The sequence below is a fragment of the Vulpes vulpes genome, chromosome 9 (genome assembly GCF_048418805.1).
Source record: "Vulpes vulpes isolate BD-2025 chromosome 9, VulVul3, whole genome shotgun sequence".
Lineage (NCBI taxonomy): Eukaryota > Metazoa > Chordata > Mammalia > Carnivora > Canidae > Vulpes > Vulpes vulpes.
This window is the reverse complement of record NC_132788.1, coordinates 16,330,833-16,454,260: the sequence shown is the minus strand read 5'-3', so window position 1 is coordinate 16,454,260 and position 123,428 is coordinate 16,330,833. Positions and strand designations below refer to the sequence as shown.

Sequence of the window (123,428 nt, the reverse complement as noted above, 5' to 3'; positions counted from 1 at the left end):
TGATTAGGTTTTTTTTTTTTTCGATTAGGTTTTTCTTAGATGTCTTTTAATAGGTAAAGGAGGTTTCCTCCTAGTCCTAATTTGCTGAGAATTTTTATGCTTATTAAATGTTGTCCTATGGTTTTTGTTTTAATCTACTGACTTGATCAGCCTTTTCTCTCTCATTTTATTTATATGGCTAATTACATTTATTCGTTTTTCTGAATGTCTTAAACCAACCTTGCATTCCTAGGATCATTCCCACTTGGCCATGATGTATTATCCTTCTCATATATTCCTGGATTTAATTCGCTTATGTTTTAAGATTTTTATTTTTTCGTTTATGAGGGATATTAGTCTTAAGTTTTTTTTTTTTTTTTTTTTAAGATTTTATTCATTCATGAGAGACACAGGCAGGGGCAGCAGCAGGCTCGGCGCAGGGAGCCCGACGCGGGACTCGATCCCGGGGCTCCAGGACCGCACCCCGGGCTGCAGGCGGCGCTCAGCCGCCGAGCCCCCGGGCGTCCCTGTTGTTTCCTACGTGACTTGGCCTGGTACGTCCTAGAGAATGACTGGGGCGTGTGCCCCCGTTTTCCGGGGTCTTGTCCAAGCGCCCGAAGTCGGCGGACCCGAGTCGGCGCGGGCTCTCCGGGGCTCCCCGCCCTCTCCGCGGCCGCCCCCCACCGGAACCCCGATCCTCTGCGGCTCACACGCTGACGGCCACCAGGCCGGCTGACCCCGGCCTCCACCCCTAACGCCCCGATCCCTGATCGACTCCTGCGCAACAGACCCGCCAGCTGGCAGGTGCAACAGGCGGGTCTCGGGCCTGCTCCGCAGCGCAGCCTCGCAGCCTCGCAGCCTCGGGACCCCGAGGCCCCGAGCACCGGCGCGCGGCCTCCCGCGCCCCACCCCGCAACCGGACTCGCTAGTTCTGCGACTCGTCGAGAGGTCTGGGAGCCTCACGCCCCGGGGTCTCCGCGCGGCCCGGGCCCCCTCCGCACTCCCGGAGCAAACCGCGCCGCCAGCCCCCGTCCCCGCAGAGGTCTGCCTCCCCCGGAGTCCTTCCCAGCCGGGGACCGAGGCCGCGGGTCCGCGGGAACGCGAGCCGGCACCGGGCAGGCTGGGTGGGGGTCCTGGGGCCGCAGGGGCCAGCTCCGCCCTCCCCGAGAAGGACGCGCGGGACCGCAGCTCGCCAGCGCCGCCGGCGCTCACGACTGCGCTTGCGCAGGACCGCGGGGCGGGGCGGGGCGATCGCCGGCGCCGAGAGGGCCTCTGTGCGCAGACGCGCCGGGGGCGGAAGGAGCGCGCGGGACCTCTTCCGGGGCAGACGCGCGGGGCGGGGGTGAACTCTTAACCTTTTGCCTTTGCGAGGCCGACGGGTTGGTGTCCGCGGCTTCTGCTCGTTTCCTTTCGGTGGAGGCTTATGGCGACGACTGCGTCCGCTCCCCCACAGCAGGCACCGGGGCGGGGCGGGGCGGGGGGGCTGCGTTGGGCCTTCGCCGCAGTCCGTCCACGAGGTCCCGGCCCGCAAGGGGCACGTTTCGGTTGCGGGGACGCGGAGGGCGAGGAGGAGCGCCCGGGACGAGCCTGCGGAGGCCGCGGGGGGAGGCGGGCACCGGGCTTGGGAGCGGGGCGCCGCTGCGGCGCTGGAGCCCGGGCGGCGGGAGCGGTGCTGCACGCTCATTGCCCTTCGACTCGAACCGATTCCGCCTCCGGAGATCGCCTTCGCTTCGACGCGGGAGGAGAGCGCGGGTTTTCGGACTCCGCGGCCCCGCCAAGGCCGCCCCCTTCCGCAGCCGGCGGCACAGCGGCCCGTCGGCCTCACCAAGGCCCGGCGTGGTTGGAGCCGGCCCGGCCCGTCCAAGCATCTTACGCTGAAGACTGGGAATCAGTAGCCTTGCCAATGGTTTTTTGCTTTTGAGTTTCCTTTTGTTTCTGACCATCCAGAAGGTATTTGTCCTGAAGTGGATGCTAAGTGTTGGATGAGTGAACAGAGCAGCAGCAGTCAGGCTGCCCGGACACCCAGAGGTTTTCTGGTCCCATCCAGTCTGCTCATGGGGTGGAGGTCCCACTGTCTAGCAGCCGATTTGTTTAGTTGACCCGGCTCCTGAAATACACCAAAGCGGCTGACCAGTGAATTCCAGGGCATCTAAGAAACACAAGGTGGATGTAATGGGCCCAGGAGACAAGCCACAGAGGCAAGAGTTCTAGGACACTACCTGGCACTTAATTAGCGGATGTATTAATTATGGTTGGTGTGTCCACTTTTATACTTTCAGTTTTATTTTTTGAAATATCTGAAGTAGGACTTTGAGAGTTATAGCCATTGACACTTTTCAAGGCCTTATTATTAGATTTATGGCTTTTGCAGGTTCCCTGTAATTATCTTTGCTTTCCTGTTTTGCTTTGGCATTTGGCACCGTGGCGGCATTAGAAGACAACGGAGCCAAACACCCCGGGTGGGGCACGGGCTGGCAAACAGGATACCGAGAGGTGCTTTGGCTCTGTACACTCAATTCATTTTTTATTTTTAAAAAAGATTTTATTTATTCATGAGAGACACACAGAGAGAGAGGCACAGGCACAGGCAGAGGGAGAAGCAGGCTCCATGCAGGGAGCCCGGCGCGGGACTCGATCCGGGGTCTCCAGGATCACACCTGGGCCAAAGGCAGGCGCTAAACCGCTGAGCCACCCAGGGGTCCCCTCTACACTCAATTCCTGTTACCTCATGACCACGAACATTTTGGAAGGTGGTCTGTGTCTGCACCTGGTTGAAATTTCACAAAGTGTTAAAATATTTTTCCACTTGGGAGAAGAAAACCCCCACAAGTTCTTAAAAGAGTAAGTTCATGTTTGCAGAATATAAAACTCTTATTTCTTAGTAGGCTGTCACTTGTTATTAGAAAATAAACAATTGGGTGAAAGTCATTACTTCTTAAAATCTAACTGTAAAGGTTTGACCCTGGGCCAAATTCTTCCTATTTGATTTATACTTTAGTGAGAATAAATAACCCTTATTTGGGCAGAACCAACAAAAAAACCACATACATAATGCACATAATACAATTTATGTATATAAAGACTTGAGGTGTTTTGTCAACAGAAGGTACAGTTTGTGTCAGAAAAGTCTAAAGACACTTGACCATACTGCCCAGGACAGCCCAGAAACTACTCTCCTGTTTTTACTGAAAAAAACCCCCACACGACTTCTTGGGGGAAAACCAAGGTTTAAAGATAACTGGCTTTCTAAAGGATGGATCATGTTAAATTGCTGATAATTTGACCAGAAAAAAATTTTCCTATTTGGCTGTTTTTTGGGTGCCCCCTCTTTTCACTGTCAAGAAAGGCACAGCTTCACTGTTTAAAAAGTTTGCTGTGGCTGTGGAAGATTCTACCACAGCAGTTTGTCATGACTAGACTGCACTTTGGAGGCCACCACGTATGGTGGGTTTCTCACCTCTGAAGCTCTTCGTGGAAGGGAAAAGGGGTCTGGGGCTTTGCTGATCAAGCAGCATCTCGGGATAGTTGAGGGAGAGGAGGTTCTTCAAGTACCCGTGGGAAAGTTTTTTTTTTTTTAAGATTTTATTTATTTATTCATAGAGACAGAGAAAGAGAGAGGCAGAGACACAGGCAGAGGGAGAAGCAGCCTCCGTGCTGGGAGCCCGATGTGGGACTTGATCCCGGGACTCCAGGATCCTACCCTGGGCCAAAGGCAGATGCCAAACCGCTGAGCCACCCAGGGAGCCCCTCGAAAGCTGTTTTTTTATCTTATTCACCACAGAATTAGAATGCCAGGTCACTGGGGCATGTGACTGGAATGCTTTGCATATTAATGAAGCCTGACCATTTTATATTTCTCTTAGGCTTAGAGATAGACTAAGATGAATCAATTCTATTTGCCTTCTAGCTATGAGAATAGAAATTTTTGCCTTCAAAATAACTTAGGACCAAGACAGTCCTGAGAAAACAGAAACAGCAAACGAAAGTAGCAGGACATCTAGCTAAGGTGGACAAGAGTGGCAGCTGGTCTGTCAGTGGAGCATCGGTGGAGCTGGGGTCATGATCTCGTGGGTCTCGGGATCTAGCTGAGCCCTGTGTGGGCTGTGCTCAGCAGGGAGTCTACAGGAGGGTGGTTCTTGTCCTCTGCCTCTCCCCGCACTTACACTCTATAAAGTGAATAAGAAAATCTTTTTTTTTTTTTAAGTACCGCTCTAGAGCCTGGGATTCATTGGCTATAAATCTATATTAAGGGACAGATACAGATACAATGTTCCTGGTAATGAAGTTCTCATACCTAGGAACTACAAAGTATGGGGACGAGAAATAGTCATTAACTATGGTGTTCTTCATTGGTAATTCTGGCCCATTAGGGTAGTATAAGGAAAGTAGCATAGGGGGAAAAAAAAAACCAGATCCTTGAACTTGTCAGGGTTTCAGGAATGAAGCCCAGCCCACATAAGAGGAGCAGATGTCAGAACATTAACAAAGGGGCACCTGGGTGACTCAGTCAGGTTCAGGTTATGATCTCAGGGTCCCAGGATTGAGCCCTGAGCTGCACTCCGAGCTCAGTGGGGAGTCTGCTTGTCTCCCTCTCCCTCTGCCCTTCCCCCTGCTCCCCTGTACAACGCTCTCTTAAATAAAAAAATTTTAAAAAAGAACATTAACAAAACTGGGCTTTCTATGATTATTACTTCTCTGTTGGTTGCCATGTTATTACCTAGTAGAGGTAGAGTGGCTTCACTTTTATAGCTGTGGACAGGAGCATGGATATCTATCTATAGTATAATCTGCCTCAAATAAAACAATCATATTTTTAAAAGAAATTGAGTCAAATTTAATTGAATGAGAAGCTAATTTTACAAGGGTGAGAGGCATCGGTCATCCACTGGCTTTTTTAAGAATGCATGTTTCAGACATTTTTTGTGTGTTTAGAGTGAGACATGGCCCTATAGACACACTAGACTTGATCGCTGAAGCCGGGTCAGTAGAAACCATTGAAGTTTATTGGCGGTCACAATGCTTACACTGTATGCAGCAAACACCCTTACAAGTCTATCCGCAACCTGATCACGCAAGAAAGGATTCACCACACAGTCGCCAGAGGAGAAGGAAAAAAAAAAATTAACAGGCTTGTTTTGGGGGGTAAAGGAGAGAAATAAAGATAAAACCTAATTGATGAGTGTCCCATGGGCAAGAGCTGAACTAGAGATGCGTACAACTAGCAGCAGCAATTGTGGAAAAAGTACAAGGCAAATAGCTTTCTCCATTAATTTTCTTCTGTAGGTTAATTTTTTTTTAATATTCAAAACATTTATTATGGTTTTCATTTTATAAAAATGTATATTTTTAAAGGGTTGGGAGATTGTTAAATACTTCATGCTAGGCAGACCTTGTTATTAAGAACCCCTCCACTGTAGTAACTTCCTCCAGTTCATACATTCACAAGTGCAGGGTACATATATAAATATCCACGCGCACACATCCACACACACTGCCTCAAGGGCTGGGGAAGACTCAAAGTTATTGGCCACACAACTGGGCCTCTGGTGGACTCATCCAAATGGCTCACCAGGAGAGCAACTGGCTCAATTCCTTCTCTCCGGTCTCTCCCTTTAACAGAGACCGAGAACCCGAAGTCATAGAGTTACATCCGACTTATAAAAGCAAGAGGCATCTGTCTGAGGATGAGGATAAGCAAAGTGGGAAAAAGGATGAAGCTAAGAACACCAAACACTTTTAGCTGGAGTTGTCTGTCACTGCAAGAGGTCAAGGGACCTAGGGCAGAATCTATGGTTGAAGGGGAAGGATGGTGCTCCGCATGGCTTAGAGTTCCTAATAACAAGGGTAATACAGTAACAGGAAGTGATAATTTGGGGGGCAAGGGAAGGGCAATAAGAAAAAATATACATTTGGAATTTTTACCTTTTTTTTTTTTTTTTTTTTGCCTCTCTACACTGTGTCACTAAATATATCTCTGCACGTTCACACATCCTCGTCCAGTAAAGCTTCAGGCCACCAGAATACACATTTTTTCCTCACTCGCATACATAACCCCTCACATCAGCATTGGTGCACTAGACTCTGTAAAAATTTTTCAGTCACACTTTTTGTTTTTAAACTTGAGTCAATATAAACCTTGTTCAAAATGTTATGAAAAAATGTACATGTTTATACAAGGCAGGTTGTGGCAGGACACCGGGGGTTCCCCGCCCCCCCGCCCCCTGGGGTGGCCCCAGGAGGAGGGGCTGGAGTCTCACACATTTGTGTCTCTATCTCCTCCCACCACCCTTCCCACCCAACCCCCCAGGAACCAGCAGCGCCCTGCCCCCTAGTGAGTGCACTCACACCCCTATTCCCTGGGGAAGTAGCCAGTTGACTTTGCCAGTTTCCCCACACCCCTGGAGGAGGGAGCCAGGGTCAGCCAGGCCCTCTCCCTTGTAATTGTTTGCCCCTCTGGGCCAGACCAAAGGGACGCTGCTCTGTACAGGTAGAGTCCAAGGAGGTGTCAGCTCATCATGTCATTGCTATTCACGCCATAAGTGGAATTCTTCATCGAGTCGTTGACTTCTCGACGGAATGCCGACAGGTTCTGGGTGAACCTGCAGAGGGGATGCATGTAGGTTGGGGGAGGAGGGTGGGAGGGAAAGGTCTCCGCCTAAAATATTTCTGGCAGAGAAGTGGCTACTGAGAGGCAGAATATATGAATCTGCTTCTAAGGTCAGTTAACCTTAGTCTTCAGACCCTAGTGGAAAGCTGGGCTAGTTGTGCATACCTTTCTACCTGACAACCTTGTGGCAGACCCAGAGATCTGGTCAAATCTGGGCTTTGAGGGCCATCTCCGGCTCAGGCGTCTCACAGAGGTGGGAAGTAATCCTCCCAAAGTGAGGACATGAAGAGAAGGAAGTGGTCTCAGGGCTTAGTGCCAGGATGTGCGGTAGCTGCGCATGGCTACTGAACACTAGAAATGTGCTCGGTGCAGTTGAAGAACTCAGCCAAATAAAATGAGGTTAAAATTCAGTTCCCCAATTGTACCTTAATTTTAAATTAAAGTGCCAAATTTCAAATTAATTAAATACAATTTAAAAATTAATTCACAAAAGCCTGATACCCAATTCAGTTGACAGCCAGACAACTTCTAAGTGTATACAGGAATCTATTTTGTCAACTGTATTATTTTATGAAGTCTTAGTATTTCAAATGAATATTTAGCATCCTAGCTGGGATGCCCTGTTAAGTGTACAATACACAGGATCTTGAAGACTTAGTACAATAAAAAAGAAATGTTAAAATTCTCAATTTTTAAATATGGATCACACATTGACATGATAATCTGCATATATTAAATGCAATGTATTAAAATGAATTTTGTCTGTTTCTTTTTACCTTTTTTAAAATGTGGCTACTAAAACATTTAAAGTTACTTATGTGGCCTGTTCTATTGGACAGCACTGCTGTAAGATGGCCTCTAAAAGACTCTTAAGGAGTCTCCTGTTTCGATGACTTGAGAAATGGCCTAGGACTTCTCAGTAGGGCCCTCTACACTCACCTGTCTCTGTTTTTCGTAAGAAGATTTCGCTCGATGCCTTCCATCAGGTTTTCGAAACACAGATGCATAGCCTGCTGCTTCTCTGGTGGCTGGCTGTTCACGATACTGTTCCTTAGGTCAGAAAAATACTGCAGGGCAGAGTGAGACATAGTAAGGAGAGGAGATGGGGATTAGCTCTCCCTCATCTGCAGGGCTGAAAGGATGTTCTTCTCTAAGACACAGAATTATCTACCAAATGGGGTACCTTTTTTGAATCTAGTAAGTATTTGCAAGATAATGTACCTTATCTTACTTGAAAATCAAGAGTTTTAAGTGTAAATACTCTAAGGGTCACCTGATCTAGGTTCTTCTTCTTTTTTTTTTTTTAAGGATTTTATTTTTCAAGTAATTTCTACACCCTAAGTGGGGCTTGAACCTACAACTGACTGTGAGATCAACAGTCACATGCTCTACCAGCCAAGCCTGCTAGGTGCCCTGATCCAGGTTATTTTTATAGAAACCTCTAGACTTCCTTATGTATGTCTGTGGTAGAGCTGGAACTAGAATTTAGGTCATAGGTGGTCTGCCCTCTAGGTATATATATATATTTTTAAAGATTTTATTTATTTATTCATGAGAGACACAGAAAGGAGAGAGAGACAGGCACAGGGAGAGGGAGAAGCAGGCTCCATGGAGGGAGCCTGATGTGGGACTCGATCCTGGGTCTCCAAGATCACACCCTGGGCTAAAGGCGGCGCTAAACCGCTGAGCCACCGGGGCTGCCCCTGTATATTCTCTCCTAATAACACTTCCTCATCCTTTGTCTGAATTGCCACACATGCTGACTTCTAACAGTTCACTGATTATGTGCTGTTCAAAAATGAACAGTGCATACTCAGAAAGTGGGCTGTTTTCTCTCTGCTTCACCATTGTGGGGTGTTCCTATAATGTTTCTTACAGTGCCTTGGAAAATGACAGCCAAACGCGTGTCTATCCATGCTTCTGGCTCTGGGCACCAGGGGTTAGCTCTCTTACCTTTTCATTAAGTAGTATCAAGCCAAGTAGGGGCCGAGACATAGACCACTGGTTCCTACAGTCTTCAAAGATGATGATGTTCAGCACCGTTGACAGCATCTGGAAATGGAGAATCTGAGGCAGTGATCTAGTGTGTAGCTACCCAAGACAGAATTATAGATTCTAAATGAAGAGTCTGTTGGGTTGAAGGCCTCTTCTGTCTAGGATAAGCCAGGCAAATAGTTTATGAAGCTTTATTTTAATCCTCTATTACAAGGTAAATTTTCTATGATATTTCCTGTCCTATTCTTTAAATTGGTTTGATAATTCCTTTAAAAATGGACCTTCCAAGTTCACCCTGATTTTTGTGGGGAATGGGATGGGTCAAACAATGATTACAGTAGGCAAAATCAATTTACACTACAGTTCCCAGGTACTTGTTTCAGAGGAGACAGTTTTATAACATTCTGAGGATATGATGCAAATATGAATTATTTCACGGTTTCTTTAGAGAACAAAACAGACAAAGATGAGATTGGTTAAAATTAATAGCTAAAAGCTAAATAATTCCATTGATCCCATTTCCTTATCGAGTTTTATCTAGTATATTTTTGCAAATCTTACTTCTGGAAAGATGCTTCACACAAATGGCAAACATATGGTTTGATCTCTGTGTGGTCAGTTATTTCCTTTTATCCTGCATGCTTTTAAAAAAAATTATTTATTTGTTCATGAGAGACAGAGAAAGAGGCAGAGACACAGGCAGAGGGAGAACCAAGCTCCATCGGGCAGGGAGCCCTATGTGGGACTCGATCCTGGGACTCCAGGATCATGCTCTGAGCCAAAGGCAGATCTTAGCCACTGAGCTACCCAGGCATTCCCCACCCCCGTTTTAAAAAAATACTTATTTACTTATTTATGAGACATACACAGTGAGGCAGAGACATAGGCAGAGGGAGAAGCAGGCTCCCCATGGGGAGCCCAATGTAAGACTTGATCCCAGGACCCGGGATCACACTCTGAGCCCAAAAGCAGATGCTCAACCACTGAGCCACCCAGGCGCCCCTTATCCTGCATTCTTGTTCCCATTTTGCAAATGGGAGTACAAACTTTACAGCAATGGGTGAACACAGTCATTGTTGTAGGAGGATGGTCCAAGGCGTAGAGGCTTGTATGATACTTGGAAAAACAATTAAGAACTTTTTTTTCCTTCTTCAGTTTTTTTTCTTTTTTTCTTTTTAAAAAATATTTTATTTATTTATTCATGAGAAACACAGAGACAGAGAGAGACACAGGCAGAGGGAGAAGCAGGCTCCATGCAGGGAGCCCAACGTGGGACTTGATCCTGGAGCTCCAGGATCACACCCTGGGCTGAATGCGGTGCTAAACCACTGAGCCACCTGGGCTGTCCATCCTTCTTCAGGTTTTAAATATCTGATAATTACTCACCAAACTCAAAATCCATGGCAATTTTAAGGCATAAATTTCACTTCAGCAGCACTGGGCTGGTGAGGTGTTAGACTCCTCATTTTGCTTGGCTTCTCCTCTCTGAGAGGTTCTTCAATGCAAGACACCCTACATCACCTCCCAATGCTCATGTTCCTTACCTGCTGGATCATCTCTGGATGCTGCTGCATGATATGCAGAAAACGGTCACTCTCCTGGTTTAGGGGTGTCGTCCTCTTCTTGGTGCTCCGTGACAGTTGCTTAAAGAGGTATGTCACGATGTGGTCCAGGCAGGAGCAGCAGCCTGTGCATACCATGGTGTCTAAAAGAATGAGGGGCAGGGGTGGATTAGAGCAGGGATGGAACGGCTGATGGCGACATGGGCAACTAAGGGACTGCCCTCAGCTGAGATCCTTTAGAGGAAGAGGTACCCCAGCAGCCTGGGGACTGTCCCAGTTCAGTCAAGGCCTGTGCTTGGGTGCTTCCTGTTGACCTCTCACCTTCATCATATAGCAAGGTCCAATTCTAAGCTTGAAAGTGACCATGTGGTAATAGACAATATAAATTAGTAGTATCGACATTACTGACTCAATGTGATATGGATATAGGTCTTCTGCTTCATAAAAAATGACAAATAATTTACAACCAGCAAGTATTTCTACTGTGCCAAATATTGTGTTAAGGATTTTTCAGGTATTATCTCCAATTTATCCTCCTGAGAACTCCAGGAGGTAGGTGTTCCATTTTACAAATGAATAAACCAAAGTTTGGAGAGGTTATGTGATTTGCCTCCAGATCACACTGCTAATAACTGGACAAGCTGTGATGGGAATCCAAGAAGTCTGAGTTACTGGAGGAAGATCATTAAACCTAGCTTCCTACTGCCTAACAACATTTACAATTTGTTAGAGATACTGTATTCCTTATCATCGAAGCACTTTGCGGGGAGTGTGGAGGGCACATAGGGAGCTGCAGACTCATCTCTGCATTTTACAGAAGGGGACACTGCAGCCTGACTTGTGGACAGAACTCTGACAAGGTAAGGCACAGGCCAGAGGACTAAGGGATAAACCATTAAAGAGTCAACCATTCCGTTTCTGTTTGTGCAGATGTCCCTCCATTTTCAAGAAGCTATCAAACAGCTTTCCAAAGCAGTGTCGGATACCTTGGCTGGACTGTCCTAGGAATGGCTCTACACCCTGCTGGAAGTAAATGCCTGTCAAAGAAGGGGCGTGGAGGTGTAACCCACCACAGTAGGCAATTCTGTGTGTACTTGCAATACATTGTGATTATTTTACAGTTGACTTAATCTTCCTATTTAGGTTTGGTGTAGCCTAACACAAAAAAATGGTTTTTATTCTCTGAACACATGCATACCTACTAAGACTCCTTGAAGGTAGCTCAGAAACAAAGGAGTTGACAGGAACCAGATGGAGGAGGATGAAAACTTGTGGAGCTGTGTGAGCACATTCCATAGCCTCCTTCCACTATCCTCAGGTAAGAATCCAATACTCTAAAAGGGCTTGAGGGCCCCTGTGTGATCTCCAGATTTGCCCCATCCACCTCTCTCCCCTGCTCCTCCGCACCAGTGTGCCAGCCACCTGGATTTCCCGACTCCTGCCCGCAGGTGCTAGTACTTGCTCTGCTGCTAGGAAGCCTCTTCACTAACCTGCTAACACCCGTTCAGCTTTTTGGCCTATACTTTGATATCAATGCCTTTGGCCAGCCTTGTTTGACTCCACCTCCTCAATACCAGGAGTTTAGGTATTCTTCCCAACAGCTAGCTCTCACAGGACACCCTCTGCATTCCTACTGTAGTGCATAAGTAGGTAAGTGCAGTAAATAGGCACTTATCTACATGTCTATTTCATCTAGCAGATAAAAAGCTCTGAAAGGATAGGGTGGTTATTAATTACTATATCCTTAGTGCCTAGCAGAGTGCTTGGTCCTTAGGATAGGGTCGCTAAATTTTTATGGATGAGAATGTATCCATGGGTCATACATATACCCCAAAGCAGTAACCCTTTTGGACATGGGGGCAAAACTCTCCCTTTCTGTGAAGTGGTAAAAAGCAACCAATCTAGGTGCTCACCAAGTGCAGTAAGTCCTTCAGAAATGGAAGAGAGAATATACATGATGACATGAGGTTCCAGACTTGCAATAAAGTTCATGTGGTCCTGGGTCAGGACTTCCAGTAGTGAATAGTAAGACTGGCTGAGCTTGGGGTAGTCCTGTGGGAGAAGAGGAGGATAAAAGCTGAGGCACTGTTCACCTAAATATTCAGAGAGCAAGATCTTTTTTTTTTTTTTTTAGGATTGACTGATTTCAGACAGAGAGCAAGTGAACATGAACTGGAGGGGCAGAGGGAAAGGAGAGAGAATCTCAAGCAGACTCTCCACTAAGCATAAAACCTGATGTGGCTTGACTTACGACCCTGAGATCAGGGCCCAAGCCAAAACCAAGAGTCAGATGCTCAAGCAATTATGCCACCCAGGTGCTCCAACATGGAGAGCAAGATCCTAAATAAAATAGCTGACTGCCTTTCAGATGGGAAGACAAAAGAACTAGCTGGAGCTAGCTTACAGTTTCCCAGAGAAACATTCAATCATAGCGTCAGGCAAAATAACAAAAAAACAAAACCCCAAAACAAAAACATCTGATTGTGATGAGGGGCTTGGATCCTGTCAGTGAAGCTAAAGACTTACCAGGAGGTCACTGTGGGGAATAGAGAGGAGCAGCTTGATGAAGGTCTGTAGAGCATTGTCCAGCGCATCATCTCCATAGAGACGGAAGACTCCAAAATTGACGTAACTCCCACTGAGGGCAGCCTTCAGCATGGAGAAGCAGATGGAGATGCCCTTGAGCTTCAGTGCATAGACCTGATCCTTTGGGACCTCTCCTAGTGTCAGGATGCGATTGCCTGAGTAGACAGATATATGATATATACATTTATTCAACCACATTGTAACTGATAGTTTATGTCACCAACTCAACCCTCTATTCAAAGGCGCTCAGTGCCAGCTGCCTAACCTGGCTGTTGCCAGAGCTTGCCTACACTGCACACAGTGTGGTGACTGCACTGAAATTCACTCCCAAGGTTATGCTCCTCTAAGGCACTTACCATACATTGTTATCATCTTGCTGGTTTCTCTGAAGAGTAAGATGCCATTGGGGGAAGAGACATCAAATTGGAGTCGCTGAGACCTGAACAGAGAACACAGAAGCAGAGGAAGTCAGAGGCATGCTGCTGGAAGACCAGGGTACTTCAGGCTCTCATCTGAGTACTCTGGGTGATTCTTTTTGCACTAAGATGTACATAATTCCTAATGTAGATTAACCAAGTTAAAGATATTTAACCAGTGACAAAATTTCTGTCTTGAAGACTGACATGCCAGACTCAGGTTCTGCTTCTCAAATTAAAAACATTTAAAAGAAACAAAAGTGAGGTAGTAGACGAAATTACTCTCTTAAAATTCTCCATTTGATTAAGTTATGGCTTGTATGACAGTCATTTCTTGGTAGTAGTAAATCACGGCCCCTCAGATATCAGCCTACATTTACCTTCACAGGTTCAGTGGCACCTGAGGGTACCAGGAGAAGGGACTGAGAATGCTACAAGAGAGAGTACATAAGGCAAGCATTTTAAACAATTTGAGTTTTGAGTTCCTGATTGTTCCTTCGACCAGAGAACCTCTTTGGTTTTCACCACCTTTTAATGATTTTCTAGATAGTCTTCTGAAGGACTCTAGTGGTTAAAGCCTCAAACCCAGGAGTCTTTCTTGATTCTTCTTTCCTTTCCTCCCCATCCTGGATCCATTAAGGTCTAGCTCTACAACATGCCCCGAATCTATCCACTTCCTATATGGTTCTTCTGCATCCACTCTTGCCCCTCTATGGTCTCATTCTTTAGATAGTACGGGTATACTTTTAAGTAATGTAAACGAGGTCATTTTAATCCTGTGCTTAAAATACTTCAGCAGCTTCCCGCTATAATGAGAATGCACGCACTTTCCTCGTTACTGCTGTACTAAGTGTCTCCAGGGCTGGGCCTCTGCCCACCTGTTTGACTCCTCCTACTCTGGCCTCCCTCATTCACCATGCTCCAACAAGTGGCATTTTTCTGTCTCAAGTCCCAGTGAGCTCATCCCATCTCAGGACTTTTTTGCAGTTGTTTTCACTGTTTAGGATGCTCTTTCACCTTATTTTTGTAGGGCTACTAGAATCTTTCTTTCTTGTCATTCAGATCCTGGCTTAAACATCACCTTTTCTGAGAGGTCAGTTCTCTGACCCTCCTTCAATTCCTGTTATTAACTTTTGCATAGCACTTACCACTATCTGAAATGATTTTTCCATACTCGTTTTACTGTTTGTCTTTCCAAAATGTAACATCTAAGAGGGGAGAGGTTTTGTCTGGCACAACAGCTAGATAAGTGGCTGGCAGAGTAGATGCTCTCAAATATCTATTTTGTAAATGAGTAACTCTTGACTATGAGCCTCCTAGGAGAGAGACTACAGGCTCTATGAATATTACCTACCTCCTCAGTAAGGTAGTCTTAAAGGGAGTGCCATGGCAAGCACCTAAAATTCTAGTGAAGTCAAGGTAATGGATTTTTCTTTTCCTCCATCCCTAAATTCTTGGGCAAATTTAAAATTCAGTATTTTGGGAAGCCTGTCTTACTTTCTAAGTAAATCTTTACCCATCCAGCTGCAATTTGCCAAATAGACACCTTTCTTAAAATGGGGTATTTTAATGAATCTGGCATCACTCTTGTCTCTCTGAAATGTAGTGTATATGACACCAGTACTAAATGTTAACTTTTATATATGGGTGGGGAAATCAGAATATTGGTTGCCAGATTCACCTCTTGTAAGGATGAGTTATCTTGTGACTTTCCAGAGTCACTTATTTCCTACGAGCAGCTATGGCTTTGTGTGGCTGGGACACCCTTCTTTCAAACAAACAAAAATATATACACATTAACTTTTAGAGATGTTTTTCAAATTCTGATGGCAGTGAGTCTTATTATCTTCTACAATCTGCCCAAACATGAGATAAAATCTATTCTCCCAGAATTCTCTGATAAAAGGGCAGTTGTGTCCTTTGAAAATCTTCTTCCTGCTTACCTGTTATGAACTAATTCAGCCATCAGCTTGAGCACAGGTGTAGTGCAGGCTGGATCATGGTACCATAGCTCAATTGCCCGCTGAAGAATTGGCATGTAGGATGGATATCTGTAAGTGAAAAGCTAAGGAAGCATTCTAAATCCAGAAAGGTAGAGAATTGAAAATATTTTTCTGCACTGGGCAAGCACAAACTGTCAAATGGAAGTTCTCCAACTGCCTGTCTCTTGCTTGCTAATCTTGCAGTCTTTCTAACTGTAAGGTGCTAAGGTGACTGTGTGCTCCTGAAATTGTAATAGGCATCTAAAAATGCACTGTCATTTACATAATGACTTTCATCTGAAGAGCATCATGTATCTCATATTGTTATTTATTCTCTTTTCCCTTTTATGACATGAAAGGGAATCAGCTATTTCTGTTATATAACTACTGGATAAACAAAGGCACTCAGCTTTGAAAAGATTTGTTTAAGGTTATGAATTCAAGAAGGTTAGACTTTCCCATTCCTAGGAAAGCCGTCTTTTTTTTTTACTATATTGAGAGATCTCTTTTTCTGACTGTAGCAAACTTCACGTGCAGCAGTTCTGCAGGCATCTGTATCTGGGACCCAGAAGAGAAAGTGGGAAATGACCTCATTCATTGCCCATCCCTCTGACCCAAGCAGGCAGCGTTATGCCATCACACCACTGTGGAATGGCACCTTACAAGACACAGGACAGGCCTTTGGTGGCAACTCTTTGCCTTCGTTGCTGCCTCACTAATCCTCCCGCGCTCCCTTCCCTGATGACTCCACCACTTGCAGTGGCAAGCTCCTGGTCTGTATTAGGATACATCCACTCAAACAGCATCATGAAGCTGGTCTTGGCATTGAAGGCGAAAGCTATCCCTCTCAGGTCTCTTACGAGGCCAACCAGAGTTCGCTGTAGTAGAAGGCAAAAATATATTAAAATAGAAGAAAAACCAAATCTATAACAATTTGATGGGGATTTCACAAATGTGTAACCAAATTCTTCCATCACTCAACAAATACTCCTTCCCAGATATTCTGAACTGATCTCTTCCATACTAGGATAGAATCTTTTCACTTGGAAAATCAGTTTTGAAAACTTGCTATATACTAAAGAAAAAGCAATGGTTCCTGCTCCATCACAGCAAAAACAGAGGCTAATGAAGTTTTAAAATGTGATAACTCATATGTAGAAAGTAGAAAAGTAAAAAAGCTTGACTTAAGAAGAGTTAGAAAAAAAAAGAAAAAATGGCCAAAAAGTTCACACAAGAGGCAGAAGGACTATGTATCTTAAAGGTCTGGTACCACACCTTATTACAAAGGCATTAATATCATAGGAACTCAATTGCAGACCCTGCTGGAAGACATAGAAGCCTACATGTTACTTCCCCCTTTGCCTGGGGTGTCTGGAAATAAGACTGTGTCAATTCCTGGAGCTGTAAAGTACACTTTCATAGAAAAGACCATACCCTAAGAGCTCAGATACTATGGCTATAGTTACACTGCTAGGTGGCAAGAGGGCCACGGTTAAGATTGGTGCCATCAAGACTCCAAATCCACGGCAGCCTGGGTGGCTCAGCGGTTTAGTGCTGCCTTCAGCCCAGGGCCTGATCCTGGAGACCCGGGATTGAGTCCCACATCAGGCTCCCTGCATGGAGCCTACTTCTCCATCTGCCTCTTTCTCTCTCTCTCTCATATGAATAAATAAATAAAATCTTAAAAAAAAAAAAGACTCCAAATCCAATGAATGCTCTTTCTCAACAGAACTTTTACTTATCCTATGGGCCCTGAACGGCAGTAAGACTATTTTGAAAGGCTAATAATCATCAATAGGCTCAAGGCACGTTTCAGTGTCCTGACTCATTTGTCAAAAATTATTGCACTTCTGCTAACATAACAGCCCGCTTTAGGCGAAGTTCTGTTCCTAAACTGATAAATAAGTTGTTTTCAAGCCTAAGACGCAGTCACTTAAAAGACTTATTACATGATGTAACAAAGACATGGATAATGTTTGTAGTTCATGGCCCAAATGGTTCTTTTCATTAATTTTACTTGCTTTGGACTAAAGCAATGGGGAAAAGTGCTGCTAAACTAAAGTGATGAGGAAAAGGGTTACTACTCACTAATACCCCTCAATTATCCTTGGTATTGGTTGGTACTCTAGCTCAAGTAACTGATATGCTCCACACTAACCTCAGCTTTGAATAGTACCTATCTCAAGAGGAGAGAGAGCTGGATAAAGTGGTGTTGCTAACTTCCCTTGTGATTTGGAGACAGAAAACAAAGAGGCTTTCTAAAGATAAAACGGAATTTTAGAATATTAGGTAAAGCCTAGCATTTTGGGGGCAATACTTCTGGTTATCTGGTGACTGTAATTCAGCTTCAGTGTCATTATGAACACTGCAAAAATGTCCTACAAATATTAATAGTCTGGTGCTTCTGGTTTTTGTACAGAGACCTACAGATAAGGAGAGCAGGTGTGTGTGAAGATGAGGAGAGCAGAAATTAAGAAATGATAATTCTGAGAGCCAGAAATCAATAACTAAAGGTAACTTTAAAATTCCATATGTATGGAAATTCACAAACCCTTCTAAATGACTCCTGTCAAAGAAGAAATCTTAATGGAAATTAGATAATACAAAGAACTGAATTATAATGAAAACATTACATATAAAAAGTATAGACTCTGGAGGCTTAGATTACAAAAATGTTAATATACTTAATGTTATTCAACTATACGCCTAAAAATGGTTAAGCTGGTAAATTTTATGTTACGTGTTTTTTTATTAAAATAAAAAACCAAACAAAACCAAACAAAACCAAAACTGACCTGTGGAATAATATACCTAACAGGGACAGTAGTAGTTTTAAATGATTATATTAGGAAAGAAGGAGGGCTGAGAAGAAGTTAGGATAAAGGAAAAACCCCAAGGAAAATACATGAAAATAAACATAAGGAGTAGAAATAAATGAAATAGAAAATGCAGTTACAGAAAATTCAAACAAAGCAAAACAAAAATTATTATTTTTGTGAAGACTAATAAGATTAGCACAACTCTGGCAGAACTGATATAGAAAAACAGAGAAAGCACTAATAAGCAGTATTAAAAATGAAAAGGGAACATAACTAAAGATATAACAGAAATTAAAAAGGCAATAGGAAAACATATATAATAACTTTATGCTACTACATTTGAAAATTTAGACAAAAAATCCTAAGTGCTGAAGAACACACTTTAACATAAAAATTAAAGACTTTTATAAATAATCTCTACTGGTTCTTCTATTTCAAAATCCCAGGAGTCCAAAGAGATTAAATAAAAAGCAAAATCAGTGGAAAATGTATGGATGAGCACTATTTTCTGCAGTGCTAGCTAATCTAGTCTCTGTCAGGGGCTGCCTAAAAGCAGAAGCTGGTCTATCAGTGGGTGAAAGACTCACCTTTGCCTCTTGCTCGTTGAAACTATTAGTGCTAAACATCTGGGCCACAGCCTCAAACGCTGCTGTGAGTGGCAGCATGAACTGCTCATACTGATCTTCATCCTCTCCTGTAAGGGAAACAACCCTTATAAACTCCAATATAACAAAGTCAAAGCTGCATATGCAAGGGAAGTAAGATGGTATGAAAGGTGAACAGACCCAAGGACAATTCAAGGGGGCCCTTTTATCATCTCCACAGGAAATAGTAGTAATTTCAAGAGTGACATGTATATACAAAGATAATTTTTAAACTGAAAAAGGGCAGAAATCTTCAGTCCAGGGATGTCCATATTTTTTTCAGACACTGAACCACAAAACCATAGGTTCCTATGCGTACAAGATAGTGTATTTTTATTTACTTCTCCTTAAGTGAGAGCTAACACTCAGCTGAGAAAGGACTGAGTCTAGTGTATGAAACCTGACGAGACTCATACTTGAATCAGGTGCTTGTGGAGGCTCTCTTCATATTTCTCTTTTCACTGATCTTCCATAAACCTAAAAGGTTTTGTAATATTCTAGAGTAGGATTAAACTTAAATAGCTCAAAATGAGGATGAGAGCATTGAGTTTCAGTCATTAGTTGGATCCAAACTGCTAATACCACAACAGAGCTAGACAGGTTCTTTAGCCCTGTTGAGTTCACATGTACTAGTGAACTGGGGCATGGAAAGTTCTGCTGACTCTCTTAGGTGGCCTTCATTTGGGGTGGAGGGGTTATCTGGCCAAGGAGATGCGTTTAGGACTCTCCATTCTTGATGCTCTGAACTTTCAGAGGAGAAATATGAAGAGGTTTTTAAAACCACTGCACATAAAAAAATAAAACCACTGCACATCAGATGAAAACTGACACATACTGTTTTTCTCTTCCAGTTACAGGGATCATGAGGGCATGATGTGTTCTTGGTGAAATCAGTCTGTTATTTCAGATAGTTCTGTTACTGTTGAAACAACAGGGAAGACCTCCCCCACTCTAGTCTCCTACGCTCAAGTAAGAATTTAGGACAGTGCCAGACTACAGCACAAGCCTCTAGGATTTATTGCAGTACCTAGATCCACCATGAGGAGACGCCCAAGTGCTGTGTAGAAAGTAGTCCGACACCGCATGTCTGTCAGATTGGACTGATTGTTAATACCCAGAAATGAAAAGTGCTCGCTCTATTGAAAAAAAGAAGACAAGTTAAAAAGATAAAGACATGGGTCACAGGCAGAAGGCAAGCCAGGAACTTCAGAATTACTGAGCCTTTTCAAGCTAATGGCTGTATCGTCATTCTTGATTATGAGGGGGATTAAAAAATTTTTTTTGATTATTGTTGTTATCTCCAACTAATTTATCTTTGTATGAGTAGAAGTAGGCAGCATCATCAAAACTCAGATTATCTGGCTCCTGAAGAGCAGCTCAGATGCCAGTTAAGTACATTCTGGCAGGGTGAAGGGAGTCAGGGAGGGGTCTCTGGCTGAGAAGGGGAGGAGGAAGAGCATTATGAACCTCAGCTGAAAACATCTCCTTCATATGGCTGAGGAAGCGTGTGTGGCTGGCTAAAGGAGAACCAGGAAGAGGTGCTAACTCACCGTGTGATTGTTCAGCATGAACTGTACCGCACTAAGCTTCACTAGTTTCCTTACACTACTGTATGTGAAGACAAAGAAAGAAGGTCAAGGAAAGTGTGTACAAATGAAGAATCTTTAATGTAGAATGCAACTTTCTAGGATAAAGTAGTTTCTTTCTTATGAGTTCTATACCCAGATGATCTTATTTTCCTTAAACACTTGAATATAATACCTGCCAAATGAAAAAAAAGATGTGTTCTCTTCTAAGCAGTATTTAACCAATCAATGACAAAATTGACATAACAAACTCCTATCTGTAAGAAAAGAGATAAAACCCAGCAGTTTCCCCCAAGAATATTCTAGGGTAGCTTTTCTTGCTTCTAAGTGAATTAAGCCCTAAATCCCAGTCTAAGGCATGCATTGTGTGTGGTGAATCAAGTTCTTTCCTATGCATTTAGAATGGTACTAGCTATGTACAAACTTTGGGATGATTGAGGAAAAAGTCACTCATTTTTACAGGGTTTAGTCTCTGGCAGACCCCTGGTTGTAGAAGGCTGTCTCCGAGCAATTCAAACTTTACAGCAGACTTGGTCCAAGTCAAGAGGGAGTATAACCACTGCTTTTATTGCAGAGCCTATAATCAGGCTCCTTTTACCAAAAGGCTGACAATCAAAATCAAGATGGACTCTGCATCACTGAGGATGCAAAAATCTTGGCTACAGAGGGTATACTGATCGGACAGATCTGTTGGGTATTTCTGGATCTTAGAAATAACGAGGGATAAATCTGTAGAAACTGTGGGGTGGCTCATATTTGGAGTCTGGAATTATCCCTGGATTCTGTGTGGGTATTGCCTCTGGCTCCTAGGAGAATGGAGTACACATAAAACTAAATTAAAGTGGAAACAGCAGGAGGCCATGATTTGTAAGACAGTGGCAAGCCACAGTTCCTGCTGTGCACAGAAGCTGGCTTAGAAAAGGATATCCAATGGAGAGGTCATTGAGAAGCTGTAGTGTCTTGGAGGTGATTGGTTCACAGCGGCCCCAGTACTTCAGGTTGGTGATGCTGGAGGACAAAAAGAAGAAAAAAAGCAGGAGACACTTTTGATATGCCTGGTTTCCTTCAGGGTTGGGAGAAGAAGAATATCATCCATCAAGAGTCACCACACATCTGCATCACCAATTCACAGACATCACAACCACAAAAAATGGGTATAAAATCTCCGTACTTACATTTGGTTGACTAGAAAAATTATCCTTCAGATAATCTTCACTACTTGGTTCCAAAGCTACACTGGCCCATACCCAGGCCCTTGGAATTCTGGGGCACTCCAGGGCTGATTTCTGCAGCAAGGGTAAGAGATTTCTGCGGCAGTGATAACATGCAGACGTATGCAATTCTGCACCTGCACCATCCACTGTCAGCTGCAGAATTCTAGTAGCCCTTGCTTCCGGGTTCTTGGCTGGCAGAGTCCTTTAGACCCCCTTTGTTTTTTGCATCTTAAATTATTAACCAGCTCATGGATATGAGTGTTTAGGATTGGGATGGCTGGAAGGGGGCAAAATGTCACTTTGCACACAGCCCTGGGTAGAATATTTGGCTCCTAGCGTGTGCTTTGAGATAGTGAGCTCCAGAAAGGGGAAAAATGTGAACAAAGGGGTATAACTTAAAAAACCAACCAACAAACAAAAACAAAACAAACGAAAAAGGGCCAATTAGGAGCTCTAACTTTGAAGACAGTTCAAATAGTACTGTATTTTGCAGATTTAAGGCTCTCAAAGGGTGTGATGCTTCTTGAGAGGAAAAGCCTGTTTTAAAGTGGGGCTCTCCTCCTTGGGCAGGGAAGGGGGGCAAACCTAGTGGAAATCAGCACCAGAAAATGAATGCCCCCTCTGGGCATCCCTGGCAGCAGGGTGATTGGGTGAGAGGCTGAGCACCAATCACTGGGGAGGGAGGTCCATTTTGCTAATGCCATGACAGGGTTTCACCGGTGATTCCAGAAGCTAGAGATGAGATTCCACATGAACAAAATTAAATCCTTGCCTGTACAAGCCTGGAATGCTCTGGGGCCGGGCCATATCTCTAAGCACAGCTTGTCACACACTCAAATGCACAATTTTCTGACGCAAACGATCAATGCTGGAATACCAAGGCACTGGCAGCATAATGCCAATATCACATTTTACAGTTGCAACAGGATTGCAAGGGACTCTTGCTGATGGCAAGCCAAACACTTACATTTTTCCTATGAAGACGCTTAGGACCATAGTTTCATCATTCAAGCCCAGAACTTCTGAAAGTCGGCGGTACAGCTGGTGTTGTGTTATTAAGGAAAGAGAAAGTAATCAGAAAATATGGATTAGAAAAAAATCACATCCCAACATTGTTTTTATTCTTATTCAGGGGTTAGATGTGGGAAGAAAATGGACAAAAGTGTAGAAAAAGTCTCTGTTGAAGGGATAAGCTAGTTTCTAAGTATTACTTGATACTGGAGAGATGCTGAACTATCTTACCAGTCCCCTTCAACCCTTACATTACAAACTGTCAAAACCTTCTGCTGTTTTGGACATCAATTCACGTACAGAGACCAAGAACTGCCAATGTTGAGATCAACAGATGTTTTGACTGGCCATCTGGTAAGCACGTGGAACACTAGAGAAATGGACCCAATTCTCTGGGTCCCAATCAATCTCTCAAAATTCTACAGATGAAGAAGAGACATTTGGACGCCTGATACTAAAATCTGTGTCTGAACTATTATCAGATGTTTCTCAGTCAGCAATTCCACAAGCATAAGTGAGAACCAAGTGGAGCCAAATGAGAGTCTGTTACCTTAGAGGATTTTTGCACCTGGTCCCCAATGTAGATCTTACGAAACTGTTCAAAAAAGCTCAGCATGGCCAATTCTAGCTTCTCATTACCCGCTTGAGCCAAGCGAGAATCTGTTAGGTTCATCAGCTGGAGCACCCTAGAGGAAGAAGAGCAATGATTCTCTCAACAGCAGGATATCCTGGTCATTCTAGAAGATCCGACCTACCCTCAAGTAGTCCTATGTGTCTCCTCTCCTTACCCATCCTATCTAAAGGGCATTCTCTGCAGGCTCTATGCTCTGCTGAGAGACCAAAACTCTCCACTTCTGACCCATAGGAACCACAGCTGAAGAATGAATATGAATGACTGGTTGGATGTCTAAAAGTTCCAGTTCACGGAGACTGTAGACTGAGGCAGAACTAATAACTGGCTTAAAAATAGTGGGGGAGGGCAGCCCGGTGGCGCAGCGGTTTAGCACCGCCTGCAGCTCTGGGTGTGATCCCGGGGACCTGGGATCGAGTCCCATGTCGGGCTCCCTGCATGGAGCCTGCTTCTCCCTCTGCCTATGTCTCTGCCTTTCTCTCTCATGAATAAATAAATAAAATCTTTAAAAAAAAAAATAGTGGGGGAAAAATAAAACAATACTGGCACCATGGTAATGGTTTTCCTTGAAACTTTTGGGAGACTAAGTGAAGCAATTTATTTTATGAGTCCCAGTACCGCATCTAAAAGATGAGGGAGACTAGACTAAGCTCATTCTCTTTTCCCACAGAGCCATGAAGGGAATGGATACATGAAGGACAATGTCCACAGGCAGGTAACAGTTCCAAAGACCAAGAACAGATATGTCACCCGTGACTTCATCCCTTTTCCCCATGCCTTTCCTTCCTCCCCAAAAAAGCATATTGGAATTGTGTAATACAAGTGTATAAATACTGAATGAATGTTATTACAAGTGAGTCATTTGTCATTCTGATGATGTGAGAACAGGTAGACTGTTTTTGACATATCACAAGTAAATTAGACTCAGGCATGATGTTGTAACACACAGTGTGGGAACCAGTATCCAAGACACTCTCTAAACTCAATATATATTAAGGCCGCTGCATCAGTAAGCTTATATTAGCTTTCATCCTTATCAAATCTTGGCTCACCTCTTCAAAAAATGCCAATGTGACACGGCATGGAGACTTTGGTCAGGATTAAGGTAGGTACCTAAGGGCAGATGGGCATCTGATAATAGAAAAATGAGGATTTTCAGAAAAAGAATTATGGATTGAAATGCCTGGGAATCAATCTATTTGAAGGCATCATGTTAAAATATATTTATCTCCAAGGAGAGCATCTGAAAGTTCAGAACCTTCAGGGTGGCAGGTCCCCAAGGTTGAAATCTGTTCTCACACAATCCTGTAACATGATCTGCCCTTCTACTTGCATTCCGATAGGAGGCTGCAGTGGGTTGTCCAGGGGCTACTGGATGTGTGACACCATGACAGACTGGATGCAGATGCAGATAGGAGAATCTAGCTGACTTCTGGGCTAGACGTTAAAACAAAGCCACTTTCCTCATTAAAATTTTTTAAAAAAGATTTTACTAACTTATTTATTTGAGAGACAAACAGAGAGAGAGAGAGAGAGAGAATGAGCACAAACAGGGTGAAGGGCAGAGGAAGGAGCAGACTCCTCCCCTGATGGGGGAGCCTGACTTGGGAGCTCAATCCCAGGACTCTGGGATCATGACCTGAGCCAAAAGCAGATGGTTAACTGAATAAGTCAATCAGGTGCCTCTAATTTTTTTTGAATAATACTTAAGCTTTATTTATGCTGACATGTAATGGGCTTATTATTATTATTATTTTTTTGCAGCCTGGGTGGCTCAACAGTTTATTTTTTTTAATTTTTATTTTTAAATTTTTATTTATTTATGATAGTCACAGAGAGAGAGAGAGAGAGAGGCAGAGACGCAGGCAGAGGGAGAAGCAGGCTCCATGCACCGGGAGCCCGATGTGGGACTTGATCCTGGGTCTCCAGGATCGCGCCCTGGGCCAAAGGCAGGTGCGAAACCGCTGCGCCACCCAGGGATCCCCGGGCTTATTATTTTTAAGTGAAAATTTTAAACTTAAAAAAAAAAAAAAAAAAAAAAAGAAAATTTTAAACTTTCTCAGTTTTACTTTTTATTTTTTAGTCATCTCACTGTCCAACATGGGGCTCGAATTCACAACCCTGAGATCAAGAGTCCCATCCTTTACCAACTGAGCCAACTAGGCACCCCAGTTTTAGTTTTTAATATAGTATCAATAGCTATATTTTATAAATGGAAGCTCTTTAAGATCTTCAATACTTTTTAAGGGGTGAATAGTCTTGAGGAAAAAGTTTGAGAACCTCTGCAGTAGAGTATTAAAAAATCCTGCCTTCTTATTTAAATTTTAAAAAGATTAGAGAGAGAGAGAGAGAGAATGTACACAAGTGTGGGGGGGGGGGGGGAGAAGAGGAGAGAGACAAGCAGACTCCCCACAGAGGGGAGCCCGATGGAGGGCTCTATCCTAGGACCCCAGGATCACAACCTGAGCCAAAGACAGATAACTAATTGACTGAGCCACCCAGGCACTCCCAAAATCCTGCCTTTTTATTTCTATGTTAGGTTAATTTTTAGAAATTGTTAAATGTTCACTGTAGGTTTTTAGAAAAGATGGATGAGAATCACACAGATACAAAATAACTTGAAATCCTCCAGGTGGAAAAGTGTACGTCAAGAGATTTGAAAGGCTGTAGAAACTCTGTAATTCCATATTTGGTGATATTTGAAGAACCATATTTTCCTATCAGTCTTACTCTGCTATGGCAAAAGCAATCCACATTTCATTAACTCTGAGATGTCCTTAAAGATAAAAGCTACTCTCTACTCTGGTTTTCCTAATTTTGTATCCATTATTTCCTTGCTGAATTACTGCAAATGTTTTCTCAGTATAGACTATAGGTAGAATTTTTGCTGTACTTCTAAAAGTTAGACCTGTAACAGTCCTTCATTTTCATGGGCAATCAGCTTCATGAGATTATACTCTATAAGCAGGGAGGAAAGCATTAATAGAAGCATGCAAAAGTTCTCGTGGTGTTAGGACCCAAAAAGAGGGGTGGCAGTCACACCAGTGAAATGGAAAGTCTATGAGAGCACTTACCGACAGACAAGCTCGCCATCCATAGCATCTTGCTCATCAGTGCTGGCAAAAGATACTCGGCCACCGATCACTGCGCCAATGATATAAACCAGCCACGTCAGTCTTCCTGCAACAGGAAGGAGATATATTAGTGTCCCCTATAGTGGTCATTTCATTGAAGAAACTTCCTTATGGTGAGGTGCGTTTCTTACTATGAGCTTCTGTAATCTTTAGAACACTATGGCAAAGCCATAATGTCTAACTTTTCTTACCGAGTATTGCTATTACCCTAACTTTGGTAAGGGTGATGTCAAGGGGAAAATTCATTAGATAACCAATGGTCCCCTATCAGACAAAGTCATTATTTTTAAGAGTTCAGTACTTTCTTGAAGTTAAATACATGCATATAGACACAATTTCAGCTACTCTTCCCTAGCCCTGTGGCATTTACTCACAATATTCTTTTGTGTAGAGGGAGGTAATGGATGATGGAAGAGCTCTTTTGGAGGGCAGGTAGGGAAGAGAGGTGGTAATGAGTGAAATGGTACTGACAGCACCGCGTTCCAGGCTACAGCTCCTATCCACTCACCTTCCTGCACTGCAATATCCATTGGGCTCGCGCTAGCACTCTGCAGCAGCTCCTGATAGGACTGGGCAGACTGGTCAAACAACTGCACAAGAAGTGCACATGTCTTCTCGTACTCACAACGCCCAATGGTAGACAGCTGGTCCAGCTGCTGTTGCACCAGGCCTGTATCCTCCAGAGGGTCTTCTAGGCCATCCCTATTCCCAAGGGAAGAAGAAGGAAGGTGGCTTTCTTCAAATATGCCATTGATTACCCCACCACAACAGCGCTCACTCTTCTGCATTTAGCCACCATTGCCAATGACAGAGGCCCATATCCCAACACTAACATTTACCAAGAAAAAAATACAAAAAGTGGGAAGACAGGTGTCTTCACCCTAACGTCTGTCTTCTTTAAGTATATTGTGTTGGTGTCCAGCCTTCTGATCTGAACTCCTGCTCCTGTAACATTCGTCTGCCTCCACCCTCTCAGTCCTATGCTTCCCCCCATGCTCTTGGTTTTTAGTTTCTTGCTTGTTGTTGACTCTAATAACCTTTGGGACTACATATATCCTGTCCCTGTGGTGAGGCCACTGTGGCCAGACAGGTTTTGGAATTCAGAGATCTCCAGATTTTAAAGAGTCAATATGATGCTTCTACCATGTGATACGAACCCTCAATGGACTCTGGTGTATCAAATAAAATATTCCTGTGCCAAATGTAGAACCATCATGGATAGTTATACAAAGCAGTTTTTAAAAAAACTATAAATGGTCTCTTATCAGCGCATGACAAATTTTGCCACCGAATGAGTGTTGATTCCAAACTTACGAGAAAATTTAGTTTTCACATCTTGGATGTTAGACTCGCAGATGAGGCACTATGGATCTATACCAGGTCCTAGCTTCTCTCTAGGCTCCTAGACTTAAAAAAATTGTGTCATACTCTTGAGCTCTTGGTCTATTGCTACATCACAGTATGACAATCCAACAGCTGTAGCACCACTACCATACAACAAGAGTCACAGTTGTGTGTGTACCATGGTCCATACACTGGGCCAGGATACAGTAATTTAATCCTTCTAATAACCTTGCCCAAGAGCACATGGTTATTAATTGGTTCTCTGGGCCCAGAGCCCACACCTGTAACCACTCCTCAACAATGCCTCACTGAAACCAGCTGAATCCTCAGAAACAAACTATGTAGCTGATAGAACAATGCTTTCCAGTGGTCTTCACAAATACTTGGATTCTGAAATGATTCAAGTCATTAGTAGTTGAGCCTATAACTCTTATGACAATTAAATGCACTTGACTCTGAGCCAATTAAGATCTGATTTTTAAAAAAACCCAGACCTTCAGAGTCCAAGTAAATTCCCCTGAAAAATAACCAGCAGAAAAAATATACAAGAAAGGTCCCTAAACAAAGAGTAACTTCATTTATATAGGTCATTTCTGAAAGGGTCTAACATTTCTTTGGGTAGAGATTTCTGGTCCAGTTAACAGTCAAGGTAGATAGAAACCATGCAATTGATAATCAGCTGCCTAGGATTCTTCCCTCTTCTAGTAAGCTCTGGATTGTGTCATCTTATTTATCCACCAATTTCTTCAAGAAATTAGAGCACCTATAACTTATAGATAATTCTTATCATCTATAGCTTATAAATGTTCCTGCCACGTTTAAAAGACATCATCTCCAAGGACAAAGAGAACATTGTTATATAGCTTGTATTCAAAGAGATCGCTAAGGAGGGCAAAAAAGGGGGGCTATGAATCAGGATGTTGCAGAGAAAGCCTGTTCTCAGATTTTATGCTCTACCTGCTATTCGGCTGACATGAGGAAATGGCCGTTTAATATGGCGTCAGCTCCAAGGAGGCCCAAGTCAAGTGCGCTCTTGACAACTGGGTGTCTGACCTCTGTCAAGTCTGACACCATGTGGCTGTCTCAGTTTCCTTACCTCAGGATGATGTGCACAGATTCCAAACGGGATGTGATATAGGCTTTGGTGACCTCAGGAGTATAAGTTTCCAGCATGTGGGGCTCTGTGGCTTTCACGTATGGCACAGAGGCTGCCAGCCGCTGCCATAGGCTCAGGAGATAGTGCACACTATTTGGGGCAAATTCCCAGTGCTAAGGAAAATCAAAAGAGTAGGAGGCATATTCTCATTTTTTTTGTACACATTAGTCCCATTCCACTTGACTTAAGAAAAAAAAAAAGGGATAAATGTTTATGGGCTTCGTTCTGTGCATGACAACTCATGTAATGTGCTTATTAGTATTTCAGAGATTAACAATCTAATAAAAAGAGCTGTTCTACGCTGGTTGTGTAAGCCTTCCCACAAGGAAAGTCTTGTGTAAGTGGTTCTCAAACATTAGTATCCATGAGAATCACCCGGAGAACCTGTTAGACACAGAGACACCAAGGATCCACCTGGACCTACTGAAGCAAGAAATTATGGGGGTAAAACACAGCACCTGTATTTTTCATCAAACTCCTCAGATGATTTTGATGCAAGTCATAAAATTTGAGAACCACTGTCCTATATTACATGACTATGAAAGAGGCCACTAGCTTTCTCTTTATTCTTCTGTCTGGCTCTCTGTTCTAGTCTTCCCTTTTTAGAGTGATAATGTAAATATTATCCTTGCAGCTCCCACATGCTGCTCTAACCAAACTCCTTGCACTTTTGTTAGGCAAATAAGCAGGCTGCAGTAACTACTCTGCAGGGTTGCCCTAAATTTATATTCATTTTTGCCTGGGGGAAGAAAAGGGAATACAGGCACATCTTGGAGATATCACTATGGGTTTGATTCCATACCACTGCTATAAAGCAAGTCAAATGAACTTTTTGGTTTTCCAGCACATATAAGAAAGTTATGTTTTACACTACAATCTAGTAAGTGTGCAACAGCATTATGTCTAAAAACGATGTACATAACCTTAACTAAAAAATATCTTATTGCTAAAAATGCTAACCATCATCTGAGCTTTCAGGCAGTTGTAATCACTGGTCACAGATCACTATAACAAATAGGATAAAGTCTGAAATATGAGAACTACCAAAATGTGACACAGAGACATGAAGTGCTATTGGAAAAATGGCACCGACATACTTGCTCAATGCAGGGTTGCCATAAACGTTCAACTTGTAAAAAACATAGTATCATCTGTGAAGTGCAATAAAATGAGGTATGCCTGTATTCTTATAAGTTTAAAACCAATGAGCAAGAGAAGAGGTTCCAATGTGTAGTAAAGAGAGACAAGCAATCAAAGACAAACCTGTAGGCTGGTCACTGTGAAGTTAGCTATCAATCGGATGACCTCAGGATAGTTTTCCACCTTTACTAATTCTCCCAGTTGATAGTTACTCTTCAATCGGGCCAGTAGTCTGCAAAACTCATGGTAATTGTTTGGGTCTGATAAACTCTGGTGACAGCACAGGAGGAAAATAAAATGTAAAATGTGATGCACTATACTTCCAGAATGACATTTGGGATGGCACGAGGGGACAATCATTTAATCTGAGCTACATGCCCTCACTTAGAAAGATACATCTATAGAATGGTTTAAAAACAATTTTTAAAGATGTAACTTTTAAAAGAGATGGTCACATCCATTATCTCATCTGTTCTTATCAATCATCCTGTGAGATGAAATTAGGAGCCTCAATTTAAAGTCTGAAATGGAAGCCCAGAGGGATCACATTACTTGCCTAAAGTTGTAAAGCTGATTAATAATAGAAAAGAGGCACAACTGAGGATGTGACTGTCTGTTTGCTTCCCACTGATCAAAGATCATGAGATTTTCATTTCTACATCTGTCAAATTTATCAGTAAATAAGACTATACTTCAGTGGCAAAGTTACACAAATACTTAATTTATTTACATTATATTATCATTGTTATAATAAGTTTTAAAGATCCTATACTAGTATGTTTATATATTTACTTTATAATCAAACACTTTGGATTTGTTTGCATATGATACCAACGTATTTAACTGTTTTCTTATGTTGGTCTTCCTTGATTAGCATACTTTGTTTTGTTCACTACCATATCCCTAACACATAGTAGGTGCTCTACATATTTGCTGAATGAATAAATGTCTTTTTAACAGTCTTCAATAAATGGTGTTGGGAAAACTGGACAGCAACATGCAAAAAGCCGAAACTGGACCACTTCCTTACATCATACAGAAAAATAAACTCAAAATGGACTAAAGACCTAAACATGAGACTTGAAACCATAAAATTCCTAGAAGAAAAAGTAGGCAGTCATCTCCTTGACATCAGCCACAGCAACATTTCTTTGGATATGTGTCCTCAGGCAAGACAAACAAAAAGCAAAAATAAACTATTGGGACTATACCAAAATAAAAAGCTTTTGCATAGTGAAGGAAACCATCAACAAAATGAAAAGATAACCTACTGAATGGGAAAAGATATTTGCAAATGGATATATCTGATAAGGGGATAGTATCCAAAATACATAAAGAACTCATGCAACTTGACAATCTGGTTAAAACATGATGGGAGGATCTGAAGAGACATTTTCCCATAGAGGACATACAGATGGCCAACAGACCCATGAAAATATGCTTAATATCACTAATCATCAAAACCACAATGAGATATCACCTTACAACTTGTCAGAACAGCTAGTTACTAAAAAGGCTCCATGCAGGAAGTCTGATGTGGGACTTGATCCTGGAATCCCGGGATCATGCCCTGAGCCAAAGGCAGACACTCCACCACTGAGGCATGCAGGCGTCTCTTTTTTCTTTAAAGATTTTATTTATTTATTCATGAGATACACAGAGAGAGAGGCAGAAACAAAGGCAGAGAGAGAAGCAGGCTCCATGCAGGGAGCCCGATGTGGGACTCAATCCTGGAACTCCAGGATCATGCCCTGGGCTGAAGGCAGGCGCTTAGCTGCTGAGCCACCCAGGCATCCCTCTTTTTAAAAAGATTTTATTTATTTATTTGAGAGAGAGAAAGAGAGAGAGCATGTATGTGCTCACACACAAGCACAAGGAGGGGCAGAGGGAGGGAAGCAGACTCCTTGCTGAACAGGGAGCTCACACAGGGGCATAAAAAACAAAGCAAAACAACAACAAAAACAAAAACCCAAAACAAAAAAAACCTAAAAACTTGACCCAAAAGACAAGAAAGAACAAGTGCTGGTGAGGATGTGGAGAAAAAGGAACCCTCATGCACTGCTGGTGGGAATGCAAACTGGTGTAGTCATCGTGGCAGACAGTATGGAGGTTCCTCATAAAATTAAAAATAGAAATACTGTATGATCCAGTAATTCCACTACTGGTTATCTACCCAAAGAAAATAAAAACACTAATTTGAAAAGATATATGCAACCCTCTGTGTCCTGTGGCATTATTTACAATAATCAAGCTATGGAAGGAACCTAAGTGTACACTATAGACAAATGAATAAAGAATAAGTGGTGTGTGTGTATATACATCACATACACGTATACCTACATACATGCATATACATACAATGTAATATTATTCAACCATAAAAAAGACCAAGATCTTGCCACTTGTGATTAAGTGGATGGACCTATGGGGTATTATACTAAGTGAACTAAGTCAGTTAAAGAAATACAAATACCATAGGACTTCACTTATTTGTGGAATCTAAAAAATGAAACAAAAGAACAAACAAAAAAAGCTGAGACAGATCCATAAATAAAGAGAACAAACTGAGGGTAGCTAGAGGGGAGGCACTGGGGACATGGTCAAAAATGGACGAAGGGGAGTGGGAAACACAGGCTTCCCACTTATGCAGTGAAGAAGTCACGGGGATGAGGCACAGCACAGGGAATATAGTCAATGATACTGTAAAAGGATTCTGTGGTGACAGATGGGAGCTACACTTGTAAGCATGGCATAACAGAGAATCGTTTCACTACGTTGTACATCTGAAACTAATGTACATTCTGAGTCAACTAACTTCAATTTAAAAAAAGAATTATTACCAAGAGGGACAGAACTGAGTATATTTAAAAATGAAATGCTTATATGGTATTTCCTAGTGTAGAGAAGTAGTACTTTAAAAGAACTAGGCGTTGGCGGAATCTTTGGGACTGAAAAACACAAAAAGGGCAATCAAGTTATGGAATGAATACTGGAATGGGAATATCTCCCTTCTTACCTAAAAGCAGCCCTATACACTTTGGTAAATAATGTACATTAAAAAAAGGAAACAAAAACAAAACCCAAACTCTAGATTCTTAATTTCTTGGGAGAAAAATGACTAGGTCTCTCCTTATTTTCTCGTGTCAAAGTATCCTTTCCCCCAACTCCTGCATTTCTGATGCTAGAGGATACAAGCTCCCCATTTGGGTAAACACTCTCAAGAATCTGTCTACAGATACAGATTCACTTAAATCTGAAGAATGACTCTCTAGGATTTCTGTTAAGTGTGGCCTTTAGATGGATCTCCTTCTGACCCAACAGAAAGGCATATACTAATCACATACACACACACGCACAACATACATTATTTATATATGTATTCAAATAAAAATAAATTCTCAAAACTCTTACCTGTGGGTTTTCCAGTATTCGTTTAACACCATCAACAAGATGTGAGAGAAACTTGGCCCTCTCTGCATTGTTAAACAGGGATCTTCTGACTGAGGCAATCTGTACTAAGCAGGATAATACCTAAAAAGCAGGCACAACCCAAACACAACTGATTAAAAGATGATATGGCTACTCCATACTATCCCCCTCCCCTCCTATAATATTCTTCTTTACATATGCCACTAACTCTATCCTTTCAACCTCTGCTACCATTATAATGATATAGAAAGATTAGGGAAGGTGCAGCCAGCAATACTCGAAAAAGAGAATTAGATACAAGTTACCATATTAACTAGTTAAATTCATAGTCTGGAAATTAAGTATTATTCTTTGACCACACAATGGCTTCTTTGGTTCTTAACATAGATATATTTAAGGCTTGAAAATACCATACAGTTCATAGTTTAAGTTTTAGTTTTCCCTGCTTCATTAAGACTTTTGGCTAATCAGGTTTTGCCATAATGAAATAACCGAATTAGATCTGCGTCCTGAAAAAGAATAGGCTTTACACTGAAAATATTTTACCCTTTCCCCACTGTGTTAGATATTAATATTGTTTGCCCCTCCAGATCTATCTTCTATCATTCTCCAGATTGCTCTGTTCCCTGGGAGGTTGACTTCTGCCCACCAGTAACGTGGCCAGAGCTCCGCTGCCCTCTTGCCTCTAGTAGGCTTCAATCACTGCAAAGTACTGGGGAGAGATTAAAGGCAGGAAGAAAAGAGGCATCCCTTCTGGACCTCTGGCTGGGCCATCACTGGCAGTGTCCCCTCCCTCTGCCGTCCAGCTGTCACCAAATCACAGCTTCAGCTCTTTCCAGTGTTTCCTCTTCTTGCCCACTAGGGCTCCCCACTACTGCAACTCCCTAGAGGGTGTACCTCACCTCACCACTCCTTGTTGGATTCCCTTAGTGTTGCCCACATCTTTACCAATTGGCCTTTCACAAACTACCTCTCTTGAGTGAGCTACCTTTTCCTGAAGTAAACCTAATGATACAAACAATACTGAATTCATGTTTCTACTAGAGCTAAGGTCTACATTTGGAAAAGTACCATAATAACCAGGGAAACAAATACTAAGCAAAACACCCATTACTGTACTGTTCTGTTTGTGTTTCGTACAGTAGCATTTTATACCAATCTGAAATACTAGGCCAGTGTCTTTCAGGACCTGGATGAACTCTGAGATTTGAGGATGGTAATTACTGTTTTAAAGGAGAAATGCATCATTCCAAGAGCTCTCGAATGTTATACAGGATAGTATACAAATGTGCCTTCCCCTTACAGTTTCCAGTTAGCACTCATGTAATACATGCCTGAAGGATATTCAAAAATTTTGGGCAGGATAATTTTTAATTAGATAATACAAGCTGAACCTCCTCTACTGTAGCCTGTGGCTGTTCTCAAACAGTACAGTATAAAGTCAGATTCAAGATGAGACCAAAAGACCCTTGACATCTGCAGCAATTTGTCTTTAGTGGGAAAAATTTAAAGAGAATTAAGACTTTACTGCAAGAATTTTTAGGCCATGAGCTTTACCACAAAAGGCTAGATAACTAACCCTAGTATTCCTAGTATCACATGCTTTACTTGTGTGATTTGGTACAACAAAATGAATGAGCGTAAGGCTCATTCACCATTGCTACTTTCTAGTAGTAGGTTAGCTTTGTAAACTGTGGGCCTGACTCACCAGAGGTGAAAATGAAGGAGGGATGGAATGATACAGGTCAAAAAACAGCTGCAGAGTTGAAGAATCTAAGAATGCTGAAAAGAGACAAAGGAGTCATTACTGAGTGCGTCTGCTCATTGCTAGCGACATACTTACAGCACTATGTATTAGGGGGCACATCCTCTGCTTTTCTCAGTGTTTATTTCCTTTCAAACTGATAAGCTAAAAGGGGCTCTTTGTTTTTCCTGTTTTCTCATTTTTTAAAGTACTAGGTTTTAGCTCCTCTAAGGAGCAGATTCATTCTTATGATTCTCAGAGAACTTAAGACAATCAGGAATGTGTTTAAAGGAAGAAGTTTGATCCTGAAGAACACAAAAACAAGTTCTTTTCTCCGATTTTATGTTTAAATCTAGAAGTGACCTGAAATGAGTAAGATCACAGAAGTCTATAGGTGATGAATGTGAGAAGGTCAAACTCACATCTGTGAGTAACCCAGTAATTCAAAGTTCTCCCAAGCTGAGGGATCTGTAAGATTCATCCAACACTCTCTTTCTCCCTTTTTCAAGACAGATGCTGACCTTCTAGGTTTTCTCTAAAAGCCAGTAAGGGACCGTCAGGGGTTCTTCAGATCGTCCTGCAGACGTTATGCAGGGCTGGGCAGCAGTTTATTCTAGGTGGCACAGTGCTATTACCTGATCTCCAGCTGGTGGGAATCTGTACTGTGCACAGGTCATCTGAGGACTCATCAGTAGAAGTGCCGATGAAATCAAAGTTTAGGCAGTTATGAGTGAGTTTGAGCAGTTGCATGAGCAAGCCATGCTGACTTTCATCATTCAAGTTTAGATTCTTTCCTGAAGCCTGTAAAAATTACCACATAATGAGGCCCAAACAATCACTCCTCTCTTCCAAGCTGGCTGCCAGACTCCTGAGAAGGCTGTTAAGCCAGAAAAGGAGGGCAGTATTTCAACTCAACAAAATGATGTTTCCCCTGCAAAAGATGCTGCACTTGTGTCACCTTAATGTCACTATGAAAATCCTAGCTTCTTATTTACTGTAAAAATATAAAATTGGTATTTAAAGAAATCTTCCTTTTGACATGTATTCTTTACATGTTGTACACATAGTGACCACATGGGATTCTGAAGCAATATGGGATGGGTGGGTACTCCATTCGCTATGAGATCCTAGTTAATTCTAGATGGGGCCTTTGACTTCAGTGACTAGTTGGCTAATTATTTTTGGTGGTATTGGCCAGGAGGAGTTAATCTTCAGTTTTATCAAAAGCTTCCCCACCTTAGAGGGTTCAATAGTTTTTTGCCAGGCAGCTTGCCCAACTCGAGGACTGTGGGAATTCTGAGGTAGAACTAGGCAATTGAGGAAAAAAAATGAACATCATTAACTGGGACAACACAAAGAATCCAAACTTGCTTCTAAAACTCGAAGCATAATGGAAAATGAGACTAAGAATAAACCCCACAACAAACCAAACCAAATAGACAACCCAAAATGAAGAGACAGCCAGAAGCTAACCTCATTTAGCTTTCTATGGGGACAAGGGACCCTTAGAACAGATTGCTATCAATGTGCACAACACATAGGTGAGCATTTCCTTTCTAGTTAAACTCATCCATAAATGGACCTCAGCACCCATTTTCTGTTTTAAAACAGGTAATTTCCTTATGTGGTAACTGTCTGCCCCTTCGGGTTATGAAATCTAGATGGATGTTAAAAATTCAAAACCTACTTTTCCTTACAGATGTTGCTTGTTTATGTGCTGCCTGTAACTCAGCAGGAGGCAGGGGAGCCAGCCGTTTCAGTATGCTAACAATGCAGTCTGAACCTACTTTTAGAGCTCTGAGAATCCAAACACCATAAAGCTAACATGACTTTCCTCCATGCAGGAAGATTTTATGTGGGTATAAAAAAGCAAACAACAAAATCCCAAACTTTGTGGTAAACTAGATTCCTTGGGATACGTGTTCACTTGCTGCACTTTGCTTAGGGGAACAGTTCTGAAATAAGGCGATTCCAATCCCCTCTCTAATGTCTGTGGTCAGTGTGGCACTTCCTTCCACATCCTGGAGACAAGTGTTTCGTGAAAGATGGTGAGAGCTGTACCAACTCTTGAGAGGTCAGCTTAGAGCTGATCTTTTACAGGTCCTCACGCATTCTCATCCTTTCAAAGGGGACTGGGAAGCAGGGCCCAACCTATAATCTCACCTGTTTTAGTAAATTGCAGGAAAGTGTAAAGATATCAAATAACGATGAATCTCGGAAAGAAGAGGCTATTTTTCTGTGCTTGGTTAAAGGATGGGTGGTGTCGGCCTGTGCAGAAAGATAAGCCAATCTAAGTTTTAGAATTAATTGCAAAGAAAAATATTTCATGTAGACTTCAAATAAAGTAGGATTTCTAATAAAATCAACTTACATACAAAACACATTTTTAATGTTTAAACCACTGTTAACTGACGTATAATGAGAGGATGCAAAGGATAATAAGCTGCTAACAGCTAGCCAGGATATGTCTCTAGCTTACAGACAGAAGATGGAAAAAGGGGTAAGCATCTCTACTGCCAAGTTTTCACTTCCTCGGCACTTAGGGAGGTAAAATTTAACCAATTGCTGGCAGATAGTGCTAATTATTACTAGCATGTTATACTGTGGGTTGTCTCAGAAATAGACAGTGGCATTGGGTTTGGTAAACAATCTGCCCAGGGCTAAAGTTACCACAGCATTTCCAAAGCAGCCATTAACCGACAGTCATGAACTTATGCTGACAATAGTCCATAACACCCTCTGCCTTCTCTAACCTATTTCAACACATAGTCTCTACCCCAGAAGTGAGCACTTAATTGAAGGGCTGCATTGGTCTCTCACTTTTTCCTCTGTTCCCCTCTTCTCAGCCAAACTTTAAGGTTTTTTGTGGTTAAAGGCTCTTTTACTTCTTTAGTATGCCCTCTGTTCCTGACATACAGGCACTTCGGTAAGTGGAATATAAAGGGGTTTCAAGGTTACCAGGGAATTTTTATTTTATTTTTTTAAAGATATTCATTCATTCATTCATTCATTCATTCATTCATTTATTTATGATAGACACAGACAGAGAGAGAGAGAGGCAGAGACACAGGAGGAAGAAGCAGGCTCCATACCGGGAGCCTGATGCAAGACTCGATCCCGGGACTCCAGAATCGCGCCCTGGGCCAAAGGCAGGCACCAAACCACAACCAGGGTTTTTTTTAGACCAACCACCTACTAAAAGCTTAAATCTCTTCTATATACCAATCAATTTATCTGAGAAGGGGTTCATTTGCCGTTGGCACATTAAAGAATACAGCAAGATTTCTGACAATCAGGTTATAGACTCTCCTTTTCTTTTTAAAGGCTTTATTTAAGTAATCTCTACACCCAACGTGGGGTTCAAACTCATGACCCTGAGATCAAGAGTCAGGTGATCTTCTGACTGAGCCAGCCAGGCACCCCTCCCCTTGATTTTATTTCGAAGTTCAAACAGGGATAACAGAAATAAGCTTTCTGATTCAAATCTGACAACCAAAAAAAAAAAAAAAGAAAACTAAGTTTGGCAGAGGTTCAAAATACCTCCCGATTCTAGCTTCAGTGTCACTGTGTTACCATAAATGTCTTGGATAGTACGGCATTGCCAGATTATATACCATATTCCATATATAATCATTTACACTGATCATAATACAGAGAATAACTACACACATTAAATATATTACACATATTTCTATTGTTTTATTAAGAAAGACAAATAAAATTTTGGAGTTCAAAATATCAAGACTGGTGTATTTTGCCGGGGGGAGGGGGGGCAAGCTTCAAAGAGGAGAACATTAACAGCACAATCTATGTCCTCAGTTAATGCACGCTCTCCTATTACAAAGGTAACAGTGGTTCAATAGTAAATTAGTTAAGAGTACAGGCTCCGTAGTAAGACTATATGGGTTTAAATTCTGATATGCTTGCTTGCTACCTGTGATACCTTAGGCAAATTATTGACCTTTATGTGCCTCAGGTTCCTTCTCTAGAAAATGGGATGGTGACGGAACCTACCTCCCAAGATTATCGTGAGAATAAAATTAGCTGCTATCAGTAAATTGCTTAGAACAGCACCTGCCACACATCAGCAACTCAGAAGTACAAGCTATTATTATTTTGATATTACTGACCATAGTGGGGATCGCATGTGACAGAGAGTTTAAATGGCCAGAGGTTGATGCATTTAAAATAGTACTGCTTCATAGTTAAAATTTCTCAGGGTTAATATACAGATCTGCATAAATATGCGCAATAGCAACAGTGATGCCAATGTAATTCACAGCTTGCGACTGAAGGGTGAGATGTCACAACTAATATTAATAGTGGCCTGTTCAATAATTACAAAATTTTAGCTGTATACAAAAGTAAATGACTAAAAAAAAATAATAATAATAATAGCCAGAGCAAAAGAAAGCCACTGGTGTTTCCTCTGTAGTAACTGTGACATCAAGGACTACTCAAAAAATTATTTGGTATTTAGTAGAATGTTTTATGCATTCTAAAAAGATCACCAGAAAAGTCTTTAATAATAGCATATAGGAATTGAGTTTTAAAGGATTATAAACACATACTAATGTATTTAGCAGAAGTGGCACACAAATGGTTCTGGTTCCAGTTTTGTGATCCCTTTTTTGGATGCATTCTCTTTGATTAGCAAAGCAGTAATTCATTAAGGTTTTGACTTAGGACAGTTGCTCTCAGCTCTCACAATGAACATTAATACCAGCAAGGAGAGCTGGTGGAGGATAAAATGTTCTGGAGAGAGAAGAGGACCAGGACATTAAGAATGAGGTAGGCTGCACTTACAGAGGAAAACCCAATGGAACTATTGTTTCAAAGGGCATTAATCACTTACCGCAAAAGCACACAACTGCCAAAAAAGATCATCCCACACATAGCAGAAAACACCAATACTAAGAAAAAATATGGCACTTACTTCAATGAGGAAGGCTGTAGCACTTACTTGATTAATTTCATTGGTTAGCTGAGATAAAATTGTGACGCCAATGATGCAGTATTCAACACTATCCTGGTAAAAACAACGTAAGGCACAGGTTGGTGCGTGTAGCTAGGTTTCAGCAACGGAATTGCAGCCACGCTTTGGAAATGGTGGAATCCTGTGTAGCTACTAAAACCGCCCAGATAAGGTAGTTTAAGGCTGTTGCTTTCCAGGACATAAAACGTTAACTGCTACACGGGAAGGCTGCTAACTTTGACTTCATCAAGACTGAAACCTTTTGTATTTAAAACATACTCATGGCATCATATCACACCCATTATACAAAGAGAAACTGGCAAAATACATCTAAGTTAAGCAATAAGTAGATGTGTAATACAATTCACAGAGACCAAAAACTAGATTTACAGAAGATGTAAATAGGAAGTTCACAGAAAAAAAAAAAAGTGTAAATTAACATGAACATTTGTTCTGTCTCATTCATAACTCAAATGTTGAAATGCTAATTCTTTTTACCTATTAAATATTGGAAAAATAAACAGCTGAGTTCCTAGGGTGGAGGTACAGAGGACTAGGCAAGCATTCTTTTAATTGTTGTAGGACACAACATTTTTGAAGATAATTTGGAAATATCTTTGAAAGCCAAAAATACACATGTCCCTTTGACTGTATAATTCTAAGGCTAGGAAATCACCGTAGAAACACATACTTATTCCACGTATGACAGGTGTAATTATTTTAGGATATTCACTGATGTGTCTACTTAACAAAGTATAGAACCAAACTAAAGGTCCACCTATAAGACATTAGTTAATTAAGTTATGGTATTTTAAGACTGGCATAGTATATAGGCATTAGAAAAAATGGAGTTTGTCTGTGCTGACATGTAAACATATAAAGCTAAGGAACATTAAAGGTAAAAAAGACATAGAAGAGAATGTATAAAATAATTCCATTTTGTGTAATTAAAAAAAAAAAAGTAGATCACTATATAAGCACATACATGTTGCTTCTCACATTCCTACTCCATCACATATACACATCGTACCTGTAAGAACCTTGTGACGTCTGTGATTGCATTTCTGAAGACGTAGTCATCCTTCTGACAGTCAAACCAGCCCAGTTTTGTGATTCTGGCATATAACTGAATAAGTGCTTGTGTCACAAAAGTAGCCAACTTTGGCCGAGTGGCAAGGTAGTTGAGCACATAGTTCCCTACAAAACAAAAAAATCCACATAATTGGAAATCTCTGCCAGGGAAGGGCACACATCTTTAAATATATTAAACATTCAGGAAATGGTAAATTTAGCTTATTTCCCATGACTGCCTTAGTTTTCTTCTATTATTTTTTTTCTCCCTGCTTTCTAACATGGTGATATATCTAACAGTAAGAATGTGCAAGTCATAATGTAGTTTTAAGCAGAGTTGTAACTGGAGATAAAAAAGAGAAAAAGAAAACATAACCATTTCTCCTAAGTCTCTGTAATTCTTGTTTCTGTAATATTCTCTTAATTCTTAATGCAACTGAGAAATGGGACTTTGAATTTATGATTAGTAGGCTTTTCAATTCAGGATTTTATACCTGTCACAATGAAGACCCTGGAATATGGCAACTGTGAATCTACTCCTAGATAGCTAAATAACATGCTTGTGCAGAATTCAAAATTCTTAACAATATTTTTCTTAGTTAATAGTAGTAGTAGGGACCAAAGGAAAGAAACCTCCTAACAAATGGGATGACTTAGGACTTTATCTAAAAATAATTATATAAGATCCTCTATACTTTTAAAAGCCCCAAATTCTAGGAAAAAAACTAGATTCTATATATTCTGTATGCTTACCAATTTCAGAACATTATCAAACAACATACAATTATTACTAGCATATCATCAAACATACAATTTCTTGAAGAGAAAACAGATTCTCTACTTACGAATATCTATGCGTTGCTCCAATGGTAGAGGGTTGTTTGTGCGTGATACAAGCTTTGTAAGGCATGTAGCTGCCAGTAACTGGGAGTAAGAGGACTGTGGAAAGATGAGGAAAAGGACTCAGAATTCAATTTTATTGAGTTACTCAGTCACGAGGTTTTTTATTTGGAGATCTATGCTCAGATTCCAGAAATATTAATCAGTTTTGCCCTATCTGATCCTCTGCATTTTAGAGGGTCTAAGGAAAAATGAGTCCCACATAGAGTATATGTTCACTGAGCTGATTTCAGTAATGAACAAGGTACAGTATAAAGTGAATGGCCTGATCGAACTGAATCCAGTGCAGATTCTGCATCACTCAGAGGGGGCCCACTCTAGAGAAGATCATTTCAGAGAGTTATTAAGAAGACAAATCTTTAGAAGATGGATCTCTTCTTTCATTTAAACCAAGTAATCTTATGTTAAAAGCCTTGTTACAGTGATGTTCAAAAAGTTCAACTCAAAGTATTCCTATAGTATACCATTAGAAAGTTAAAACAAAAACAAAAACGATGCAGTGTCAGAGGGAACCACTACATTGTGCAACTACATCTTTACATCAGCATGGCTATCAATCAGATCCAGTTTTGCGAGATGTATATGCTAGTTTTAAAGTGAATTTATAACATTTATGAGAAAGAAAAATCATGCTCTATATGCAAGGGTACAGTATTAGCACATTCTCCCATGTGGATTTTATGAGTTTTAAACTTATGGAGAATCAGAGCATTCCAACTGACCATAATGTATAAAAAAGAGCTATGCGCGAATTCTTCCACATGTTTCTATTATTATAACGTCCTATAACAGGGACAGACTCAGACCCACCAAAAATAATTTAATCAAAGGTCAAGGACAATTTCCTATAACATTAAAAATCCTTAAAACAGTAGGCTATCCACAGGCACTGCATAATACCACCAGTTACAAACAAAAATTTATGCTTAAGAAACAAAATCTATGATGTGACTTCGACATGTTTTTTTTCAATACCCCTGAATATGGTTTAAACTGATTAGAGCAGGTGTGTCAAACACTAATAATGCAAGAGGCTACTCTATAGAATACGACATACAACTGTAACTATACACTATACAACGTCTAGGTGGTTTTTATACATAATTTCAATAAATCTGCTAAATCAATAGAGATTTGAAGGAAGAATCCACTATAACTGTTTTTAGTACCACACCAATCCTGTTTTATTGCAGCTTGTTTTATTTACTGACTGTCAACATGAAGATCTGGAATTAACAGTGTCAGAGATGATACTGTATGGTTCCAGTGGAAGTCACCTGGAAGAGCTGGTTGTCCTTGACCTTTAGCACAAAATATACAAATATAAGTGGGTCAATCCTAAGATTAAGGGACTGGAAAGAAATACATAACATACTACATGCAAAAATGGAACAGAGCACTATATAGTCTCTGACCAGGACTCTGTAACCTTCCTATGCTTGGAAAAAGAGTTAGCTCTCTTAGCTACTGAAGGGTAATTTTTAGCCAACTGAACAAATACTGTAACACTGTCAATGAAAATTCAAACATGAAGTCATCTAGAATTTTACCTTCAAAACAAATTAACTGCTTTTGTTCTTTCCACATATCCTTCCCGTCTTAAGCAGAATGCTAGCTGCTAGTCTAGTTGGGATTCTGACTCTTTCAGGGCCCTTTCAGGATGCCCTGGTTGGACTCTTACTTAGCCTTTCTAAGACCTCCATCTTGCCCCAAATGCTAATTGAATCAAACTATGTCTCATTGACAGCATTACATTGATCACTATACTGCCATTTTTAGCTCCAAGAGGTTCTGATTCCATTTTTAAAACAATGACTTGTGGTTTTCATTGTGGATTCCTCCCCACTCCTCACACCTGCAAGGCAATAAGCAGCAGCTGTGGTATACAGGAGGCCTCAGAGACCACTGGGGTGCTTGCACAGTGACATAGGCTATGTGGGTAGGAAGGATCATTCATATACAGCTCTGTCTTGTCAGTAAAGGATATGAAGTGGTACTTAATTGTGAGAAACAGAAAAAAAGTCCCAGAAATTTGATTCAAGATGAAAAATGACAGAATAAAATGTATATTCAATGAGATTTTCCTGATGAGGCTGTGTGTCCTTTCACTGTCAACCTGGGGGCTAGCTATGGTGCTTTTTAAAGGTGAAATTAAGAAGTCAGAGGCACCTAGAAGGGTTATGGAACACAAGCTATCCCAATTCACCCTTAAACTTTGAATACACTTTCCTAAACTTTTCTTCTCCTTCAGGATTCTTCAAATCTTACGTACACTTCCTCTTTCGAGGAGTAGCTGGCACTTGCTCAGGCAATCAGGGCTGTTGGTGAATTCAACCAAGGCTTTCTCTGCCTGGAGTCGAGTGGTTGTGTCTGTTGTCTCATAAAGCTGTTTGCACAGATTCTCTAGTTGGGCCAGGCTCTGGAAAAGATCAGTCAAGGAAGAAATCAGTCCAGCCCACTCAAAGTACCATGCACAAAACCACTAGACAAAGGTAAGTAATAAGCAATGGAGAGATATTTGTTTCTCAACTCTGAGGAGAATATGGGTGATCTTATTTAATAATAACCATTTATAGCTTCTTAAATTTTATGCTTTAGAAGACAAAATGATGAAATGCCTAAAACATCTATACTTTTGTAGTCATTCCACTGGAGATCAGTCACAGATGATATATTCATTTTTCCTTATAAATACTCATCCTCCTAAAAGATTTTCAAATAAAAACTCAGAATTGACTTTTTCTGCTATCAATTTCAAAACTCAATACTGGAGGCATTGCTGTAAAATTAAGCACATAAGCACACAATATAAGCATCACGTATATCTTAATGTAGTTTTAAATATTTCCCTTTGCCTAGTAGTTATCAGCTTAAAATTATGAATATGAATAAAGATGGCCAACCACTATGAGAAGGCTTCTGAATGCATGTACGCACCTTCCTCCCTGGATCCCTCATGTTTAAAGTTCAGCAGACTCTTCTCCTGTCGTACTTTAAACTCTTGCTTCGGTTCCAAATTTAAAGTGGAAGGGTCAAAATAAATTCAACCCTAGCATATGCTCAGACAGAGATAAGACCAAGGAAACGCCCCCAAACAAACCCTTCTCTCCAAATCTTGAACCAGTTCCAGGGAGGCAGGAAGGAGATGGGTGTGTGCTTCAGTCAAAAACCCAAAGGGATGCAAATCTACTTCCACTAAACGTGGTGTTGAAAAGCAAAGAGGAAAGAAACCAGTAAGAGTTCACTTAACTGTCACCTTTCACTGACTGAAGAGGAGGGCAAACATCTGTTAGTCTTTAAAGAAACGGTTTGGACTTTAAGAAGAAATATGAGCCTATTTTCTACAGTAGCAAGTAAGATTTGGTTTAAACATTTTGAGGGATCCTACTATTAGAAATGACAATTCTGATGGGAACAGCAAGAATAATAATTATTAAACAAACTGACCTGGGTAAATAGTCTACAATTGCTTACAAAGCCTCTCTGCCCAAGGCTTTTTGTGATCACTTTATTTCATTATGGTGTTACTTTATAAATCACTGCTTTTCCACTAAGCAGGAAAGCCCTTAGGGCAGGTACCTATTTTACTCAACCTGATTAATAAATTTCAAACATTAACCTAAAAGAAACATGAAAGACAAATACTGACACTGACAAATACTTGATCAGCAAGTCTCACTTCAGAGCTCCCCAACAACAGACACAACAACCTCTACCTCAAAAACAAAACCAACCCACCAGCCTTCAAAATATCTTGGGATTCAGATTAGCCTTAGGTTTAATTTGTTCCTCTCTGACTTTCAGGAGTCTCATTTAATACCTTCTTGAATTTAAAAGCACAGAGGAAATTGTACTTGCAAAGTCAAATCTCGGTGAAGTTGCATAAGTAGTACCTGATTTTTTCACAAGCTTATAAACACAAGGAATAGAGAGGATAAGGCAAATTTATTACATATATTCATTCCGTAAACAGCAGTGAAAGCAATATGCTTGCAATATTGGTCCATGACCCCACTGACAAATGAATAGGTTTAATTTTAAATCCCCACGTTCTTAAGCAAGGGATTAAATTTCCTTTGCAAAGTTCTGTTTCAACCTAGCAGGCTGGTCCCCCACCCCCACCCCAACCCCCCATTAAATGATTCACTTTAAAAAAAAAAAAGGAAAAAAATGATTTACACAGGGCACCTGGCTGACTCAGTCAGTAGCACATGTGACTCTTGGGGGAGGGATTGTGAGTTCGAGCTCCAAGCTGGGTGTAGAGATTACTTAAAAATAAAATCTTAAAAAAAAAAAAAAGCAGGGCATCTGGGTGGTTCAGTTGGTTAAGTGTCTACCCTTTGGGTCAGGTCATGATCTCAGGTTCCTGGGATCAAGCCCCGCCTCAGACTCCCTGCTCCACAGGGAGTCTGCTTCTCTCTCTCCCTAGGCCTGCTGCTCCCCCCTGCTTGTGCTCTGTCAAATGAATAAATAAAATCTTAAAAAAAAAAAAAAAAAAAAAAAAAGGCTAATGCTGAAGCCATCATCAGAAAGTCACCCTAACTAAAACTGAAAATAGTTATAAAACCTGGTATTAGGTATTAGGGAGCAGTAGCCACCTCATAACTCCACAGCCACCACACACTTGGAGCTTTCCAAAGCTCAAACAGACATTCTGTACATAGTCATGCTGCTTAAGGTATAATGACTCTCCTTAAAGTCTGATCAATCAGTTCTAGTAGCACTCTCATGTGTGCATGTCTTGTTTATGTTTATTACAACAAAGTTGTTCATAAGACAATGGCTAGGCATCTGTCACCAGTAGCTCCTTACTGCTAAAAACCTACACATAGGTTATGATGGGCTTTCTCGGTGGTTGTTTTTTGATCTGTTTTAATTCAGCAAACAAAAACATACTGCAGAGTAAGTCTGTTAGTGAGTTCTCAGCTCAAGAAACAAGTCTGTGTAAAAAAAAAAAAAAAAAAAAAAGGTAATTTGACCATTTACACAGTTTGAAGATCTATAGCCTTGTATGTGTTTCCAGAATGAATTGGGAACAATTTTGTTTCCTAAACAATTAGTGAAAACATCTAAAACCACAGGATTATTTTATTTGGGTTACCCATGCTACCCATGCAATGAGGGAGAATGACACATTTATCTTTATGCCCTTCTGGATCCTAATGTTTACAAAGCAAATCTAACATTATACTGAATCACCTTTTTTTGGGGACCCTGAATAAAACAATTTATCCTACAATTATTTGATTAGCTTTTAAAAGTAGTACTTCACATTTAGGATAGCAACAACATATAACAGCATTTTCGCCTTTGCACAGTAACACCTGTATTAAACCTTCTCCCATCTACCAGTTCATACTGAGGACAACTATAACATGATGCCAGAAAAGCCTCCAGAGAAGAATGACTGCCTATTTTCTATTCCTGAGATTGTCAAATGTATAATCCACAAAGAAACTTCCATCTGGTCCCACTGGAACAGAAAAGCGCATTTGGGTGAAATACTTCACGAAACTGAAAGGCGATCTTCCACTAGTAAAGTACTGCTTTAGTACAAGAAATATAAGATGATCCCCCCAAACGTAGACCATACTGATTTCAGCAGAGATAGTTAAGATGAAGGTACTGAAAGAAAAGTATCTTCACTAATATTGAGAAACAATATTGTTTTATCCAGTCTTTTAAACTTGAATAGGAAAAATGAAACTCCTTTAGTCTCATTTCAATATAAAGTGCAACCAACTGGGACTATAGACCTCTTAAAATATAATGATTACCTGAAGAGTTTCCTTTAGATTAGAGGAAAATGAAGACTGTTTGTGGATTAGATGCTATAGTACCCCACAAAGCAGAATACTTTGGAATTTATTTTAATTTGCAAAATACTGCTTTTTTTAAAAGCCTACCAGTATATTCTTTTAAATTAACCTTATTGCTTAAAGAAATTTTTACTTGGAGATTTCCAATCACAGACTAGTATAGTCAATTTTAGGAAGGATATGATGACCTTTCCAATAATGTTGAGTACTGAACAGAAAACAAAGATCTGACTAGTCAGATCTGTAGGTTTTCTGTAGAGCACATCTTTAACCTGACAGCCACCAGTACCACCTGAAATGATAAGAAGCCACCATCCTATTACAAAGTGTAAAGCGCAGACTCAGTCCGGAGAACTTTTCATGAAAAATATAGAACTGATTTACCAAATCAGTATCTGAATTTTCATGATTATGATGCCTTAAATATACAAAAAAGAAAAAAAAAGAAAAAGAAAAAAAAATCAAGCCACTTCCAACTTGCTCATAAACTACATTAATTTACATCTTTAGTTAGAACTTTCCTGGGTACTAGGAAAATACTGTCTTAAGTAAATTAAAAATGCATACTGAAAGTGCCAGGTGAACCATTTTAAAGATCTATAAGATTAATAAAATATACTAATTACATATTATTACTTATCTATTCAATTAGGCATTCTTGTCAATAATGTATACCCATTATCATAGATAATATTTTAAAACTCCTAAAGATCCGGTAACAACAGTTGTTACATTAAAAAAGCAAGTGGCAAAGCTCTATGTTAGAGTGTATCATTTGTGTATGTTAGCAAATTCACAGAAGAAAATCTGAAGGGCTATGAACAAACCAACCATCTCTGGGAGGTGAGATTATGAAAAACTGTCAACTTCTATGTTACATATTTCTGTAACTTCTGAATTTTTTTTAAAAAGACTTTATTTATTTATTCATGAGAGACAGAGAGAGGCAGAGACATAGGCAGAGGGAGAAGCAGGCTCCATGCAGGGAGCCCGATGTGGGACTCGATACTTGGACTGGGGATGATGCCCTGAGCTGAAGGCAGATGCTCAACCGCTGAGCCACCCAGGCATCCCTAACTTCTGAATGTTTAACTACGACCATATATTACTTGTAAGCAGGAAAACACCCCAACAACTATATAGATAATATTTTTTAAAGGACAAATTTGTGCTACCTTCTCTTTCTAAACAAACTCTTCTAATTAGTAATATTGCTAATTAACAGCTAATTCTGTTCCCAATCAGAATTCATAAAACCAATTCAAAAAACAAAAAGGTGGGATCCCTGGGTGGCTCAGTGGTTTAGCGCCTGCCTTTGGCCCAGGGCATGATCCTGGAGTCCTGGGATAGAGTCCCACATTGGGCTCCCTGCATGGAGCCTGCTTCTCCCTCTGCCTGTGTCTCTGCCTCTCCCTCTTATGAATAAATAAATAAAATCTTAAAAAAAAAAAAAAAAGGCAAAAGGGTATTCTAAAAGTGAAAATTTTAAAAACTATGTCTCTATTTTGTTTTTTCTTACAATAATAAATGCTAATAGTTTAAATGGCCTAAAAAGAACATTCCACACAAAGATTCCTCTTTATGTTATCCAGAAGGCAGTCCTGTGGGTCAAAGCCATTATGGTTTTATACATGTATCAGCAGATCTCTAAAATGTTATTTGTTGCAGTGGAGTCAATGGGGGGAAAGTAGGTAGCCCTTCGCATGAGACTGTTTATATATGCAAATGACTGATTTTTAAAAGTTAAAAGTTTATAAAGCCAGTGTACAAGACATCCAAATGGCCAATAAGCAAATGACAAGGTGCTCAATCACAATAAATGTCAGGAAATGTAAATTCAAAACACATGAGATATCCATCAGACCAACTAAAATGAAAAAGCCAACATCTAGTGTTGCTTAGGATGTGAAAACAAGAACTCATATTCTGCTAGTGGAGCCTGAATTGGTTCAAATACACTAGAAAACTGGCCCTATTAAAGCTCAAAATATGGATACCCTATGAAGTGCCTGGATGCTCAGTTGGTTGACTGTCTGACTTCAGGGTGTCCTGGGATCCAGCCCCCCATCAGGCTCTCTGCTCACCAGAAGTCTGCTTTTCTCTTTCCCTCTGCTGCCCTACCCCTCGCCTGCTTGTGCTCTTCCAAAAACAAAACAAAACAAAACAAAACAACAACAACAAAAAACAGATACCCTATGACCTAGCTATCACACTCCTGTGAATACATTTAAAAAGGATATGTGCTAAATCTACCAAAACAACAACAAACTAATCAAACAAAAACTCACATACAAGAATGTTCAAGGCAGCACTAAATGTAATCATTTCTAAATGGACATCCAAATGTCCATCAACCGTAGTATGGATAAATATTTCATTTCTTGATCTGGTGCTCATTACACAGGCATGTTCATTTTGAGAAAATCCATTGAACTGTACAATTTGTATATTTTTCTGTATGTTATACTTCAACGAGAAGCTTTAAAAAAAGACTGTTGAATGCCACAGTTGTAATTCTCCAGGTATTTATCTCATATATTTCTTTCTGATATTAATGGAAAAGAAGTTCATCATAACTGGCAGGTACTCTTTAGTTTTGGAATGCTGTACTTTTATATCAATTCATGCTTTTAGAACCATAAGTTCCATCATTTTCTCAACAAATAAATAAGGTAAGGCTTTTGGATGCTTCTGGAGACATTCTATGTCTGAGAGTACTAAGAGGTTGAGTAAAACTTTTTGGTTGCAGATGCTGTGTAATGTCTACTGCCGTAAAACAAGATAAAATACGTATTTTCAGCAAGTGATAATACTATGCCAGAGCTTTGCATGCATTAGATAAGGACAGTAAGTCTACTAACATATGAGACTGCAGAATTCTACACTTAGCCTCAAAATACGAATCAATTCGAACTTGTAATAAACATGTAAGATCTTTGCATTGTGGGTAATAGGCAGCAAAAACACATGTAAACAAGTTATTTCAAGAAGTAAACAGACTGTGCCTGGTCACTTAATGGCTTATTGACTTATAAACTCCACTCAAGTGTTTTCATTCAGCATGCCACTAAACTCTGGTTTTGGTTCTTTCTCATAGTCACTCGCAGCGCAGAGGAACGAAAGTTGCAGTGTAAGCAGAATCCTCTAAAGTACAGGTTTCAAACTAGTGGTAGCCTCAAACCAGCTGATGGACATTTTTGTTGTCTTACAGCGTGGTTTTAAAGTTAGACATAGTTGCTAGTATTTCATAATATCTGTTTTTTAAGCTTCCTCTGAAAAATTCAAAGATCTGATAACACTGGGCTGCATTTTCAAGTGTCACTAATCAGATGACACTTGCCTCAGGCAGGTTCTCTAGTTCACTTCAGTTCCTGCATGCCTCTGAATGCCTTTTCCCTGAGCTCTAATGTAGTTTTGTCTTCTATCAGTGGCCCCCTCAAGGATCTCAAGGGTAAAAAGTAGTGAGCATACCATAGTAGATTTGGGCTTAACTTTGGGTAACAACTCTTTTCTGAATCTGTTTCAAACAATCTTTTGAGTACAGGGGCTACATAAAGCAGGCACAGAGAAAAGACAGATTGAGAGTTCAAGCAATTTGGATTCTGGTCTAATTAACTGTGTGACTTTGGGCAAGTTAATTTCCTGAAGCTTCAGTCTGTTCATGTGTAAAACAAGTGGATTTTATTATATTATTTTAAAGATACTCTCGGGACGCCTGGGTGGCTCAGCGGCTGAGCATCTACCTTCAGCTCAGGGCGTGATCCCAGTTCAGGGATCGAGTCCCGCATCAGGCTCCCTGGGAGGAATCTGCTTCTTCCTCTACGTCTCTGTCTCTCTGTGGGTCTCTCATGAATAAATAAATAAAATCTTAAAAAAAAAAAGACACTCTCAGCTCCAAAATCCTGTGATTATAATATACTATTCTTCCTCTTTCGATTAAATAAAGAAATCGGATTTAAAAGTAAGCAAATATTAAAATTAAGATAATTGTGAAAACAAGACAAATTTTCTTAAGGAGAGAATTACACTTAAAAAAAAAAAATTGGCAACACTCCCATATATCCCTCTTAAAACAGCATGGGAGCTTTACTCACAAACAACTTGAGTGACCTAGCAGAACAAGGATCCTGTTTGGAGGGTCACAGTGCCATGTAATGACTAAGACCTTACACGTCAGACAAATCCTCACTCCTCTACGTACTAGTGAGTTGAATAAGTTACTCATATCTTTCAAACTAGTTTTTATTTCTTTTAAATAGAAATACTACATGAAGCTGGAAAAGTCAGTAAGGTATTATATGTAAACTGTTAATGACTGAGTCTATTACTGGCCATTATCAATTACACTGGCTATTAAAAACTCTGGGGGTGCCTGGTTGGTTCAGTGAGTAAAGCATGGGAGTTTTGATCTCAGGATTGTAAGTTCAAGCCCATGTTGGGTGTAGCAATTACTTACAGATAAAATTTTTAAAAAATAAAAAACATTTTCAAAGCACAGGGATAAATGCATATAAAAGCTGCACTGTTTCTTCTAGAAGGGTTATAAATGCCTTTCCCTATAGGGATAGGTAGGGGGATCGGGGATATGATATACAAGTAATTGCCATTATTTGTGGATTCCAAATTTGTGTTACTGACTTGCTAAAATTTATTTGTAACCTCAAAATCAATACTTGTGGCAATTTTGTGGTCATTCACAGGCATACTCAGAATGGCGAAAAATCTGAGTCATTTGATACATATTCCAGCTGAGGTGCAACATTCAGCTCTCATACAGTGAACAAGTATAAGCATCTTTTTGGTTTATTTAATGTGATGCTTTTCATAGTTTTGTGCTTTTTATTATTTTTGCCATTTATTTTTCTTTTGAGAAAAGTATTTCATTAAAATTTTTAAAGTATAGCTGACACTTTTGATTTTGTCGTTTAAAATGGCTCAAGTATTCAACCAGCTGAAGTGCTGGTTAGTGTTCCAAAGCCAAGAAGGCTGTGTGAAAATACATGTGTCAGATAAGCTTCACTCAGACATATTAAATATAATGTCTTTGAACAAAAACCAAAAAAAGCCAAGGTTACAGGTTGATCGGCTAATGAAAATACTGTGACCAGAGGTCTGCAGGAACCTAACCTTGCATATCCTCTAGGAGCAACATTCTAGTATTTCCTAATTCAGTTCTTGGTGACTCACACAACAGAACCACCATGAATAATGAGGACCAGTGACTCTATTTCTGGCACATTAGGTGGTATTCAGTACACGTTTTCCCATTGAAAGAGAACTACACTGCCACTGTTAAGGGCATTTATCTCAAACAGAGGGATTTACGAACTTCTAGAACTTCCATATTAACATCTAGAATACTAGGATTTTTGCACAATTGACTCAAACATTTGCTGAAACTGCATTTATATTTTTTATGCATTATAGTTTTAATTAATGAGTAGTAATGAACACACTAGAGGAAAAGATAAAAGTGTGCATAGTGTCTGAAACATAATAGGAGCTTCATAAAAATGTCTTGTAAAAATGGTTACGTCTAACTTTTATAGGCTTCTAAAGGGACCTTGGGTTAAAATGGCAGATTGACCAAACATCTAATTTTGTTCCCTACTCCCAAAGCCCAACTAAAACAACATTACTGGGATTTTTAAAAGTCATAATCCCACTTGGATGGGGAAGATAGGAGAGGAGACAAATAGCAACAAAATTTTGGGATACAGTAAAATCAGTGGTCACTGACTTTAACTGACTCAAGAAAGCCAAATCCCTTGCCAGTGAGATCTGAAAACCAACATGATTTATACACTCCATGCTCAGATGTTAAGATGAGGTGGGGTGGCCAAAGCAAGGAAGAACAGGGTGAAAATATTTTTGAAAGGTTAGATTCTAGGGATGCCTGGGTGGCTCAGTGGCTGGGTGTCTGCCTTTGGCTCAGGACGTGATGCCTGCCTGGTCTGGTGACTGAGTCTGGCATTGGGCTCCCTGCGAGGAGCATGCTTCTCCCTGTCTGTGTCTCTGCATCTCTCTATGTCTCTCATGAATAAATAAATAAAATCTTAAAAGGAAAAAAAAAGTAAAGTTAGATTCTAGATATTTTCCCTCACTCCATGCTTCTAAATGACTGTTCCTCTTTCTCTGGAATGGAAGATACCAAACCATTCAAAAGCATATGGGTACCACATAGCTAACAGGTCAATTACACAGCCAAAAAGACATCAAATGGTGCACAGTCTTTCCCTACTAGGTTCCTTCTACGCAGAAATGCCAAGGTTCGGACAGTACTCTGTAGGCAGGAATTTGGAAGATACTCCCCTGAGAAATGCAATACTTAAAGATCACTGATATGGGGATTATCCAACAAATGATATAGTCAGATGACCCTACTGTGATGCTAAGCAAACAAGTCTCACTCCCACACTTAAGAGCTCTCCAATCAGTTTTGTTGTCTCCTAATCTTGATTATGAGCAAATAACAAAGGATTACTAGAAATCTAAAGAAGGTCTTTAACATGGAAGACAGTGTTTAGAACAAGATAACAGGCCCAGAATGGAGTTATTTATGCTAAGCCCTATGTCACCAAACTGAGACATTACTAAAGGTTGACTCGCCCAGGAATGGAATCCTAAACCATGTCAATCAGGAATCACCTGATCAGCACCAGTAAAGTAATCTGCCTGACAGACCCCTGCCATACCCTAAAGGAAAGTAACTTTGCAATAACCAACCCATTTTTTTCCTCGTATGATTTCCTTGTTCCCACTTCCTTCTTGCTTGTGTTTCATTTTGTGCAGCAACTTGGAGCTCCTTTCTGTCTGCTAGATTGGACGCTGCTCGATTCTAATTAATTTTTACCCAAATAATCCTTTGCAAGTTTTAATATGCCTCATCTTATCTCTTAGCAATAGCAATCTAAATAAGCACACAAAAAGCAACCTGGAACAAATGAGTTGTGCAGGGAGAAGGAAACATGAAGAAAAAGAAAAAAAAGAGATAAGGTGGGGAGAATATTAAGCTCACCAAAGAGACAGGAAAATATACTGCAACTGTGGAATAAGAACAGGATGCTCTAAAAAAAAAGTCCAAAGAACATAAAAAGAGATCTTAGAAAATAAAAATATGATAGTAGAGATAAAATATTCTATCAGAGGGTTGGAAAATAAAGTCTTTCAGAAAGTAAAGAAAAAGGACAGAGATGAAAAATAAGAGAGCACATATAAAATCAGAGACCACGTTCTGGAGGACCAACATCTAAGTAACAGGAGTTCCAGAAAGAAAACAGAAGAGTAAAGGAGGGGAAATTATCAACAAAATAATTTAAGTTAACTTCTAGAACTGAAAAACATCAGTTGCGAGAAGGAATGGGTCTACTGAATGTCTAGCACTGATTTTGGTGAAAATCAAGCCAAGGCACATCTCTGTAAAACTTCAGAAACCTGAGGACTAAAAGATTCTACAAGCTGCCCAGGTGGGTGGGAGGGTGGGAGTTGGGATAAAAAAATAAAAACAAAACCCAAGCCAGGTCACATACAAATGATCAAGAATAATCAGGAAGGCTCTGGACATCACAAAACCAATACTGGAAACAAGCCAACAGAAAAACATCTGCAAGATTCTGAAAAAAATGATCCACATAGAACACTATATCTACCCCAGACAAACAAGTAATCCAGTGTGAGGGTAGAACAAAGCTATTTCTAGCCTGCAAAGCCACAACAATCTATTAGCCATGCTCCAATGGAAAGGAAGTGCTTTACATCAAAATAAGAGTAATCCCATATAAAAAGGTAAGCATGGAATGCAGAAAATGGGAACTGCCAAGGTGGAGAGACACCAAAAAAATTCCTAGGGGGCAGTGGTGAAGGAAGATCCTATGATGATAACTGTGTCCACGCAACCAGTCTTATTCAAGCAAATTGGCTCAAGGGCCAAGCCTTGTTCAAGAAGTCATCACCAGGATTCCTCCTGCCATGGAGAATACCTGGGTGAGGATTCTTAAATTAAGATTTCACTTTAATTCATGTTGAAGTAGAAAAATCCTCAACTGACAAAGTAACCATTTTCTATTAAACTTTGAAAAGTTTTTCTACAGAACTGTGTAATCATTTTATTTATTTATTAAATATTTTATTTATTTATTTGAGAGAGAGAGAGAGAGAGATAGAGAGACAGAGAGGCGCAGAGACACAGGCAGAGGGAGAAGCAGACCCCATGCAGGGAGCCTTACGTGGGATTCCATCCTGGATCTCCAGGATCAGGTCCTGGGCCGAAGGCGGTGCTAAACTGCTGAGCCACCCGGGCTGCCCTGTACTCATTTTAAACTAACATTCCAAGAAAAAGGCAGTAGTGCAACATTAAAGGACAGCTTTGAAATTAATACTGCATTGTATGGTTACTCACAGCATTTTAAAAATCTGTAATGGGCTTTAGGCATAAACATTTTGCACCCTATGATTTATAAACAGGAGTTCCAATAACAAACAAAAAAAGGAACAATATACTTGGTTTTTGCCACCTTCACTTCCTTTATAAATAAGGTTGTTTGTCTCTCAAATGCCTTTTATGGAACTTGATTCTGTCATGCTGACAGCAGTAGAAGACCAAAATGATGTACTCTGCTATGAAAATGGCTGAGTAAGAGAGTGGACTATGTAGGCCAAGCAGATCACCTTACAAAAGGAAGCCAACACCCAGCCATTTGGGAACCTAAATTTGCAATGCGAAACAACACACCTTTAAATAAGCTTTTCTGCTATATTAACCAGCTCCCTAAAACTTCAATTTCTTTTTCTTTTTAGTAATTTCTACACCCAACATGATGCCTGAATTCACAACCCCTAGCCTAGATCAAGAGTCACAAGCCAGTCTAAAACCTCATTTTTTAAAAAAAGATTATTTATTTGTTCATAAGAGACATGGGCAGGGGGAGGGCAGAGACACAGGCAGAGGGAGAAGCAGGCTCCATGCTGGGAGCCCGATGTGGGATTTGATCCTGGGTCTCTAGGATCACACCCTGGGCTGAAGGCAGCGCTAAACCGCTGAGCTATCTGGGCTGCCCTAAAACCTCATTTTTAAAAGCAGATCTATATAGGGAGAAAAATCATATTTATAATAGGTCAATACTGTTTAGAATGTCAAAACACAACTCTTAACAATTTAAGTTGGAATGATATTCTCTCTTGATGTTATCAAATTTTTTCCTTACAAATTTAATGATTTCTACCATATAGCAAGCATGGTCAAACATGCCTCCAAAGGTCAGAAAGTAATAGCCTATTGGTTAAAGAAGCCGAACTATTAGAGGTATACAGACTTTACCTGCATTTAGTCTGGTTTTGAAGAGTGATTTGTTTTTGAGTTATTATTAATTCAAGTTACACTGTAGAGGCATACCATTGGGCGGGTGTGCACTTATTATTTTAGTTTTGCGTTCTTAATGTCAATTTGGTACAAGATTCAAACTTCAGAGTTTTGGGTGTATTTTATACAGAATCATTTAAAAATATTTTAAAAGTGGGCTACCTAGCTAGGTCAGTCGGTAGAACATGTGATTCTTAATCTCAGGGATGTGAGTTCAAGCCTCATGTTGGGCATAGAGACTACTAAAAAAATAAAACACAAAGATTAAAAGTGCCATTTAAACCCTTAATTATATATAATAGAGGAAAGAAAGGGATCCAATGCAGAATTACCAATTACCTCTGGCCACCAATCACCAATGATTATTATGTTTTACAGTGACTAAATAAAAAAGGATTTCAGATTAAAGCATTTATACTTAGTTTTACTAACAGGCTATCTAAATGAATGTGACTGGCCTGGTGAATATTCAGGCAACTTCAGGAGTCTTAGGAGAAATATCTTTGCAAAACATATATCTGAGAAAAGACTGGCATCCAAAATATACAAAGAACTCTTAAAACTCGACAATAACAACCCAATTAAAAATTTGGCAAAAGACCTCAACAGACACCTCACCAAACAAGATATACAGATGGCAAATGAGCATATGAAATGATGCTCCACATTGTATCTTATCAGGGAAATGCAAATTAAAACAATGATAAACTACAACACATCTATTAGAATGGCTAAAATCCAAAACACTGAAAACCCCAAATGTTGGCAACAATGTGAAATATTAGGAGTTCACATTCACTGCTGATGAGAATGCAAAACAGTACGGCCACTTTGGAAGGGAGTTTGGCAGTTTCTTACAAAACTTAACATACTCTTACCATATGATCCAGCAATTGCACTCCTTGGTATTTATTTACTCAAATGAGCTGAAAACTTATGTCTACACAAAAACCTGTATATGAGTGTTTACAGCAGGTTAATTTAGAATTGCCAACACATGGAAGCAACTGAGATGTCCTTCAATAGGTGAATGGGTAAACAAACTATGGTACATCTAGACAACAGAACATTATTCAGGAATAAAAAGAAATGAGCTTTCAAGCCACAAAAAGACATGGAAGAAACTTAAATGCGTAATACTATGTGAAAGAAGCCAATCTGAAAAAGCTATATGTGTCATTCCAACTATATGACATTCAGAAAAAGGCAAAACTGTAAAAAGAGCAGTTGCTGCCAAGAGTCTGGGGTGTATACAGCGATGAAGAATAGGTGGAGCACAGGAGATGTTAGAGCACAAAACTATCCTGTATGATACACTGTATGATACTACCCTGTATGATAATGATGAATGCATATCAGTATACATTTGTCAAAACCTACAGAATGTATAATACAGTACATTCTGTTCACCTGAACCTCCCCACAGCCTGGTTTGAGTCAGGCCTCCTTGTGGAGGACCCACTGTGGGTCCTACGGTGGGGAGAGTGGCTACCTCACCGTGACTCCATCAGTGAAAGAGGTGTGCAATAACCTTCCAAGAACCTACGTGTGTGTGTAACTTATTGAGTGGCCAAATCTGGTAAAGCTGTCAGGATGAACATGTGATTCTTTCTTTTAAATGTTAAAATAAAGATTTTAATAAAGAAAAAAAATAGTTAATAACTGTGTATCAATATTGGCTCATGGACTGTAATGCAAGCTATTTATAAGAGGAGAAACTGTAGGTATGTGGGAACACTCTACTTTCTGCTCAATTTTTTTGTAAACCTAAAAACGTTCCAGAAAAGTATATTAAAATATAAAGTCTATCAAAACCAAATCTAATTTGATAGTTTAAAAGAGCTACTTACTCCCTTAAATTTTAATAATGTCTGGTTTACTAACCAATGTTCTATAATAAAACATGACATTTTACATCCTAGCTTTCATGCTGCTAGTTCATCTGACAGTCCAATAAAATGGTTAAAATTCCCTAGTTTAATACAAGGCATTATAACACCACTATTCACAATGAAAGATGATGTAACTGACAGTGATTTTCTGCAGATCTAAATTGATTTTTTTTAGTTAAAAAAATTTTTTTTAAGTAAGCTCTACATCCAATGTGGGGCTCAAACTCACCACCCCAAGATCAAGAGTCATATGCTCTATCAACTGAACCAGCAAGGTGCTCCTTGGCAGATCTAAGTTAGAATCCATACTGTATCTATCTGATAAAAAAAAATTCTCCTAGAGGATCTGTGTAGGAAAAGTCTTTAAAAACTAGATTCAGGGATGCCTGGGTGGTTCAGCAGTTGAGTGTCTGTCTTCCGCTCTGGATGTGATCCCGGGTGATCCCAGGTCTCGGGATGGAGTCCCAAATCGGGCTCCCTTTGAGGAGCCTACTTCTTCCCTGTCTATATCTCAGCCTCTCTCTCTGTTTCTCATGAACAAATCAATAAAATCTTAAAAAAAAAAAAAAAAAAAAGCTAGATTTATAAGGTCATTTCAAAGGAATGCTGTTTTAAATAGCTTACTGTTACTTTTTAAAAAAGAGTTATTTGGGCAGCCCGGGTGGCTCAGCGGTTTAGTGCCACCTTCAGCCCAGGGTGTGATCCTGCAGATCCGGGATCCAGTCCCACATTGGGCTCCCTGCAGCTAGCCTACTTCTCCCTCTGCTTGTGTCTCTGCCTCGGTCTCTCTACAACCCCTCCCCTGCCCCCGTGTCTCTCATGAATAAATAAATAAAATCTTAAAAAAAAAAAATAAAAAGATTTATTTATTTATTTTAGGAGGGGAAGCATGTGCATGTAAGCAGGGGGAGGGGCAAAGGAGAGAGAAAGAATCTCAAGCAGACTCCCCTGCAGAGCTAGAGCCCAACTTGGGGCTCTAACTCATGACTATGAGACCATGACATACATGAACTGAAATCAAGAAATGGATGCTTAATTGAGCCACCTGGGCACCCCAGTTACTTTTATTATCCCCTGCCACCCAAATATTATATCTATATCTATATCTATATATATATATAAAAGATCAGCAAAATATGTCTTAGTTTGCCTTATGGGTCTTTTATTTTGTATAGCATGCTCTGTCCTCTCAAAATTCTGAATACACTCTGGCACATTTTGACAACTGAAAATATTTTCTCTGTAAACTGCTATAGCTAACCATGCATTTGTCTCAGTTAAAAAAAAGAAAACAATACTCACTTCACCTGAAGAACCAAAGTTACTGTAAATTTTAGAAGATCTGTTGCTACATATGAAATAACAAAATGTGCAGCTAAAGAAAATATATCCAAAAATAATGCCAATATTATTTTTGGATAGGCCTAATGTTTTCATTCACAAACTTAATGCAGGAAATGACTACTCATATTTTACCACCTCTGACATCCTAAATTGGTTATGTTTTTTGAGCTAAATTCTCAAAAGAAATAGGCCAAAAGAATGTTATTCTAGAAAGAACACAAGTGATATCTGCTAAACAGGTCATTAATACCAACGAGGAACTCTACAACAATGGGGGGGAGATGATACTGAACAATTTTATTTAAATTTGTGGAGACTGGGTTGGGTTATTTCCAATCACTCCTATCTTGATTCTGTTGTGTCTTGATTAACTGTTGTGTCTCTGTCACCTTCTTCAAGGATTCTCACTGTTCAAACACCATCGGTATCTTCTCTTTCACAGGCAACATACAAGTCACAGTCAACTGTACACTTTATATACTTATAATCAACATAAGATCTTAATGTAAGTTCCAGTACCATACGTACCATAAATACTCTTCAAAAGCAGTTTTCCAAAAATACTGGGAAGGGAACATGAGGGTCTGAAAATACATTAGCAGTAGCTGGAGACCAAAACAAAATAGTTGATAACACATGTATGTGGCTCCCAGCTTCTCCAAGCGTGATCAAATGCTTGAGGGCTGCAACAATATTTTAACTACCTGTGCAGAATGGCAGACTAAAGAAAAGAACACTACTTTTGAAAGTCAGGAAAGGAGAGTTTTAACTAGAGGTTTCATGGGCAGCTCTGCTTTAGACTATTTATATGACACCAGAAGTTTCCCAACTTGAACTTCTATCACAGAAAATCAGATTCATTCACTCAATAACAAATATGTGAGTGCCTACTATGTGCCGAGCATCATTCTAAATGCTTGAGATACATCAGTGAACAAAACAGACCCCTGCCCTCTTGGAGGGAACACTAAAGTGAGGAAAAACAAATCATAATAAACATAATACATTACCTTTAGGGTATGTTGGAAGGCAATAAATCTATGGAAACAAAAGGAGCAAGGAAAGGAGGATGAATAAAGTCTATATGGGATGGAGGGAGAACTGCAGGTTACAGTAGTCAACAGGGTAGTTAAGGTAGGCTTCACAGAGAGGTTAAAAAAAGAGCCAAATGTTTAGAAAGTGAGGGAATTAACCAAAGAGGGCACATCTACTTATGACTCCTAAGACTCCTAACAAGGATTCCCTATAGATCAAGACAACACACATGAGGTCCTCAAAAGGGAAAGACTATCACTTGGTTGGGTACCTACCAACTGTGTGTTAGGTCCTGTGTATGTACTTATGTCTATCTCACTTCCTATACAAATTTAAGACAGGATATTAAAATCCCATTGGTAGTTCTCTTTTTTAAAAAAAAGTAAAACACAAATATAAACTCTACATGAGTTAATTTAAAGGTTACCAAAAAGAAAGATAAATTATATATATAAAAGAAATTATATATATATACACACATATATAATTCACCCAACTAATGCTGTTTTTTAAAATTAACAATGGTCTACTGTAAGATACTTCCAAAAAAAGTCCATATGACATCTGCAGGCTGTAAAAGATGACCTGAAATCGACAACCTAGCAGTTGAAATAAAAACAACAGTAATAATCCCAGAAATAGTCATGATGTGACCTAAACCTCTCCATATAACCTAACAAATCTCACTTATTTGATGGGGAGTTCAATTTACTCTTCCTTTTGGGGGAACAAAAATCAACTCCTGTAGATTAGGAACATGAAATATTCCTTTATTGAATGGTACAAATGCAAATTAAATTTTCAGACAAATGTTTCTCTGAAAATGTCCATAAGAGCTTATGAGACAAATGAGATTAAAGAAATTAGTTCCAAGGAAATAAAATGACTGTAGAACTATTCAGCTCAATTGGAAACAATTATTTTAGGATATGGCTGTGAGTTAAGCAAAAACAAACCCCATATAATAGGTTTGGGTTTTATTTAAAAAAAAAAAACAAAAAAAAAAAACCAAACCCAGCTCCCAGTAAGAATGACTGTAAAATTACCTTCTGGAACTTAAACCTGTTCCTACTTTGGTGATTAGGTTTAAGGTGAAGTGCTCCTAACTATACATTTTCAGAAAGTTAAAAGATTTCCCAAACTATAATAAAGGGAAGTTCTGTATGCATTTCCCCACCAAAACTAATCAACAGTGCTCAATAAAGTTTAGGACTGAACAATAAATGACAATGACACTCAAAGACTGAGATGGATAGCTTTTCAAGAACCTTGCCCTTGGCATGAAGAAGCTTTACCTGCCACCTGGGAGAGTTAGGAGCAGCCCCTGAAACAAGTTATTGGGGGGTGGGGTGGGGGGAGTAAGGAAGTCCTGAAGCATTTAGCCTTTACAGCCACAGTTGGCACTACTTTTTACACACCGTTGCTTCCCCCCCTCCCCCATCACATTGCTTTTAACAAATTAATTCTCAAATGTTAAACCTGTCTGTAACTACCCTGGCACACAAATGCACAAATATATTTTCATTTGAGTGGTGATGATGGTAGAAGTATTGCATACAGCAAGAATCTCAGAGTTGCTTGTCAGTTTCATGTCCTACAGTATGTAGGCTTTGGAGAAAGGCAGCTATGCTAGCAGTTGCCTTTGCACGGGCAATGCACTAAGGATGACATTGTGTCAGGCTTTTATAGTTACCTGAGCAACAACTGAATCTCAGAGAACAAAAGTTCATTAAGTTAGGAAGATTTGTGTTACACAGGAAGAAAAGTCACTTAATTATACATGTGAAAATTAAACTTTACAGTGTGAGAAAAATAAATTCATTTCCCTAGGATGTTAATATCTGGAACTAGTGTGTCAATGTAGGAGACTTTCTAAAAAGCATAATTCAACAGTTAAGTAGAAACCAGAAGTGGACAGAGATTAGCAAAACTTTAGAAAATTACTTTGAATTGTGGGAGCTTTCAGGACCCTGTTCCTATCTAGGGACCTTTCATTTGCTACTGCTACCAGAAGTCCCCAGGTCCAGGGGCAGTGTTTCTTCGTGGTGACTCAACAACTATGTTTGAGACCACATATTCAGTACCAGTACTCTCTGGGGTACTGGCTTTTTTTTTTTTTTTTAAAGATCTTATTTATTTATTCATAAGAGACAGAGAGAGGGGGGCAGAGACACAGAGGGAGAAGCAGGCTCCCTGTGGTGAGCCCAATGCAGGACCCCAGGATCACCACCTGAACCAAAGGCAGATGCTCAACCACTGAGCCACCCAGGTACCCCAGGTACTGGCTTTTTAAAGGATCCTGTGAGGAATTAGATGGTTTCTTTGAAATAATCCCACCATATCCTCCCATTCTGAGAGTGTGTCATTACTAAAGCCTGAGACATCTTCCAAAGTATAAAATATTAAATTCAGGAAGACTCTGGCACAGACATTTTTGATAGGATGGTGAATTCTGGCTAATACTCATTTTTTTCTGGAAGAGATGGAAACACCCCCCCCCACACACAAACAAAAACAAACCCAGAAAAGCTCATTCCCTCACCTTGTATTAGCTTGAGCTATATGAAAATGCCAAATATCCAATCATTCTTGATCTACAAAAATGGCAATTTTATGTGGTTCAACCTAATATATAAAAATAATACTTTAAAACACCTTCAAAAAAAGAAAAAAAGAAAGCCTTCAAAGTACTATGAAATTTGTGTTCTGCTTCTAATTTTTTTTTTTAAATTTTTTATTTATTCATGATAGTCAGAGAGAGAGAGAGAGGCAGAGACACAGGCAGAAGGAGAAGCAGGCTCCATGCACCGGGAGCCCGACGTGGGATTCGATCCCGGGTCTCCAGGATCGCGCCCTGGGCCAAAGGCAGACGCTAAACCGCTGCGCCACCCAGGGATCCCTGTGTTCTGCTTCTAATGAAGGGCTGGATTTCAACTTAAAGAGCACCTTTAAAGAGCAATTTTAAAGAGCACTTAAGGTTGTAGGCCCAACGTGAGGCTTGAGCTCACAACCTGGATATCAAAAGTTACATGCTCAACCGACTGAGCCATCCAGGTGCCCCTTGATTTCAATTTCAGATCAATATATTAGATATTAGGGTGAGTGCTATTACAAATTTGGTAAACAATCTGACTTGAAATCTACCTATTCTAAATCTACTTTCCACTTATAATACAAACCCTCTGTCTCTTTGGTTTTTAAATACATCGTGCTCATTCTGGGCTTACAGGGCCTGCTTACCAGTCCAGTTTTGATTCATATTCATTTCTTTCTTTTTAAAAAATATTTTATTTTTAAGTAATCTCTACACCCAATGTGGCGCTCGAACTCATGACCCGAAGATCGAGTCCCATGCTCTACAGACTGAGCCAGCCAGGTGTCCTGATTCTTGTACATTTCTGCAGATATTCCAAGCGTGTTTAATAATGTGTTTGAGGGGGCAGCTGGGATAGCTCAGTGGATGAGCAACTTTGGCTCAGGTTGTGATCCTGTGGTCCTGGGATCAAGTCTCACGTCAGGCTCCCCATAGGGAGCCTTCTTCTCCCCTCTGCCCATATATGTCTCTGCCTCTCTCTCTGTCTCTCATGAATAAATTAAAATATTAAAAAAAATGTGTTTGAGTATGCCCATCAAATCCAACCTGTTAAACTTGTGCTCAAATCTTCTGCAACTTTATTCTTTTTGGCTCCTTGCCTTATAACGATTCAGTGACTTTTTTTTACTATGATTATGGATTTCTAGTTTTGCTCTATACTTCTAGTGCTCATTTTTTTAATTCTGAAGCTATTTCATGAGGTGCATACAAGTATAGGAACTGAATCTCTTGTTAGTGACTTTTTGATCTCTAAAGGCTTTTTTCCATGTTAAAGATTATTTACTTACTTTTTAAAAATTTATTCATGAGAGACACAGTGAGGCAGAGACCTAGGCAGAGGGAGAAGCAGGCTCCCTGAGGGGAGCCCAATGCCGGATACAATCCCAGAACCCTGGGATCACGACCTGAGCCAAAGGCAGATGCTCAACCACTGAGCCACCCAGGTGCCCTTACACGGCTCTTCTTATCATCATTTATTCTTGGTTCATGTGCTACCTCCTCAGGGATTCCTTCCCTGATCACAAAGAGCTACCATATATCATAGAGCTTCCATGTAAATGTTATTCTCTAAAGGCTTTTTCATTTAACCAATTACTGTTATCAATCTTTCTTGCTACTTTGTAGATTTTTTTTTAACCACTGATGTCGTTGATGAAGAGAAGTTCTTAATTTTAATAGTCCAACTTATCATTACTTTCCTTTATTAGTATTTGCTTGCCCTGTTTAACAAATCTTTTCCTAAGACAACAAACCTATTCTTTTTTTTTTTTTTTTTTTTAAACTTTCGTTTCTTTTTTACTTTCACCTTTAGGTCTAAAAGCAGTTGGGGGACGCCTGGATGGCTTGGCGGTTGAGCATCTGCCTTTGGCGCAGGGCGTGATCCCAGAATCTGGGATTGAGTCCCACACTGGGCTCTCTGCGAGGAGCCCGCTTCTCTCTCTGCCTGTCTCTCTCTCTCTGTGTGTCTCTCATGAATAAATAAAATCTTTAAAAAATAAAATAAAATAAAAGCAGTTGGAAGTGAAGTGACCATGTTGTGGAGGCAATGATCAAGCTTTACTTCTTTTATATGATTATTTTTATTCCACTCAAACTGGATTTTAACTCTGAGATTACTTAGTACTTGTGATTTCTAATGTACCCTGGACTCATTCTTCCTTCTTCCTTTCTGCTATATTTGTCTTACTTTTCTGCTTTTTCTTTCCTTTTTTCATATTTTAAAAAAAATTTTGTTTGTTAGTTTTTAAATTCTATTTTTCTCAAAACTAGTTACCACACACTCTTAAGCATAAGTCCAAAGTTAGGCAGTAGTTTATCCCTCCTTCTGAATAACACAATGGCCTTAGAACACATCTATGATCACTTCTGTGTTACGTTTGTTATTTTGGTTATGTCTTTTTAGTTTATTTTGGTTTTGTCTTTTTAGTCCTAAAAATTAGACATTACTATTATTTCAAACAATATTTAGATTTGTTTATGTTTACCAATTTCTTTGCTCACATAACCAAACCCTTCTAGGATATTTTCCTTCTTAAGAATCCTTTATAATAGTTTTTAAAGATTTACTGAGTGAAAAAGTTTCTGTTTATCTAAAAATGACTGATAATGCCTTCATTCTTGAGATTATTTTTTTGGGTATACAATCCTAAGTTAGCATTTATTTTTCTCTGTACTATCTTTTGGCTTCCATGCTGCTGTTGAGATGTCTCTCTCCCATGCTCTCCTTCAAGGTATGTTAGATATTCCAGATTCCATGTCCTTTAACCATTCATCTTTTTCCTGTGCCCATCTCCCTGGGCTATATTCTGAATAATATCTTTAGATCTTCCAGATCTCTCTCTTCCTTGCTATGTCTAATATACTAACCTATCCACTGGGTTAAAAATTTCAATGGTTATATTTTTAAACTTACATTCTACTTGATTTGTCAATTGTGCCTTGTCATTTTTTATAACTCCTTGCTTGATTTTTCTTTTAAAAATTCATTACTCTTGGGGATTTGTGGGTGGCTCAGCAGTTTAGCACGTGCCATCGGCCCAGGGCGTGATCCTGGAGTCCCGGGATGGAGTCCCATGTCGGGCTCCCTGCATGGAGCCTGCTTCTCCCTCTGCCTGTGTCTCTGCCTCTCTCTCTCTCTCCTCACTCTCTCTCTCTCTCTCTCCCCCTCTGCCTGTGTCTCTGCCTCTCTCTCTCTCTCTCTGTGTCTCTCATGAATAAATAAAATCTTAAAAAAAAATTCATTACTTTGTTAAGCATTTCAGACATAGTTTGTTTTAATTCTCTAATGATCTGCAGTATCTGTGAGGTATCGGGGGTGGGGTGGGGGAGATGGGGGTAATCTAAAACTGTTGTTTCTAGTTTCTGCTCAAGCCTTTTCTGTGTGTGGGATAATATGAACTGCTAATTGGTCAATATAAATCTTGGAAATCTTGAGTACCTAGGTTTTCTTGTTTCTGCTAATGGCCAGGGAGTGCTAAGAACTCTAGTTGTTTTCTAGGGTCACGGATTAACAAAGAAATTTCAGCATTAGCTTCTTCCCTTTGCAGTAGGGACAAGTGTTTAGTTTTGGCATTTGACCCTAGAGTGATGTTCATTCTAACACTCCCCATACTTCAGTTTGAGTGGATTCATTGAAATTAATTAATAGGGCTGGGGGACTTGGAGATTTCCCTTGTTTCTTGTAAGCTTGTCAATGCTTGTTCAAATTCTAACAGATTTACTTACATAATAGTAACAGGGTACTTCAGAAAAGTTAGTTTGCCACACAAAAGGAAATGGAACTCTAATTTTTGCTCCCAAGGGACTTTCCTTACTTTTTTGATATAAGGTTGACTGTGTATTTAAAAGGCATTATTTTAATTTTAATATTTTACTCAACATTTTTGAGTGTTATATAGAAGAATTTTAAGTAATGTACACTGCCATTCTGTTAGAAATTTCAGTAGTCCTGTTTTCTCCCCCCAAAATGTTACACTAGATGTCTTCCATTTTATACCCATGTGGTTTTCTATACCTACTCGCAGAATGTTGCATTTATTTGTATAACATTTTTACCCTGTCAGATTTGGAGAATTTTTTTACTTAATATATTGAGATCTTTCTAGTTCCCATTATCAAACAATCCACTGCTTTACCCTGTATATAAACAGTGTATTAACTTATATTCCAAAAGTTATTTGTTTATATGATCATTTCCTTTATTACTCTTTGAGATTAAAAAATAGGAAATACCTTAATTACTTTTGATTTCTGAGCTCATGATGGAGTATATAACTCACAGGGGGTATTCAATAAGTGCATATTGAATGAATGTCCCTAAGTCACTGATAAAAATATTAAACAGGATAAGCTCATGGTCAGAGCCCTGAGCCATAGGAGGGACTTGGTTTCTAGCTATCAATGATCCATTAAATAGCACTCTTTGTTATAGTCATTCAACCTATTACTCAATTCAGTGATTCAACAAATATCTAAGACTAAGATAATTTCTTAGATAAATATCTAAGAAATTTTACATTTCAGCCAATTATCTAATGTCTATGACAATATTCTGAGAGATTTTATCAAATGCTTTGCGGAAATCCAGATATAGTCTATCTACAGCATTTCCCTTTTCTACTAGCCTTATTGACTCATCTTAAATCCTTCATGAAGCCTTTTTGAATATTCAGATCAAACTGATCTCTTTAGCACAACCTTGAACTCAGCAACACATTTTTACACTTTATGTGCTATTTTTTTGCCTTACCAACTGAGTTTATAAATTACTTTTCCATAAGTTATTTTTTGCCATTTAAAAACTAATTTAGGGCAGCCCAGGTGGCTCAGTGGTTTAGCGCTGCCTTCAGCCCAGGGCATGATCCTGAAGACCCAGGATTGAGTCCCAGGTCGGGCTCCCTGCATGGAGCCTGCTTCTCCTCTGCCTGTGTCTCTGCCTCTCTCTCTCTCTCTGTCTCTCATGAACAAATGGATAAATAAAATCTTAAAAAAAAAAAATAAAATAAATGATTTATTTTAATTGAAAAATTCTACAGTAAAAAAGGATTTTATTTTTTTATTTTTAAAAAAAGATTTACTTATTTATTTATTCATGATAGACAGAGAGAGAGAGAGGCAGAGACACAGGCAGAGGGAGAAGCAGACTCCATGCCAGGAGCCCGACGCGGGACTCAATCCCGGGACTCCAGGATCGCACCCTGGGCCAAAGGCAGGCGCTAAACCACAGAGCCACCCAGGGATCCCTAAAAAAAGATTTTAAAAAAGAATATCTTCCCTCCACCTAATCCTTTGTTTCCTTTTCTAGAGTCAACCACTGTAAAACTTGTTTTTATCCTCACAGAAATTTTAACAACTGCAGAACTGTGTGTGTGCCCACAGACACAAATACCTATGTTTCTACACAAAGAGAAACAATTCTCTTACACAAACAGGAACATTTTGTATTTAGTTCTAGACCTTGCATTCTTAAATTAACAATACAAATGGGTGATTTATTTCCATATCCACACATATAAATATACCTTATATCTGAATGGCTACACGAAATTCCTTTAACCTAGTATGGTGATAAAGCATACCAACAGAGTGATGCTGAGTACTCCCTGCATTCCTTAAAAACTGTTTAGGGTTTGGGACTTGTGAGATTTAATATAGTGTTAAAACAAATAGCAAACAATCAATAAATTACTGCTTTCCTAGAGCACAGTCTTTTAAAAGTGAGAAATCTCATCTCTAGTCCCACCCTTACTAGGGAAAATGGAAGGGAAGAAACAGGAAATAGAAATCCTATTTCTTCAAAGTAAAGTAATGAATATTTGTAAAAGAGACGTATTCAATTATAGAAATCCAAAGAATAAAGAAGCCTATATGTTTCTCAGATGATGTGAAACAGAATATTTTGAAGATCCACCTTAGCATACTATCACTACAGCCCTAAATATTTTATATGACGACACCCAAAGGAACTTCTATAAACTATCAAGTTCTTAATTTGTGACAAGCCTGGGAAAGCCACATTGTATGCCAATTCCTTAAAAACACAAGAAGTTATTTCATATCTTTCTCAAAAAAATAACCAAGCTGAATAGAACAGCTAGTGATAGTGAAGCTAGTGAGAAACCATAAAGTTCTCTAGTTAAATGGTTCTTGAAGTATAGTCCATGGACGACCCCAGAGAGTTACTGAGACACTTTCAGGTTTATAAGATCCAAGCTACTTTCTTTCTTTTTTTTTTTTTTTTAAAGATTTTATTTATTCATTCATGAGAGACACACAGAGAGAGAGAGGCTCAGACAGAGCCTCTGAGAGGCACAGACACAGGCAGAGGGAGAGGCAGGCTCCATGCCCGGATCTCCAGGATCACACCCTGGGCTGAAGGCAGCGCTAAACCACTGAGCCACCCAGGCTGCCCAAGATCCAAGCTACTTTCAAATTAATACTAAGATGTTACTTATCTTTCTCACTGTATTGACATTTGCACAATGGTATACCAATGGTACAAAGGCCAGCGCTGGGTAAAATTACTGGTATCTTGGTACAAACCAAGGCAGATGCATCAAAGTGTGTTAGCAATCATTGTCTTCCTCATCGTCTCATACTTATTAAAAAAAAGAAAAAGAGGCCAGTTTTCACTTAAGAATGTCCTTGATGAAGCAGAAAAATTATTTCTCCTAAATCTCAACCTTGAGAATGTATCTTTAATATTCTTTTATTTTCTTTAATATTCTTTATGACAAAGCATACATAAAAGCATACATAAAAATTTCCACTGCATACTAATGGCTTTTCATGTAATAAGGACAGTTCAGATATGGTTTCCATTCTATACTGCAGCTCACCTTTACAAAACTACTCCTTGTCAAAGAAGTATCAAAGAAGAATATCCATAATTATCTGTAAGGCTAATAAAATATTCTTCCGTTTTCCAACTACATATTTGTGTGAGGCTGGATTTTGTTCATATACTTCAGACAAAACAATGTATGGTAATGGACTGAACACAGAAGTAAATATGAGAATTCAGATCCACTCTATTAAGCCAGATATTAAAGAGTTATAAAAAACAAAACATAAAGGGGTCCTGAACCAAAAAATCTGACAACTACTGGAGTTAATGAAAAACATCCTTTGGCAAGCCCTGTTCCACTTTACACACAGTAGGACTTAACTACCTGATTTTTCTTACTTAGCAAGAAATATTTTAGAATATTTCTTGGGGCACCTGGCTGGCTCAGTCGGTAAAGCATGCAACTCAGTCTCAGGGCTGTGAGATCAAGGCCCAAGACGGCAGTAGAATTTACTTAATAAAAAAATAAATAAACAAAAATAATGAATACCTGTATATTTTCTCCAATATTGCAATGAAGGACCTAATGAATTATAAGGTGAACCCTAGTCAAGTCCAGAAACAGAACTTTACCACCTACCCAGAAGCCCTTTCTCTGTTGTCCCATTCTCAATCATAATAATATCTTCCCACTCTTGTTGTATGTAACCATTAATAACCATTATCCTGATTTATATTAATCACTTCTTTGACATTTTCTTTTTATGGTGTGCTTCTCTTGACACTGCAGTTTTGTTTTGCCCATGTAAAGAAATTTTGGTGTCTTCTAGGTCTCTTTTAAGCTATAGGGAGAGCCAGCATCCCTTTCACTTCCCTATAATTTATTCACCTGGGATCCCTCGGTGGCGCAGCGGTGTGGCGCCTGCCTTTGGCCCAGGGCGCGATCCTGGAGACCCCGGATCGAATCCCATGTCGGGCTCCCGGTGCATGGAGCCCGCTTCTCCCTCTGCCTGTGTCTCTGGCTCTGTCTCTGCCTGTGTCTCTGGCTCTGTCTCTCCTTCTATCTCTCAAGAATAAATAAATAAAATCTTAAAAAAAAAAAAAAAAATTTATTCACCTGAAGGACCCAGGCTATTTTACCAATAGAGTTCCTCAGGTTTGGATTCTGTTAACTGCATAGTACTGGTGTACTTCAGCATGTTCCTGTGCTTGGTATAACCTAAAAATTGACAGATGAATCCAGAAATTGGATTACATTCAGGTTTGTCCCTCTTTGGGAAGACTATAGGAGACATGTAATGCCCAATAATTTGGTCTTTTTTGCGATCTTGGGAGCCACTGATGCTCACTGCCTGTATCTATTCAGTCAGTGGAGACTGTAAAATGGGGAATTTTACAATTTATTTTTAATTTATTAATTGGAATACATTTATAAAGTGATTCTTTCCCTCAGTTACTATTTGGTTATCATATAGAAAAGTCAGGGGAAATACTTGATTCTTTTCCTTTACAAGTTTTCAAGATAATAAATTGGTTTCCTATCACCCTCTGACAGTGACCAATCATTTTCATTATTACTTTTAAATATCATTAAGAATTAATGGATTTAAACATACTTGATTGATCTTCCTGCCAAATTTTCAAACAGCACTTTTAGGCCACCAAGGGCTAGATTTAAGTACATTAGATTTAGCTCTGTAAAGATCAGCTTCACACCTAAAAAGGTAACTCTCCATAAGCAAAGACATTTTAGTTATGGAAAAGGCTGATAACTAATTAGTTCTTACACGAAAAAATTCAAGGTAGATTAAAAAATATGATTTTCTTAACATTTACGTGGAGATAAGAAGTTCAGATAAAATTTAAAAGGCTGGGAAGTGTTTGCTAATTCTATTTTTAAAAATTCTTTAATGACTTCCCCTTGATTTTCAGAATATAATGAAAGTTCATTAGCTTAGCTCATAAAGCACATCACCACTTGGTCTCTTTGGCCTCATCTCTGGCCACTGTGTCTCACTAACCCTCTCATCTTTTTGGGTAATATAAATTAAAAAAAAAAAAGTCTGTTTTGGTGGTGCTGTTTTCATGATATAATGTTAAAAAAATTATCCATATACATCTAAATGCAGTTCATATGATAATTATTTTATAAGAATCTAATTCCAATTAACTCCGGTACTAAAAACAACAACACTGCCACCCAACTGTTGGAAGTAATTATTCTAGTAATCTCTACACCCTACATGGGGCTCAAACTAAAAACCCTGAGATCAAGAGTTGCATGCTCTATTGACTGAGCCAGCCAGGTGCTCCTGAAAGTAATTACTCTAATGTAATTTTAAAAATCCAAAAATAAGTTACTGCTTAAAAATCCTGAGCACATTCTATAGGCAAAGTCTACATCCACCTATCTTTAAGTTACAAAGGTACAATATAAGAATAAGTGTATGAAGTTTCCAAAAGGGAGAAGTATCATGTTTCCAATGGGGTAAAAAAATACATAAACAAAAATCTTGTTTTTACTAAAAGGACAAGATTTTTCCAAAAAGTTATTTTCCACAACACAAGGCAATTATTGTCAAAATTTTAAAGAGATTTAAAATGCGCCTCATTCTCATTAAGTACACATGAGACCTGAACAATTGTATATAACAATGTTTCTCAATCTGGGATCCTCAGAAACAGTCTTATTGTTCTCCACAAGAATTTTATAATGATGTATTTCCATTTTTCGGATTGTTGGAAAAAAAACAACAACCCATATTTTGGATCATTTGGCTGATCACCTTTAATACTAAATGCTATCTCATGATTTTGAGCTCACATACTTGCTTGAGGTTTACCAGTGCCAAGTAGTTGTACTTTAATAATTGAGGGCTAATAAAAATGGTGCAGAGGTAGATTTAATATGTAAATGAGGTGTCCTACAAAGTAAAGGTCAAGTTATAATATAAATGAGAGTTTCCTAGTCCTTGGAATACAAAAAAAAAAAATGGTGGAGGAATTGGGTCATCACATGACACCCGTAGTATTGACATGGTGAACTCAAAATAGAACTTATGGAAACTTCATAATGGGTGTGGGGTTTCTTTTTGGGGTGAGGACAATGTTCTGGAACTAGACAGTACTGATAATTGCACAACACTGTGAATACACTGGAAAAGCTGAGTTATAGATTTTAAAATGGTTAATTTTATGCTTGTGAATTTTATCTCAATAAAAAAGAAAGAACTTAGAGCACATCAGTCAGTATTACAGATATCATCACCTGATATATTAAATGTATGTTGCAAATTGGAATATAATTGATCTTATGGTTTGTTTTAAATTTGTAACTTGTTTATAATTGCAGAAGAGTGACAGCCCTATAGAATTTATGTCTAGTTTTATCTTTGTTAATATCTCTTACATTAAAGCCAAAGTAATTTAATCAGTGCTGGGGAATCGGTGACACGCCATCTGCCCTCATAAGAGGGACTATACAGTAAGAAAGTTTGAGAAAAACTGTTATGCAAGATTCATAAACATCATCCACATCCTATTTCTCTGAAACTTTAGAAAGTTTAGTAATAAAACAGTTTAACACAAATGGGACTTAACACAAAATTTCTCTTCTTTATATACCACACCAAGACCTCTGAAGATTCTCGTTCACCCCTGCAACATTTCTACCGGCAAAAAGTGAATACCAATTTGAACACAGCAGCTGCTCAATGCTTTAAAAAAGAGGAACAAAGATACCAAGAATCGGGCACTGAGAAACAGAAATGGAGATTCCATGTTGGTCCAGGGTACTTCAGTTTTCTGTTGATCCTCTACAATTAAACAAAGTCACTAATCAATAACTTCTAGTGATTTTAGCTAGCCTTTCAGTAATTAATAAACTCAAAAAAGGAATACCTTCCTTGCTTTGACAACTGGTAGGCTGTTATAGACAGGAACACTGCAGTGATCAGAACAGTGATGCGAACAGGAAGCAAGCAGCCAAGAGCTACTTAAGAATCCTAAACAACTAGACAAGCACAGTTTGAAAAGTATACTAAGCTCAGCTCCTATGGGGTCAAGCCAGCAAAACATGAGATATCAGTCTCTCCTATTATGTGAGTACTAAGATTTAATATTGGTAGTAGAGAGATCAAAAGTGCTTCTGCCTGAAACATAACAGATCAAGATGTTTTAAAAAGCAAATAAAAAGTTTAATGACTAAACTCAAGTGTGTTTTGGAAATACATTAATAAACTGATTCAATCAATATGAATTTGTGTGTGCTCTATGGTGGTTAATTTACAATCTACCAATAATTATGTAAATTACACACGTTATGAACATTTTCTATCCATGTTGACAATTCCAGAAGATATGCAAGTTTGAAATTTTTTGAGCTCTTATTGTGCTAGGCATTTCAAATAGAGTACCATTTTGGAACTCATAGAGACTACAGGTTCACAGGTTGACGACAAAGTAAGTTGTTTTATTTTGCTGACCCTGGTAGGTAGTAGCAATGCACTTACACAGGTGGTGAGTAGCCTAGCTACTCAACATTTACCTCTTAACTCTCATAGACCTTTTTTCCTCTTTCAAATGGAAAAAACAAAAATTCTGCCTACAGAGCAGTGCATGTTCCACACTGGCTACTAACAGAATTGCATGGATAAAAGAGCTTCCAGTGACAAGTTAAACAACGCGAAGAGTAGTTTTCATCTGAAGAACTTCTAAGGTGAAGTTCAGTATGCTAATGTACACCATGAATTTCTGAGTAAGAGACACTATCTGTAGTTTCCCAACTTCTAAGACCAAATAACCCTTTTGTGTATGGAATAGGTGACAGACCAGTGAGCCAAGAAATATAGTACTTAGCAAATGCTGCTACCGTGGTTTCACAAAATTTGAAGATTCATGGAAGTCTGGGGATTAATCTTTTGAGACTATCACAGAATAGGTATGATTTAGTCATTATAGTACCACACATTATCATCCTTTATACAGCAGAAATCCAGTGACCTGGATGTGATGAAGTACTGCAGATTCAAACTGCTTCTGCGAAACAAGAGGGCAATAATTGTTCTGCTGATTTTATCTTCTGGGTGTAAAGAGAAGTCATGACAGTGGAAGAAATAATTACTAGTAACCCCTAAATGACTGTTAATCAAAATCAGTTGGGGGTGTTCTTAAAAAAAAATGGCACTGGTGACGTTTAGTGTATACTGCACGACTGTAGGGAATAGTTCATTTGTGGGTTTGAATTTGTACTCCACAACTTACTAGGTAAGTGAAATCGGGCAAGTTAGGTAACCTCTCTGTACCTCAGTTTTCTCATCTATAAAATGAAAATAATAACATGAACCTTTGTTGTCATGAGGCTTAAATGAGATACTGCACACTTAGCAAAGCACCTGCTATGTGAAGAGGGCTCAGTGTACACTGCTTTTGCTACTCCTGACCAGTCCTCTACTGGTGATCAGGAGTAAAGGTATTAGGAAAGAAGAGGCCTATGATGTTGTTTCAGGGGTATACACTGCATAAAAATGGGAAAGAAGGCCCCAAGGGAGAGAACAGAGAAGCAACTAACAAAACTAAGGAAAGCACATTAAAGCCCTGGGATCTGCGGAAATTGAACAAAGAAATATCCTGCTCATACAGACTCCTCACAGGGACTCTGAATGGATATGAGTGGGGCCACAGATTTAATTTAATCAGAAGGCAGTCCCAATACCTCAGACAACATTTCACATAACAAGAAAACTACAGCTCCGACAGTGAATTTGCCCAAGGTTAGACTGCTATTAAAATTTAGATGTGGCCTCAAAGCCAATGCTCCCTCCACTAAATCAGACTGTATAACATAATAAATTCCTCTTAAAATCCTATCTATGAGAAAGAAGCAAAAAGCCACGGAATTTAGTGAGAAAGAATATACATACCAACAAATATATTTGTGTACGTCTGTTTGTATTCAGCAGAAAAGGAGTGTTGGCAAGAGACCTATACTTCGGATTTATTTTTATTTTATTTAAAAGATTTTACTCATTTATTCATGAGAGACACAGAGAGAGTGGCAGAGACATAGTCAGGAGCCTGATGAGGAACTCAATCCCAAGACCTTGGGATCATGACCTGAGCCGAAGGCAGATGCTCAACTACTGACCCAGCAGGTGCCCCCACACTTGGGAGTTTAATACTCAAAAGTTTTAATCCCAGCTCTCACTGACTGAGGCTGTGGACAACAAGCTTAATTTCCAACTAGTCTGCTCACCTGGGAAAAGACTGCACTTTGATTAAAAAAAATCAAAAGAAATCACGCATTTGAAGATACACTGCAAATTAAATTTAGACTTCTGGTTCCAGCAAAATGGCAAACTAGTTAGCTTCCAACCTTTGGACACAAACATCTAGAGCTGCTATTTAAGTAAGACAAAAATTATTTTAAATGCAAGGCTATAGAACTATATAACTAAAGAGAAGAAACCAACTAGGGCACAAAACTAAGAAAACTAAAAACCAGAGAAGCAAGCATGTCCTGTGACTGTCCCAGTGCAGATGGGGCATGCTGCCTGTTGGTCTTGGTAATCTAGGGGCTTATGTTTTGATACCAGCCCAAGGACTAGAGATGCTCTGAGCCTGCACTGGTGGGGGAGCTGGAAACAAGTCCTCAGGGATTCTGGATTCCTACCAGAGAATAAAGTAGCTCAAAAAGAGAGTGGACTAAAAATAATATTGATACTAAAATATAAGTAAAATTTGCTCACCAAACTGGGAGATAACACGAAGGCTTGTCTACCTCAATCTGAACTTTAGTAAAAGAAAAAAATATCCAAGAATCTCTAACCAAGGACTGGTGTCATACTCCAGTTTTGGAAATCCCAGGTCATGAAACAAACAAGTAATTGCCATTGGGCCAATGATGCTTTTTGGGCTGGGTGGAAATAAATGCAAAACCTCTCTGGAAGAGGACATCTTCAATCCAGACCACAGAGGATCCCCACACACAAATCTCTATTCCAGCTTAGCTCATAATCTAAGACTGAAAACACGTGAAGGCAAGAATCAGGAGACTAACAGCAGAATTAAACCTCTTAAGAAATTCACATAAAAGAATGACAGAGATGAGTACAGATGTTAAAGTAATCAAAACTTTAAGAGAAAAAGATACTCTGAAAAAAAACTGGTAGATTTCAATAAAGATGAAATGAAACTGTGAAAAAAGAAAATGTAAGTCAATTAAATCAAAAGCTTCAGTAGACGGGTTAAACAACTGAGTAATCACAGCTGAAGAATGAGTTAGTGAACTAAAAGAGAAATCCATCGAAGCTCTACATTAATAGAAAAGAAATAAAGACATGAAATATGAGGGGCACCTGGGTGGCTTAGTTTGTTAAGTGTCTGCCTTCGGCTCAGGTCATGATCCCAGAGTCTGGAGATGAGGCCCGGATCCCTGCTCAGCAAGGAGCCTGCTTCTATTTCTCCCTTTAGACCCTCTGCTCGTGCTCAGTCTCCCTCTCTCTCAAATAAATCAATAAAATCTTAAAAAAAAAAAAAAAGACATGAAATATGAGTGTGGTTAGGACATATGGGAGACAGAACAAGAAGAACCTAATACGTTTCTAAAAAGGCCTCCAGAAGGGAAGATAAGAGAATGCAAAAGGTAATATTCAAAAAGTTCCAGAACTGAAAAAAAAACTACAAATCTCCAATTTTAGAAAATGCAACATATATCAAACAGATTAAAAAAAAAAACATCCATTTTGTAGTAAAACATGTAAAACAAAAAGAAAATCTTAGAGTGACCACATAATTTATTCTTCAAACTAGGACACTTTAGTCCGAGGTCCCCACATGGGACCTCAAGATAAAAGGAGTAAAAAATTGGGACTGTTCCTGTTTATATGTCCCAGCCAAGACACGGAGTAGTTTTATTTAAAAAAAATGAGACTGGCAGCAGAATTCCTGACAGCAAAAGACAGAAGACAATGAAATAACCTTTTCAATGGGTGAGAATAACAGTATTGCTTTTATTTCTATATCCAGCTACAAGATCTTTCACAAGTGAGGGCTAAATAAAAACATTTTCAGACAAAAGTGGACTAAGTTTCTTGTTCAAATTGTTGAAACAATTACTACAGGATGCATATATTAGAGGAGATTCATTCCAGAAGGATAGCACAAAGATGAAAAAAATAATTTTACCAACGTTGTCCATTAATTAGAAAATTTTGATAAAATGAAAATTTAGAAAATTACAACTCACCACAAATGACTCAAGAAAGAAAAGAAAACCTGAATAGATCTACTCTCTACCTCTGAAAACCATGCTATATGGTTTTATGGTGAATAGTACTAATCATGTAAGTACTAATACCTATCTTATTTAAATTGTTCCAGAAAAGCAAGGAAAGAAGAGAGGGAGGGAAAGATGGAAAAGAAAAGTAGGAAAGATCCTCACCTGAGTCTGAGGCTAGTATAACCTTGACACCAAAACCAGACAAAAGGAGAGCATAGTATGACAAAGGAAAATTATAGGCCAATTTTCACTTATGAACAGTTACAAAAATCCTAAATAAAATATCAGCAAATCCAATCTGATAAATTTGACAGCTGATCCTAATTCATGTGGAAGAAAAAAAGGGCCAAGAACAACGGAGGCCATTTTTAAGAAGTAGTTTGGGAGTCCCTGCCTTGCCAGAGACCAAAACTTATAAAGCTCCCTCAATTAGGACAGTATGAGGGGTGACTATCTGGCTCAGTCAGAAGAGTAACTCTTGATCTCAGGATTATGAGTTCAAGCCCCACAATGGGTACAGAGATTACTTAAATAAATAAAACTTAAAAAAAAAAATAGGACAGTATGATATGGGCACAGGGATAGAGAAACAGGCCAATAGAACAGACATAGCACCTGAAGGAAAACTTGTAACTCACATGTGGCAATACAGATGGAGAAAGACTGAGTGAACAGTACAATAAGGCTGAAAACTCGTTGTGGGGGAAAAAGTCAAATTTTATCTTTATCCAAACATGAATTTCAGGAAATAAAACTGAATATCATAACAAAATAATAAGTTTTTATTTTTTCACATAAATAGCAATATATCCAAAATAGAATGATTTAACAAAGGGACACTGAGTTTTCTTCGAGAAAACATTATGATTTTCTATGAATGGGAGAATAAATGTTCCCAGCTACTTGAAACTAAATAAGGTATATGCGCACACATACATATACTATACCAAAACACAACTTTAAATGTATATGCATATAATCAGTATACTCCTTAGGCATAACAAATTATCTTGGGAAGATTTTTTTTTTTTTTATTTGAGAGGAGAGAGAGAGTGTGAGCATGTGCACATGAGCTGGGGGAGGGGCAGAGGGAGGAGAGGGAGAAGTAGACAGTAGACTTCCAGCCCCCTGCAGGGCACATTCCCAGGAACCCCAAGATCACGACCTGAGCCACCCAGGCGCCCTGGGGAAAGGATATTCTATTCAAAAGAGAGTCTCCATCAAAAGACAATCATATCATCTCTTGTGACTAATTCCGACAGCTAAACTGAAAATAACATAGGAAGAAAAAAAAATAACAGATAATCATGATCTAATTTGTGATATACTTCCATCTTTTGTTATTACAACCTCTGCCCCTGCAACTAACAATTAGAATCAAGATACTACACCAAGTTTCACTCCTTGCTTTTTCCATTTGATTTGTGAAATGAGTATTTTAATAAATCACTTAAATCTCTGAAAAAAATCTAGTTTGAATGCCTGCATACCAACCCATCACATTCTAACGCTTCCTAATCCCTGTAGCTTTGTCTCCCTCCTTGGTGCAATAAGCTTCATATCCAGGATGGTCTCTTCTAGTTCTGAGAGGGGAGGTTTCCTCCCTCAGGGCCTTAAATATACCATATCTTTTTGTCTGGAACACTGTCTCCTTCCTTCCCTTCATATCCCCACCCAATAAGAAAAATAAGAAATCAGTACACTCAAAAGATTTCAGTATACCTTTTTCTTCCTATCACTTATCACAATTGGTAAATTTGTATTTATTGGTACAATTTCTAGAGTATCTATAAGGAAAGACCATGCCTATTTTTGTTCTTTGCTTTATCTCTGGTATTTACCACAGTATCTGACCCATAGAAGTAAAATAGATAAATAAACCATTTTCTAAACCTATTTTTGTCTAAACCTTCTTTAGGCATGATTACTTGAACTTTTTCTTTAATTGTCCTAATTGTGTAACAAAATTAAGATTGTTAAGATTGTCATGATTGGAAAAGTTTAAATTCTTATATTATCTCTAAAAAACAATAATATAAAGCTAGTTATCCTACAAAAAGAGGATATATGAATTTTTTAAATTGTGTCATCACACTCTAAGATTCCTTCTAGCCTAAAAATTATGTGATTCTAATCCCATTTCATTAACTCACTAATGGTATCATTCTGATTACCATGGACATGTAATATAATTACTGCAGTCATAAATGAAACATTCTCAATATTCAGTTGTGTGTAAACCAAAACAGTACACCAGGTGGAGAAATGTTAACTGGCTTTAAAATGGTTTCTTAATACACCCACATAAATAAAATATAATATTAAACAGAAAGCAAACTACCCTTATACATCATTAAAATAGTTGTCTGTTTAAAAACAGGGGTCAGGACAATATTCCATTCTAAATAAACCTGTGCATGTGATTGCGGAACTAATGACTTAAAGGCTTGAATTAGAGGAATTTTCAAACTGTAGCCACATCATGGGTTAAACAACAGTAACAATAACAAACATCTTAAAACCCAGGAAAAGCAGTAAGACATTTCAACTGTTTTCTCAAACCTCAGAATGTGCTATATACACCTATAATCTCTATAAATATTGTATTTATTTATTCATGAGAGACACAAAGAGAGGCAGAGACACAGGCAGAGAGAGAAGCAGGCTCCCTGATGTGGGATCATGCCCTGAGCCGAAGGCAGACGTTCAACCAAGCCACACAGGCATTCCCATACTTATAATCTTGGCAGTAAAATACTACAGTATACCACAGGCGAAATAATACCTTCTTATCCTATAGAAATACGTTTTTGATTCTCTAAAAGAAAATCAATGTGTATATTAAGTACACATCACAGCCAACTTTCCTTGAATGCTCTCATTTCCTATGTTATTTCTTTATACCTGTATATGCTTGTATATCACAGGTATCAAGAATGAACAACGTGAAGTTTCTGAGCCTAGCTGAGATTTACTATTCTGAGATAGGAGAGCATCTCTTCTAATCTACTGAGACTTTTGGTCTAACTCTTGATGATAAACTTTTAAAAGTTTGCCAGGAAGAATGAAAGACTTCAGAAATAAAGGTGTAAAGAGGACAGGATTTTTATTGGCCTAAAAATTCAGAAGCTTCTCAGCTCTTTTTCCCAAGAGAAAATCCCAAACACTGTATATACTCCTTTAGAAGATTCAACAAAAACAGAGCTTAAGAAACTCAAAACAACTTATTAAAGGAAAAAAGATAAAAGTAATCACAAATACGTAATCTTGGAACCCTGAACTTTGATTCAGAGAAGCAAAGAATTCAGAGTTCCATATTTACCCTCTGACAAACAAAACAAAACAAAACAAAACAAAAAAACATAAAAAAGAAGTATTAAACTGGTTTTCTGGTTCTCTGGAATTCTAAATAATTTTTCCCTTAAGAGTTTTGTAAAATATAAATTTGCCTTTCAAGTCTACACTACTATATGATCTATGAAAAATGCTTTCCAGGAACTTATCAAGTCAGCATTATTTGGAGGACCAGGAAAGTTGCAAAACAGAAGATTTAGACGAATCTTCTAATAGAAGAAACAGGTTTTTTTTTTTTCTTAAAGAAGTTTTTCCTGGGTACCCCTCAAACACTAGTTATGATGGGGAGATAAAAACTCGTCTGTTGTCCAAAACTTAAAAACGGGATGGGGAGACACACTGGACCAAGGGCAGATCAAGTGGATTTAGTTTTAAATGCCTTAATAATAAAGAAACCTTTAATAGGTTTTGGTGGCTAAACTGCTCAGCTATCTCAGAGCATGAGACTCTTAAGAGGTATTGGTGGTCAGAGTAGTTAACATCATCAGGTTTACTGAAACTCCCGCACTAAACGCATGCCAGTTTCACTGCTGTTTGTCAAATTATTTTTACCCCTGCTGCTGGTAACAGAATTTGAGGCTGTTTGAGAATACAAACTAGAATAAAACATCCGTTCACTCAAGTTTTGCAGTTTGTTGTAAACTAAGAAATTGATAGATGTGTACTGTGAACAGCTAACATTTTAAATGTATTTACAACATCTGAAGGTAACTGAAATGGGCTTTTACTATGATTATGTGAGTTCTAACCCAAGTTGATAACAGGTAAACACTACTAGATATCTCCATTCAAATGTATCAAATGTACAACAGCACCGCAAAATCTGTATATTTGAAACTGACCTTACTACTTCTTCAACATCTTGTTCATTCACTGTCCCCTTACCTACTCAGAAATGTGGAAGCCTGACTGTCAAATCCCACCACGTGTAACCTCCATGATATCAATCTATTCCCCATCCTCAAAGCTATAACCTTAATTCAAGTCCCAGGTACTTTTTGCATAGTTTATTTCCTACTTTGTCCACATCCAATCAGTTTTCTATACCATCATATAGTGATGCGATTATTCCATCACTTCTATTTAAAAACCTTTAACAACACATCTAAAGAACAAATTCCTTATTATATTATAACAGGTTCTTCATGTTCTGGTTCCTTCCAATCATTAAAGTCTCATGTCCCACTTTGTTCCTCTTTCTTTTTAATTTCTTTCTTTTTTTTTTTTTTTAAGATTTTATTTATTTATTCATGAGAGACAGACAGACAGAGAGAGAGAGAGACACAGGCAGAGGGAGAAGCAGGCTCCATGCAGGGAGCCCGATGCGGGACTCCATCCTGGGACCCCAGGATCACGCCCTGGGCTGAAGGTGGTGCCAAACCGCTGAGCCACCCAGGCTGCCCTCCTCTTTATTTTCTATATAACAGGGATACTTAATTGCTTTCAATTTCCTGGAATGTTCCATGAACATATATGGCTTTCCTTTTTTTTTTAAATTTATTCAGGGGCAGAGAGAGAGAGAGAGGCAGAGAGGCAGAGAGGCAGAGACACAGGCAGAGGGAGAAGCAGGCTCCATGCAGGGAGCCCGATGTGGGACTTGATCCTGGGTCTCCAGGATTACACCCCAGGCTGCAGGCGGCGCTAAACCGCTGCGCCACCGGGGCTGCCCATATACAGCTTTCCTTATGGTATTATCTCTCTGCTTGGTATGCTTTTATTGACCTAGAGAACACTACATCTTTTTGTTTTTATTTTGCATGTCTTTTCAGATCTGGCTCAAGCACTCACCACTTTAAGAAAACTTTCCTGGCTCTGGGTGCTTGGGTGGCAGAGTTGGTTAAGCATCAGACTCTTGGTTTCAGATCAGGTGGTGAGATTGAGCCGTGTCAGGCTCTGTGCTCTGTGCAGAGTCTGCTGGAGATTCTCTCTCCCTCTCCCCTCCCACTTGTGCGCTCTCTCTAAAGTAAATAAATCTTAAAAAAAAAAAAAAAAAAAGAAAGAAAACTTTCCTGGCTCTCTAAGGGAAGACTAACATGAGTATCTCATTATGTTCTATGCATACATGTGTCATATCATCTATATCATTTTACTTCCCTTACTGGCATACATTTCTAGCTATCATGGTCCTTGAGGGCAGATGTTGCACCTTATTCACCTTTATATATCCACACAACACACAATAAAAAAAAAAATCAGCCAAATTGAAGTACTGTTTACAAATATGCCTATTTTAGTTGTAATTTCACCTATCTTACCAATTCACCAAGAGGATGATACTCTTCTAATAACAACATTCTGTCAAATAGCAAATAGGGGACACATTTAGAGTACATATGAGACACATCAGGTCATTCAAGAATGTGACAAGAACTATGTTTGAAACCAAAAAAAGAAGAGTTGTTTAAAAATGTATCTTTCTGGAAGCCTCTAAAATACCCTTTGTTACATATTTCCTTATATCTAAATATAAGAACAACAATAGAACATATGCCACTTTCTCAGTGTGAGCTGGTACATTTAGATTTTTACTTCAGCAAAACATACATTACTAAGATAGATCATATTGACATGACCAATCAATCACAAAACTCATAAACATCTCTGTTAACAGCAAGATAATTCATCAAGTATAATAATTACATAATTTTCTTCTTTTTGCCAAAGAAGAGGATGATCATTTAGTAATATATTTATTGACTTCCATTTTACTATTCATAATCAGTTTGCCTGCCCCCAAGAGCAGAATCACACAAAAATTTTCAGTGATGTGAAGGAAAGCCTTTAAATTCCATCTTAAAATAGGCTACCTTGCCCATTTTAACTCAAAATATTTATTTTTACAGATTTATTTATTTATTTGAAAGTTAGAGAGGGAATGCCTATGTGGGAGGGAGGGGCAGAGGAGAGTTTTAAGCAGATTCTGATACCTGAGCCGAAACCAAGAGTCAGAAAGAAACCTAACCCACTGCACCATTCAGGAGACCCTCTGAATTATTTTCAAAGCTAATGCTATCATTTTGAAAACTTTTAAGGTCAATTATATTTTTAAATGAGTAGCTGAAAGAAACCAGAATTGCTAGTATTTCAAGGCTTAGCACCTTGAATAAAATGACTTCATGGTTTAATACCTTCCTCAATATTCTTCACTGTTATTTGTAAAACAGTTTCAAAATACATGGGATTTTAGGTTTGTTTTTGCCAAGTGCTCTGGATGTTTTTGTGTTAAAGTCCTTAAAACACTACTTCCTATCAATAAAGTTCTGAATTTCTTTTATGAGCTGACTTCTCACTTAGAATAGAACATATCCTAGGCTCATGATATAAACAGTAAGTAGTCTTAAATACCTTAAAATAGGCATTTGCATTCGCATACCTAGGAGAATGAGTAGCTTACTTTTATATGCATCAAGGAAAGTAATTCTATAATCTATGTTCTACTTCTGCTTCCATTCCCTTTGGTTTAGTTGGCAAGTTTTTCTTACTCTAGAGTAACACTGTCCAACAGAAGTTTCTGTGATAAAAGAAATATTTTACCTGCACTGTGCTATATGGTAGTCACTAGCCACATGAGGCTAGTAAGTAATGGAAATGTGGTCAGTGTGAATGGAGGACTAAATTTTTAAATTAAATTTAAATAGCAACATGTGGCTAGCAGTTACCATTTTGGCCAGTAGAGATCTCAGAATGCTATGGTCAATAAAAAAGTATAGCCTGATCTCCTCCTATCATACTGTGCTTGGGTTAAAACCACACTAAGCTACCCCCTACCCAAAAGTCTACAAACCTTTTTGGTAAAGTGCCAGATTGTAGTTTAGGCTTTGTGGGCCAGTAAGCCAAAAGGTCTCTGTCACAACTATTCAATTCTGCCACTACAGCATAAAAGTAGCCACAGACAATTTGTTAAGGAACTTGTATGGCTATATCCCAATGAAACTTTTATTTAAGAATACTGAAATTTGAATTTCAAATAATTATCATGTGCCATGAAATATTACTCTTAGACTTTTTTCTTAGTTATCAGGTCATACAAAAACAGGCTGTGACCAAACCACCAGCCCGGTCTGCAAACCTCTAAAATACATGAAAAGTCAGTGAGGACATGAAGAGATAACTCCACTTCCTTAGTCGTAGAGGAAATGCTAGCTAAAATCATAATAAGAGCCCACTAGAATGGCAATATCAAAGGTTGGTGAAGATATCTAACACTTGGAATTCTTATACACTGCAGGTGAGAAAGTAAAATGGTACAGTCACTTAAGGAAATTGACAGTTTCTTTGAAAAGTTATATATTCTGGGTGGCTCAGTTGGTTAAGGGTCTTTGATACTGAGCCTTGTGTTGGGCTTCATGCTGAGTGTAGAGCCTGCTTGATTCTCTTCTCTCCCCGTCTCTCCCTCCCCTCAAAAAGTAAAAATACAAATAAATAAATGGTTAAATGTACCAGAAGACCCAGCCATTCTTTTCCTAGGTACTCAAGAAAAATGGAAATTTTAGTCTACACAAAGACTAGCATGTAAATATTTATAGCCCTTATTTATTTATTTATTTATTTATTTATTTATTTATTTATTTATTCATGATAGACATAGAGAGAAAGAGAGAGGAGAGAGAGGCAGAGATACAGGTAGAGACACAGGCAGAGGGAGAAGCAGGCTCCATGCTAGGAGCCTGACGTGGGACTCAATCCTGGGACTCCAGGATCGCGCCCTGGGCCAAAGGCAGGCACCAAACCGCTGAGCCACCCAGGGATCCCCTATTTATAGCCCTTTTATTCAGAGTGATTTAATACTGGAAACAACCCAAATATCCCTCCAAGGTGTGAATAGATATATACAATGTGATACATTCACATTCATACAAAGGAATACTGCTCAGCAATAAAAGGTGGCCAGCTACTGATTCTACCCAATCAACGGAATGAATCTCAAAATCACATGCGAGTAAAAGAAGTAAAAAAGCCAAAAAAATACAAAGTAAGTCTATTGCATGAAATTCCCAGAAATGCAAACTAATTTATGGTAACAGCAGATCAGAGTTGTCTGGCAGAGTTAGGAGGAAATGTTTTGTACTTTGATCATGGTGAAGGAGTCACAGGTATGTGTTTGTTAAATTGTACACCTTAAAAGGATGCAATTTACTGTGCACATAATTTAAAGGAAAATCTGATTCCACTGGCATCAGATTTACACATAACAATCTTTACGAATTGATATATTTACTTAAAAAAAAATAAGTGCTACTTAATTTTGAGGAGATGAGTAAGCAGGGGATAGATGCAAAGTTAGTTTGAAGTCTTATACTATCAGTTCTTAAGAGAAATATGTTCCTGGTACCTTGAGGGCACCCAAATTAAAGAGCTTTGAGGAAAGGTTTTTTTTTTTTTTTTTTTTTTTGAGGAAAGGTTTTAGAAATCTGTGAACCTAACGTTTTTCCTGTTTACAACATTCTGATCTCCCAGATTGAAACAGGAATTTTAAGTCAGACTAGAATGCAGAATTCCATCTTTTACATTACAATAGGTTTTCACTTGTAACACCTTTGGGATAATAAGTATACCCTGTTACTCAAGTTTAGTTGGTTTAGAAACATTTCATTATAGGTCTTTTGAAAGCTTGATGAAACATGCTTACCATGGGACATGGAACAAGTTTATCAGTTCAAAATATTAATAAAGAAAACAAGGTCTCATTTTCCATAAAGTTTTATCTATTCTTTTGAATTCTTGGGTATTCCTCAGACTTTTTTGACAAGACCCTACAGGGATTCCTCAGATGGGTCAATGATAAATTGATGATTAAAACAAACAAACAAAAACCCATCTACTAACACAAAACAAGACGCTAAATAATTTGTGGCTATACCATGGGCAAAATTTGGATTGGGCAAAATTTTTCAGTCAAACACAGATATGTGAAACATGTATCTGGCTTCCCAGATTCTTTTCAGAGATAACTGTATGTTATGGCTTCCTATAGTTAAATCAATTTCACACTTGACTTTAGATAATGTCCTTTTGGAAAAGTGAAATAAATCATCAAAATTCAGGAGTCAGTGGAGGTGAATGAGGTTAACCCAAACCCTGAAATGACTTTTGCCTTTTGAAATGATACATACTTACAAAACTCTGCAAAGAATTCTAAAGAGAATTGAAAAATATACTTTTAAAAACCCTGCTTTTCCTTTTCTGGCTTTAAACACAATCCTTTTAACTGTACAAGTGACTCAAGCTTTCGGGCAAATGACTAGCATACCTCAATTTGGAGACTACACACTTCAAGTGTCATAACCTACCACAGAGTACCAAGGAGATCAGTATTTGTGCCCAACATAAGTTCATACACTTAAACATTAAAAGGCCACTACGGCTATATGATCACAACTTCCTGAAGTAGCACAAGAATTTTTCATTAATCTGTTTTCAGAGGTATGTATAATAAAGCATTCTAATTGTTTTTCATCTGACTAATCTTTCTCTAAGAGAGGTTTAAATTCAGGGACTTTTTTTTTTTTTTTTAAAGTAGGGTCCACATTGGATCCCAGTGCGGGGCTTAAACTCACAGACCCGAGATCAAGAGTCGGATGCTTAAACAACTGAGTCGCCCAGGCACCTATATCCAGGGACTCTTAAGTGAGAATAAATGTTTAGTCTACTAGCATCAATATCTAATAATGTCAATTTCTTGTCCCAAAATAAATGTCTTTCACTGCTTACTGTCCTGAGGAAAGCATATTTAGGAAAGATGAAGGGACGCCTGGGTGGCTCAGTGGTTGAGCATCTGCCTTCGGCTCAGGTCATGATCCTGGAGTCTTGGGATTGAGATCCACGTCAGGCTCCTTGCATGGAGCCTGCTTCTCCCTCTGCCTGTGTCTCTGCCTCTGTGTCTCTCATGAATAAATAAAATCTTAAAAAAAATAAATAAAAAATAAGAGAGATGAAACGGAGATACTAGTATGAGCATAAATATTTTAGGGAAATTCACCATACCATAAGTATGAATTGAACAGGGTGGTTTATTTGGGAGAAAATGGTAAGGATAACAACTGGAAATTTCAGCCAGAATGTTGGAAGTATAAGAGACTTAACAGATTACCTAATCCAGGCTCAAAGACACTAGAGGAGTTACCCAATTAAATGGCATAAAAGGACTTAGCAGGATGGCTGGCTAACAGATGCTCAATAAATGTTGGCATCTCCCTTTTCCCTACCCCAACCAAGATCCCATACCAGTTAAGTTTGACAATAAGTACCATCACAATCATCACTTAAAGCTTCCAATAGTTCTCCAGTCTTCCAGAGACACTAGGTCCTTTCATCTGCCTATATCAAGGAAAATTCCATTACTATAATCTCTATAATACCTACCTTATAGAGTTGCTGTGAGCATTAAATGAGACCATGTAAAGTGGCAAGCAGCTGAAAGTCCAATAAATGCTAGCATAAAGTTTCCATTTCTGCCTTCTCTCAAAGACATCTTTTCCATTTATGGTAGTAAGAACATGAGTGTCTATGCCTTTGGGTGAGTGCGTATGAAGGTTTACGAAGGGGTGAAGGGCCAGGGATGCAAATATGACATACTTTAGGACCCAGTTTTTGACAATTCTCCTCCTTTCCCCATGATTTTGACCCTGCCTCCCCCAAAGCTCATTCCTTTGAGAATTCGCTGCTGTAGTGAGTCACTATAAATGTGAGGCATGAGCTCAGATGCACTGGAATAGAGGGAAAAAGGAATGGAAGTAATAGCCCCCTCATTCAGAGACATGTTGAGAAAACCATGGTCTCATTACAAATTCACAACTCAATAACCTGGGCTTGTTACCTCCCCAATTAAAATTCAAGGCCCCTGAAAATAAGACATCACATCTTGTACTTCCTTCCATGTGTCTATATAGCATTAAGAACAGTACATCAGCAGATGCTTAATAGTCTCTATTAATCAGTCTTGAGAATTCAATCTGCGTATAACTCTCCAGGAACACATACTGTAACCCTGAACTACCCTATCACATGGGTCAAAAGAGAAATACTTACAAATTAGTTTCTCAAAAAAATGCAGTGAGCATTTCCATCTAAAAGAAATGTTATCTTTACATATTAGTTCTAAGGTTCATGAATGGCCTGAAACTGGAGGCAGATTTTTGTGGAGGTATGCTTTTCTTCCCTGGAGAGCACACAGATTCCATCACATTCTAAAAATGCACACACACAAAAAAATGCAAAAAACTCCCAACTCCCCCCAAAAGCTGAAGAATTACTGTTCTATACTGTTCTCCCTGGCTTTGAAGGTCAAGTTCTTATAGATAGGCCTTACTCAGCTTGACTTCTAAAAGTATATTTAAAAATCAAATGACAGAAAAAAAAAAATCAAATGACAAGATAGCAGTTACCCTTAAGAGGAAGGATGTATGGGTAGTTACTGAGGGGGGCATCAGAGGGATTTTTGAGGCACTGATTATATTATGGATTTGGATGCTGGCTACAGAAGTGTTAGCTATGTGAAAACTCATCAAGCTGAACACACGATTTTTTTTTTTTTTAAACCTCTCTGAAGGTGTATTTCACTAAGAGGTTAAAAACAAAACAAAACAGTAACAAAGACTGGTCATTTATACAAAGCACACATCATGACATAATGTAAAAAACAAGTACTTAAAAAAAATTCTTTACTAGTAAAGGCCCCTGTGAAACCACCAATGAGGCCCAGTTGCCCCTAAGTCCAGTAGCCTGCAAGGAACTAAGTGGGGCACGCTCACCATCCTCACTCGAGCCCTGATACTGACTGTAGCCCTGGTTGACAGCCTGACTGCAAATGAAAGACCCTGTACTAGAATGGTCTAGGTAAGCCACTTCTTGATTCCTGACTCTGAGAAAATCTGTGGGATAATACATGTTTGGTGTTAAAAAAAAAAAAAAAAAAAAGATGATGCAATGTCTAAACACTACCTTCCTTATATATGTTGAAGTGAGCAAAGCAACCTCAGTAGTTGTACCTACTGAGACATTAAATTGGCAATATTTCCTTCTTGAAAGGCTGTGGTATAACACTGCTTTCCAAATCTAACCAAGAAGCATGCCTGAGTGGCTCAGTCAGTTAAGTGTCTGCCTTCAGCTCCAGCTCTAATCTCAGGGTCCTGGGATCTAGCCCCAAGTCTGGCTTCCTGTTCATTGGGGAGTCTGCTTCTCCCTTTCCTTCTGCCCCTCCCCATCACTCTTTCTCTCTCTCTCTCTCTCTCTCAAATAAATAAAATCTTTAAAAAAACAAAAACAAAAACCCAACCAAGAAAAAAGAAAATATAACCGGTGGTTATGAATACCAATTTCTGCATCAAATGGAATTTAGTTTCTCTATAAGATGCAGAACAGGGATCTTCTCAATGCTTCTTTTTCCTACCTTCATCTAAATTAGAAATTCTACTACAATACAATGTTTTATGTTTTACTGCTTAAGTGTTTGAATGGTATCACATCCATACCTCAATTTTTCTGAAGGCTTTTCTCACAAGATGAAATATACTAAAGCCAGTTATCAAGTAAATATCTGTTCTTCTAAAATGTGGACATATCACTTATATAAATCCAGAGGAAGGAGATGGGGTGAATTAAGGGAATATAGCTTTTTCAGTATCATCCAACACAAATGTAGTATGTTATGAAATCAATGTATTAGTTCCTGTATGTGTACTTTTGAAGCCTGCCCAAAGAGAGCAGCAGAATTTGACATTTCAGCAGTCTGGCTCCTGTGTCTTTCTCAGCTCTGAATTCTCTACAGAGCACAGAACAGCAAAGGGCCTCATATACATTAAGCATTATGATATCACTGAAAAAAAGCTGCAAAAGTTACGGAGTTTTTTTCCATTTAAAATTTTCAAAAGCTGTACAGAACTCCCTTCTCAAAATGGACTACCCACAGCTCCAATCATTTCCTTACATATTTTTAAAAGCTGAAACAACTATCAATTTTGCCATAATCAGGCTAAACTTTTGCACTCTTCAATTTTAACCTGCCAGTTGTAAAGATTCTTCTAGTGACTCCCTAAAGTTACATCAGTGGTCAGTATTTAATCACCACACCTTAAATTTAAAATAAAATAAGACTATATGAAAACAGTATCTTCTGTTATTAGTCATAATGCAGAGCCCAATAAATTATACTTAAAGGATTCTGTGTAGCACCCAGCATAACAACATAATAAATCTAACAAAGCCCCAGGACCGGGATGGGACGCCTGGGTGGCTCAGCAGTTGGGCGTCTGCCTTTGGCTCAGGGCGTGATCCTGGGGCTCCCGGATAGAGTCCCACATCAGCCTCCCTGCATGGAGCCTGCTTCTCCCTCTGCCTGTGCCTGTGCTTCTCTCTCTGTGTGTCTCTCATGAATAAATAAATAAAATCTTAAGAAAAAACAAAACAAAACACCCAGGACCATCTTTCATTTACATTATAATTACTATACATTTAATATACTTAAAAATTAAGTAATGTCTATATTATACATATATGCTCTCTCCTTTTCCTTCAAGGTCCTGAACACCAGCTAGCACTATTTAAGCTAATGCCTGATTCTTCTTAATATTTTTCATTACCACTGTACACTGAGAATTATCTTCTCTTTGCAGTAACTAGCCAGTAACTGAAGATACTGAATCCTAACTTCATCTAACTTTAGATATAAAAAATAAATAAATAAATAAATAAATAAATAAATAAATAAATAAATAAATAATAAATAGAAGGAGAGCAACTGAAGATAAATACAAATGAATCTGATTTTTTTTTTTTTTTAGTCCATGCTGCTCTGTAATCACTGCCTGCCTGGTGGGTGTTAGATAAGGTCATCTAAGAACAAGAGACCCATCACTGTTGAGATGCTTACAGTCACTCTTCTAAAGAGGCTTGACTATGACAACAATAGAGCTGAAAGACAGATCAATTATAATTTTCCCATTACTAATGTTTCGTAACACTTAAGTCATCCATAAAACACGTTATCAGAAAAGATGCTCAGGACTTCAGCCTGAGAATCATATGACACTCGCTTAGTGTCAGTTAAAAAAAAAAAAAACAACAACAACAAAAATCAATAACAAAACTGCTCACCCTGGTGGTTCAGAAAAGTACTAGACACAAAATGACTCAACTATTTAGTAGTACATATGAAACTTTCAAATAATCACTGTTTTGAATCTGTAACAGACTCCTTTTTAAACTTCATGTTCCAGTAATGTTATGAGAAAAGTACCACCCCTCAAAGTACTTCAGATGGGTCTTTTGTCCTTTTATTTACTCATCCCATACTGGGGAGAGAGCATCATCTTGGGAAGGTTTTTCTGCTACAATGAAATACCAGGGTAAAATCTGTGAGTTTCCAATACTAACCACTAATTTACTGACCTAACAAAGAAAAGCAACATGCCCCATTCTAGCTAAAGAGAAAAAAATTCCCTCACAAGCTAATTCTCTTGCAATAAAGACCAATTCAAACAACACACTACACAGTTCTTAAAAGTGAAATAAAACACTGGCTGGCATATTCCTTTGTCTTAAAAAGTTAATAAATTTTTAACTTTGGTAGATTTTTATTCTTGGGTAGGTGGGAGGAAAATATCACCTTATTAAACATACAGTAGACCATGCTTTGAGCAAAAAATGCTATGAAGATTGCTTTGATGCAGCTTCACTTTCCTCTTGTGAGAGTTCCTTTTGGGTTCAAGATGTGAAGAGAAAGCATTTAGAGTTACTCCTTACAGGAGACACAACAGGTTTTTATACATAAAAGTAAACTGACTTTCTTTGCTTTCCAAAGCATCATTCGGGAAGGCTAACCATTCAAATCACATTTCAGAATGCTCATGGACACTATGTTTTTTCCCCCAACAGATAACACCAGATCCAGAGTCAAAATGCCTTTGGTCCACTCAGCTTTATCTCACATAAATCATTTTGTGCTTTGGTTTGCCTCTAAAAAGAGAAACAGGTCTTACCTACCTACTCTTCTAGGATGGGAGAATTTTTTTCTTTTTTTTTTTTAATCACATAAGATCCTTCGTGTTTCTTAGAAATGGCTGGTATAAAACTCAAGGTGCTACACTATACTATTATCACCTTGTATCGTTTTACTGCTATTTCTGAATCAGGTCATGTTATTGGCTTTAAAACACAAATCTCGGGGCACTTGGGTGGCTCAGTCGGTTGAGCATCTGTCTGCCTTTGGCTCCAGTGGTGTTCCTGGGGGTCCTGCTTCTCCCTCTGCCTATGTCTCTGCATGTCTCATGAATAAATAAACGAAATCTTAAAGAAAAACAAAAACTTAAAACACAAATTTTGTGGTCTTCCATCTTCGGTTACATTTTTTTTTTTTTTTTTTAAATAATTCTGTCCTGATAACTTACCCCTCATACTCCAAAGATCTACTCCACTGATCCCTGGGCCTGAAAACTAGTGCCTCCTCTCCCAATTAAACAACTGACAGAAGCCACACCACTCTAGCTTCTTGTTCTTGAGAGAAATGGTACTGTACAGCGTGCAAAATAAGGTGACGCTCCTCATCCTCTCTGCGCTTCCCACAACACAAAATCTGTGCAGTTACCTAGAAAAAAAATCTGAAGAATTCTGACAACGTTTGTATCAATAACTGTCATTAAAAAAAAACAAACATATATATATATATATATATCTCAATCACGTCTAGAGCACAGAGAAGAAAACAACTTGACGGAGTTTGCAAGAAATAACCTGGCAGTCCTTGAGCTACGACCAGGTTTGGTGCGGGCTGTCCCCTCCTAGGGCCTGTGCCATGTCTTTGAAGAAAAGTGGCTTGGGCCCAAGGCACGGCTAGGGCAGGTCCTGCGCCCCGTGGAGACCCTCGTGGAGACCCTCCACCGCAACGTGTGCACCCAACACCGAATCGCTCATTCCAGACACACCCCCCTCCACCCCGCGTTTCAGAGGAGGTGTGGGCACTCAACTCCCTCACTGTGGATAGGGGGACAGGAGGGAGGGCGGGCCCAGGCCCGAGCACCCATTTTGGAGGACTGGGGAGCTCGGCCCCAGGGCCGTGCGATCGGGAGTGTGGGAGTGAAGGGCGCATCCGCGGAGGGGGGTGGGGGGAGGAGGCCAGGTGGGGGCGGGGGTCGTCTCTTGTATTCGGGGCCGTGAAGAGGCAGGCGGCGGGAACTACTCGGGAGAGCGAGGTTCCCCAGTGTGAGCTTTCCCTCCTGGTGCTCGCCGGAGCTGGCGAGGGTAACGGGGCAGACCCCTCGGGGCAGAGCCGGCGAGGGGGCCCCCTCCCTCCCCCGTCTCGGGGGCAGGAGGACTCGCGGAAGGCCTCCTTCCAGCGGGCGGACAGTGACCGATAAGCCGTGTAAGCAGTGCGCGCCGGGGCACGGATTCCCGCAGCTCCGGCCCCGCGCGAGAGGCGTGGGACCCGGTGGGAGGGGATGGAGGAGGCCCCCGGCCCGGGAGGCGGGAAAGGCCCCGGGGCTCCGGGACGGGCGGCGGCTCCGGAGCCCCGAGTGGTGGCGGCGCGGGCCTGGCGAGCCCCGAGCCGGCTCGAGCCCTCTGGGCCGCGGGCGCCCCCCACTCCCCCACTCTCCGCGGCCGCCGCCTCCCCCCCGCGGCTCCTCTCACCTGCACATGATCCGCCATTTTGCTCCATTCATGCTCCTCTCCGGCCCCCCCTCCCCCCCAGCGCGCACCTCGGCCGGGGCCGCTGCCGCCGCCGCCGCCGTCGCCGCTGCGCCTGCGCGCTGGGGGCTCGTCGCGCTACGCTCGCGGCGTAGCGCTGCTCGGCTGCGCAGGCCCCGGCGGCCGCGGCCGCGGTTGGAGAATGCGCAGCGCCGCTGGGACGGCGTAAAGGCGCGGGCAACGTCAGCGGCCCGGAGACGCGGGGGGTGGGAAGAGGGAGCGGGCCGGGGGAGCGCGAGGGAGGGGCGCCGGGGGAACAAAGCTTTGTTTACATGGTTTTTAAAGGGGCCGCGCCGGCTGCGGCGGGCGGGCGCGCGGGCGGGCGCTGGAGCGGGACTTGGGGCTGCCTGCGGCCGGCCGGCTTGGCGGCGGCTCCGGGAGAGGGGCCGGGACCTGTCCCCGCCCGGATCCCAGCACCTGGTGGACGCCTGTCTCCCCGAGTGTCCTTTCGACCTGCCCCTGGATGCCCGCCTCCGCACCCCGACCGTGCAAATGCTGTCCCATCCCACCCCGACGGGTCTTCGCTGCGCCCTCCGCCCGTGTGCCCCCCCACCCCCACCCCACACTTAGGATGTCTGCATTATTATTTACTTTCCAATGAATTTCCAATTCGACGTCGACCGAATTTATGTTTGTCTTTCTAGTTTTCTGCTGCAGGGGATCAGGGCCGTTGCCCTCGGACCCGGATAGTGATCTCCCCTCTTTTCACCTCTGTCCTTTTGCTCCTCCAGAAACGTTCATGCTAATTGCCGCCAAATAGTGGTGACAATGGAAACACGCAGAAGGCACAGTTGCAATGTTCGCAAGTAGATCATTATCTTAAGCAGTTCTCTAGGCTGCCTCCTGAGAGGGGTCAGATGCTGGGAAGAGGTGGTGGCGGTGGCCGTAGGGTGAGATAAAGGGTGTTTAGGACCCCTGGGCTCAGTCTGACTGGGAGGGCCAACCTTCTGGGTCAGATCAGGTCAGTCTCTTTCCCGCTGAGGCCGATTCCAATCTTTGCCACTGGGAATTATCAGTGTTAGATAATGCTGGTTTCTGTGTTCCACTGGATCTCACTCTCGCTTCCAGTCAAGGCCCCCAGATTAAATCTTCTCTGGATCCTGAGACTATTGGTCGTTTGAAGTTTACACCGACTGTGGGCTACCACCTGCAATGGAAATGAAGGTGGTAGTGAATCACTTCCTGTTGTGGACAGAGAGGCCTGGTGCTCAGCATTCATTTCAACCTGGGTCCTCCTAGTGCAATCGTTCTGATTTGCAGAGGTAGGACGCCTAAAAACTACATTACCCAGACTTCCTTGCAGCTAGGGTTCCCTATGCAAGATCGCCTCTGCCAATTAGATTCACTGAGGGAAGATTTTTGGAGGCAGAAGTGAGGCAGAAGCTTTTGACTGTTGCTTCTGGCAAGCCTAACCCCTGGGATGTCGTGTTGTGTTGTGCTGTGCTGTGTTTTGTTTTCCTAGTGTCCAATCATAAGCTCCCTAATTGTATTGAGTGGGGATGGTGAGTCAGGGGCTTCCCGACCTTGGCATTGCAGCTGCAGTGGTATATTCTTGGAGTCACAATTGCAGTGGCAATCTTCCAATTCCTTACTTGCCTGATTGGGTGGGAGTGACAGCTGTCTGTGGTCTAGGCCCCCATTTACTCCCCAACCAATCCAGCTCCCCACGCTTGGTACTCTATCCTCTTTTCATCAGTAAATGGTACCACTCTTTACCCAGTTGCTCAGCTAAAAACCCAGGCATTACCTTGATTCCTAGCATCTCAACAGTCCTTCACATCCAATCCACTTGCAAGTCCCATTTAATTTATATTTAATACGTTCCCAAATCTGGCCGCTTCTCTTCATTTCTACTGCTAACACCCTGGTCCAAGCTACATCACATTTTTCTTGAGGTCTGGTAATAGATTCCTAAGTAGTTTCCCTGCTTCCTGCCTTGCCCTGTGATAATCTGTTTTCCATACAGCTGCAGAACATTATTTTAAAATCATAAATTAGATCATTACACCCTTGCATAAAAATCCTTAAGTGGCCTTCTGTTGCATTTAAAATACATTCCCAATCTTTGGTGTGGCCCGAGAAGCCATGTAATCTTACCTTATCTCTTGCTAACAATGTTCTGTTCGTTCTGGCTTTCTTGCAGCTCCTCACATTTACGGTGATTCTTTCTCAGGGTCTTTGCATTTGGTGTCGCTTCTGCCCGGTATGGTTTTCCAGATCGTTAAGTAGCTAGTTCCCTGCTGTCATTGACTTCTTAGTGCTGTTGTTATCTCCTCAGTGGCTTTTCTCACCATTCTATGAGAGTTGTCCTCTGACCCCATCCCTGTCATACTTATAGCATTGTTCACTGTCCAGAGCTATTTACTTGCATACTCGTTTCATTGTCAGGGTCTCCAATTAGAAAGGAACCACCTTCTGTCTTGTTTATGCCTTGTACCTCGTACGCCTGTACAGAGTAGGTGCTCAATAAATATTTTTTAAAAAAGATTTTACTTATTTGTTCATGAGAGACAGAGAGAGAGGCAGAGTGAGAAGCCGGCTCCTCGAAGGGAGCCGATGTGGGACTCGATCCCGGGCTCAACTGCTGAGCCACCCAGGCATCCCTCGATAAATAATTTCTGAGTTAATTAACTTATTTATGTCTCTGTCTCATTCTATGGTGTGTGTGGGTTTATATGAGAACATAAAACATTTGAAGTGTTGTGTCAACGTGAAGTAACATAATTATTATATTCTATTATAGGCCCTTCTTTTCAGAGAGTTTCCAGCATGGGGTCTCCCCTTCCTAGTACTGGGAGAAGTGAAAATACTTATTGGAGAAAGGGTGAGATTAAGAAGAAAACTTGGGAGACTGGTGTTGTGCTCCCTCCTCCACAGTCAGGAACCACTGGGTTGAGGGGAAGCAGAGGAGGATCTTTTATGACCCCAGGTCATGTATCTCTTTCCTCAGTTCTCCATCCTCCCCAGGCCCACGCAAGCTCCATGCCCATTGAATATCTTCTTTCCTGTTGTGTGCCCAGCCCTAGCACTGGGGTAACTGTCCCACCTGTCTGTCACTTAGGGCAGTCACCTAATCTCTAAGCCTGCCCAAGGAATCAGACACAGTCTCTGCTCCGTTCTTTTTTATCCCCAAAGACAAGCTCATAAATCCTTTTGTGTTAAGGATTTAGTTGCTAATCAGTGGTGAGAATAATAACAAAAAGTTGCAGAGCTCTTGGAGCTGTGTTCTCTGACCTGCATGGTTCCTAACTCCTGTTGAGAGAAACCAGTGTAAATGAAAGGATCCCCTGGCTTATATTGAAGCACAGATGGGGTGTGGTGTGTCCTTTCCTTTCCAATAAAAGCAAAGAGAAACCAAAGAGCACTCCAGAACCCACTTGTGCCTTGGTATAAATCACTGGGACTCTTTCCTTTAGAATGCTTTCTCTTCCCATCATTGGTGCCTGGGTAACCTAAAGCGCCTCTAATTTTCTGCCCTTCTACTCTGTCTTGGAGCTATGTCTCCTGGGTCTCTCTACTCACAGGGTTTGCTTGTGGCCAGACAGAAGGTACTGGAGTTAGAACTTCCACTGCAGGGATCCCACAAGTCCTGCCAAGGAAAGTGGGAGGCTTTTAATGTGTGTCACTTATAATACATTCCTGCTGTTCCATCTGCAGACAACAGCCAAAGAGTTTTTCTAGCTACCAGAGGCAAGGGGTGGCTTGTGGTTGGTTGTGGGGCCCAGGCATTCAGGTGTAAATAGCTATCAAGTAATCTAGTAAGCTTGGGTGCCCCCCTGTGGTTCTGAGTGGAATGTGTCCGATTTGCCTTAGGGAAAGGCGATCAGAGTCGTAGGGGGACCGGTGGCTTCTGTTTTCCTCCTTTCAGCATCTCTGGTCTCACTCCAGATCTGCCGTAACAGAATCTGCACTTTTTTACAGGATCTACACATTAGTGTTGGAAAGACACCACTCTGGCAGCCTTCAGGATGACTCTAAAAGCTCTCTTCTTCTCACTCCATAAGAAGATGCTGATGGCTAAAAGACCAAATGGCTCCCAGGTAACATTGCCTCTCCTTAGGGACTAGAGAGACAGAGTAGACCTTGCCCCATGTCCGTACTCCTGACCACTTCCTAAAGAGCTTTTCTCACACCAGCATCCTTGATCTCTGGATCAACCTGTTCAAATGCAGGCAGCAGGGCTGAGTGCTGTGAGCTCTACATGACTCAGCCCTCTCCTCCCAGAGCTCATAACATTCATCTTTTAAAGCTGTTTTGGTAAAGCACACGGCATATACAGCAGATGGCCTGAACAGTGCACTGCTCTGCTCTCCTTCCCAAGGCAAACAAAACCCCGTGGTAGAGGAAATGGCCCGATTATATAAGCACCCATTATGGGGTTACCCCAAGAGTGCTTGTCTAATTCTCTGGTTCCCCAACATTTCTACACCATGCCTCCATCAGATTGTTCTCTAAACCATCTGTCTCTAAGTTAACTATTCTCTGGGGACCTTCATTTTTCCCCAAAGCAATGTATCTTCTTGCATCTAGGAGTCTGGATTGCATTTAGGGGCCAGCATTAAAAAGACCACTGGATTAAAAATCAGGAACCCTGGTTCTTCCTCCTGTCCCTACCAGCCCTGTGACCTCAGAACAGTCACAAATAGGTGGGTTCATACTTGCATTCCCTTCTTCCAGGGATAGATAGTATGGCTGGTAAGGTTGTGTGCCTGGAAGCTCTGGTAACTTTTGTTACTAGAATACTTTTGGCAACTATGAAGGAATACTTTTGTTTTGGCAACTATGAAGTCTTTAAATTTTTTTTTTTTAGTATAAAAGATTGCTATTGCAACTTAAAAAGATAATGTCCAGGTGAAACTCTAGTGCCTTTACAATGCTCACAAAGACTGGAAGAACCTTCCAGTTCACCTTCTGGTGAACTTCAACTCTCTGGATGTGCTCCAAGAAATAGCATGTTTCAGTGTGGGGATGTTTCTAGAATCCCAAAGAATTGATTGTTGTGTGTGTGTGCAGTTGTCTGGAGCAGGGAGTGCTCCCTTCAGAGTGAAACATAGTTGCAGCTGTGTGTGAAAGTGATGAGCTTCTGTCTGATGTGTCATTTATGCTGTGTGTGTGTGTGTGTGTGTGTGTGTGTGTGTGTGTGTGTGTGTGGCTTAGCTCTTACTGAGCTGAGAGACCTAGGTTCTGGTTTGAGTGGCCTTCAACATGTCCCTCTGGTCTTCTGGAGCCTCACTCTACCATTTTTATTTATTTATTTATTTATTTTTAAAGATTTGTTTATTTATTTTAGAGAGAGAGGATGCCAGCAGGAAGACAGGCAATGGAAGAGGGAGAGAGTCCCAAGCAGGCTCCCGCTGAGTGTGTGGCCAGATGACTGTGATCACAGGGCTCCATCTCAAGACCTTGAGATCATGACTTGAGCTGAAATCAAGAGTGGGACCCTTCACTGATGGAGCCACCCAGGTGCCCCCAGTCCGTTCATTTCTACATTTGGGACTTAGGCCGGTTGATTTTTAAGTTCCCTTCCAGCTGTGTCATGCTGAGCATGCAGCTGGAGTGTGAGGGTATTTTGCTATTGGTTTTACTGTTAAATTTCGTCCTGGGTCTCCTTGTTGCTATAGGTCAGCCCTTCCTCGTTCGTTCCTCGGTCAGCCCTTCCTTGGCCAGCTTCTGCACCTGTGCTGTTGTTAGGTGAAAAACTGAAAATTGGCTTTTCGGAAATTATCTTACTCAATGAAAATGCAGGAAGCTTGTGCATGAAATTCATTCGTCAAACACACACACACACACACACACACACACAAACCACACAGAGCAAGAAACCACAGGGCCTATCGGTTTGTCGTCATCGAGCAGACGAGCAGACGAGAACAGAACAGTGCGAAAAGTCTAGGCTGAGAGGAAATGCACTTGAGAGAAGGGGGAACACGGCAGGGAGGAGAGAAAGAGGGCGGGAGTAGGAGAGAGCTGTAGGGCTGGGGTGCCGGCATGGTGGGAGGATGGAAGAAGTGGCAGTGAAACAGGGCTTCCTGTACCTTCTACAGCAGCAGACTTTTGGAAAGGTAAGGGTGAGACTGTGCTGGAACTGGGCGGAGGGCCTGGGGGGCTGCTAAAAATTCCTGGGGAGGAGAAGGAGCCCCTGAATGTTTCAAAACCCTCATGGGAAGGTGAGCACTGTGCCACCCACCACGTTCCACCCAGGGCCCAATCTTCGGAGGGGTCTTTCCTTAGCAGCCGCTCGCTTCCCCAACCAGGCCCCAAAGTGTGTGCTTTGCAGACGGCTGTTGGGCCAGTGGGGAGGGTGTAAAGGAGGTTCTGTGACTCCATTTCTTGCCTCTTTGGCTCTCCAGTAACTTCTCAAGGGGGTGCTTGGGAAGGGAAGGGGAGGAGCAGCGGGGGAGATAATTTGGGATTGCAGTAGAGGTTCCCGTGTCCCTTTCTTGCTCCAGTGGGGTGAGTTTGGCCGGTGGTAAGCTGGAGCGAGGGTCTCTGTGGCCAGCTTCCTTTTCCTTCCTTGGTTGAGGAAGTCCTCTTTCCCTCAGCTGAGCCACGCCAGGGCTTCTCTGTCTCTCTCATGACCCAACCTGCCAAGGGATGAAGTAGGAAGGCTCAAGAGGGTGGGCTGAAGTTCCTGGCCTGGGGCTTCCTGTAGGACCTCGCGCAGAGTGAGGGTGGCCCTGGTGCCACCCTCTCAATCCTCCTCTGGGTTTCAGGGACCTGGGCTGGGCCTGCCTTGCATTCTGCCTTTGGGGGGCTCACTATTGTGCCCTCCTGCCTTCTGCACTCTACCTGCTGTCACTGCCTCTTCCTTGGTTGTGGGTGGCAGACCTGCAATGCTTTCTAGTCGCTAAGGTCCCTGTTATTCTCTCTGATTCCCTTGGCTCTCCTGTGATCTTTGCCACTCTCCTCGTCTGAGTGCCACCCCACGGCCTCCCCCGTGGTTCCTCCTCTTCCCCCTTTGGTCACCGTCTGTCCCTTTCCGGGTGGCTCCCTCTGGGCACCCCACCTGCCACGCATCTGGATTCAGAAATGGCGCCGTTTCGGGGCTATGCTGTATGGAGAGTCAGACTGCGCCTTGGCCCGGCTGGAGCTCCAGGAGGCCTCGGAGAAGCCGCGACGGGGAGAGGCCGCCAGGAAGGTGATCCGCCTCAGTGACTGCCTACGCGTGACCGAGGCCGGCGGGGAGGCCAGCAGCCCCCGGGACACCAGCGCCTTCCTCCTGGAGACCAAGGAGCGTCCGTACCTGCTGGCGGCCCCGGCTGCGGAGCGCAGCGACTGGATCCAGGCCATCTGCCTCTTGGCCTTCTCTGTGAGCGCCCCCCGGGGGGGGCGGAGAGGAGGGGGCATGGCATGGGGGGGCAGTCTGTACTTGCAGACAGGTGTGATAAGAGCCAAGGTCAGGATGCTGGGGGCAGTTGCTTGGGGGGGGCAGGCGGGGGAGCCCCAGTCCAGAATGCAGGGACAGCAGGCTGAGCGTGCTCGGGAGGGAGGCCTGGGCTGGCCGTGGGCTGGGCATTGGTGGCGGTCTTGAGACCCTGGCCTCTTCCTCAGGGCCAGAGGAAGGAGCTGCCGGGGCCAGCGGGGAAGGGCAGCCGGCCCCACATGGAGGAAAATGAACTGTACAGCAGCACGACCGCAGGTGAGGGGCTGCCTCTTCTCGGGAGGCTGTGCCGGGAGGGGCTGGGGCCTCAGCCGCGGCTGACTCTTCCTGCCCTGTGGTTGCCCCCAGCCCTGGCCAGCCCCCTTATCAGCCTCTCTGCATCGCTTCCGGGAGGCCGAGCTGGGGGAGCCTGGCCTGCCCCGAGTGTCAGGCCTTCAGCCGTGGTTCAGGCCCTGTCCCCTGGGCCCCGCTGCGGGGAGAGGGCGAGGCTGGGGGTGGGGGGGTCGGGGTCAGCAGAGGAGCGCCCAGTGAACCCTCTGGCCTTCTCTGTCTGAGAATGGTTTTATTTCTGGGGGTTTAAGGTGTCCTGTGGCAAGGGAGCTTTCTGCTGATGAGACAGTCCCGGTTTGTGATGTCTCGCCCACCCGGCTGGGTGTGTGTGGGGGAGCAGGTGGACAGGGGTGACATTCCAGCTCCGCCTCACAGAGGGCACTGGGGGGCATCAGGGGCGGGTGGGTAGGCTGAGAGCAGGGAGGGCTGGGATGGCCACACCTGCAGCTGTGACAGGACTTGGGAGGTGGCTGGGTGGGGACAGGAGATTAGATGGAGGGGACGAAGCTGTGGCTCTGGCAAGGGGCAGGAAGGATGTGGGCATGATGTCGGGGTGCATGTGGCTAGGGCATGATGCCGCTAGGGTAAGGGGTGGAGGGATCTGGCTTTTGGGGAGTGTGACCTGTCCTAGGGCAGCTCAGCCCAGGCTGTGGGGTCACGGGCACATGGCTAATGCTTTTCCTGGAGGCCTCTGGCACCTTCATCTAGAACAGGGCAGAATCGAGGCAGGTCAGCTGTTTCCCATTTACCACCTTCTCCCCCTCCCCACCCTTAACAGTAGCCCCCCGCAAGGAGTTTGCCGTGACCATGAGACCCACAGAAGCCAGCGAGAGGTGCCGGCTCCGGGGATCCTATATCCTCCGGGCTGGAGAGAGTGCCCTGGAGCTGTGGAGTGGCCCTGAGCGGGGCACCCAGCTCTACGAGTGGCCCTACAGGTTCCTGAGGCGCTTTGGGCGGGACAAGGTGAGCAAGGGCCGCCGCAGGGCAGGCTGAAGGAGAGAAGAGCTGTGAGGAAGAGCTGGTCAGGGAGAGGGCGAAGGGGCCCTCAAAAGAGGAGAGAATGGGATGAGGAAGGAAAGACAGGGATAAAAGCCAGCAGAAGGCTAAGAGCCAGGGGAAGGAGAGAGAAGGTGTGGGGTGGAGGTGTGTGGGGGAGGGGTCAGGAATAGGGGGGGCATCAGGGATACTGAGGGGGTGGGAGGGGGTAGAGGGACAGGAGAACAGCAAGAGGTGGACAGGTCAGAGGCATAAATGGTGGCTGGTATTACTGAGGTTGACTAGGTACCAAGCTCTGTGCTTGGATGGAGGGAGGGAGAAGGAAGGGTGAGGGCTTTGCTTGTTGAGGAAAGAGCCCAGAAGGAGGAGAAGCAGTTCCTGTGGAGGGAAGTCGGAAGTGACAGGTTTGCGGTTGGGGTCTGGGTCCAGCAGAAGCGACCCCACCCTGCGGCCTGGCTAATCATCTCCCTCTCCCAACCACCCAGGTAACCTTTTCCTTCGAGGCGGGCCGGCGCTGCGTCTCTGGAGAGGGCAACTTTGAGTTTGAAACCCGGCAAGGCAACGAGATCTTCTTGGCCCTGGAAGAAGCCATTTCTGCCCAGAAGAACAGTGCCCCTCCCGGGCCCCAAAGCCAGCCGGCCACAGCCCCTCTGGTGCTGCCCCGGCCAGAAAGCCCCTACTCCCGGCCCCACGACTCACTGCCACCTCTGTCACCCTCCACTCCAGTGTCCACCGCCCAGCCACGGGGCCCAGAGGGGGAATATGCAGTGCCCTTTGATGCCGTGGCCCGCAACCTGGGGAAGAGCTTGCGGGGCATCCTGGCGGTCCCTCCCCAGCCCCCGGCGGACCCTCTGTATGACAGCATCGAGGAGCACCCACCCCCACGACCTGACCACATATACGATGAGCCTGAGGGATTGGCTGCCCTGTCCCTGTATGACTGCCCACAGGAGCCCCAGGGTGAGGCCTGGAGGAGGCAGGCCGCAGCTGACAGGGACCCCAGCGGCAGCCAGCACGTCTACTCAGCGGGGCAGGACTTCTCTGCCTCTGGCTGGCCGCAGGGAACTGAATATGACAATGTCATACTTAAGAAAGGCCCAAAGTGATGCCTAAAGTGGAGGAGGTATGGATCTTATCAGATGTGGGTGCTGAAGCCTGTGGGGGCTGAAGCCTGCCTGTCCCCACTGGGGTGGGGTCAGAGGCCTATGAGAAGGAGCAAGGAGTGTGATGGAGGCACCAGGCCTCCCTTCTAGTTTCTGCTGGTTACTCCTTCTGGCTGCTGCATTCCAGGAACTTCCCTCTGTTCCTTCCGGAACCCTGGACTTGGTCTGCCTTTGTCTGGTCTGAGGACTTGTCCCTCCCAGGGCCTGCCATATGAGTCATCATCCTAACACAGGAAGAGTGCCTAAAAGAGACACACCCTCCTCCTACCCCTTTTCTACTTCCTCTTCTTTCCCCAGCCTAAAGGAACCTTGGCATTTAGGGCAGAGGACAGAAGGATGTCAGCAGATTGCTGGTTCCTTGGCTTATGCACGCCTCCTGCCTCCTGGGGACAGCCCTGGCTCCAGGCACCCAGGAGGATGACTGTAACTTTCTGGAGGTTTTGGATTTCTCTGTGGCATTAAACATTTCCGGAATATTTATGTGTGGCATCAGTGCTGTGGGGTGGGGATGGGGATGAAAGCTTCAATTGGCCACCATGGATACCTCCTGTCCCAGCAGCAAGATCCTCTCTGGGCCTAGGCTGGGTCCCAAGCATTTGTCCACAGAGTGGGAGGTCTCTGAAAGTCAGGGCACCTTGGGAAAGACATTTAAGCTTCTCTAACCTTTTTCCAGCTTGGGGTCAATCCTAGGAAAATAGCGGGGAAGCAGGGTATGTGTGTGAAGAACTGTCCTGGAGGACGGGAAAGAGTTGGCACTTCCTGAGCCTCTTATGGACTAGAAGTGGGTCTAGACCTGTGTGGCCTTGGATCGATCCATTGCCTTCCTAAGACTTGCCTCCTTTGTCCACTGTGTAGGCTCTAAGATCCCTTCCTGCTTTGTAATTCCCCATCTGTCCTCAATACCCCATGTCCCTCTGCCCTGTACCCTCCCCTCTCATTAAAACCTGCGTTCAGTTGGTGTCAATATCATGCCACGTGATGTCTATGCACTTCTGCTATCAGCCGATTCAGCCGGTGTCATGGAGCACTGTCAGGCTCTTGACTACCCTGGCTTCAAGATGCTGACAGCTCAGAGGGCGCTGAGACAAGGGCATAGGTGCCTGTTCCACGAGGTGGGTGCAGGTGCCACAAGAGGTAAATCAGAGTCTTGGGGGTCAGAGGAGACAACTGCTAACCGGGGGACATATGAAGAAAGACCTTCATCTGGAAGGTGGATCTCTAAGGGTGGGAAGGAATTTGATGAAGATTGAAGGAATATGTGAAGAGAGCATCGTGGGCAGAAAAATGAGCGTGAGTGGAGGTATGTATGTGCTCTGGAAAGAGTTCCATGTTCAGAGTGGGGCAAACATGCAGCCATCTAGTTGGGAAGGCAGGCTCCAACCATATTGTGGAAGGAGGGATTCGAAGGGAAAGAGATGAGGCTTTTGAGCAGAGACTCCTAGAAGAGCTGTGTGTTGTGGGCAATAATCCCATCAGCCCTGTGGAAAAATGGGCCTGGGGGTGGGATGGTTTGAGGCTGGGATGGAAGGAGAAATCCAGAAAAGACTGGATTCAAAAGATGTCAAGATGGGGCCTGCATATCTTGGAGTTATATTGGGTATGGAACACAGAGAAATAGGGTTTCTGGAAAGATTCGGGTTTTGGGAAGAAGGTGAGCTTGGTTTCTGGTGTGTAGAGGTTAAGATGGGTTTCTTGTATCCAGCTAGAAGAGTCCTAAAAACAGCTGGAAAGGGGCTCCAGAGCTCAGGAGGGAAATAAGATAGAGCCTCTCAGGTGTGTTGTGATCAAAGTTTTATCTCAAACCCAGCCTTTGCCCCCTTGTCAAGAGAAGTTGAGGCAATGGGTGAGCAGGCTAGAGGTGGAGCAGCAGGTGGGCTTCCAGGAGTCCTGCCTCTTTTGTCTGCCAACGGGTTGTTCCTGTTGCCACCCTCCAATCCCAGTCTCAGAATACACTGGAGGCAGGGAGGCCGAGGCCTCTAAGGGCTTCTGTCATTCCCTTCCGCAGGCCAGGGGCAGGAGTTGAGGGGCTCCTAAGCGAGGATGCCACATTTCTAATTTCCTGTAGTGGCACTTGAGGTGGATGTCCCAGTTCATCCCAGCAGGGGGCAGTGTTAGCCCATGGAAAAGGCCACTGGGGGCTTAGCTGCTGCCAGGTGTGTGGGGGCTCAGTGGTGAAGGAAGGAACTTTCTTGTTTGCTAAAGGAACAGAGGATCACCTGAGGAATGGGCACGTCAGACCTTGCCCCTTCAGATGCTCAAGCCCCACTTGGAGGCCTGCGGACGCCGCTTCCTAGCGGTGTGGGACCCTAAGCTGAAAACTGCCCCCATCCTCCCTGCTTTCTCTCCGTGGAGATCCAGGGACTTCGGACTTCTGTTCTGATGCTGGCTTTGCTCTAAAGGGAAGTGGTAGATAGGGGCCTTAGGGAAAGGTGGTGTAAGGGCTGGAGGGCAGGGGAAGTGGAGCATTTGGGGAAGTTGGGAGGGGTAATGAAAGTCCTTGAGGCAGCTGGTAAAGCACAATGACCATGCCATCAGTGTCCCTCTCAGAAGACACGACCAGGTGGGTGGGTCATCCTACAGACAGCTATGTCAGTGCCAGTGCAGTCAGCCTCAACTGCCCTGTGGCCTAGGACAGGACGTGGGCATCATGCCGTGGTCCCTGCCACCTAGGGGCCTCACCTGGAGTGGGGATGGGAGGGCCTGGGGCAATGCCACAGACCCATCCCCTGCCCTCTGGAGCCCGCACACATAGTGGCTATGCAGGAGATGTTGACTGAGTGGATTAATGATGGGGTGAGCCTTAGGGATCCATCTCAAACAGAAACACAGAGGTAAAGCCTTCCTTGAAGTGTTTCCGTGCCAGCCTGGCTGTCAGAGGCAAATTCATAGGTCAGGAAACAGACTGGTCTCCAGGGGACAGGGCAATGTAAGACCAAGTGACAGTTCTGCAGGAAAGGTTCCCTTGGCTCAAGGGTCTGCTACCTGGCAGCTGTGGATACCATGAGATGCTCTGCTGTGACCAGGACACTTAGAAACTGCTTTTACTGGCTCATCGTTATGCAGAGGTGACATCGGGGCAGGGAAGAATGGCATCACGAGTGGTGCCCAGCATAGAGATGTGTACACAGAGTCACGTAACTGCGCAGGTGCACACACAAGCACACCAGGTCATTCTTCCTGTTTCTGTTCTTCTCTCTCTTGCCCTCTTTTGTATTTTCTACTTTCGAGAACATGAATGGGGTATGTGTGTGTGTGCATGTGTGTATGTGTGTGCATGTGTGTATTGGCCTGTGGTCTACCCTATGAGCCTGCTCTCAGGCTCATGGTGGGGGATCCAGGGCCCCCTGGTGGGTTCCCACCTTGATGCTTCAGAATATACCAAGGACCAGATTGTCTGGACTCACTTAGACTCCTCCCTAATGGCTGCACTCAAGCTGTTGCTGCCACCACCTTTCAGCCGTGATGCTAACCAGCCTCCTGCCTCCTGCCTCCTAGGCACTGATTCAATTAGCCAAGGTGCCCACCTCCTGCAATGGCCATTTATAAAATCAGCTGGGGCAGCTGGAGACCTCAGGGAGGGCAGGACCGGGAATCAAGGGGGGAGATCAGTGATGACAGGGTGGTACAGGAATGGAATGGGGGAGGTTTCTGGGCAGGGGCATCTGATCTGATTAGGCATCAGGCTGGTTTTCCCTGGTAGACAGCTGTACATCCCTGCCCTGCTCAGATTCCTGGCTCCCAGGCCTGTCCGATGCTGGTGAGCAATAAGCAGGGCCCATCTGTACCTGCCCCCCTACCCCCCCAGGCTTGCTCCTTTCTTCCTTGCCTCTCTTTTGAGGCCACAGCCCTGATCTTGACACCAGCTCCTGGATCCCTGGGCCAGACAGAAGTAGCTGGTGAGTTCAGGAGCGGTTGTGGGTGGGGGTGTGCCAGGTTCTCAGGGATCTGATGGGGAACGGGTGTCCCAGAGCTGGGGTTAACTGATTCCAGGACCTGCCTCCCAGGGACAGGGTCAGCCTTCTGCTTCCGGAGAGCGCTGAGAGGAGTGGTGTGAGCATGTGCCCCACGAGAGGACAGTAATTGGGATGATAACAATGCTCTTGAGTTTGTGCAGCATTTTCTTATTTATAAATGGCTTTGGGGGCAATTTGGGGTAGTTGGTGAGGCACCCAGGCTGCAGCCTGACGATCTGCATTCGAATTCTGGCTCTGCTACTTGGGACATCTGCTCTGAGCATCTGTGTGCACATCTGTAAAATGGAGATACTAATAATACGTTTCTCAGAGGTTTGTTGTGAAGACTGAAGTGAGGGTGTAAACGCAGAGCTCCTAGAGCAGCCCCTGGCACACACAGAGCTCCCTCCAGTCTTATCCACACAGACACAGACAGGATGAGATGTCCCCATTTCATAAAGAAGGGAATAGAAGCATAGAGAAGCCCCTCCTCTCTTTGGGGGCTGAACTTGGGCTTTGTGGAAGCGGGAGGACCTGGCTGGGAAGGGCAGGTAGGATTTTGATTGGAAGGAAGAAGAGTCACAGAGAGGGGAGGAGAGCGACATCAAAGGCCTTTGAGCGCTGGGTACGTGGCTTCTCCTGAGGGGGCTCTCACTTGGGCAGAGCAGCACTGGCTGGCCCTTTTATGCCCAGAAATGGGAGAGCTTGGAAATAGGCTGCTTCATAGGCTAGAAGGCCTCTCTGGCTTGATATACCAGAGTGCAGAAGCCACAGGAGATTTCTCCCCCTTTAATCCTAGCCTCTGCACCCGGTCAGGGCCTGGCTGCTGGGACCCCAGGGCAGGGACAGGCTTCTGGCTGGATAGGGGGCACCTGGTGGTCAGGCTGTCATGGCCTACCAACTGGTACTATCAAAACACAATTGTGGAGCCACTGCCTGGCAGCCAGCAGAGGGGCTGTGGGAGGGAGAGGCTGAGGAGAAGGCAGTAGAAGGGACACAGACACCTCTGAAGGAGTTCACCATCTCTCTGAGGGACATTTGGAGATGTCCTCAGGGTGGTTCATTCTTTACCTAATTTGTTGTCGAACTGCAGCACCTACCAAGAGGCCTGGTACAGGGGAGGCACAGATAACTGCTTCCTGATGGAAAGAATAAATGAAAGCCACTTTGCTTGGGGGGGAACCCAGGGTGTTCCCTATGTGTCATGGTTCATGGAATCATGGAACCCTGGGATTCCCATCCAGAAACCAAACCTCCAGTGAACTCCAGGAATCCCAGCACTGGTCTTCTGGCCAGCCCTCCCTCTCCCAGCAGGCCTCTTTTCAAATGCAGAGTGAAGATGGGAGAGAGGCTTGGTCTGGACTGAAGACTGCAAGGAGGCAGGGGAGGGGGGCTGAGGGTGAGAAATGCCCTGACTCTGGTCTAGAAGAAGGGGTTGGTGGGGGCCGGCCCTCTGGTGCAGCCAAGAAACCCACCAGCCAGGCGTCCAAACGCAGGAGGCCAAGACGGGGCCAGCTTCTTAGCAGGCCCACCTCTGCCTAGAATGGCAGCCTGCCCCTGGTGGTGCCCACCTGTTTTCCTGTGCCCAACTCAGCATCTCAGCCCTGCTCCTCCACAGTTGGGCCCACTGGATGACCTGGGAGTCGGGAACCCCCTCTCCTGTGACCTTTCGAGGAATAGAACGTCTGAGCCAGAAGGCGCTTTGGCAACCCTCTTGCCTGAGTCCTTATCTTCCACTTGAGGGAAACTGAGGCCAAGTAAATTTTTAATCCTTCTCATACGTATTTACATTTTATTAGAAATTGTTTACAGTTGTGCTTAATGCAAAGGAACCAATCGCTGATGCTGAGTCTTTTGACACCCACAGGGAGTTCATTTTTAGTCTTTTAGATGCATAGGGGAGGGACAAAGGGGGGAAAAGACTCCCCTACTCTCCTATCTCTGAGCAAAGCTGTCTTAGCTTCCCCAATGTCACCCCTGCAAGTCCCTGAGCAAATGCCCAGGGGTATGAGCCAGAGGCCTGGGTTAATTAAGGGCAGCTTAGATTGAGGCTGTTCATTTTCTGCTGGTTACTTCACTGATCCTATTCTCTATGTTCCTCCCATAACTAACCCTCCACTCCCTGCCCCCAGCAGCTAAAGGGTCGGTGCAGAGGAGATGGAGGGTACACAGGCAGGTGATTGGGCCTGGCTGGATGGGACGGTGTGCACATAAAAAGGAACAAGCTGAGATGGGGACTGGGCAAAGGATGGGAGGTTCCAGCAGGATGGGGAGGGGGGATCCTTAAGGGAGCTTGCAGGAGAGCAGTTGGGACAAAGCCCCGCTGCCCGGTCACAAGGTCACAAAGGAAGGCCTCAAGAAGTCATGGTCTCGAACAGCAGAGTGGTTACCAAAGCCAGTGCCACGAGGTGCCTGGGGGGCTGGCTTATTCAAACCTGGGGTTATGCCTGAGAACCAGTGAGAAAGATCCTGGTTCTCAAGGACTGTTGGCTGAGATGGAGTGGGAGTCTGGCTTGTCTTGGGGTGGGAGGTGGTGCTGGGGAGGGGTGGAGGGGGTCAGAGGAGCATGACCAGCCAGAGTGGGCTTGTTTGGGTCTGGCTGGGCATAGAGTTGGGGGACAGAGCACTCAGCAGGCTTTTGTGGGCCTGGGAGTCTGGAGAGGAGCCTGCAGGAAGTAAGAACTGGCATTCAGAGCCAAGCATCCAGTGTCTGGGGCCTGGAGTGCCAGCTGGGCAGAACTGACCAGCCAGACCCAGCCTGAACCTTAGACAGAGACTGGGTCACCTCCCTGCAGGTATTTGGTCCTTTAGGCTTTGTCAGATCCTAATAGCCAACCCATGCTTTCTGGCTTGGCTGGCTCAGCACAGGGTCCTGCTTCCCAGTAGACAAAATAGAGCTGCCTCCTTTAAAGAAAAAAAAAAAAGCTTTGATTCCTTTGATGGCAAAGGCAACAAGAGGGGCAGCAATATAGAGGGCTCTGGGCTTGGGGCATCTCGGCTTATTCAGCAGCTCTGTGCCTTTAATCCTATATGTCTATGACAGGGACAACATGGAACACCTGCCAGAGCACTGGACTAGGAGACTTAATCCTTGCTCTGCCATGAACTGGCCATGGGATGCCAGGCAAGTCACTCCCCCTCTCTGAGCCCCTTTTATCTGGAAAATGATAGAACTGGATTAAAAGACCTTTAACGTTCCCATTGACTCTCTAGTCCTTTGTTTTAGGGCAGTTGACAAGGATAGCAGGGCAGCAGAAATGACTTCAACAAGAGGGGGTATGGGAAATATGGGTTCAAAATCTTAAACACAGAGTGGGCCCGCCCACTGCTGGGGTTCAGAGGTGTTTGAAGAAGTGGTAGGGTGGGTCCTCTAGCGTGACAGACAGAGGAACTTCCTGGAAGAGACCTTATCATAGAGGAAGGAGACAGCATTGCAGCATCTCTGAGTATGATTGTACAGGTTGGGCAATGAACAATGCTAGACAGAACCATTCATAATGAAGACTCAGGTAAGCATGACAAGCTTGGCCAAGGAAAAAAGGGCAAGTTGTCAGAGATGGGGTGCTTTGAGGACTGCACCCCTCTGCATGGCCACCATACACAGTGCCACATGCTGTACACTGCACAAGTCCGGGGATGTCATTCGCATACACCATGGTGGAGCTGTGCTTGAGTATCTATCTCTTGGTCTTGTCTCTCAGCACCCCTCTTTCACTTGGAGCACTGGCCGCACATTTGGGCATTTCCTACAGTCGGGGTTGAGGCAGAAAAGGGAAAGTGGGGGTTTCCTTGCTTTGCCACAGGATGCCAAGTGCTGTCAGCAGATCCAAGGACCTGGTACCTTAGGAGTTCCTGGTGCTCAGTGGACACAGAAGTGCAGGAGCAGAAGGCATAAGCGTGATGGTGCGTGGAGGTGGCGTCAGTGCTAGAAGACAAGAAAGCCAGTGCCTGGGTTAGCCGTAAACACCCAAGGGGCACTTTTTGTGGACTGAGGTCCTTCATTAGCAGGGGCCTGCCAAGGGCTGTACACTCCTGTGTCACCGTCCTCGGAAGGTGGCCTTAGAGCTCTCCCTCAGTGCAGCTGGCTTGCCCCCCTCCGGTGGTCCCAGCTAGGCTCACCCTCTCTCAGCAACTAGAAAAGCCTGTCTCCAAGTTTAATCACCTCTGACCTGAACACCTGTCTGCTCCATGCAGCTCTCTTCCATGCCTGTCCTCCCAGCCACTCTCCTGACCCCCTTTGTTCCTTTCACAAAGGGAGTCATGCGGGGGAGACAGCAGTATTGGTTTGTGGGAGTCACAATCTGCCTCAGGGGCTGCTTTGTCACACTGTATTGTATCATCTGGCCAGCGGGGGGGGGGGGGGGGGGGGCTGTGGTGACCATGGCCCCTCTCCTGGGCACAGGGCTTCCTAGAATCCAGAACATTTCAGTCTTCTCTATTCTTTTCAAAACAGTGAGTGTTGCTGTGCAATACAGATGAAGAAACTGAAGTTCAGACTGGAGACTTGATGACTCACCCGAGATCATGAGGCTCCTAAGTGGCCACGTGGGACTCAACTAAGCCCTTCCCAGAATGCCAGAGCACCCTGCATGGAGAGGTGGCACCAGGGACCCGGTGTGACTTGGGAACCTCTAAGGGGCAGTGTAGCAGAATGGGAAGGGAACTGGCTCGAGCGCTCACTTGTGCTACCTGGGGCAAGTCCCTTCACTTCTCTGAGCCTTGGTTTTCTCATCTGTAAGGTAGGCTTGGTCACATCTGTCGACCTCATGGGGTTGCCATGTGGCTTAAATAAGATGGTGTGAAGGTAAGTAGAAATTGTGCGGCTCTGTTCCATCATGAGTCCCCTATGACCTCCTATCAGCTCATATCTCAGGGACCACCTGAGCTTCTGAGAGGCATGGGATTGAGAGCAGTGTGAATGGGACACAGAACGGCCCCATGGGGGCAGGTGGGAGCTAGGAACTCTTAGATCCACCTGTCCTTGGCATGGCCGGCCAGCTCCCCCTGAAGCTTAACAGAGGCCACACAACCAACCAGACCCAGAGCAAAGGTGCTGGGGCAGAGGGAGCCTTTGGCACCTGTGGGAAGGCTTATAGGTCACCCGAGGCTTGGACTTGGCTCCTTTAAGACGCTGCCCCTTCCTGCTGATCCAGAAAGGGGGACAAATGATGGATGGCCTGAAGAGGGAATCGAAGCCACAAGAAGAAATGGGATGGAGAACTGACCAGCTGGTCAAATCTCCAGGAGATTGATGGGGACCATCTGAATAGAGAGTCTGCAATTAGGGGCCTAGCAGCCACTGGCTGGGCTCCCCAGAGCCTGTTATATGCTGCCCTGCTCCCAGAGAAGAGAGAAGTTCTGGCTGGAGGCCTGGTACCCATTCCCACCCCACCCCCTCTTTCGGAGGACTGAGAACCCTTCTCTCTTGCCTTCTCCCACGCCATGGGACTGACACTTTAAGTTGTGCCCCTGATGGAGCTGAGAAGGCGGGGGTGTGAGGGTGTACTTCTATTGCCACATCTGGATGCTGTCACATTCTGAATGTCCCAGGCTTGTCACTGCTGGCAAGTGTGGACACCTTTATGTCACTGATGGTTTGGGTCTTCAGGGCCTTCTCCTGTCCCCAGAAGGTGGGACTGCAGGAGAGACAGCCCTATTACACCATCAGCTCCTTCTCCGGGAGGTCTGGACTCAATACACCCTCCCCACTAGTTCATAGCACCCCAAGAGGAATGATAGAACTACTTCAGTAGGCTGGGGTCCTCTGAGGGGCGAGCTTGGACATCACTCACATGGGGAATCTTCCTAAGTAAAGGGACAATCTGGAGGACTCCTTCTGTTTTCAGGGGTCTTCCCAAGGCTAGGCCCTGGATTGACTCCCCTGAAGCAGCCCAGCCCTAGCCCGATCAGAAGTGTTGGGGGTGCTGGGGGTAGGGGACAGTGACCCAGGGTCCAGACCATTCCTCTCCTTGGCGGCCAAGCATGTGCTTTGTGCAGTCTCTGTGCAGTCTTCTGCTTCATCCATAAACATTCTGGCCTTTGCTGTTGGGGTCTGAAGCCCAGAGTGCCAGGATGCCAGCTCTTCTGGGCACCTGATTTGCTGGGCCTAGTAACACCTAATCAAAATGCCAGGGAACCTCCAAGAGCTTCAGACTGGGCCACTCCTGGCCCTGGTTGGGAGCCATGGCTCTAGAGAGCCATAATCTCCTGAACTCACTACTTGCCCTGGCTGCCTAGACAAAGACAAAATGAGACCTTCTGTGGGGTGGGGTGGGTAGGTTGCGGAAGAGGAGAGAGCTGAACAGCTGATACATCTTTCTCAGGAATCAGGGAGAGCTAAACTGAACCTTAGAGGCAGGCAGCCCAGCTGTTGGCTACGTAATTTGGGGGCCTGACTCCCCACTTTGTGCTCATCTGCTTTGAGGCACTCTGAACAGGGCAGGAGGGGGTCCCCAAATATCTCCCCCATATAATCCACCATTAAAGCTTCGCTCCATTTGGTTATGAAAAGTTTTATCATTTCTAAAGGCCTCCCTTATAAAATGCAAATACCTCTATAAAGCAGTCATGCCTTCAGTTCATTATTGGGCAACATCTCAGTTATTATCATTTTAGCGGGACCTAGATAACAGCCAGAAATTTGGTCTAGATAGAGGTATCAGTGTACATGTGTGCATGTGCGTGTGCGTGTGTGTGTGTGTGTGTGTGTGTGTGTGTATTTGGGTTGAAGGTGGGAGATTTATTTTTCCATTCATTCAACAAGTATTGATCGAGCATGGGGGAACATGCTAAATAGTATTTTTGATCCTGGGGATGCGGAGTGAACGGAAGACGTGAAAATCTGCCCCTGTGGCATTTATATTCTTTTGGGAGAGGGGGACAATAAACAAATAAACAAATGAAATTTATAGAATATCAGTTTGTGCTATGGGGAAGAATTGAGAAGGGAAGGGGATAGGATTATGATGGGAGGAGGGGCAAACCTCTAGGTCGGGTGCTTGGCTTTGAGAAAGAGCTGACCTCTTGCCCTTTGCCAGCACTGAGACTAGTCAGGTGTGTGAGTGCTGTGGGACCTGCCGCCTGTGCCCGCCCGCCGGCTCCTCCTTCACTCCAAGCCCCAAGATCCATAGAGCTCTCAGGTCCTCACAGAGAAGACTGTGGGGAGTCAGCCCCCCTGGCAGACCACCAGCTGGAAATGTTCCCTGGGCTGGCAGGAAGAGGAAGTGAGTGGGGCTTGCTAGCTCTGGACCAGCCAAGATCAGTGAGGAATGTGGTGCTTGCTCACCTCGCATGGCTCATTACCCAGCCCTAATCTGGGCTATTTATCTTTTTTTTTTTTCCATACCAAGATTTGGTGGGGATCAGGGGAGCTATGTGGAGTTACAGGGGTCACTCTGCAGCAGAAAGCCAAGGCTTAGGATAGCATTGCAGGGGTGGGCACAGGATAGGTGGGCAAGGGCTTATTTCAGAAAGTACCTGGTTTCCTTCCCACACTCCTTTCTCCCCTCCTTCCCTTTGCCCATTTCTCCATTCACTTTTCCCTCCCTCATTCCATCCTTGAGGGTCTTCTCTGGCTAGGTAAGGGGCAGAAAAAAAAAGCAAAAAGTCCTTGACTCAAGTTGTCTAGTGGGGAGATGGGGAGAGACTCAAGGTGTAGTGTGTTTAAGTGCTTAGGGATCTGCACACATCACACCAGAGTATGGGCCTGACTCATGGAAGGAGGCCCGACTCTACTTGGGTATGAGGGAAGGCTTCCCAGGGGAGGTGATGTAGCAGCTGCACCCCCAAACTGAGAGGGGAGAAAAGGATGCTGCTCTAGGCTGAGAGACTGGCAAGTTGGATTGCTGTGCTTAGACGGCTGGCTCTGAGCCTAATGGACCCCCTCTGTCAAGAAGGAAATTTGAGGAAGGCCATAGAAGGTCCAGTGGGCAGGGCACGGAGGGCGCCTGGAGGAGTGGCGTGCCTCAGAGAGCTGAGCTCCTCATGGGCAGACATGGTAGGATCACAGGACGCTGGCGCTAGAGAAGTGGAGGGACGATTCACTCCAATTCGATCCAATCCAGTCCCTTACAGATTATGGAAACAGGCCCAGAGGCCCAGAATGCTGCCCAAGGTCCCAGAGCACCAGACAGGCAGGCTGCCCTCTGGGGGCTCCTGAGCATGCTTGCCCTGGAGCTGTTGTCAAAGGACAGCAAGAGCCAGTGCCAACCGAGCTTCCAGTGTGCCAGACGCTGTTCTAAAAACTTTCTGTGGATTAGCTTGGGCGTCTTCACAAAACTCCCCAGAGGTGAGTGGGCTGTTACTTCCCGATTTTTCAGAGGAGGAAGCAATTTACTCCAGGTCACTCTGCTAGTGTGAGGGAGCAGGGGTTTGAGCCCCTAGGGCTTTGCTCCGGGGTCATACTCTCCCTGGAGGTAACGTGGGGAGGTGGCCTGGCTGCCCCTGCTTGAGCACCACGCTGGCATTGGTGGGGTGGTCACAGTCCCAAACCCTCCATGCTGCCCCCTGCCGCAAATCTTCTCAACTCCCCAGTTTCCCTCTTGTTTATGATTTTTGCAGACTCTCTAGCAGAGATGGGCTGATAGCTGTTGAATAACCGGCTCTGGGGGTGGGAGATGGGGAGGCCATCATTTCTAGCATTTGCTCATTTACATGGTGTAAATATTCCATGTGGGGCTATTTCCCAGCCATCAGTTTGACGTCAGTTGGCTTGCAGAACTCCTGAAAATCTTGCCATCGGCTCTCGATATGGAAAACTCTAGCGTGCCGCAGCACCAGGCCCCCCCATCCTTCCCCACCCTGCCTGAACCCCCCCTTTCTCCCGTCTCCTGCTTCCTCACACTCAGCCTCTGATTAGACTAGGTTCACGTAAACGGGTATGATTTGAAAGTTCTCATCTTGGGAGGTTTGAAAACGGTTTTATTTCCTCTGCTCAAAAAGAAATAATAATAAAAGATTCATGGAGTGCTTCCCACTATAATCATTTCCTGGAAGGGACCTTAGTGATTTAGTTCAAATCTTGGTTTAATAGATATGGAAAGTCTGCCCCAAAAGGAGGGACCGGCCCAAAGGCACACAGCCTGTAACTCCAGAGCCATGGGGAGAAGCCAGGTCAGGCTCCTGGTCCCCTGGCTCTTTCTCCTGCCACATCTCAGCACCGTTCTGGCTTCAGCGGGGAGTGATTCATGACAGACAGTAGAAAAATGCAGGATGAAATTTGGCTTTGCCACATACCAGCCTATGGCTTTGAGCCAGTATCTTAAATGTTTTGAGTCTTAGCTTTATCATTTTAAAATGCCGATCTTATTAATACTTGCCTTCTGTATCTCACAGGGGTGTTGTGAAGACCAAAGGAGATAAATGGGTAGCAAAGTACATCTAAGGGAAAGAAATACAAATAGCTCTTAAATGTATAAAATGATGTTCAATCTCACTCAGAATAAGAGAAATACAAATTAAAATTACACTGATAAATAATTTTTTCACCTATCAGATTGGAAAGAGTCCAGAAATTTGAAACACGCTCTAATAGTGAGGTTGTAGAGAAGCAGGCACTCTCGTACTTCTCATGGGAAGATAGATGGGTATAACCTCTCTGGAGGGCAACTCGGTGATGGCTGTCAACATTATAAATACACGTATCTTCTGACCCAGCAATTCCACTTTCGGGAATTTATCCTACAAATATATTTGCATAAGTGCAAAGGGCCTGTGTTTATGGCTATTTGTTGCAGTCTTGTTTTCAATGGGAAAAGATTTGAAACGATGTAAATATCCATCAAGAAGAGTCTTTTTAAGAGACTCTGGTTCACCCAGGAGAGGAGTATTATGCGGTTATAAACAGGAAATAGAAAGCGGGGTTTTGTATGATGTATAGGACATGCTGTCAAGTGCAGAAAAGCAAGATATTGAACAGTATGTACAGTATGCTGCATTTTGTGTTTAAAAAAGGTTATAAGAATATTTGCTTGTAGGGTGCTTGGGTGGCTCAGTTAATTATCTGACTTCGGCTCAGGTCATGATCCCAGGGTCCTGGGATCCAGCCCTACATGGGACTCCCTGCTCAGTGGGTAGTCTGCTTCTCCCCCTCCGTCAGCCCCCTACCCTGCTCATGCTCCCCACCCCCAAATAAACACATAAAATAATTAAAAAAAAAGAATATTTGCTTGTGCCTACATAATGAAACTCTGGAAGGATCTCTGAGGAACCAATAACAGGTGGCCACTTGTGGGGGATGAGGTTGGGATCTGGATGGATGAGAGATGGGAGTGTCAGGGAGAGTCCTCGCTGTTCACCTTTTAATATGTATTTTTAATGTTTTGAACCAGGTATGTGCGTTAGCAATTCAAACATGTGAATAAAACATGGCTTTGTAAAGTGCAGAGCATTGTGCAGATGCTAGTGACTTGGGCCATCACTCATATAAAAATGGGCTAAATGGCATGATAAGGACCTGAGTCTGCAGGCAGGCAAAAGGAGAATGCTTGGGGGTTTGGGAGAGGGCAAGGGCAATCGCAGTGGGGGGGTCCTGGGGGAAGAGCGGTCCTTAGTGTTACAGAGGAGGTGGCTGGTCAGTGTGACATGGCGGGCCTAGGATTGTGAGGAGGGCTGCAACCCCCGCCCAGATTGGTCAGATGCGTGGCTGTCTGTCCCAGCAGGCTGCCTCATGCATGACATTCAGTGTGTTTGGGTAATCACTAAGCCTCCATGTCTCACTCAGGAGCTCTGGCTTCAACGCTCTAGTGGAAAGAGGCGTGCTGGGCCGAGGAAGGCCCAGCCTTGTGCCGGGGCATGAGTGCAGGAGGCTGTGCATCCTCTCACAATGCTTCCAGGTGGGCCCTATGATGATCACCATTTTACAAATGATGAAACAGAGGCCAAGCATAGAGGCCAAGCACTTTATCAGAGGACGGTGGTGGAGCTGGGCTGTGATTACAGGCAGTCTGGTCTGGCGAGGTCCTCCCAGCTGTATGGGACGCTGCCTCTTGGAACCAGGCCCATGACTTCCTTGCCTGTTCGGTGCCATCTCCCCAGCTCTTTGTCATTTCTTCCCCTGTGCCTAGGTCAGAACATCATTGCCAGGTCAGAAAAGAAACTCTTGATTTCTGTGAGGTGAGGACAAACATCACTTGTCTGGAGGGCCCCTTCATTCCTACTGGATCTTGTGGGTACCATCTGTGGGGCTGCTGAGCCCCGTGTCCTGCTGCTTCTGTCTCTCCACTCCGACGGGCGTTGGGGTAAGGATGGAAGACATTAGAGCACCCCCTCCCCCTTACATCTCTGACATCCCAGAAACAAATCCTAGCAGACAGAGGCCTCTTGTCAATTAGAGCAAGGCAAGGGCTTTGCTATCTGTGGCGGGATCTAACGGAGAGGCGGGGCAGCCTGGCAAAGTGAGAGCATCATGTCTCCAATTAAAGTTGGGAGGATTCATCTTCTAACTCAGACCCCCTCAGAAATTGACATTTATTAGGTTGTCAAAGCTGATTTTTCTTCCTGGCCCTTTCCTGCCCCCAACTCTGGTGTGTGTGTGTGTGTGTGCGTATGAACATGCATGTAAATAAATACCTATATTTTGCTTTTTAAAAGCTAAAATGTGGTATTTATCCCTATCAGAGATTCAGCTACCTGATTCCTGATAGAGTAGAAGGCAGCCACCCTGGGGGCAAGAGCCCCCATAGAGGGACAAAGGGGTCTGAGATGATGCTAGTCCTATCATCTGTGGGTGAAGCCAGCCTCATGTAGAGCCAGAGTTTGCCCACAGTGTGATTTTAGAGGTGCCCCATCCCACCACCCTGAAAATACCTCTCTTCCACATGCCACTGAACGTGGAATTCCTCTACTGGGGCATCATTCCTATGAATTTATTCATCCCTTTCCTGGGGTCTTTTTCAAAATGAAATATGAGTCTCTAAGAGGGGAATGCATTAAGTCACTAACGTCCCAGAAACAAAGAATCCAGAGCCGGAAGAGATTCTAAAGATGGTCTTATGTTCTCTTGTAGAGAAGAAGCTGAAGTCTGGGGGGTTTGCCCAAGGTCACTCAGTATGTCAGTGACAGTGATGTGGCCATTGCCTAGATCCTCTGACTCCAAGCCCAGTGGTACCTGGTTTATCAGATCAGTCTTCTTCCAGGACAAGAGGGAGCCTGGCCATATGTAGGCCCCGACTCCTAAGTGAGGGAAGGCTGACAAGGCCAGAGTAGGTGGGGTGTGATCGAGAGAGGGTGTTGGAAGGCAGGACCCATATGAAGACAATTTTGCCGATGTGGTATTTCCTCCAATCCTATGTGCTGCCAGTTTCATGTTCTTTATTTTGCATGTGTAACGAGGGCTTCAAAGGCAGCTGTGCAATGGCTTGCTGGCCTTGGCCCTCCCTGGGAGGGTACGTGCCAAACTTCGATCACCATCCCCACCCTTGCTGGTTTTGCCATATTTTTGTGCCACTTTTGTTAATATGACAATATTTTTCTTTAAATGAACTCATTTTAAACTTAATCTATTTAAAAACAAAACTTTGTTTTACTATTGTGCAAGGAAAGCCAGTTATCACTTGCCAGAAATAGATGGTAATCATAAAAATAAATATAATGAGATCAAAACAAGGTTATTAAAATTTAGTTAGGTGCCTTTCCTGCCAAAAGCTCTTAGCCTGAGGACTGTTTTTGCTTTGTCAAAAGGAAAATTAGCAAGTGTTGGAAAGGCATTAAAAACCTCGGAGCCCCAGATGAGAGCTTCTTGAGGTAACCGGGACCTGTGTTAACTTCCTCAGGCTGCCCCAAACGGGGAGGCTTAAAGCAACAGTAACTTGTCCTCGGTTCTGGAGGCTTACAGGTCTGGAGTCAAGATGTTAGCAGAGCCGTGCTCTGAGCACTGTAGGGGAGTGTCCTTCCTTGCTGCGTAGAGCTTCTGGTGGTTGGCTGGCAACCTGGCTGTTCCTTGGTCCATGGCCATGTCACTCCAGTCTTTGTCTTCTTTGTCACATGGCCTCTCCCTGTGTCTATCTCACAAGGCCGTCTTTTTGTAAGGACGACAGCCATTTGGATGAGGGACCCACCCTAGTCCACTGTGACCTCATCTTAACTAATTATATGTGCAACAAACTTATTTCCAAATAAGACCACTTCCTGAAGCGTTGAGGATTAGGACTTCCACATACCTTTTTTTGGGGGGGTGGGTGCAATTCATTCCATGATAGGATCTTTGAAAGAGAATTGAAAAGGGAGAGCTTTTTCATCGTGGGGTCAGTGCTACCTAATGCCTGTCCAAGGGCCAGCATAGAGACCCAAAGGGGAGCTGCGGGGATGGGAAGGCTTTGAGTCTCCCCCTGCCTCCAGGGCTAAGGAATGTGAAGATCTACCAAGCTCTCAGGAGCAGGTGGCGTTCTTGAGGCCTGAATGGGCATTTGCTACATCAGCCCTGGGCCAGGAGGTACCCCCTGAGGACACCCCGCCCTCCCTTGGGTCACAAAATCAGCATCTTAGAGACCTCTTTGTAAGCAGCCAGCATTTCCTGAGATTCTCTTGGGTGTCAAGCACTGCAGTT

At 42.3% G+C, this 123,428-nt stretch overlaps 2 protein-coding genes across 6 annotated transcripts; one reads left to right on the top strand and one right to left on the bottom strand.

Moving 5' to 3' along the window:
- Positions 1–4,960: 4,960 nt before the first annotated feature.
- Positions 4,961–96,132, bottom strand: XPO7 (exportin 7). Of its 4 annotated transcripts, none has more exons than XM_072719425.1 (28): positions 96,006–96,132; positions 44,198–44,344; positions 41,871–41,964; positions 40,985–41,151; positions 39,916–40,008; positions 37,143–37,247; positions 35,615–35,780; positions 34,944–35,017; positions 33,218–33,337; positions 29,930–30,076; positions 28,607–28,779; positions 26,675–26,868; positions 26,107–26,212; positions 22,952–23,087; positions 22,358–22,431; positions 21,104–21,184; positions 20,141–20,204; positions 19,618–19,726; positions 18,534–18,640; positions 15,917–16,005; positions 15,089–15,196; positions 13,086–13,168; positions 12,670–12,884; positions 12,057–12,195; positions 10,126–10,286; positions 8,540–8,638; positions 7,526–7,653; positions 4,961–6,578 (listed from the first exon to the last, which is right to left on the bottom strand). In XM_072719425.1, exons 1-28 carry the CDS (start codon positions 96,021–96,023, stop codon positions 6,485–6,487), a joined length of 3,291 nt encoding a protein of 1,096 aa, XP_072575526.1. In that variant the 5' UTR covers positions 96,024–96,132; the 3' UTR covers positions 4,961–6,484. The 4 variants fall into 4 exon arrangements, with proteins under 4 accessions (XP_072575526.1, XP_072575527.1, XP_025863750.1 ...); XM_072719426.1 differs by having other exon boundaries at positions 39,943–40,008; XM_026007965.2 differs by lacking the exon at positions 96,006–96,132 and adding an exon at positions 44,863–45,236 and having other exon boundaries at positions 39,943–40,008.
- Positions 96,133–99,848: 3,716 nt separating this feature from the next.
- DOK2 (docking protein 2) lies at positions 99,849–106,408 on the top strand. Of its 2 annotated transcripts, XM_026007974.2 has the most exons (7): positions 99,849–100,102; positions 100,593–100,708; positions 101,353–102,124; positions 103,090–103,371; positions 103,614–103,701; positions 104,552–104,736; positions 105,255–106,408. In XM_026007974.2, the coding sequence occupies exons 3-7, from the start codon at positions 102,062–102,064 to the stop codon at positions 105,873–105,875; spliced, it is 1,239 nt and encodes a 412-aa protein (XP_025863759.1). In that variant the 5' UTR covers positions 99,849–100,102; positions 100,593–100,708; positions 101,353–102,061; the 3' UTR covers positions 105,876–106,408. The 2 variants fall into 2 exon arrangements, with proteins under 2 accessions (XP_025863759.1, XP_072575528.1); XM_072719427.1 differs by lacking the exons at positions 99,849–100,102; positions 100,593–100,708 and having other exon boundaries at positions 101,896–102,124; positions 104,555–104,736.
- The last annotated feature ends 17,020 nt before the right edge of the window (positions 106,409–123,428 follow it).

What these genes read in the sequence shown, in the direction of transcription:
- XPO7 (XM_026007964.2), bottom strand. Translation starts at nt 44,883, where the DNA reads ATGAGGGATCCAGGGAGGAAG. An exon ending in CTACAGCCTTCCTCATTGAA is followed by an intron (nt 37,248 to 39,915) that starts GTAAGTGCCATA and finishes CTTTCTGCACAG; the next exon opens with GCCGACACCACCCATCCTTT. An exon ending in CAAGATGATAACAATGTATG is followed by an intron (nt 12,885 to 13,085) that starts GTAAGTGCCTTA and finishes CTGTCTACTCAG; the next exon opens with GCAATCGCATCCTGACACTA.
- DOK2 (XM_026007974.2), top strand. Translation starts at nt 102,062, where the DNA reads ATGGAAGAAGTGGCAGTGAAACAGGGCTTCCTGTACCTTCTACAGCAG. An exon ending in AGCAGCAGACTTTTGGAAAG is followed by an intron (nt 102,125 to 103,089) that starts GTAAGGGTGAGA and finishes ATCTGGATTCAG; the next exon opens with AAATGGCGCCGTTTCGGGGC. An exon ending in GGCGCTTTGGGCGGGACAAG is followed by an intron (nt 104,737 to 105,254) that starts GTGAGCAAGGGC and finishes CCAACCACCCAG; the next exon opens with GTAACCTTTTCCTTCGAGGC.